The following is a 144,179-nucleotide window of genomic DNA, read 5'->3' as shown; positions in this document are numbered from 1 at the left end:
GTGTAGGAGCTAGGAGAAGGGGGTGACACCAATGTAACTTGGCCTTCGAATCTGGCAACTTGACCAGAACCCTCCCACCCCCACTTGTTCATCACAACCAAACACTGCAAGAGTTGGACGAGACAAAATCACTTCATTCTGATCTACAGTATTAATTATACACAGTATAACATTTTAGAGAAAATGCAAGAAGCCTACAGAATTCCTACAGAAGGAGCACTAACCACGGATGTTCTCATGCACTCACACAGGACTTCAAAAACGACTGAGCTGCCATAAGATAGAGTTTGGATACGTGTTTCATAAGACAGCTTGGACTATATCCACACCTGCTCCATTGACTCCAGACATTGTCAGTGGTATAGGCTGATTGGTGGTGGTGCTCGTGCTTCCTCACGCCTCAATCACACCGACAGTGTCATTGCATTTTGGTACACAAGAAGTACAGTACCAGTCAAAAGTTTGGAGACACCTACTCATTCCAGTTATTTTTTTATAATATATTTTTTACTATTTTCTACATTGTAGAATAATAGTGAAGACAGCAAAACTATGAAATAACACATATGGAATCATGTAGTAACCAAATAAGTGTTCAACAAATAAAAATATGTGTGATTTTTCAAAGTAGCCACCCTTTGCCTTGATGACAACTTTGCAAAATCTTGACACTCAACCAGCTTCATGAGGTAGTCACCTGGAATGAATTTCAATTAACAAGTGTGCCTTGTTAAAAGTTAATTTGTGGATTTTCTTTCCTTTTTAATGTGTTTGAGCCAATCAGTTGCGTTGTGACAAGGTAGGGGTGATATATAGAAGATAGCCGTATTTGGTAAAAGACCAAGTCCATATTATGGCAAGAACAGCTCAAATAAGCAAAGAGAAACGACAGTCCATCGTTACTTTAAGACATGAAGGTGAGTCAATATGGAACATTTCAAGAACTTTTAAAGTTTATTTAAGTGTAGTTGCAAAAACCATCAAGCGCTGTGATGAAACTGGCACTCATGAGAATCGCCACAGGAAAGAAGACCCAGAGTTACCTCGGCTGCAGAGGATAAGTTCATTACAGTTACCAGCCTCAGAAATTGTAACCCAAATAAATATTCCCCGAAGTTTAAGTAACAGACACATCTCAACATCAACTGTTTGGAGGAGACTGCGTGAATCAGGCCTTCATGCTTGAATTGCTGCAAAGAAACCACTACTAAAGGACACCAATAACAAGAAGAGACTTGCTTGGGGCAAGAAACACAAGCAATGGACATTAGACCAGTGGAAATCTGTCCTTTAGTCTGATGGTTCCAACCACTGTGTCTTTGTGAGACATGGAGGAGCTTTGCTGGTGACACTCTTGGTGACTTATTTAGAATTCAAGGAACACAATTCAAGGAACACTTAACTAGCATGGCTACCACAGCATTCTGCAGCGATACACCATCCCATCTGGTTTACGCTTAGTCTGACTATCATTTGTTTTTCAACAGGACATTGACCCAACACATCTCCAGGCTGTGTAAGGGCTATTTGACCAAGAAGGAGAGTGCCGGAGTGCTGCATCAGATGACCTGGCCTCCACAATCACCCGACCTCAACCCAATTGAGATGGTTTGGGATGAGTTGGACCGCAGAGTGAAGCAAAAGCTGCCAACAAGTGCTCAGCATATGTAGGAACTCCTTCTAGACAGTTGGAAAAGCATTCCAGGTAAAGCTGGTTGAGGGAATACCAAGAGTGTGCAAAGCTGTCATCAAGGCAAAGGGCGGCTATTTTGTAGAATCTAAAATCTAAAATATATTTAGATTTGTTTTAACACTTTTTTGGTTACTACACGATTCCATATGTGTTTTTTCATAGTTTTGATGTCTTCAATATTATTCTACAATGTAGAAAATAGTAAAAATAAAGAAAAACCCTTGAATGAGTAGGTGTGTCCAAACATTTGATCAGTACTGTACATTCCTTTCCAATGGAACGCTGCGTTTGCTTTGCAGCATTGCGTTGCAGAAGCAGTTGCAGTGCATTCTGTGTGGTGGACACTTTGGATTTATCAAACGTATGCATCAAATTGTATGCGTAGACAGCTAGACAGAAATGGTATCAGATCGAAGCATCAGAAGTTATGTAGCAAGCTAAGGTGACAACAATGCCTCCCATGGACGTTTCCCAGTTGATTTGAATGTTCAACATCATAGTGTAAGAACACTTTTTAAGCCTCAAAGGTTAAGACAAGTAGTTTCAAAACAAGTCATTTCTGGCTAGCCACAGCAGTCAACTAGCTAGCTAGGTATCTATTTAGCTTTCTAGCACATTCACTAATTTGTTTGAAAACAATTAACAAGCTAGTTAGATACCACATGTTATTGTCAACAATATATGCCAAATAACTGTCTAAAAACCACACGAGGGCAAATCAGATTTGACGGTTCAGACAAGACGCATGGCCAGGAATAAGATTTGTATCTGACTTCAAAGGAACTACAAAGATGGTTTGAAATGTGTCTTGAAATATCCAATTCCATGTGCTTTTTGGCTGTTCAGACTGCAGGAAAAAGAACAGATTCTAATCTGCTATATGCAATAAAATTGAATTTGAGTAACTTCAATGTGAACAATGTTTACGGGTCCCATGCAGTCTAATCTGTCATCAAATCTGTTGTAATTTTCGTTTTGTTTTAAGTTAAACCCTGCAAATTGACTATTTCAATGTATTTACCCAACCAATTAATAGAAACATGCTTCCTTGATGCAGGGCACAAATGTAGAAATGTTATCCTGCAAATCTGTTAATAGGTTTTTGATTGTGGATAGTGTTTTAAGTATTTTTTAAACACCCCAAACTACATTGAAATGTCAATAATGATCTATTTAAAAGCAAGTCTGTCCTTAGAGCTAACACTTATTTTCCATTAAAAGGCCACTAATACATTTACACTAGCTCTGGCCTTCACATCATTTCAAACACAGGTCATTATAATGCAGCATATGGACCTCAACCATAGGATGGAAGCTGAAGTAATACACTGTAGCCTATATTATAGCAACATCTTAACAGATCTTAACAGATTAAACATTATGGAGTCTTAAAGGGAGGCATAGTCAAGGCGAAAATGTCACAAATATTCCAACTTCAATTCATTATTTCTCAATTATGCGTTAAGATACAAATGTCAAATACAGTACCTTCAGAAACTATTCATACCCTTTGACCACATTTTGTTGTGTTACTGCCTGAATTTAAAAATGTATTAAATAAAAAAAATTGCACATTTATTGAAAATGAAATATCAAATATACTTAAGTATTCACACCCCTGAGTCAATACATGTTAGAATCACCTTTGGTAGGGATTACAGCTGTGAGTCTTTCTGGGTAAGTCTCTAAGAGCTTTGCACACCTGGATTGTAAAACATTTGAACATGATTATTTTTCTTCTTCTAGCTGTCAAGTTGGTTGTTGACCATTATTAGACAGCTATTTTCAACTCTTGCCATATATTTTCAAGTCAATTTAATTCAAAACTGTAACTAGGCCACTCAGGAACATTCAATATTGTCTTGTATTCAAGACAAAGTTAATTTATTTGCCAATTGTTTAGGGCAGTTTTACTTTAGTGCCTTATTGCAAACAGGATCTATGTTTTGGAATATTTTTAGTCTGTGCAGACTTCCTTCTTCTCGTCATTTAGGTTAGTATTATGGAGTAACTACAATGTTGTTGTTCCATCCTCAGTTTTCTCCATTAAACTCTGTAACGGTTTTAAAGTCACCATTGGCCTCATGGTGAAACCCCTTCCTCTCCAGCACACTGAGTTACGAAGGACCCCTGTATCTTTGTAGTGACTGGGTGTATTAATACACCATCCAAAATGTAATTAATAACTTGACCATGCTCAAAGGGATATTCACTGTCTGCTTTTTTTATCCATCTACCAATAGGTGCCCTTCTTTGCAAGGCATTGGAAAACCTCCCTGGTATTTGTGGTTGAATCTCTGTTTGAAATTCACTGCTCGACTGAAGAACCTTATGGATAATTGTATGTGTGGGGTACAGAGATGAAGTAGTCATTCGAAAATCATGATAAACACTGTTATCGCGCACATAAGTACATGCAACTTATTATGTGACTTGTTAAGCAAATTTACTACTGAAATTATTTAGGCTTGTCATAGCAAAGGGTTGAATACTTAGTGACTCAAGACATTTCAGGTTTTTGTTCATTTGTAAAAAAACAAACAAAACATAATTCCACCTTAACATTATAGGGTATTGTGTGTAGGCCAGTGACACAAAATCCAAATTTAATCCATTTTAAATTCAGGCTGTAACACAACAAGTTGTGGAAAAAGTCAAGGGGAGTGAATACTTTCTGAAGGCACTGTATGTGTCATCCATCCTTCTTCCAAAGGACCCTTCTGTGGATTAAATTGACTGAAAATCCCCCAAATCATGGTATTTTTTTTGTTTTCAGTTTTGTGAGGAATCGCCCATGGAATCAAATTGTCACAGTCACTTTGGGCGGAGGGATTACCGTTGCGTGGTGGTTTGTGGAAGTATGATCGGCGTACACGCAATTCCTGCAAAAGACTCAGGGAAGTGCAAGTCCCTCTCCCACTCATCAGCCTCTGTGTTGTACACTTGCACGATGCTTGTGACATTGTTTAGATGCCAATTGTACCCTCCAACGATATAGATCTTTTTGTCCAACAAGCAGCAGCCTGCCTCAGATTGCCCTGCTCGCATGGGGCTAACAGTGGTCCACTGGTCATTCTCTGGAATATAATACTCAACCACCAGGACGTCAAAGCAGCGGTCCACATGGTCCATGCGACCGCCCAGGCAGTAAACACGGTCTTTGGCGCTGATCATAGCATGAAGCACTCTGGGCTCGTTCATGGGCGATTTGAAGTCCCATTGGTCAGATGTGGGATCATAACAGTGCAGGGCTTTCTTATCGTCCACCGAGACACCGTAACCCCCTGAGATGTAGAGCTTGTCACCACAGTGAGTTCCTGCATGGCCCCAGATTCTGCGTTTCAGTGGTTCCACGTAGGTCCACTCATTTTTCTTGGGACAGTAGCACTCTACGGATGACAGACTTCCAGTTCGGTTGCGCCCCCCAGTGGCGTAGAGTTGTCCTTGAAGAACGTTGAGCTGGAACTGAATGCGTACCTCCTGCATCGGCTGGATGCGCAGCCATTGGCTCAGGTGCGGGTCATAGCGGAAGCAGACGTTTACCGCCCCTTCGCCGCTGCGGTATTGCAGGTGCTGCCCGCCTACTACGTAAACAAAGTTGTCCAGCACCGATACACAGGCGTGGCTGGAACCTGTCTCCGCCTCCGTTAGTTCCTTGAACTGACGCGCGGCAATGTCTGGAAGATAGAACACCTTACTGCTCACAGTGCGATCATTGTCAGTGTAGGGTGTCCCACCAAAGGTAATGAGCGAAACTACTTCGGAGCGGATCACGGTCCGAGGGGACTGCATCTCGTGCTGACGAAAGGGGAGGATCTGGAAGTTGAAGGCCTCCAGGAGGTACTGCCTGCACAGCACGTCCTCTACCATGATGTCCACCGTCTGCACGCTGTCCACCAGCTCCGAGGAGCGCATGAGGGGGAATCGTACGTGGCAGAGCACTTTGTCGGCTCCGGTCCGGCGGGCCTCGTCATGCTGCAGCCAGCGGATGGCAGCGTGGAACAGGTCGATCTCGCTGCAGTTCTTCAGCTTGTTGCTCTGCAGGAAGAAGACCAGGCGCTCCATGGGAATGTGCAGGAAGTCCTCCTCCTCAGCGATCTGCAGGAAGTGGCGGAAGGTAAAGGTGTCCACAGACTCCTTGAGGGAGGACAGGTTGAAGGTGGTGGCCATCTGGCCAATGTTGAGGCAGGTCTCTACGCTCATGGCTGACTTGAGGAACTCCTCGCAGAGCTCCACGACTGGGACCATCTGGAGAAAGACAGCTGCTCCCAGTACATCCTGAATGCAGTCCAGGTCAAGTGTGACGTCTGCGCTGTAAGCAAAGTCAATTATATGTTTCAGGCCGCGGGCGGACAAGCCTTTCAGCTCAATGGTAACCTTGTTTGACTCCCTCATGCCTCCGGTGAACATGGCTCTGCAAGGTAAGTGAGAAAGCCATTTAAATAACTGTCTTTTTGTTAAACTTGTTTTATTGATTTCCCCCCCATTCTTAACAACATATTAATCTGAGGTAAATTAGACACGGAACCACTCCCCTACTTGCCATGCAACATCAGGACAAGAACATCAGATTATTCATTTAAATATATTCACATTGCACATTGTACACCTGTAATGTTATTATATCCCTCCCTATCAGTCCCACATATTGTACCAATTCCTCTTACTTTCTCTCCACTACGCCTCTCATCTGACTCAGCTCTTGATGTATCATCATTTCACACCAAAGCCAAATTCACCAACACAATCACACTCTTCCCCTCACCTCTACATCTGTATCATGATTTGATTTGTACGTCTCTTTACCTGGGTCTCTCTTTTACCAGTCAGTGTATCACTATAGTCAGAGAATACATCCAGTGTCAAGTTCTCTCAAATCAGTGCAGATGAAAGGAAAGGAGACGAGTAGCAGAAGCCATTTTGGAGACACAGCGTCAGTCTCACCTGAAGTAGTCACTGCAGGAGGCCAGCACTGCCTTGTGAACCTGGAAGCGCTCCTCATTGATGGCCAGCACCACATCCAGGAGCTGCCCCTGGGCTCGCAGGACCGACAAGCCCTGCAGGAGAGTGGCGCTATGGCTTGGGGCTGAGAACGTGCAACGCAGGGTGCTATTCTGGTTAGCCATACTGGAAGAGAAAAGGCCTATCACTATCAGTTTATCAGAATAGGGTATTTTTTTTAAGTATTTCCACGTATCTTCTGCCAATTAAGCTTCTAGGATACTTGTCAGAGTTGACTGATCCTGTTGTAGCATCAGTGACAGTGCTGAGCTCTTGCTCTCCTGCACTTTGTCCATCTGTTTTCCCAGCAGCTGCATCATCACCCTCATCTCAACTCCCTTTTCTTTTTAATTATTCAGCTGCTTCCTTTGAAGAAATGCCTTCTTTTGTATTCAGAGAACAAAGCCTGTGTTGATGGGTGATCTATATATCCCTTAAACACTAGAGAATATCTTGAATTGTTCACCACTTTCAGGACAATTTAATCTCACAAGATATTGAGTGAGGATATGACCGTCTCAATGGATAATAGTACTATAGGCTGCCTATCTATGATACCTGGGGGGAAATTATAACTGTCAATCACAATTTATGTTGAAACATTATATTTTGTTAAATAGAATGAAGTTGCCTACATATTTATCCAATATATAGCCTACATGCGGGAAGTGGTGTGTCAATTATTGTGGTGACTTACAGTATGACTGACTGTGCCTCTGGTAACTGGCAGAAGGCTAGTCAGTTTCATGTTTCAAGCTTATCAATTAAAACTAATGAAATCAAATAATTATGACTGCTTGGCTGTTTTGAGACAAATTCTTGATTGGGTTTGGTTGACAAAACACAACTGAAAAGTTATATATTTTTACTTTAATTTTGTTTTGTTTTTAAAGTCAAACTAAAAACTAGCTATAGGCTACATTATCATCAATAAGTGGCGGATTCAATTCAGTACGCCATAACATTTTTCATTTGAAGCTGAAGAAATAGGGACTTTGCAATGTGTTGCGGTGCTGCACCTGCTAGAGGAAATTTGCTTATCCAGATGCATGAGGGGGCTAAAGAGGGGCGCTAAAGTTTTAGTTGTATGTCCCTATATAGAAATAGCAAAAAAGTTCAGATGATTGAGTGACAGGTTGGCGCATAAAAAAATGGGTTTCTCCGCTGCGTCACACAATGGGCAGAGTACACCGCGGAGTGTGTAGGGGGCCTATGGAAAGCCACGGGGGCAGTTAGGTGTGAATCCTTTGGGTTTCTATAGAACGTGGGAAAAACACTTCTCATCTTTGTGATACGCTAAGTGAATAACGTAATAACTGTAATATTTGATTTACAAGGGCGGGGTTAAGGTTACCAGTCAGGCCCTGTTGAGGATGCAGTGTTGGATCCCTGTCTGTCTCCTTCCTGCTCCTCTGCTGTTCCTATGGGGGGCGCTCTGCAGGAGTGTCTGCCCTGTGATGGGGTGTATGAGGTTTTCATCCGGACATTGACTGACACTGATTATGACCGAGCTCTCTCCGCAACCTGGAGAGGAGAGGGTGTGCTCTGACCCTTTCCCCGGGCTTGGAGAGAAAATGACCACACCACAAAATGTTCCTGGGTGTGACATGGAAGTCTAGAGACAACCCCAGTGGGAGGTCTGGTGTATCGTTCTGGAGAGAATTCTCCCTTACCTGCATCAAAAAAGGTCAATGCGGAGAAGTTTGTGCCCCCGCATCGCCAAAAGGTTAGTGGACAGCTGAACGTTCGATTTCAATGTTTATCAATGCCCCATGAAATATATATTCATCAGTGAAGTTACTGTTAATCACAACATAGTCCCCCATTAATTTAGAATGTGTGGTTACAGAAATGTGTGTAATTCATTAAATACAGCCTAATACCATTCTCATTCTCCAAGTGGAAAAGTTGTTTGGAGAGCACACAAACTGCGCAACATTTGTGATTTATTTAATTGCGTGTACCAGTTAACTGCCAATTTCTTAATTGTCTTTGTTTGGAGAGCATGTGTCCGTTTTCTCCGTCATGTTTAATGGTGTGAAATCGCGCACTTTAGCGTGCATAGATATACCTGGCCTGCGCGCCAAGAATAGTTCACTTTTGGTACCTCAAGCGTAACCTGTATCCAAACCTGTGCTTTACTGGTTAAGGCAGGTTTTGCCTGATGAGAGCCTTTTTATTTTGCATGCTGACATTTTTATATATTTGTAAATATCACCGTCACCTTTGAAACACCAGCGCTGTGTCAATAAACCCAACACGAATTTGCACCTCTACCTGCCTCCTGCTGAATATTCGTCTTTACGACTGCTAGAAGGCCAATATTTTATGCTGATACGCGCAGCGGATATAGGTTACAGATTTTGCGCCAACCTGTCACTTTAAAAGCACTCAATGATCTCGGAGTCTCTGCATTTGAACTTTATGTTTATTGTGGTGTAACGTAATATAAGCAGAATTCAATATAATTCCAATACAAGAACCCCCCCAAAAAAATAGCCCTTCGCCGATTTCAACTGCCCCCTAAATCCCTTTATCCTGGAGCGGTGTCTAACTTTGAACGTAACAATGTTACGACAGAATTCCAAACAGGTAGCCTAACATTCTTTCTTACTCATACCTTATCACTGGCAATATTTAGTCTAGGATGTAGCCTACCATGGATACAATGTACAATAAATGAATCAATCTGCAAAGCTATGACAATTCATGCAAAAACAAAAAAGGCCAGTATCCTCGGGAATTTCTTGAAAATCCACCCGAATGTCCTCTCGCCCAATGTTTCACATTTATACATTTTTTAATTCCTTACCCGATATGTTCTCCTGGGAGTCATGTAGGCCTATCACATGCCCATTTATCTCTGGCTGCCTTTTGGTCTACATACAGTTTTCCCATATTGATTTCACCACGAGTGTCATCCTCACCTGTTCTGCGGACGATTCGAGGCGAAATCCCCACCATCCGACTCCGCCATTTTCTAATGTAGCAGTAGGTCAAAGGCATAACAAAATAAATGCATCAAGCCTATCGATAAGCCAATTATGTTACTTTCCCCCGTGCTAAAATATGGTGATCTCTGCACCAGATGTAAATGTTCTGTTGTGCTGGGACTTTTTTCGGGTTTGCACTGAGCGCGCGCGCAACTGTACTTTTGTGAATGCAAGGACGTCTAGGTCTGGGAAAACCACTGCACAGATATAACAAGGAACAGAAGTGTAATCAGCTAGCTAGACGGATTCCACAGCGATTTGCATTTGCCTGTGCATTTCATAATATATATATATATATATATATATATATATATATATATATATATATATATATATATATAAATATATATATATATATTTAAACAGGCGTATATGTCGTTTTGGACTTCTGTTTAAGGCATTTGTTAAGATTACACTCGGCTGTTATTGCTGATGTAGTAGTCGGGCTAGCTAGTATGCTAGATAACCATCATAATGGTTTGGTTAGCTAGCCAATTTAGCTAGCTAGTGTCGTCAACCAGATTGGCATCTGAATTCGAATTATTTAAAGTGTAATGCAGTTGATTGATAACAATGGTATGACTGAACATATATTCAGCATTAGATGAGCATTATAACATGATTGTAACCCAAAATAAATGTGGAATGGCATGTACAGTGAACACACAAAAATATAAACTCAACACCTAAAGTGTTGATCCCATGTTTCGTGATCTGAAATAAAAGATCACAGAAATGTACGATATGCACCAAAAGCTTATTTCTCTCAAATGGTAGTGAGCATATCTGGTATGACAAGATAATCCATCCACCTGACAGGTGTGGCATATCAAGAAGCTGATTAAACGGCACGAACATTACACAGGTGAACCTTGTGCTGGGGACAATAAAAGGCCACTCTATAATGTGCAGCTTTGTCACACAACACAATGCTACAGATGTCTTAACTTTTGAGGGAGTGTGCAATTGGCATGCTGACTGCAGGAATGTCCACTAGCGCTGTTGCCAGATAATTTAATGTTAATTTCTCTACCATATGCCGCCCCCAACTCCATTTAAGAGAATTTGGCTGTATGTTCAACCGGCCTCACAGTTTGCAGATGCCAACTTTGTGAACAGAGTGCCCCATGGTGGCGTTGAGGTTATGGTATGGGCAGGCATAAGCTACGGACAATGAACGCAATAACATTTTATCGATGGTAATTTGAATGCACAGAGATACCGTGATGAGATCCTGAGGCCCATTGTCGTGCCATTCATACACCTCCATCACCTCAAGTTTCAGCATGATAATGCAATACCCCATGTTGCAAGGATCTATACACAATTCCTGGAAGCTGGAAATGTCCCAGTTCTTCCATGGCCTGCGTATTCACCAGACCAGAAATGTCACCCATTGAGCATTTTTGGGATGCTCTGGATCGACGTGTATGACAGCATGCTCCATTTCCCGCCAATATCCAGCAGCTTCAGACAGCCATTGAAGTGGAATGAGACAACATTTCACAGGCCACAATCAACAGCCTGATCAACTCTAGGCGAAGGAGATGTGTCACGCTGCATTAGGCAAATGGTGGTCGCACCAGATACTTACTGGTTTTCTGATCCACTCCCCTACCTTTTTTAAGGTATCTGTGACCAACAGATGTATATCTGAATTCCCAGTCATGTAAAATCCATAGATTAGGGTCTAATATATTTATTTCAATTGACTGATTTCCTTATATGAACTGTATTTTACATGACTGTATTTTTTAAACCTTTATTTAACTAGGAAAGTCAGTTAAGAACAAATTATTATTTACAATGACGACCTACCAAAAGGCAAAAGGACCAAACACACATCACGACAAAAGAGACACCACACCATTGCATAAAGAGAGACCGAAGACAACAATATAGCATGGCAGCAGCACATGACAACACAGCATGGTAGCAACACACATGACAACAACATGGTAGCAGCACAAACCATGGGCACAGACAACAGTGCAAAGGGCAAGAAGGTAGAGACAACAGCTTGTTCCAGTCTCTAGCTGCAGCGAACTTAAAAGAGGAGGGACCCAGGGATGTGTGTGCTTTGGGGACCTTTAACAGAATGGGACTGGCAGAACAGGTGTTGTATGTGGAGGATGAGGACTCCAGTAGGTATCTCAGATAGGGGGGAGTGATGCCTAAGAGGGTTTTATAAATAAGCCTCAACAAGTGGGTCTTGCGACGGGTATACAGAGATGACCAGTTTACAGAGGAGTACGGAGTACAATGATGTGTCCTGTAATGAGCATTGGTAACAAATCTGGTGGCCGAATGGTAAAGAACATCTATCTGCTCGAGAGCACCCTTACCTGCCAATCTATAAATTACGTCTCCATAATCTAGCATGGGTAGGATGTCATTGTCGGTGATCAGGCCTACCACTGTTGTGTCATCTGTAAACTTAATGATGGAGTCTTGCCTGGCCATGCAGTCGTTGGTGAACAGGGAGTACAGGAGGGGACTGAGCACGCACCCCTGGGGGGCTCCAGTGTTGAGGATCAGCGTGGTAGATGTGTTGCTACCTACCCTCACCACCTGGGGGCGGCCTGTCAGGAAGTCCAGGATCCAGTTGCAGAGGGAGATGTTTGGTCCCAGGATCCTTAGCTTAGTGATGAGCTTTGAGGGTACTATGGTGTTGAACGCTGAGCTTTAGTCAATTAATAGCATTCTCACATAGGTGTTCCCTTTGTCCAGGTGGGAAAGGGCAGTGTGGAGTGCAATAGAGATTGCATCATCTGTGGACCTGTTTTGGCGGTATGCAAATTGGAGTGGATTTAGGGTTTCTGGGATAATGGTGTTGATGTGAGCCATTACCAGCCTTTCAAAGCACTTCATGGCTACGGACGTGAGTGCTACGGGTCTGTAGTCATTTAGGCAGGTTGCCTTCGTGTTCTTGGGCAGAGGGACTATGGTGGTCTGCTTGAAATATGTTGGTATTACAGACTCAATCAGGGACATGTTGAAAATGTCAGTGAAGACACCTGCCAGTTGGTCAGCACATACCCGGAGCACATCTGGCCCTGCAGCCTTGTGAATGTTGACTTTAAAGGTCTTACTCACGTCGGCATAGAGAATGTGATCACACAGTCGTCCGGAACAGCTGATGCTCTCATGCATGCCTCAGTGTTGCTTGCCTCGAAGCTAGCATAGAAGGGATTTAGCTCGTCTGGTAGGCTCGTGTCAATGGGCAGCTCGCGGCTGTGCTTCCCTTTGTAGTCTATAATAGTTTGCAAGCCCTGCCACATTAGACGAGCGTCGGAGCCGGTGTAGTACGATTCAATCTCAGCCCTGTATTGACGTTTTGCCTGTTTGATGGTTTGTCGGAGGGCATAGCAGGATTTCTTATAAGCTTCCGGGTTAGAGTCCCGCACCTTGAAAGCGGCAGCTCTACCCTTTAGCTCAGTGCGAATGTTGCCTGTAATACGTACACTGAACTGTGTTTGATGTGATCAGGGGTGTATTCATTGCCGATTCTGTGGAAAAACGTTTCTTAAACGGAAGTAAACAGAACAAATGGGGATAAACATACCTGAATTTGTCCAATAGAAACTCTAATTTAAAATTGTTGGACTAATGATTACATCCTAGATAAGCTAGATGCAGACAAGATTGTGCAAGGCGGTATTGAAGGTGTCAATGTCACCTCATAGGGAAAATTGGAGTATCATGTAGTAGCCTAAACCTATCAATGTTCTCTCTGTTTCGCTCTCTGGCTGTCTGCCTCTCTGGCTGTCTCTGTCTGTCTCTCTGGCTCTCTCTCTCTGTCTGTCTCTGGCTGCCTCTGCCTGTCTCTCTGTCTCTCTGGATGTCTCTCTGGCTGTCTCTCTGTCTGTCTCTGTCTGTCTCTCTGTCTCTGTCTGTCTCTCCATCTCTCTTTGTGTCTGTTTCTCTTTGTCTGCCTTTCTCTCTCTCTCTCTCTCTCTCTCTCTCTCCCTCATGCTCTCGCTCTCACTCTCCCTCATGCTCTCGCTCTCACTCTCCCTCTCACTGTCTCTCTTTCTCTGTCGGTTTCGTGCGAAACTGAATGCAAATCAACAATGACCTTCCTTGGCCTTCGGTCCTATGTGATTCTTCTATGTAATTGCTCCTAACTTTTCCTTTTCTTTATTCTTTCTATCTAGGTGATATTGCCAGCTGCAATGATGACCTGACAGTCAAGAAATACTCATGTTTAGGGAGGTCATTTGCAGACTTTAAATTGTAAGCATTGTGCATCTCACTTTTGTGTTGTATAGTTAGAAGGAAATTCTGGTCAGTTTACAAATGTTACAAAGGCTAAAGACTGTATTATTCGTAGGTTTCTGGTTTGGTTTGGGTGTGTTCGCCTCTGGGCATCGGTCAGAACGCAATGATGGCAAGACTTGTAGGGTTGTAGTTTCCTGAAAGAACAGACAGTAAATAACAGGACAATATGTATAGGGCTTTGTATAGGGTTATGGGTTGATCAGTAGGAAGGCTACTGTACCACTGATCCATAACTGTGGATGTGGAAAGGTGATAGTGCTTCTGTGTGGTTGACCTATATAGGAGGAAGCAGAGTGCAGAGTGCCAGGAATAATATCAGGAATAATATACAGAAATTATACAATGACATTACTTGACACCATTTACAATATAAACTGTAAAGGCATCGTTTACTACACAGTTTACTACGCATAAAGGGACTAATCTAAAGCACCACTAGGTGGCAGTAGTAACACATGAACGGCTAGGGCATTGCTACCTAACTGAATTGTGGAATCTCACTGAATCCCGGTCACTCTTTGGCAAGAAAGGAGATCCACGAAGTGAACTGAATCTCTAAGCCTGAGTTCTCGTCAAGTAAAGGTAAGGATGGCTCACCTAGGGAGCTCTACATTCACAATTCCACTTAGTTCAGGAACTGTAACTCTAAGCCAGATGCCGGATGTAACTCTGTGCCAGATGCTGGATGTAACTCTAAGCCAGATGCCAGATGTAACTATGAGCCGGATGCTGGATGTAACTCTGTGCCAGATGCTGGATGTAACTCTAAGCCAGATGCCGGATGTAACTATGAGCCGGATTCTGGATGTAATGCTGTGGTGGATGCTGGATGTAACTCTAAGCCAGATGCCGGATGTAACTCTGTGCCAGATGCTGGATGAAACTCTAAGCCAGATGCCAGATGTAACTATGAGCCGGATGCTGGATGTAACTCTGTGCCAGATGCTGCATGTAACTCTAAGCCAGATGCCGGATGTAACTATGAGCCGGATTCTGGATGTAATGCTGTGGTGGATGCTGGATGTAACTCTGAGCCGGATGCTGGATGTAACTATGAGCCGGATGCTGGATGTAACTCTGAGCCAGATGCTGGATGTAACTCTGAGCCGGATGCTGGATGTAACTCTGAGCCGGATGCTGGATGTAACTCTGAGCCGGATGCAACTCTAAGCCGGATGCCGGATGTAACTATGAGCCGGATGCTGGATGTAAGGCTGTGGTGGATGCTGGATGTAACTCTGAGCCGGATGCTGGAAGCTGCATGTAACTCTGAGGCAGATACTGGATGCTGGATGTAACTCTGAGCCGGATGCTGGATGTAATTCTGAGCCGGATGCTGGATATAACTGTGCAGGATGCAACTCTGTGCAGGATGCTGGATGTAACTCTGAGCCAGTTGCTGGATGCAACTCTGAGCCTGGATTCTATACTGGTTGTCACATCCAGCATCCAGCATCTAGCTCAGAGTTACAACCCCTACTGTTAATAGGCTCACTAGACTTGTAGAAACGTACACAATATATACAAAAGTATGTTGACACACTTTCTCTCAAATTAGTGGATTTGGCTATTTCAACCTCACCCTTTGCAGACATGTGTATAAAATCGAGCACACAGCCATACAATCTCCATAGACAAATATTGGCATTAGAATTGCGTTACGGAAGAGTTCAGTGACTTTCAACGTGGCACCGTCATAGGATGCCACCTTTCTAATAGGTCAGTTAGTCAAATTTCTGCCTTGTTAGAGCTGCTCCGTACAACTGTAAGGGCTGTTATTGTGAAGTGGAAACGCCAAGGAGCAACAACGACTCAGCCGCGAAGTGGCAGGCCACACAAGCTCACAGAACGGGACCGGCGAGCGCTAAAGAATGTAGCGCATAACATTTGTCTGTACTGCCTCCCGAGCGGCACAGCGATCTTAGGCACTGCATCGCAGTGCTAGAGGCGTCAATACAGACCTGGGTTCGATCCCAGGCTGTATCACAACTGGCTGTGATCGGGAATCACATAGGGTGGCACACGTGGGATTGTTCATCAGGAGCTTCATGAAATGTGTTTTCCTGGCCAAGCAGCAGCACACAAGTCTAAGATCACCAAGTGCAATGCCAAGCGTCGGCTGGAGTGGTGTAAAGCTCACTGGTATTGGAGTTTAAAAAAAATATATATATATTTCACCTTTATTTAACCAGGTAGGCTAGTTGAGAACAAGTTCTCATTTGCAACTGCGACCTGGCCAAGATAAAGTAAATGTAACAGTAAAACTTTAGACCGTCCCCTCGCCCATACCCGGGCGCGAACCAGGGACCCTCTGCACACATCAACAACAGTCACCCACGAAGCATCGTTACCCATCACCCCACAAAAGCCGCGGCCCTTACAGAGCAAGGGGAACTACTACTTCAAGGTCTCAGAGCAAGTGACGTCACCGATTGAAACACTATTTAGCGTGCACCACCGCTAACTAAGCTAGCGTTTCACATCCGTTACACAAAGCAGTGTGACACAGACAACAACACAGAGTTACACATGGAGTAAACAATTAACAAGCCAATAACACAATAAACAAGTCAATGACACAGTAGAAAAAAAGAAAGTCTATATACAGTGTGTGCAAAAGGCATGAGGAGGTAGGCAATAAATAGGCCATAGGAGCGAATAATTACAATTTAGCAGATTAACACTGGAGTGATAAATGAGCAGATGATGATGTGCAAGTAGAGATACTGGTGTGCAAAAGAGCAGAAAAGTAAATAAAATAAAAACAGTATGGGGATGAGGTAGGTAAATTGGGTGGGCTATTTACCGATGGACTATGTACAGCTGCAGCGATCGGTTAGCTGCTCAGATAGTTGATGTTTAAAGTTGGTGAGGGAAATAAAAGTCTCCAACTTCTGCGATTTTTGCAATTCGTTCCAGTCACTGGCAGCAGAGAGCTGGAAGGAAAGGCGGCCAAATGAGGTGTTGGCATTGGGGATGATAAGTGAGATATATCTGCTAGAACGTGTGCTATGGGTGGGTGTTGTTATCGTGACCAGTGAACTGAGATAAGGCGGAGCTTTACCTAGCATAGACTTATAGATGACCTGAAGCCAGTGGGTCTGGCGACGAATATGTAGCGAGGGCCAGCCGACTAGAGCATACAGGTCGCAGTGGTGGGTGGCATAAGGTGATTTGGTAACAAAACGGATGGCACTGTGATAAACTGCATCCAGTTTGCTGATTAGAGTGTTGGAAGCTATTTTGTAGATGACACCGCCGAAGTCGAGGATCGGTAGGATAGTCAGTTTTACTAGGGTAAGTTTGGCAGCGTGAGTGAAGGAGGCTTTGTTGCTAAATAGAAAGCCGATTCTAGATTTGATTTTGGATTGGAGATGTTTAATATGAGTCTGGAAGGAGAGTTTACAGTCTAGCCAGACACCTAGGTATTTATAGTTGTCCACATATTCTAGGTCGGAACCGTCCAGGTTGGTGATGCTAGTCGGGCGGGCAGGTGCGGGCAGAGAACGGTTGACAATCTTGCATTTGGTTTTACTAGCGTTTAAGAGCAGTTGGAGGCGACAGAAGGAGTGTTGTATGGCATTGAAGCTCGTTTGGAGGTTAGTTAGCACAGTGTCCAAGGAAGGGCCAGAGGTATACAGAAGTATACAGGAGTGATGAAGCACGCATCACTGTCTGGCAGTCCGACAGATTAATCGGGGTTTGGCTGATGCCAGGAGAACGCTACCTGTCTGAATTCATAGTGCCAACTGTAAAGTTTGGGGGAGGAGGAATATTGGTCTGGGGCTGTTTTTTATGGTTTGGGCCAGGCCCCTTAGTTCCAGTGAGGGGAAATCTTAATGCTACAGCATACAATGACATTCTAGACGATTCTGTGCTTCCAACTTTGGGGAAGGCCTTTTCCTGTTTCAGCATGACAATGCCCCCATGCACAAAGCGAGGTCCATACAGAAATGTTTTTTAATTGTAATATTTGTATTTAACCTTTATTTAACTAGGCAAGTCAGTTAAGAACAAATTCATATTTACAATGATGGCCTACACCAGCCAAACCCGGATAACGCTGGGCCAATTGTGCGCCACCATATGGGACTCCCAATCACGGCCGGTTGTGATACAGCCTGGATTCGAAAAAGGGTATGTATGTTTTCATGGAAGAGAAGGAAATTTGTAAGTGACCCCAAACTTTTGAATGGTAGTGTATATAATTTATGTGAGAGACAAGATTCACAAATTCTACAGCACAACGGCAGAGTCATGTCTTCAGTGTAAAACTAACAATAACTCAATAATTCATGCTTTCTGGGAGTGCTATAAGTCCAGAAATTATGGGCAGAGTTAGAAAGCTGGCTGACAGAAGTTTTACAATGTAAATGTATTTTAACCAGTCTATGTGCATATTTCAAGACACGGCATATGGGTGTGCGGTGGGCTAATGGGCCCAATGGGCTAGACAATATTATTTTTGGCAATTATATTGAAGAAGTTAGGGACGCAACTTTGGTTTTAGAAGTGGGTTGGGGGACATAACCTGGCAGGGGGTCCTCCCTCATAATTATTTCTGGCATCTAAACTAATTTCCTGCCTTTCTACTTGGGCTGTCTCTGACCAAAAACATCTTGGTCCACCAAGAGTAGTCTTTTCTTTCGACCAATCGATTGGTTGTGTATAGACACACCCTATGTGTTTTAATAAAATCAACAAGGCTATATGTCCTGAACTCATCTGATGCTTTAAGCTCGCTGTTTGATTCAATAATGAAGACACACAAATGATTCAAGAGGGAGCCAGAGATGAAGATATCCTAACCAGAAAAAAAAACTGTTCTCGACCCTCCTTATGCTCCTGAAGTTGCCGGTAATAGGCTACACCAGTGGTCGGCAACCTTTTTCATTTGGAGTGCCAATTTATCTTACCATTTCTATCAATCTGTGTGCCAGCGGTAGGCTATTTGTGTAAGGGATAAGAAGTAATCATGCGTTTTATGACATTTCCACTGGATTAGAGCATTACATTTTCCCTTTCATGCTGAGTGGTTATCGAAGAGAACGGCTAATATTGTTCAAATACTTTGAGGAACTGATTTTGATTTTAAAAACAAAAGACGAGTGTAGCATAGGTTGAGTTCTGTAAAACACATGTACACTCCAACAATGAGAAAGGTAAATGACTAATAATAATATATTGAATGCATTAACAGAAATGACCATAACCAAACAAACATTGCAGATGAGAAATCCTGGGAATTAACGGTAAATGTAGGCTACTACTGGTGATGTATGTAATGGAGAATTAATAGACACAGCAAACAATGCACACAATTAAGTTATTATGAAACAATGAATAACCCCAAAATGGCGGGAGTGTAACGATTTTCGTGGGGTGAAAGAGGAGAACCAAAGTGCAGCATGGTATGTATCCATAATACTTTTAATTCAGAATGAATACACGAACAAAAACAACAAAACGATAACCGAACAGTTCTGACAGGTGCAACAAACACTAACCAAAAAAGAATCACCCACAACTCAAAATGGGAAAACAGGCTACCTAAATATGGCTCTCAATCAGAGACAACGATAGACAGCTGCCTCTGATTGAGAACCATACCAGGCCAAACACATAGAAAAAGAAAACCTAGACCATACAACATAGAATACCCACCCACATCACACCCTGACCAAACTAAAAATAGAAACATACAAAGTAATCTACGGTCAGGATGTGACAGTACCCCCCCAAAGGTGTGGACTCCGGCCGCAAAACCTAAACCCATTGGGGAGGATCTGGGTGGGCATCTGTCCGCGGTGGCGGCTCTGGCACGGGAAGTGGACCCCACTCCACCATAGTCTTGGTCCACTTACGTGGCGCCTTTGGAGCGGCGACCCTTGCCGCCGACCTCGGACTGGGGACCCTTACAACGGGCCCCAAATAGACGGGAGACTCCGCCAGCGCTGGACAGGCGGGAGACTCCGGCCGTGACGGAGTGGAGGGCGACTCCGGCAGCGCCGGAGTGGAGGGTGACTCTGGCAGCGCCGGAGTGGAGGGTGACTCTGGCAGCGCCGGAGTGGAGGGTGACTCTGGCAGCGCCGGAGTGGAGGGTGACTCTGGCAGCGCCGGAGTGGAGGGTGACTCTGGCAGCGCCGGAGTGGAGGGTGACTCTGGCAGCGCCGGAGTGGAGGGTGGCTCTGGCAGCTCCTGACTGACGGGCGGCTCTGGCAGCTCCTGACTGACGGGCGGCTCTGGCAGCTCCTGACTGACGGGCGGCTCTGGCAGCTCCTGACTGACGGGCGGCTCTGGCAGCTCCTGACTGACGGGTGGCTCTGGCAGCTCCTGACTGACGGGCGGCTCTGGCAGCTCCTGACAGACGGGAGAACCTGGAGAGAGGAGACGGAGAAACAGCCTGGTGCGTGGGGCTGCCACAGGACTCCCCAGCCTGGGGAGACCTACAGGATGCCTGATGCGTGGAGGAGGCACCGGATGGACCGGGCTGTGGGGGAGCACTGGAGCTCTGGTGCGTAGCCATGGCACCACTCCTCCAGGCTGGATGACCCCTTTAGCCCGGACCCTCCAGAGTGCAGGCACAGGTTGAACCGGGCTGTGGGTGAGCACTGGAGATCTGGTGCATACTACTGCTCAGCACGGGCGGAGTGCAGGCATATGTTCCCATCTGTGTTTTTAAAATTTTTAAATGTAATATTTTTATTTATGTTTTAAAATAAATTTTACCCCCTTTTCTCCCCAATTTTGTGGTATACAATTGTTAGTAATTACTATCTTGTCTCATTGCTACAACTCCCGTACAGGCTCGGGAGAGACGAAGGTCGAAAGCCATGCGTCCCCCAAAACAAAACCCAACCAAGCCGCACTGCTTCTTAACACAGCGCGTATCCAACCCGGAAGCCAGCCGCGCTAATGTGTCGGAGGAGACACTGTGCACCTGGCGACCTTGGTTAGCGTGCACTGTGCCCGGCCTGCCACAGGAGTCACTGGTGCCCGATGAGACAAGGATATCCCTACTGGCCAAACCCTCCCTAACCCGGACGACGCTAGGCCAATTGTGCATCGCCCCACGGACTGTTGGCTGCGACGGAGCCTGGGCGCAAACCCAGGGTCTCTGGTGGCACAGCTAGCGCTGCGATGCAGTGCCCTAGACCACTGCGCCACCCGGGAGGCCCCCCTTCTGTATTTTACACCTCCAGCAGAGGAACTACATTTCTGAGTACATGTTATTCAGTTTCACTGGCATATAGTACGATCTATGGATGGTCTTAAACTGCATTAATTTATGTCTGAGATTATATGAACATAATCAATAACGTTACATTGCTATACTGACTCTAATAAAAACTCACATTGCGCTGTCAAGAAACGTTTGGCCGCTAGTTTCATCATTTAATTCAGGTCTAGTGTGAGTGAGGCAAAAATAATACCTACAGTTAGTGAGCTAGCTAGCTAATGTTAGCCAAACAGCCTACCCGACCACATGACCGCATGGTCATAAAGCACACAGATGACCCTTTTTTTGTATCACAGTGCAATGATAATGTCATGCCCTGACCATAGAGAGCCCTTGATTCTCTATGGTGTTGTAGGTCAGGGCGTGACTAGGGGGGTGTTGGTACTTGGTATGGTTCCCAATTAGAGGCAGCTGATGATCGTTGTCTCTAATTGGTGATCCTACTTAAGTTCTCCATTGTTCCCACCTGGGTTGTGGGATATTGTTTATGTTTGTGCTGGTTGCACCACGTAAGTCACATTTTGTTGCTTGTTTATTGGTTTTGTTTGAAAGTTTCACTTAAATAAAAGATGTGGAACTCCGAACACACGCTGCGCCTTGGTCTGCCTATTATCAGCACGGTGACAGGTAAAACTGGGGGGAGGGCAAAAATGCAATTTTAGAACGTGGGGGGTCATATCCCACCGTCCCCAGTCAAATGATACTCCATCTTTAAGAGAATGGAAGAATCAAATGCTTTATTATTTAAATATGGGAAAAAAAATCTGTCTACAGACAGAAACAACATAACACAATTTGAAGTCACATGGGGCAGAGCATTAGAAGGCACTAAAGCCGAAACGTCTGATGCAGTGAAAATAATGAAAAACATTGAATAATGAAGTACTGTAAGCTTTATGCGACATCTTTTTGAGTGCCAACCCATTACACCTCTTTGTTTGTGTGGGAACATGTGGGTCTGAGCAAGTGTGATGCCACTAATGTTTGTGGAAATGTATGTAAATTAAGTTGTCTGTTTTTGCTTATTGTCAAGAAAATAAGTTCAATCAAATATTTTAAAGAAATACATCAATGCAAACTTTCATTAATATTTATCTACAGTGTTTAAACATATTTGAATGTCCACAATAATATAATAATTATCTGTTAATGAACTAGCCTGAATATTTGAACAGACAAAGTGCCAAATGGCCCAGCCAGGCCACTGTCACCACTCTCTCGCAGTGTTGCCTAACACTTTACTTAAATGATGCAGATATGCTTTATAAGTTGTTAGAAACAAGAATAAGCCTTTATAATGTATTATTATAAGGCTTATAATATGTCAATTCTCTCAACTGACTCAAGATGGCTGTTATTTAGTCAGGACCAATAGAAAGTGACAATACACCATAATAAGGGGGTCATATATTATAATTACAGGCTTCGAGCGAGTGCTACAGCAGTGATATCTAAAGTGGGATCCCGACATCCTCGGTGGAGTATGCTTTCATATCAAAGACCAGACCGTTCCTGTACATCAACATGGTGACCAAACAGTCAATCTCTCCTTTGCTTGAATCAGGGGTTTCTAGACGTAGCACCTGGGTCTTGTAATCAGGGCTCAGCGGGTCACTGACTGGGGTGCTGGAGTCTCCCAGGCACTTCTCGTCCGTGTCTTCACACTCGTATGTCTCAGACACCTCCAGGACAGTGGCTTCCTCGGGGTTGGGGTCTTGGCTGCAGTTGTCATATAGCTGCAGCTCATGCACCTCCTCCTTCTCATGCATACTCTGTTGAGACAAAGGGATACCCATTCAGGATCAAATCATGCCAATGTCTCAATGATGTCAGCATCAACACATGACTTGGACAAATGTTCAAGTTAAGCACACACAAAGTCGTGCACCAGATATTTTTGCTTTGCACATATATATAACGCATCAGTTTCACATGTTTTGTAAAAAGTTGAGTTGATAAACCAGCTATTTAATAAGTTTGGCGTGCATTATTGTTTGTGGAATGTATGGAAGGTTTGTGGCTACTGAGTGCCAAGGGAAGATTCTTCTCACCATGTTTGTGCTTTCCTTGCTCAGCAGGTGCTTTCCTCCCACTAGTGTATTCATATAGACCTGAGCACCTCTGTAGACACAATAACTAACCCTACCTTTTATGATGGCAGCCTGACAGGGCTCAATCATGACTATGGTACTTTTATCATTTGTGATTTAGTGTAAAAGATCAAAGCATGTCACATGATGTCTACTTTCAATTTTGTTTCAGTTCAATCATGTGCTGCGTGCATTCTGACTCACAAAGCAGGACATTAAGGGAAAATGCAGAGTTCTGCACAGTAAAGTCTGAACACAATGCTAAATATGTCAATTGTTAAAAGGATTTTACCTGATTCCTCGCTCGATAATTCACCGACTCTACGACCACAGGACGTGGTATTGGTGGGAAGATTTTTTTTTTATGTCTTAGAATTAGAACAAAAGTTATAGATGCTGTTTAGAATGATGTGTGAAATGTTTTTGAAGTCATTGAAGAATGAACAATATTCATCCCTGAAGGACTAGGCTTTCGTGCTAATCCTGAAGATCGGATGTTATTAAAAAGTATATATTTTCAGCTTACCTCTTGATGATGAACAAGCATACTGTTATTAATAGTGCAATTATGCCAGCTATGATCCAACCTTATTGGAAAAGATAAGAGATAATAATAAAATTTTATGTTGTTGAGTTCGATAAGCATCTTGAGTCTGTAGGGGGAAACAATGCAGGCAACATCCACATATCACTAATTTGAAAATTGAAAATCACAAGTGATAAAGTCAATTATACCATGAATGTGGACTCTCATCATTTCAAAATTGTTTAACATTTTTGCTGATTCTCTGGTCTAGTCTGTGCCATAAAAATAATACATTCCTAATTCCTACCAATAACGGACTGCGGTAGAGGCTTTGTCGTGATTTCGATAGTTGTCGTTGGTCCTGAACCTGCAGCTGTTGCTCCAGCGAGATGGATATTGTAGATGGACCCAGGTGTCAGGTTTTGAACAAGATACTCTGTTTTTGATGCAAAGCTCTTGAGACACTCTGATAAGAGACAAAAATGTGATATTCATCTATATACATTAATTACACAATTACATAAATTACACATATCACAGGGCATCGACTCATTAAGTTTGGAGGAGGACTTTACCAGATTCAATTTGTGACTCATTGTTTTGGCTTCTCCTTGTGTAGCAGATTTCATAGTGTGTAAGGAAACCTCGCTGGTCTGGCACAGGAATAGGTTTCCAATGCAGCATTGCAGAATTGGTTGTAACATTAAGAAGAGGAGCAGTGAAATGATCAGGTGCCTTACTGGGTGCTGAAAACAAGACATCCGTGTTAGATGATGTATACATTATTATGTAGGAAAGAACTGCATGCAAGCATTGCTGTGACAGTCAGATTTTTTTATATGAGCTTAGCTTACCACCCTCCTTTTTATACATGAGACACGTCTCTGTTGATTGTGGCTTTCCATCAGTTTGTTTGTGAACGAGGTAATAGTAACGTACATAGTCGTCCATCTCTGGAACAAAACCAGACGTGTTTATTATCTCAGTTTGCGAGACATACCACCTGTATATCTTGATATATCACACTTGGTAAAGCACAGTAAAACGAATAGAGACATTTCCTATTCTTCCCCCCCAAAATGTTTTTGGGTGAAATTCCCCCTTACTTTTTCTGACATGTTTGAGTTTTTTCTTTACGGTTCCATTTAGTTTTGATCTATTCACTTTTTCTGGTCGCGTTTCTCCGTCTGTTGCCTTGTACCACTCCAGGCAGGATTTCATAAAGCCATGCGCATACTTGAGTGGGATGAGTCTGTCATTAGGCCAAGCTAATTGGAAATTAAATAACAACATTTTGATTTCAGGAATTAACATCATTGTGTAGACGTAAATGAAGCATAAGCGCAGACACACGAAAAACACACACACATATATACTTACACTTGCAGGGAAATGAAATATGTTTTGCTGGGACAAGGATATATGTCGGGGATGACTTTCCCACTTTATTAAAGGCAATAATGTCACCACTGACAGCAGAGTAAGTCACGTAAACACTGAACTCAGTGGTAGTGACAATGGTGAAGTTCTTTCGCTTTAGTAGGCATGGCCAAATATGGAGAGAGAGGTTGTAATTCACCTGCATAGAGACTGGATAAGATGGTGTCTGGAAGACACAGGGGTACACAAATGGATGTAAGTGATGCAACTCTTTGAAACACAATTTGAGCCTAATTGTAACCAGCAGAGTCTATGTGTTACTTAATTTTCAATGTTTTGTAGCACTTTGTAACTTACACCCCAAGTCAGCTTGAGTAGTCGAGTACCATTGTTAAAATCCTCTACTGTCCAGTTAACTTCTGGGGGATTTGGGATTTCTGCAGCAAAATGACAGTTACAACCAGAAATGGTACATCCTCAGCAATTCTAGAAGGGCAAAGCCAGGAACATGTCTTCATCTCGGGACATAGAGTCAAATAAAACATTCTGACAATACAGAAGATTGAAATTCAATTCATGAATTTAAAAACTTGCCACTGTTTCCAATCATCATGTGAACAGAATTGACTGATTTTGAATAGAATTGCCATCAACCCTGGTGAGTTTCACTGTAGGCTGTCGCACAGACTATTTAAATATCCATTGCTCACCAGTGGGAACGTCCAGGATTGGAGTCCAGTCGCTCCACAGGGGATGTTTGACATGCTTGGACATTTGTCTGACTTGTAGTTGGTACACAGATTCGTTCTGGAGATTCTCCAGCGTGACCATGGCTGTACAGACAAACACAGGTTTACTGCAAGTCTCACTCTAGTAGTGATAGCTTTGCACTTTTCAAATACTCCATTTTATTGAGACCCACACTGCAGTAAAATAATGAAATAAACATTACAATAATGTGGCTGCTTATATTTCAAAAGATCTTAAAATGAAACTGAAAGGAGCTCACCTTGTTTGACTTCTTTCTTAAATGTCTTCTAGACCAACAGAGACAAGGTCAAATTAATCGAGGCAAAAATACTAAACTCATCAGAAAATAATGAATGAGCGCATTGTTGCAAGGAAAAGAAGAGGTCTCACCCATGTCCATGAGGTTTCCTCTAGTCTTCTGAACTTCACCTCTATGACAGCATCTTCAGGCACGTGCACATATGAGAAATTGCTTTTTCAGATTGGTTGTGTTTACAAACCCCCCAGAAATGCAACAGAAGTCTCGTTACTTGTAACACATAAAACGAGCTAATCTCTCATAACCTCTTGAATCTTGGAAGAAAACTGTTGAGCACCTGCCCTCCCAAAGGACTGTGCAAGGCCCTGAGCACCTTAACTACCTTTCTTGTTATCCCAGCTGAGGGTAAGATTGCTCGAGGATCTTGCCATAGACATACGTTGGGGAGCTTCATACTTAACTGTAGGGAGAAAGCAAATCACCACGTTACACACAAAAAAAAGATTACAATAGGAATCTTGGGATTCAAATCGTACCGTGGTCAGTTGTGTAAAGTACTTAGTGGATTCTTAGCCTGCATTTTACACCGAATAACAGTTCAAAAATTTTAAAAAATGATTTACCTCTTTCAGAAAGTGTAACAGTGGTATTAGGTGACTGGCAGCTCTCGTTGCCCATGTAAGCGACCACCCATATATCCACCAACACTTTGTTGAGCACTGTATTGTCTTGCACACAGATATAGCTCTTCCTACTACTGCCCAATGATGTTCTACTTGCAGCGGAATTGGAGCGGCTGAAAACATTAAGGATGAGATCAACATTTGGTTCGCACACTGAACAGATATTTGTATGATCAATGTTTTATTACCTGGGGATCTACTAAGGTTGATAGTTCATTCTCAGGACAAAAGGCAATACTGTCTTCCTACTGTCAAACCCTCCGTTTTGCTTTATCTGCCAGTGACCGTAACGTGCACGCGCTCACATGTCACAACACTATTTTCTTTTTGTCTGCTATACTAAAATTGTTACAATGTGTATACAGGTAGCTCTTAAAGGAGGAGTTCTTCATTTGCTCATGCATTGTTTAGCCACTACACACCCAGCACCTGCCGGTTTTCCGGTGTCATAATACAACTTCTCTGTCTGTAACTTATGGAAAGTTCCCAAGCATGCATAGCTAGTTAACTTACCTGTAAAAAAGCTCATAAGTTGCATTCTTCATAGATTCAGATGTCTCCCATTCACATGTATAGATGGTTGCACTTTCAGTTTTCTTGTAGCACAGATGACTAGAAGGACATTTAATAGTTGCCCCTTTATAAAGGAAATTTAAAGTGTTTAAATGTAAAAAACAATAATTTTAAAAATTCAGTGAGTTGCTTGTCCTGTTCATTAGTATGTATACATGGGGTCTGAAATTATTGACACCTTTGTTAAAGATGAGCAATAATGTCTGTGTAAAATAAATTATTAAAATACTGAGGTATATTTTTGTATGTAAAACATTTGGGAAATTGTATTATTTCATACTAATACAATTGTTCAGAGAAATACATTTTGTTTAACAAGTAATTATAAAAAATAAAAATAAAAGTTGACACCCTTAATAGATTTTTATAATAAAGTAGTCAAAAGTTTAGTATTTGGTCCCATAATCCTAGCACACAATGACTAAATCAAGCTTGTGACTCTACAAACTGGTTGGCTGGATGTACAGTTTGTTTCGGTTGTGTTTCAGATTATTATGTGCCCAATAGAAATGAATGGTAAATAATGTATTGTGTCATTTTGGAGTATAATAATTTCAGACCCCACCGTACAACTTCTTTGCTTTCACCAGAGAGGGTCAAGTTAATTTAATAGATATTATGAATAGAATATATTCTATAAATTATTATATTAGATGTTACTTTGCAAAATTATCCCCAAATTACAAATGGGTATTACAAAAGTTTGATTGAAATACTACTAATTGTAACTATCAGTGTGCAATAAATAATATGCATATCTTTCATCTGTATTTCTGCACAGTTCATTTACAGTAGCAGCCCTGTCACAAACTCTTGTTTGTGAAAACCATGCTGCCCTGATAAGCTAACCATAATCTTCAGCCTCATGTCAAACTTCAATCACAGTAAATGCTTTTTATTTGTCTTTTATGGTTTGGGTAGTATGATAATTGTATCACTACGGAGATAAGCTGAACAGAATTGACGCTGGGCCAAGAGCCACTTGAAAGCCCCTGAGACTAACGGAGTAGAGAAAAAGATTCATACCTTGAGCTATTACCATAGCAAGAAGCAGAAATCCTTGCAAGAACCAGTGTTCCTTTGTCTCCATCACCTCGACAACCCCTTGACGGAGTGTGTGTAAAGTCTCCAAACAGGTGACAATCCAGGGTTGATCAGCCTGCGTTAGACCAAAGAGACTTGGGTTTGCTAGACTGTTAACACAGTTCCATGCAGCCGTCGACAGCTCCTCAAACCTGTTTCAGTTACGCTTCTCGTAAATGAAACTGTTGGGGGCGAAAAATGTCTGCATGCTCTTGTTCTTTCTCAGATAAAAGGGCAGAACATGTTGTCTCTACACCACAAACCACAATGTTGGGGAGGGAAGCGTGCTGACTGTTGGCAGGTTAAAAAAGAAACCTTGACTTAATGTTTCAGAGAGGATGTTGGCCACTGCAATCTTCTGCAGTGACACAAAATGACCTACTTTACCTTTCCTACGTTCAGAAGCATAATCTATTTTCACATCACTCTCAAGCTAACCCCTGCCATGCAGCTTAGGCTTTGATGGACTCTTTCATATTAAAAGCATCACTCATCACTGAGGTTTAGAAAACTGGCTTTGCAACGGTTTGCTCGACCAATCTGAATGAAGACACTTTGGTAGGACTTTTCAGGCAATCAGCTGAAGGCGTGGGCAATTCTGAGCAATTTCTCATCTCTTACATCCTCAAATTGGATTTCCATTTTCTATGAAATGACTACATTTCTTTAACATTGCTTAGTCACTTTATACCTCTCTTTGTACCTATTCCACATTAAAGGTGCATTCCGTTAGATTTCTATGTGCAAATTCCATTGCGCACACCACGTCATTTCAACGTGGATAAGACGGTTGGTTGAGACGTTGATCAATGACATTACAACCTACAGTATATTCAACCACTCAGAGACAGTCAAAAGTTTGTTGAAAGTATAGAGATAACACATTGGAAATTCAACAATGTCCACTGAACAAAAATAAAAATGGAACATGTAAAGTGTTGGTCCCATGTTTCATGTGCTGAAATAAAAGATCCCAGAAATGTTCCATACGCACAAAAAGCTTCTTTCTCTCAGATTTTGGAAACCAATTTGTTAACATTCCTGTTAATGAGCATTTCTCTTTGGCCAAGATAATCCATCCACCTGACACGTGTGGCATATCAAGAAGCTAATTAAACAGCAGGATCATTACACAGGTGCACCTTCTGCTGGGGACAAAAGGCCACTCTAAAATGTGCAGTTTTATCCCTCAAGTTGTGGGAGCATGCAATTGGCATGCTGACTGTAGGAATGTCCACCAGAGCTGTTGCCAGAGATTAATGGGAATTAATTTCTCTACCAAAAGCCGCCTCCCTCATTGTTTTAGAGCATTTGGCAGTACATTCAACCAGCCTCACAACCGCAGACCACATGTATGGCATCGTGTGAGTGAGCAGTTTGCTGATACCAACGTTGTGAACAGTGTCCCATGGTGGCGGTGGGTTTATGGTATGGGCAGGCATAAGCTATGGACAACAAACACAATTGCATTTTATCGATGGCAATTTGAATGCACAGAGATACCGTGATGAGATCCTGAGGCCCATTGTCGTGCCATTCTTCCACCGCCATCACCTCATGTTTCAGCATCATAATGCACTGCCCCATGGCGCAAGGATCTGTACACAATTCCTGGAAGCTGAAAATGTCCCAGTCCTTCCATGGCCTGCATACTCACCAGACATGTCACCCATTGAGCATGTTTGGGATACTCTGGATCAACGTGTACAACAGCATGTTCCATTTTCTGCCAATATCCAGCAACTCCGCACAGCCACAATCAGCAGCCTGGTCAACTCTATGTGAAGGAGATGTGTCGCGCTGCATGAGGCAAGTGCTCACACCAGAAACTGACTGATATTCGGATCCAGGCCTTTACCTTTTTTTAAGGTATTTGTGACCAACAGATGCAAATATCAGTTCCCAGTCATATGAAATCTATAGTTTTGGGCCTAACGAATTTATTTAAATGACTGATTTTTGGTTGAGATCTCACCCAAATTGTTACGGTTTTCTTCCGATGAAGGAGAGGAGGACTCTCGGGCTTCCATCCGCGTCGCCGTGCTGCCTCCTCATACCAGCGCCTCTCCGCCTCCAGCTCTTCTTTGGGGCGGCAATATTCTCTAGGCTGTGCCCAGGGTCCTTTTCCGTCCAATATCTCCTCCCATGTCCAGAAATCCGAATGTCGCTGCTCCTGTTGCCGCTCCCTGTCACCACGCCGCTTGGTCCTGTTGTGGTGGGTGATTCTGTTACGGTTTTCTTCCGATGAAGGAGAGGAGGACCAAAATGCAGCGTGGTAATTTTGATACATGTTTAATAAACGAATAAACACGAACAATACAAAACAAGAAACGTAACGTGAAAACCTAAACAGCCTACCTTCAATACCATTCATTCTTTACAACTCATAATTTTCATACATACTCCAACAATGGTATTTTAATTTAACTAAACAAAACAAAAACCCCAAACAAAAACTCAGGGGAGCATCTTCCCTCCCCGTCACCCTACAAACTACCTGTCCTTATCTCCCCGTCCCTAATCTATCCCCTTACAAATCTAAATGACACCCAGCCCTAAACCCCCCTTCCACCTCTCCCGAGCAGCATGCTGCCCCCACTTCTTCTTCTCCCTCTTCATTCTCCCCTCAAATCTCCTTCCACCCCCTCACTATCCCTTCCACCCCCAATCTCTCCCTGTCTTCACCATGTTCTGCCTGGCTTCCCACAGCCCCCGTTTAAAGAGACTCATGAGAAGCCAGAGCAGAAACCTGTCCCTATCCGTCCCTCTCGCTCTCCCTACACCTCTCTCTAACCTGGCACACGTCAATACAAAATCCCCCCTTACCAAACCTAACAACACCCGTGCCCTAGCCCATACTACTCCGGCAAAGGCACAGTCCCAAAAGACATGGCGCACAGTCTCCTCCCTGCCACAAGAGGATCTTAGACAGGTGGGGGATTGCACCAAATTATACCGGTACATGATGGAACGTACCGGCAAGCACTTATGGAGGCTCAACCAATTCAGGTCCTTGAGCCTGTTGTCCAGACCCCGCGCCTGCACTCCCTCCCAGACCACTTCCGAGATGCCCACTACAGGCGCCGGACTCCCTGCCTTTCTGACCTCCTCGTACAGGTGCCTGTGATCTAAACCTACTCGGGCAACTTCAACCTCAGGGTGTACACGCAGCCACTTGGCCACATGACCAAAGTGCCACAGCAGCTGTTCCGCCCGAGGACCCGTGTTAGACCACACCATTACGCTTCTCGCCTGATACGAGAAGAACACCCGCAGGTGGTAACCGGACGGGTGTATCACTGGATGAGCAAGCTCCGTCAACAAGAAAGAAACAAAAATTGCATCCAGCTTGAGGGGGAAATGTGGTACCCCCCTACCTCCCTCCCCGATGGGACAGAGCATGCGTGCCCTGGCGACCCACTCGCACCTGCCACTCCACATGAACTGAAACACAAGCCTCACTAGAGGCCTCCTCAGACAAGCCGGCAATGGGTAGATGTACGCCAAATACAAAAGAGACGGCGACACATCCACCTTTAGGACCAGGACTTTGCCCATAAAAGACAAATACCTAGCCTTCCACATTGCTAGCTTCCTCTGTACCACTGCGATACGCATGTTCCAGTTTAGCGTCGCTGAGCCGGAGGTCTCAAAATGGACCCCGAGAATCCTCAGGGCCCCCTCACAGAGAGATAACCCCCCGGGCACATCCGTTCTACCGCGCCATCTTCCGAAAAACTTGACGGAAGACTTTGCATGGTTCAGAACCGCTCCCGACGCTCGGGTGAAATCCCCAAAGATGGCAAGGGACCTTGTCAGGCACGAGTCCTTGCACAGCAGCAAGGAAGTGTCATCGGCGTACTGCGTCATCTTAACACGCAGCCCACCACTTCCAGGTATCAACAAGCCTTCCACCCCTGTGTCTGCCCTAATGGCAGCCCCCAGAGGCTCCATGTACAGAACGAAGAGGAGAGCCGAGAGTGTGCACACCTGCCTGACCCCAGACGAGAGGTCAAAAACGTCACCCAAGTGACTATTTACACTAACTCGGCACCCCGCTCCGACATATAATGTACGAATCCATCCTATGAACTTCTCCCCAAATCCTAATCGACCTAAACACTCTGAATAAAAAGGATCTATTCACGCGATCAAAGGCTTTCGCCTGATCAAGCGCTGCTACCATTAAAGGCAGTCCTCTATCTTCAACCCAAGCGATGGAGTCCCTGATTAACTGTAGGTTCCATCTAATAAATCTGTATTAAAATCCCCCCCTATCACTAATTTCCTATTTGTGACACACAGGGGCGTCAGACAGTCCACCATCTCCCTCCTGTCTGCCACCACCTGTGGCCCATACACCACCACTAATCTAAATTTACAATCCGTTATCGTGACATCCACCCCTATAACCCTCCCCTGCATTACCACAAAAGAATCCTCCACTTTTACCTCCCTGTGCCCACACAAAATCCCTACCCCCGATGAGTGCACCCCCAATACCCCAAACCGACTCCCCCTTGTCCCACTCCCTCTTAAACCTACTAACATCCCCTCCATCCCTCAGGTGAACCTCCTGTAAAAAACAAATCAAACCCCACACCCTCCAAACTAAAAACCACCCTCCTCTTAACAAAATCCCTTAAACCCCTTACATTTAAACTAACAAATGTAAAATTAGACCCCATGAAATAATAAAATAAAAACATGTCATACACTCAAATTCTAAACCCAGACAGAAAAAAAACAAAAACAGGAGACTCACCCGATGCTCCCCTGCTCCATATCTACCGGTGAGAACACCATCTGTACTCCCGACATCCCCCCCCCTCTTCCTCCATCTCACCAACCCAGGATGCAGGAATAGTGTTTGGCTCCGGGGCACCCTGCACCCTGGGTCTACCCCCACACTCCTCCCCCTCCCCAGTGCTGCAGCTGGTTTGGAAAAAAATCGGGGAGGCTGAGTCCCCAAACAAAAAACTCCCCACCTCCTCCTGTACCCAGTCCTGAGTCTTGTTAGGTGTGTCGCCACCCAACAGAAGTTGAGGGCCTGGGGAAACCAGCAGCAACCCAGAGGTTTCTCCCACCCCCATCACTCTCTTGGCCATCCCCTCCCTCTCACTGTCGGCCAATCGCACCCTCCTCTTCATTCTCTTCTTTGGTGATGGCGGCAGTGGAGAGATACCACCCTCCCCCCGCCAGCTCCACCACCATACCCCTCATCTCTTCCACCAGGGCACTTTCCCCCAGTCCACTTGCTCTTCCACCGTCTCCTTCTCCAACACTCCTCCCTCGCTTTCTTCTCTCTCATGCTCCTCCACTCGGTTGCCTTCTTCCGCCGCTTTTCCTGGTTCTCCTACTCCCGTGCCTTCTGTTTCCTTCTCTCTTCCATCCGCCGCTTCTTGCTCCTCCTCCTTCCTTGCGGCCTTCCCCTCTGGACCTGTACTCTGGTCATGAGGCTTGCTTCCTGCCCCTCCTCTTCTTCCCCCATCCCCCGCTCCTGCTCCCCCCCCCAGCCGCAGACGCGTATGACCTCTGACGAGCCGGGCACCCCCGCCACAGGTGTGCTGACGAGCCACACCCGTGGCACGCCTTAGGCTTGTCACAATCCCCTGCCTCGTGTTCCTCAGTTCCACAAAATCAGCATTTTCTTGTGCTGCACGAGGCGAATGTGGCCGTAGGCCATACAGCGCCTGCAAAATGGGGGCTGACGTGCATAAAACAACGTCCCCTGTCAGCCCCTAGGGAGAACATAGCAGGAGGATGGAGGTAGCCACCATGTCCCTTTGGGTCCTCCCTGAGGAGGGCCTGGAAGCCTCTCCTCCCATTCCAAAACCCAAGGGAGTCTTTGAGGTGCCTTGCTGAGGAGACGTTATCCATGTATCTCCCCAGAAATGCCCTCACCTCTTCGTCTTTAACGTAAGGGTTGTAAATGTTGACAGTTACAACCCTAAAGTTGTTCTTCGCCAGGCTTGTTATTTCATAGTGGCTCATCGGCCTCTCACCTCCCACTGCTCTTGCCCTTCTCAGGATATCATCGTGTTTCTCCTCTGTATATAGTGCCACGTCGTATGCTCCCTCCAATGAGTTGCCTTGGAAACAAAACACGTCCTTCACCGTCAGCTTTAGAATCCCCATCAATATTATCCTTCCAAAAGTTTCCCGTCCTAAAGGCTCCAACTCCTTTTCCTTCCAAGCAAACCGAATCGTGTTGGCCAGCCCAATCCCAGGAACCGACCGTGTTGATGGATTTAGCACCATCTCCGCAAGGAGAATGGCGCTCGTTCTTTTCTCTTCCAAAACAATGAAAAAAGAAAAACCAAAGTGACTGAGCCTATTTGTTGCAAACAAACACAGAGACAGGAACAATCACCTACGAAACACTCAAAGAATATGGCTGCCTAAATATGGTTCCCAATCAGAGACAGCGATAAACACCTGCCTCTGATTGAGAACCACTCCAGACAGCCATAGACTATTCTAGATAACCCTACTATATCACAATCCCAATACCTACAAAAAAAACCAAGACAAAACACACCACATAATAAAGCCATGTCACACCCTGGCCTAACCAAAATAATAAAGAAAACACAAAATACTAAGACCAGGGCGTGACACAAATGTCTATCACTGCGCTTTCAACCATTTAAAAGCACAGCAAAGTTCAAATTGGAATACAATGTCATTATTTATTTATTCACGAGATGAATGTGTTATACCTCTGCTTCATCTAATAGCATCACCAAATGTCCTGGATTGCAATTGAGATTACATTGAAAGTACATGGTGCAAGAGATCAATGCCGTTCGAGATTCTGCTCAAGTTATTGCAGCAATTGTAAAGATCTCCACAGACCTGCGGCGACCTGGGCATGCTATCTTGAACAATAATAATCTTCAGAAATGGCTTTGTCAAAGGAACAAAATAACTTTACAATGATGGTGACAACTTGGAGTAATGTTGGGGTTAAGTGGGTTAAAATCTTCCTGGAAGTCACAGAGGGATTTATTTAATTTCCCATGTGGTTTATATTAAAGGGCACTTTATTGAATATAAGTCTTTTAAAACTCAATATTGGTGCACCATTTCTACTTAAAATAAGAGACACAAAAGGCACTCATTTCTTGGAACGAACACTGCCTCAGATAACATGGTCCCACTCCACACAGTGTAAAATGAACTCTTCACCAAGTGTTACATTTCCAGAGTTGATTCAACTTTAACTCTTATTAAAACTTGCTTGTTTTGTTCCTGTTTAACTCTATGCTACTAAGGTTCACCCTGCCCAGGGTGATGCCCCTTAACATGCATACCATATAAGCTCATAATTAATAGCTGCTAACACAAAGATGTTTCTGCTAGGTGGAGTTCAGTTTGTTATTTGCAGTTAGTTTCCCAATCCTTCTTCCTCCTTTTGCTATCAGAAGTAAGACTGGAACATAGTATCAACAGAAACTGAAAGTTTCAAACAGGCATTTGTATGGCTTTTGTACAATTGAGCTCTTCATGCACTTAAAGTGTCTACCACTGATTCTTAATCTCAAGCTAAAGCAAAACATGAATCATTGTACTTTTGTAATTACAGGTGTTCCAATAATGTACAGATATTTGTTAAGCGGAGTGACACAGGGGAACCCAAGAGCCTCAGATGAGGAAACAGGGATAAATGAACCAAAGTATTTGTTACACAGGGAGATATGGAGTGCAGATGAGTTGATGAGTTGCAGAAAAACCAGATGTGGAGACTGAGGTTGGAGTTAGCTGAGTAGAACAGGGTAAACAGGTCCTGAGGGGAATCCAAGACAGTGGTTGTGAGTAAAATCCAGAGCAAGGTAGTTGGGTGGTGAGATGTGGAACAGGAGCCAGAGAGGTAACTGCAATGAGAGGCTAAACTGTGTCAGGCAGGGACACAGGCACATCAGCGTAACAGGATCTTGAATCATCATAAATGGCTAGAATCATGAACTGACTAAGTAGAGATTACAATCTGGCAGAGTGGAAGTGGCAGGACTGACTATTTGTACAGGTCTTGATTATGGAACGAGTTGCAGCTGGTAGGGAACTGCTCTGACTCCAGCACACCTGTCTCCAACCACACAATCACACAGAGAGAGAGAGGGAGAGGGAGAGAGAGAGTGTACAGGGGGAGTAACTGCAGGTCAAGAGGACACCAGATGAACACCAGAGGGCGTAGCAGGAGCAGATGTGACCGATATTATAGAATTCCTTTCACTCCCATGAAGTCCATGGCCATCAGGTCTGCATGGTAGAACTTCTAAGTAGAAGCTAATAACATCTACAGTAGAGTTCACAAACCAGTTACTCTAAGTCAGGTTTAGGGTTAGGGGTTAGGGAAAAAAGGACTATAATTGGGAATCAATTATTGGTCCCCAAATAGTCCTCACAAGTATAATAAGAAATGCAGTACATGCTTGTCGAACATCTCATTCCAACGTCATATGCATTAATATGGAGTTGGTCCCCCCTGTGCTGCCATAACAGCCTCCACTCTTTCAGGAAGGCTTTCTGTGGGGACTTGCTTCCATTCAGCCACGAGCATTAGTGAGGTTGGGCACCGATGTTGGGTGATTAGGCCCGGCTTTCCAAATCATCCAAAGGGTGTTCGATGAGGTTGAGGTCAGGGCTCTGTGCAGGCCAGTCATGTTCTTCCACACTGATCTTGTCAAACCATTTCTGTATGCACCTCGCTTTGCGCAAGGGGGCATTATCATGCTGAAATGGGAAAGGGCCTTCCTCAAACTGTTGCCTAAAGTTGGAAGCAATTCCATAGGAAGAGAGAGACTGGAGATTCTTTCAAACAACAATTTGACAAGATTTGCAAAAATGAAGCAATCAACCATCACCAAGAATGCTTAAGAGTTGAAAGCTTAACAAACATAGTCGGATCTCTACTTTTATAGAAAAATACATATTTGTTGTATGAGTGTTAGTCAGCAGATAGTGTGTAAAAGGCAATTAGTTGTCTGTGCAGATTTAACATAGCACGAGGTTGCTAGCCCAAGGGCTCAACCATCTAACTGCATTCAGCAAACACTATAATGTGCTCCTTTCTGCAAGTTTCCATACATGTGTCTTTCTGTCCCACAAAGTCAAGTTTGTATCAGGTTAGAAAAAACACAAGCATATAACAAGAGACTATTCTTTAAGCAGTAAAACACGGGATAGCATGACTAATTATGTAATTTTCCACGACAAAGCACAGAATCTTCTAGAATGTCATTGTATGCTGTAGTGTTAATATTTCCCTTCACTGGAACTAAGGGGCCTAGCCTGAACCATGAAAAACAGCCCCAGACCATTATACTCCTCCACCAAACTTTACAGTTGGCACTATGCATTGAGGCAGGTAGCATTCTCCTGGCATTTGCCAAACCCAGATTCGTCCGTCGGACTGCCAGATGGTAAAGTGAGATTCATCACTCCAGAGAATGTGAACGTGTTTCTACTGCTCCAGAGTCCAATGACGGTGAGCTTCACACCACTCCAGGCGACGCTTGACTTTGCGCATGGTGATCTTAGACTTGTGTGCGGCTCCTCTGCCATGGAAACCCATTTTCTTGCATGGAATAGCCTTCATTCCTCAGAACAAGAATAGACTGACGAGTTTCAGAAAACTCTTTCTTTCTTGCCATTTTGAGCCTGTAATCGAACCCACAAATGCTGATGCTCCAGATACTCAACTAGTCTAAAGAAGGCCAGTTTTATTGCTTCTTTAATTAGCACAACGGTTTTCAGCTGGGCTAACATAATTGCAAAAGGGTTTGCTAATGATCAAGTAGCCTTTTAAAATGATAAACTTGGATTAGCTAACACAACGTGTCATTGGAACACAGGAGTGATGGTTGCTGATAATGGGCCTCTGTACGCCTATGTCAATATTCCTTTAAAAACCTGCCGTTTCCAGCTACAATAGTCATTTACAACATTAACAATGTCTACACAATGTCTACACTGTATTTCTGAGCAATTTGAGGTTATTTTAATGGACAAAAAATTTGCTTTTCTTTCAAAAACAAGGGAATTTCTGAATGGTAGTGTAAGTTAGAAGCTTATTATGCATAAGCTATCATTAATTCAACTGCATTGATTTTATTACATGAAAGAGGTAGGCTTGGACATATATAGGATTATATATTTTGGATGCAATTTGAATTTAAATTGATGGAGAGAGAGAGACTGCTCGCACGTGCTCTGATTTAAAACAACGATATTCGAGTGATAGCCTGTTTCAAAACTCTACAGCTACAGTAAAATAAAATACGTCATTACAATAAAACAATATGGTGACCTCCAAAAGCCAGATGGAGATGTGTAAATTAGACAGACGGTCCTTATATGACTTTAGTATAGGCTGTGCTGCATGTAGGCCTACCTGTCACAAGAAAAAAGTTACCATGATGAGATGCATTGTGAACTGCACTCCATACTGAGATGGGCTGTCCGTCCCCACCATGAGCATCCCCTCCTCCCTCCTCCAGACCATCTCCCATTCCTCACTTCACTCACCGCTAGCCCCACCACTTTCACGGCTGGCTCTCCGCTCTGCCAAAGCTCTCCAGTGTTCTCATCCTCCTAGATCTATCCTCTGCCTTTGAGACTGTGAACCATCAGATCCTCCTCTCCACCCTCTCAGCGCTGGATGTCTCAGGCTCTGCGCACTCTTGGACTGCATCCTAACTGGCAGGCAGCTTCTACCAGGTGACGTGGAGAGGATCTGTGTCTGCACCACGTGCTGTCACTACTGGTGTTCCCCAGGGCTCGGTTCTAGGCACTCTCCTCTTTTATCTATATATTAAGTCACTCGGCTCTGTCATATCCTCACATGGTCTCTCCTATCGTTGCTTTTTAAAAATTATTTTACCCCTTTTTGTCCCCAATTTTGTGGTATCCATCGCTGCAACTCCAGAATGACTCAGGAGAGGTGAAGGTCTAGAGCTGTGCATCCTCCGAAACACAACCCAGCCAAGCCGCACTGCTTCTTGACACAATGCCCGCTTAACCCGGAAGCCAGCCGCACCAATGTGTCGAAGGAAACACTGTACACCTGGCGACCGTGTCAGCGTGCCACAGGAGTTGCTAGTTCGTGATGGGACAAGAACATGGGACAAGAAAATCCCTGCCGGCCAAACCCTCCCCTAACCCTGATGACTCTGGGCCAATTGTGTGCTGCCCCATTGGTCTCCCATCGCGGCCGGCTGCGACAGAGCCTGGATTTGCGACAGGTTATCTAGTGACACAGCTAGCACTGCAATGCATTGCCTTAGACCACTGCGCCATTCGGGAGGCCCCCTCTCCTATAATTGATATGCTGATGACACTCAACTACTTTTCTCCTTCCCTCTTCTGGCAACCAGGTGGCAGCACACATCTCTGCATGCCTGGCAGATATCTCAGATTTTGTGGTCAATTAAAACCTGGTTGCCTCTACCTGGAGGCTGAAACTTGGCCGTAAGTGGATATTCCAGCAAGACAATATCCCCAAGCACACATCGAAATCCAGAAAGAAATGATTAATTTACCACAAAATCATCTCATCTCAGTCTCCCATTGAAAACCTGTGGTTATAAATTGAAGAGTGCAGTTGAATGATATCAAGGATCTGAAAAGATTCCGTACACTCTTAGAAAAAGGGGTTCCAAAAGGGATCTTCATCTGTCCCCATAGGAGAACAATTTTTGGTTCCAGGTAGAATTGTTTTTGGTTTCAGGTAGAACCCTTTAGGGTTCACCAGAGAACCCTCTGTGGAATCCAAAATAGTTCTACCTGTAACCAAAAGGGTTTTACCTGCAACCAAAAAGGGTTCTTCAAAAGGTTCTTCTATGGAGACAGCCGAAGAACCCTTTCAGGTTCTAGATAGCATCTTTTTTTCTAAGACTGTATGGAGGAATGGTCTAAGATCCCTCCCAATGTGATCTCTAATCTCATAAATCATTTTAGAAAAAAGTTCAGTGCCGTTATCCTCGCAATGTGAGATATTGAAAGGTATTGAAAACAGGGGCGCCAAGACCCCTTTCTTTTTTAGATTTAAAAAAAAAAAAGTCATCATTGCTGACTCATTTGATTATTTTCATTATAGAATAACTGGTGCCTTTTCAGATTATATGACACAATCGTGAACAAATTCTCAGTACTTCATTTTGTTGGAATCACTCTGATCAAAGACCGGATCACAAATCTGTTTTCTTTTTTTGCTAATTGTGACATACAACATCAGGGCCTGAATTGAATTAATCCAAACATGAAGCAAACTCAAAATCCAGAGGAATCATGCTCCTGTGCTTTTTGAACTGCTGTTTTAATGGCTGTTTTATTCAAATATGTTGACAATAAAGTTCAATTGAATTCATTACTGAATATGAAAGCAACGTTAGCTGTGGCTCACTTGTTGCACTCTGTTTTCTGTTCTGCCTAAATGTCCATCTGGATGGGGAAGAGATAGTTAGAAAAGAGTGAGGCGGAGGTATAGTCCTTGTCACCATGGTAACAGAGGAACCTGTTCTCTTTAGCTGTTCCAAGCAGCAAGCTTCTCAAAACAAGAGAAAAGCATTAACAGGAAACCTCCACTTATGTCCTCCATTTTCACTCATGTCCTCCATTTTCACTCATGTCCTCTTTGAACATAGGATCTCTTGTTCTTCCTTCTAATGTCAATGTTTCACACTAAATATCCCATTAGTTAATGTGACAATGCTTTAATACATTGTGCTTTTGAGAGAGAGCTGTGGTTTGATTAATGGAATACAGGGGGTTCAGGGGAGGGGAGTTTAAGGGTGGAATTCCAAAATGTGTCTTTCCAAGCAAGCTTTGAATATCACAGATGCATAGGGTCAGATCTGGAGTATGCGCAGGCTCCTAGCAACCACCAGTAACCATGTGCTGCCTTAGTAACCAATGTTGTCTACATTTTTGTAGAATAAGATATAAGCATTAAACCTAATTAGTACAGATACGCACACGCACATGCCCAGACACACACTTATGCAAACACATGCATGCACACATGCACACTCACACACAAACATGCACAGCACACGCATGCACACACAAACATGACCTGCACACAAGGGCACACAGGAGCACACACACACGCGCACACACACACGCACACACACGCACACACACGCACAAATCTTATAGAGACTCATATACAGAGTAGATCTGGCTCTGGTGATAGCATAGTAGACTGAGAGGAATTCCTGGAGCAGCTTTGGGATAGGCTACCAACAGTCCTCATCTTGAGCAACAGCTTGTGATTATGTTGTCGGTGCGTCAGTAAATTGCCTACTGACGGCTATCCCGGGCTATAATTATGCACATCAATTTGCATGTTATTTCAGATTGCACACCGTCATTGATTTAGCCGTATTTTTTATCAATTCAAATAGATTTAAAGGGATAGTTCACTCAAATTTCAAAATGTCATTGGTTTCCTTACCCTGTAAACAGTCTACACTCTTAGGTGCTATCTAGAACCTAAAACTGTTTTCCGACTGTCCCCAAAGGAGAATCCTTTGAATAACCCTTTTTGGTCCCAGAGAGGGTTCTATATGGAACCTAAAAGGGTTCTCCTATAGGGACAGCCTAAGAATGCTTTTGGAACCCTTTTTTCAAGGTATGACAGAAATCCATGCTTTGGTTTTGTTTAGCTGACCAGTGTTTTTTAAATGGTAACCTTTTTAGCATTTGTGACACAAATCCAATGAATGTCAGTGATACCTACTGTATATTAGTGCTTTATGTCCAAATCACCCTAAAGCATCTAAAAATGTATTGTGTAAGCTAACTTAATTAAGTTACTATAGATGATTTGGACATGAAGTGTAAAAAATTCTAATATAGGTAACTTACCATTGACTTGCATTGGTTCGTGCCACAAATGAAAAAAAGTTAGCATTTAAAACAGTGGCCACGTAAACAGACTGCTTACAGGGCAAGGAAAGCCAAATGTAATTTGTAATTTGGATGAACTATCCATTTAACTTAGGAGGTAAATTAATTTTACACTCTCAACACAACTTTTCTCTTCCAACACCTTCTCCAGGGCCGATTGATTACCTTGATCAACACCTTCACCATTACCCTCGCACCATAGTCTGGCAAAAGCCAGATGGGCTGGTCCATTTTTAGCACAGTGGGCCTGTCTAAATTGATGTTATTTTTTTCTGCAAAATTGTAATTATATGGCTAATATTGGTGGCCTTGATATAAAAATAGGCCTCGAGGGGAAAAATGCGCTGGTGTGATAGAAATGCCTGGGCCGATTTCTGGTCCAAGTCCGTCCCTGGTGGTGACCGCGGTTCCAACCGCGCTGGTGCTCCTCAGTTCTTCACTGGTGCGCTTTGGACTACACACTTGACGCGCGCCTTTTCAGAAATGGATTGCCTATGTCGAGTTTGCCTTCATTGACATGTTGTGTTTGTACCATTTAGCGACGATGTGCCGAAGCCACTGATAAACGACAGCTACTTGACAGTTCTTTTTAGGTCCTGCCGCACTATGATAGAGAAACTGTTCGCAAAATCACCAGTGTCGCAACGTGACAAGTGAAGTGCAAGCAGCAGTCAACGGAGGTCCCTCTTGGCAGGAGTCGTAGAAGGATGAAGTCGAGGAGAGACAAGCTGAAAATCCCCTCCCTTACTTTGGAGTAAGTTTGCATGCTTTTATACAGTGTATAACTTATGCACATTGATCTACATGACCATTCATTCATGTTGTCGGGGAACCATGGGAAATCACTTATATTTTATTAAGGTAAGTAAATGTAGCCTAAGTGCACCTTTGGGTATAATGTTCTATTATTCATGTATGTAGGGCCTACTGTAGCCTATGTTTGACTATATATTATCAATTAATGTCTTAGATGTTCTAATAGTCTACAATCCCTATGGACTACTGTCATCTGATGCACTCAAATCATGCTTATTTTTCTGTGAGTATTTGAAGTGATAGACATGGTACACTCTTGAAATAAAAGGTGCTATCTAGAACCTTTAAAGGGTCCTTCAGCTGTCACCATAGGAGAACCCTTTGAAGAACCCTTGTTGGTTCCAGGTCGAACCGTTTTGGGTTCCAGGTAGAACCTTTCCACAGAGGGTTCTACATGAAACCCAAAATGGTTCTACCTGGATCCAAAAAGGGTTTTTATCTGGAACCAAAAATGGTTCTCCTATGCAAACAGCCGAAGAATCTTTTTTTTCCTGAGAGTTTACAGCGATTGAAGCCCTAATAGTAGCTAGCCTACAGTATGTGCTTGATAAGAAAAGACAACAGGCTACAGTGGTGTGCCAATGTATTTCTCAACTCTACCAGTTGCAACCAGTTTCTTGCACGCAGTATTTAACACGCAGTATGGAACCTACAGACACCTAGTGTGTTTCCCAATGAGACCCACTCAGCTTATAGGCTGCAGGAGTTTTGAACACGCATTGAGTGAGTGATTATCGTGGTGTAGAACTCAGAACGTTAATTTATTTTTCTGTCTCTTTGTCTATTGAGATTTGACCAATGACTTAAGCTAGTTCTGCAAGATGAGCTACTATAGCCAGCCTACTTGGCATATTTATGTTGGTGAATTTATGGATGCTGGTATATACTGTACTTTGTTGAAATTGAACCAATTATCTGATCATAAACTGAATGTGAATTTGAGGGGTGCTTCTCACTTTGATTGTGGGTGGGGGGATAGGAATTTGTCTACATTCAATCCAGAAATACATTAGACTAGATGTTTTTCAAAGTGACCTCCGCACACAGATTCTTTGCCCTTTTCAGAATTATTGTCAAGATGTCACATAGCTTTGATTCAGGCCAGTGTCAAACACTTGTTTCACATATCACTCACTCCCTACACAAATGTCTGTCATTTTGGAAATATGCACCCATTTCCCAAACGCTTTACTGTGATTCTTGCCTCCTTCAAAGGATTAGCATTGCTGCAGTTCTCGTCTTTCCACCCACTCTCCATTCTGAGCCAATGTAGCCAGGGGCTGCCTGTTTGCCTGCCTGCTGCCCACTAGACGCTGATCCATAAAGCGTAGGAGCTTTTTCTCCCAAATCTGACTCTCCCATGTATCACAGGCTCAGTTTAGGGTATTGACCCCTCAGTTTTGTGTGTGCAGCAGGATGAGCAACATGAGCACACTGCAGAGACCCTTTTCTGAGCAACCACTGTGTTCACAGAACGCTTCACACAAAGTTTTTTTTTAAATCACAAAACGAAAGCAAAACATGGGAGCTGTCGGGTTTGACCGTGTGTTGCAGCAAATGCAGCTCCCCCAATCGTCTACCACTACTGGATATAAACATAACACCTCACTCACTAATTAAGTAGGTGGAGAGCTGCAATCTAACGATTAACAATGAGGTGACGCACAATGTGGAACAATCTAATTCAGAGCGTCGTAGATGGGTTGGAGGGGTGAGAAAAAAATATTTTGAAATGATGAGGAGTGACTGTGAGTGATAGGTAATTATGAGTTAGCACAGTGCAGTGTCTTCGTGCAGAGGCTTGTTTTCCAACCATCTCTTTTATTACTATGACAACAGGCTCATCTCGCTGCCGCAGAAGCCGGTGCTATGTTCTGCACTGGATCTGAAGAGCCCTCTGCCGCAGCAACACTAAAACCATATCAACATTGTGCATTTGTGATAGCAAAGCACAGATCTGTACATGAAAATCAATAAAGCCAGCCTTCCAGCAGATGACTTCTGACGGCCAGCCTGCTACGGTATTATAGCTGAACTGTCATATTTTGACACGTGAGCACGATGGCAGATGTTTTGGGGTGTGTTTCGATAGCAAGTCTTCCTATGGAATAGGGCTGTGACGGTCATGGAATTTCGAGGACGGTTATTGTTTATTTTTTAATGTGTATTTTTAAATGTTCTCCTCCCGCTCCTGACTGCATGTGCTTCCATATAAATAGATGATATGTATATGTGTGCTGCTACTGCAGGGGGGAGGGGGTCAGCCTAGGTAGCCAAAGACTTGTTTGCTAGAACACCTTGCTTGTTTCAGCAGGGAGCAAGAACGTTTCATCCCGTTGTTAAGAGTCCATGTTGTCGCAGAAACAGACTCAAGCGCGCAGATTCCCGGCCTCGCCGTCGTCAGTCAGCTGTTCGTTCCACAAAACAAACAAAAACAGTTATGACAGTTTATTTTCTTTTTTTTAATGACGGTGTTCACCCATAACTGTCGGTTACACAGGTTATAAGGTAATTGTGCCAGCCCTACTATAGAATACAGAGGACGGCATGAGCTTATTGTATGTTCCAAAACACAAGAACAGAACTTCTCAGGCTCCATCTCAGTGTGCTTCATTCTATATCTAAAGGACCCCTTTTATCTCCAGGAGTGAGAAGTGTAATTTCTGTCTCAATCAGTTCTTGTCTTTTTGCTAGCTAGGGCCATCTACTTTAAGTGCTGTCTGTGCTCCCTATGTATGAACTGCTGACTGCTATCGACTTGCAGATGATTGTTGACATATCAACCAGGATTAAGGTTTATGGAAATGTGTGACTGTTGCTGTCTTCATAATCAGTGGCTCTATTGGAGGGGGAGTGGTTTCTCCTCTCCTAGACAATCACTACCTGGAGGTGAGGACGGGGCAAGGGGATACCTACTGTAGTCAGTTGCACAACTGAATGCACTCAACTGAAATGTGTCTTCCGCTAGACTATGTGCTCTTCACCTCTGCAAGGGTACCTGGAAGGATATTGACCTCATCCCGTCAGTTGAGGATGCATGGTCATTCTTTAAAAGTAACTTCCTCACCATCTTAGACAAGCATGCTCCGTTCCAAAAATGCAGAACTAAGAACAGATATAGCCCTTGGTTCACTCCAGACCTGACTGCCCTCGACCAGCACAAAAACATCCTGTGGCGGACTGCAATAGCATCGAATAGTCCCCGCGATATGCAACTGTTCAGGGAAGTCAGGAACCAATACACGCAGTCAGTCAGGAAAGCAAAGGCCAGGTTTTTCAAGCAGAAATTTGCATCCTGTAGCTCTAACTCCAAAAAGTTCTGGGACACTGTAAAGTCCATGGAGAACAAGAGCAACTCCTCCCAGCTGCCCACTGCACTGAGGCTAGGTAACACGGTCACCACCGATTAAATCCGTGATAATCGAAAACTTCAACAAGCATTTCTCAACGGCTGGCCATGCCTTCCTCCTGGCTACTCCAACCTCGGCCAGCAGCTCCCCCCCCCCCGCAGCTACTCGCCCACGCCTCCCCAGCTTCTCCTTTACCCAAAACCAGATAGCAGATGTTCTGAAAGAGCTGCAAAACCTGGACCCGTACAAATCAGCTGGGCTTGATAATCTGGACCCTCTATTTCTGAAACTGTCCGCCGCCATTGTCGCAACCCCTATTACCAGCCTGTTCAGCCTCTCCTTCGTATCATCTGAGATCCCCAAGGATTGGAAAGCTGCTTCAATGCCATACAACACTCCTTCCGTGGCCTCCAACTGCTCTTAAATGCTAGTAAAACCAAATGCATGCTTTTCAACCGTTCGCTGCCTGCACCCACCCGCTCGACTAGCATCACCACCCTGTATGGTTCCGACCTAGAATATGTGGACATCTATAAGTACCTAGGTTTCTGGCTAGACTGTAAACTCTCCTTCCAGACTCATATCAAACATCTCCAATCTAAAATCAAATCTAGAGTCGGCTTTCTATTTCGCAACAAAGCCTCCTTCACTCACGCCGCCAAACTTACCCTAGTAAAACTGACTATCCTACCGATCCTCGACTTCGGCGATGTCATCTACAAAATAGCTTCCAATACTCTACTCAGCAAACTGGATGCAGTTTATCACAGTGCCATCCGTTTGGTTACTAAATCACCTTATACCACCCACCACTGCGACCTGTATGCTCTAGTCGGCTGGCCCGCGCTACATGTTCGCCGCCAGACCCACTGGCTCCAGGTCATCTACAAGTCTATGCTAGATAAAGCTCCGCCTTATCTCAGTTCACTGGTCGCGATGGCAACACCCACCCGTAGCACGCGCTCCAGCAGGTGTATCTCACTGATCATTCCTAAAGCCAAAACCTCATTTGGCCGCCTTTTGTTCCAGTTCTCTGCTGCCTGCGACTGGAACGAATTGCAAAAATCTCTGAAGTTGGAGACTTTTATCTCCCTCACCAGCTATCTGAGCAGCTAACCGATCGCTGTAGCTGTACATAGTCCATCGGTATATAGCCCACCCAATTTACCTACCTCATCCCCATACTGTTTTTATTTATTTACTTTTCTGCTCTTTTGCACACCTGTATCTCTACCTGCACATGTTCATCTGATCATTTATCACTCCAGTGTTAATCTGCTAAATTGTAATTATTCACTCCTATGGCCCATTTATTGCCTACCTCCTCATGCCTTTTGCACACAATGTATATAGATTTTTTTTTCTACTGTTATTGACTTGTTTATTGTTTACTCCATGTGTAACTCTGTGTTGTGTTCTGTTCACACTGCTATGCTTTACCTTGGCCAGGTCGCAGTTGCAAATGAGAACTTGTTCTCAACTAGCCTATCTGGTTAAATAAAGGTGAAATAAAAAATTATAAAAAAAGGGAATTAGTGTTAGTAATTCAGTCTCCCCTGTTTTCTCAGTGGCAGATGTCAGTGGCAAAACTAAGACCGTCGCCAAAACAAAGACAGTTCTGCTGAGTTATTTGAGGTAGGAAATAAAAGAGGAAGGTTCCACACTACTCTCTCACTTGAGTATCTTACCTAGTTATTTTCAGATGATCTCATTTGGCTATTTTGTAGCTTTAGCAACTATGTGTGTGTTTTCATTTGGCTATTTTGTAGCTTTAGCAACTATGTGTGTGTTTTCTATACCTGTTTGCTCCTTTCCCCGTAGGCATACAGACGCTCCCCACCCTTGGTTGCAACCCTTGTAATTTAGTGTAACCTGCTCACACAACCCATGTGGAATTCCTGGTCTCTTGCAGCGTTTGAAACTGACAATCTGTGGTCAAGAATGTCGAGTTCGTCTCAGCCTATGCTTTAAAAAAAAATAGGATACCCATTAGCCAATGCCTTGTCTTACTGGGGTCCGACACATGCTGCCCTTCAGTCCTTTGACTTTTTGGCCCTGATGTAGACATGGGGTCACCCCAGAGAACACTGTTACTCCAGCTGCTCTCACTTCATCTGATTACGTTTTTCTGTCATAGTCCGAGAGCATCTGGTTGTCGTGGTGGTGACACAGGGCTACTCATTTCTCCAAAGTGGACATTTTCTCTTGTCTCCCTCTCTCACCTGTCCATCTCCTCATTTGAATTCTATGCCGTCACTGTCACTTATCCACTCAGGCTTACCATTGTTGCCATCTATTTCCCACTTGGTGCCCTTAGAGAGATCCTCAATGAGCTTGAAACCTTGATAAGCTCATTTCCTGATGATGTCTCACCCCTCTTCGTACTTGGCGACTTCAACTTCCTGATGCCTGCTTTTGATTAATTTCTTTCCAACTCTTTCTTTCCCCTCCTTGCCCCTTTTGACCTTCCCGCAGTCCCCTCCCACTCACAAGGCAGGCAATATGCTTGACCTCATCTTGACCTTATCTGTTCGCCTACTAATCTCACTTTAACCGCCCTCCAGGTCTCTGATCACTACTTTGTTTCCTTTTCTGTCTCCCTCTCTTCCAACCATAGCCACTCAGCCTCTATCCAGATGATCATGAGCCGTCGCAATCTTCTCTCTCTCTCTCCCACTACTCTCTCCTCTTCTATCCGATCATCTCTCCCTTCTGCTAAATCCTTCTCCCTCCTGTCTCCTGATTCTATCTCTTCGACTCTACTCTTCTCCCTTTCTGCATCCTATGATTTGCACTCTCTCCTTTCCTCCTGTCCGGCTCGGCCCTCCCCTCCTGCTCCATGGCTGAGTCACTCATTGCTAGCTTACAGAACAGGGCTGCAGGCAGCTGAGCAAAAATGTAGAAAAATGAAACTTCCGGAGGACCTATCATCCTTTCATTCCCTCATCTCTTCCGTCTCTTCCTCTATATCTGCTGCAAAAGTTACTTTATAATCACTCTAAATTTCAAGCTTCTTCCTTTAACCCTAGGAAACTCTTTTCCACCTTCTCTTCCCTCCTTGGAACTGCCAATCTGCGGTCAAGCACACCGAGTTCATCTCAGCCTATGCTTTTTTATTTATTAGGCTCCCCGGCGGCAGCTTGTCTCCTTAGTCCTCCACCCCTTTCCCCTCCCTCCTCCCTCTATGCGGACAACATTGACCTTCTCCCATTCCTCACTTCCTTCATCAACTCATCCCTGATGATTGGCTGTGTCCCCTCTGACATAGAAAACTACAGACCGGTATCCATTCTTGCTTTTATTTCCAAAACACTTGAGCCTGCTGCGTCTGACTAATTCTCTCACTATCTCTCTCAGAAAGATCTTCTTGACCCTAACATGTCCCGCTTCAAGACAGGTCACTCAACCAAGACTGCTCTTCTCTGTGTCATGGAGGCTCTCTCTGCCAAAGCTGACACTCTCCTCTGTTCTCATCCTCTTAGATCTATCCACTGCCTTTCTTCACAGTGAACCATCAGATCCTCCTCTCCACCCTCTCAGGGCTGGGGTCTCAGGCTTGGCACACTCTTGGATTGCATCCTACCTGGCAGGCCACTCCTACCAGGTCACATGGAGAGGATCTGTGTCTGCACCATGTACTTTCACTACTGGTGTCCCCCAGGGCTCAGTTCTAGGCCCTCTCCTCTTCTCTCTATACACCAGTCACTCGGCTCTGTCATATCCTCACATGGTCTCTTTAAAAAATGTATATATATTTTACCTTTATTTAACTAGGCAAGTCAGTTAAGAACAAATTCTTTTTTTCAATGCCGGCCTAGGAACAGTGGGTTAACTGCCTTGTTCAGTGGCAGAACGACAGGTTTGTACCTTGTCAGCTCAGGGATTCGATCTTGCAATCTTTTGGTTACTAGTCCAACATTCTAACCACTAGGCTACCTGCTGCCCTTCTATCATTGCTATGCAGATGACACTCAACTACTTTTCTCCTTCCCCCCCTTCTGGAACCCAGGTGACGACACGCATCTCTACGTGCCTGGCAGATATCTCAGCTTGGATGTCGGCCCACCACCTCAAGCTCAACCTCTACAAGATGAAGCTGCTCTTACTCCCGGGAAAGGCCTACCTGCTCCAAGACCTCTCCATTACGGTTGACAACTCCACAGTGTCCCCCTCCCAGAATGCAAAGAACCTAGTGTGACCCTGGACACCCTGTTATTCTCTGCAAACATCAAAGCAGTGACTCGCTCCTGCAGGTTCATGCTCTACAACATCCGTAGAGTACGACCCTATCTCACACAGGAAGCTCCGCAGGTCCTAATCCAGGCAGTTGTCATCTCCTGTCTGGATTTCTGCAACTTGCTGTTGGCTGAGATCCCCTCTTGTGCCATCAAACCCCTGAAACGTATTCAGAATGCTGCAGTCTGCCTGCTGTTCAACCTTCACAAGTTTTCCCATGTTGCCCTGCTTCTCCACACACTCCATCGGCTTCCAGTCAAAGTTTTTGATTTACTACAAAATGGTACTTGCTTACGGAGCAGCAAGAGGAACTGCCACTTCTTACCTTGAAGCTATGCCCAAACCATACACCCTAACCCAAGCACTCCGTTCTGCCACATCTGGTCTTTTGTCCCAGAACACCCCCCCCCCTTACCCCCTCCTCACGCCCAAACCTGACACCCCCCCAACACACACAAAAAAAGCTTTTGTGAACTAACATTCCCAATTTAGTAATTTTCCCCTTAATAGCTCTGATTTTGCTGATAGCTACTTTATTGAGGAGAAATGTACTTACTACGACTGTGATATGTGGTTGTCCCAACTAGCTTTCTTAAGATGAATGCACTAACTGTAAGTCGCTCTGGATAAGAACGTCTGCTATATGACTAAAATGTCAAATGTAAATATAAGACTGTGTACTGGTATGTATATATCTGACACGCTATATATTTAAATTCTCAGATGGTGTCTACTTTGGGACATTAGGCTAGACCTATCAGATAACCAGTGTTATAGAGCTAGACTTGGCCAATAACCTTTTAATGGGAAACCAGGCCAAAGTATTCAATGGTCTGAAAGGTCTTTAACTTCTGCTTTGACTGAAAACAGCAAGACCATTGTGCTGTTGTTGCTGTTAGAAATACTAAGGTTCCTAAGACAAACCCACGCTTTATTCATAAGAGGAATTTGAAGAGTTTTAATGAGCAGGCTTTCTTTCATGATTTGTTTTATTTTGACTGGAGCAAGATTGAGCTTATTCCTGATGTGGAAACTGCCTGGAAATTCTTTCATGATGTTTTTGTTCCAAATATTTTCAGAATATGCCACATTCCGCAGGTTCAGAGTTAAAGGGAGGGATAATCCATGGTTTTCTTCTGAGCTCTCTTGTATTTTTCACGAACGTAATCTAGCCTGGGCTAAAGCAAGGAAATCATGTTCTAATGCTGATTGACGTATTTTTAGGCAGTTACGAAGCAAGTGTTCTTTTCTTCTCAGGAAGGCCAAGTCTGAATATTTTATGTCAGTTACCACTGATAACCTGAATGACCCTAGAAGGTTTTGGAAGGCTATTAAATCTATGTCTGGAAACAGTAATGTTAATGAATGACTGTCAAGTGTATTGAAGGACTTTGTTGCTGTATATGACAACTGAAATGCTGAATTGTTTCAATGAGCACTTTGTATCATCTGGTAGGCTGTTTGATTGTGTCTTCTGTCTCTGTTCAACCCTGTGTGGATGAACCAGTGAGAGCTGGTCAAAATTTTAGCTTTATGCCATTCTCAGTGCAGGAGGTACATAAAGCCCTGAAATCCTTAGATCAGAGAAAGCCTGCAGGTCCTGATCTTCTTGATCCCTGCTTTAAATCTGGCAGCTGATTTCATAGCTGAACCACTTACATATTTGTTCAATCTAACCCCAGATCCAAAGATCTGGAAATCAGCATTTGTCCTACCACTTTTAAAAGGAGGAGATCCAACTCTTTTAAATAATTATAGGCCAATCTCAAAGCTGTCACCCCTGGTGAAAATACTTGAAACCCTTGTGAGTGAACAGCTAAAATAGTATATAAAAACTAACTCAATTTGATCAATTTTATATACCAATCGGGCTTCAGGAAGAAGCATAGCACAATTACAGCAGCCATGAAGGTTTTAAATGATTTCACTGAAGCCATTGACAAAAAGCAGCACAGTGTCTAACTTTTTATTGATCTCTCTAAGGCTTTTGATACAGTTGCTCATGCCATACTGAAGCAGAGATTATCGAGTGTAGGTCTTTCAGAGCATGCAGTTGCATGGTTTGCTAACTATCTGTCTGATAGAACTCAGTGCACTCAATTTGATGGGCTCATGTCTGTTAAATTGTTTGTCTATAATGGTGTGCCCCCGGGCTCTGTACTTGGTCCCCTCTTATTCACTATTTATATAAATAATTTAGACAAAAATGTGCAAAATGCTCAACTTCACTTTTATGCTGATGATACTGTTATTTATTGTTGTGCCTCGTCTCTCACAAAAGCTTTCCAGAACTTCCAAACTGCTTGTTATACTGTTCAACATACCTTGTGTCAATTGAAGCTTATCCTCAATACTGACAAAATTAAACTAATGGTGTTTTCTAATACAAGAAATAGATCTCTGAACCTTTCACCTATTACTACCTGTCAGGGCAATGAAATTTAGACTAACCTCATATAAATATCTTGGAATTTTAATTGATGACGGCATCTCTTTCAAATTGCATATTCAACAACTTACAAAAAAATTGAAACTGAAGTTGGGATTTTATTTTAGGAATAAGCCTGTTTTCTTTTGATGCCAAAAGGAGGCTAGTATGAGCTACATTTATGCCTTTACAAGACTATGGGGATATTTTATATATGAATGTTTCCGCTCAGTGTTTGAGATCAATTGACACCCTTTACCATGGTGCATTGAGATGTATTTTTAAACTGCTAAGCCCTGACGCACCACTGCACTTTATATACCAGGGTTGGCTGGCCTTCTCTAGTCACTCGTAGGCTCAGTCACTGGTATACTTTTATTTACAAAGCCATTTTGGGTTCACTACCATTTTATTTGGGGAATTTTTATCGTTCAGAAATGTGGTGGGTACTCTCTTCGTTCGCAGGACTTTATCCTGCTAACTGTTCCAAATGTCCGAACTGAATTTGGTTAAAGGGCTTTTATGTACTTTGCGCCATCAGCTTGGAACACCTTACAAAATACTTTTAAACTGGAAGAACTTGTCCGGATTGGTGTTTTTAAATCACTGATGAAGGATTTTGAGACTGATTCCCTGACCTGTCAATGTTTTAATTTGCTATTTTATGATTTTTCTTTTATACTCTTGTGAATTCTATAGTTTTTACTAGATTACTTGTAGTTTTTCATGTTGTCTGTCTGTAATTGTGTAATGACTTGGACCTGCCTTTCTTGGCCAGGACGCTCTTTAAAAAGAGATTTCTAATCTCAATGAGCCCTTCCTAGTTAAATAAAGGTTAAAAAAAATAAAAATTAAAGCAAGTGAGCAAAAAATCATGCTGTGACATACCCTAGACATCGATCTGGTGTCTTGTACAGAACACTGAAATGGCTATCCGATGACAGACTATTATCCATACAATACTATCTGGAAAAAGTATCCCAAAACACAGCTGGGATGTAAGTTGGTGTGATTTGCAAACAGTTGCCGAGTGTCTATCACAGACCTATAATGTCAGCCAATGAAAGTGAGACCTTGGGGTGCATCTCAGCCATTACCCAGGCACTGGGAGGCAACAGCGACCGTGCTGAGTCAGCACACTGATCCATGTGACCGTGTCTTGCCTTACAGTTTGTCACCCACTTGCCAGAGCCCAACTCTACTGAGCCCATGCAGCCCATGCAGCCCCTGCAGCCCCTTACAAACCCTACATCCCTGGAGGTAAGAAAGACAGCCCACATACAGCACACAGCCACATACAGCCACACAAGGGCATCAGGCCCACTTTATTGAACGGACAGGTGGCTTGAGAACAGCTCCTGTGAGGAATTATGAAGATACCTTTAAAGCAGACTTTGCTTTTACGGACTGTATTTTTGCAAATTTAATTTCACCGATTTTTCATCGCAGTAACATTGCCCAATTTGTTGAACAATAAACGTTAAAACACTGAACCATATTGTTTAGATAAAATGTTGCAACGTGCAAAATGCAGCTGCTAGAAATTGTCTTAACTATTGGAAGTCATTTGGAGGAAAGGTTGCCTGGCTTATGGTGGTTGCCTGGCAACCCCCAATGGTACACTGCAGAGGAAAGGATAACCATATGGCAAACCGAAGCAGCATACAGAATGCTCTGTAGAGCACTAGGTTATTGTAATACATATAGTGAGAAATCATCTGTATCCTGATAATTTGGCAAAACTACCAAGAATATTGTTCAGTTCTGTTCACAGAGAAACTGTAATATACCAGTCATAGTTTTTGAAATGACATTTGGTTGAACTTCATTTTAGTTTGATCAAATTATTTATTTGACCACTAAGATTTCTTTATTTTACAACACTAAAGTGTTATGCATCAATTTCTTTCTCTACACCAGTTGTTCCTAAACCTTTTATAGTCCCGAACCCCTTCAAACATTCAACCTCCAGCTGCGTACCTCCTCTAACACCAGGGTCAGTGCACTCTCAAATGTTGATTTTTGCCATCATTGTAAGCCTGCCACACACACACTATACGATACATTTATTAAACATAATAATGAGTGTGAGTTTTTGTCACAACCCGGCTCGTGGGAAGTGACAAAGTGCTCTTATAGGACCAAGGCACAAATAATAATATGATAATAATCAATAATTTTGCTCTTTATTTAACCATCTTACATATAAAGCCTTATTCACAATTTTCAATGATCAAATAACTGACCACAGGTTAATGAGAAGGGTGTGCTTGAAAGGATGCACATAACTCTGCAATGTTGGGTTGTATTGGAGAGAGTTTCAGTCTTTTTCCACACATAGTCTATGCCTGTATTTAGTTTTCATGCTAGTGAGGGCCGAGAATCCACTCTCACATAGGTACGTGGTTGCAAAGGGCATCAGTGCCTTAGCAGCGCGATTTGCCAAGACAGGATATTCTGATATTCGCAGCCCAATCCAGAAATCTGGCAGTGGCTTCTGATTAAATTCAATTTTCACAGAACCAATTTTGATGAGGCTCTCTTGTTCAGATATCGGTAAGTGGACTGGAGGCAGGGCATGAAAGGGATAATGAACCCAGTTGTTTGTGTCATCCGTTTTGGGAAAGTACCTGCATAATTGCGCACCCAACTCACTCAGGTGCTTAGTTATATCACATTTGACATTGCCCGTAAGCTTGAGTTCATTTGCGTACAAAAAAATCATAAAATGATGGAAAGACCTGTGTGTTGTCCTTGTTACTGCAGACAGAGAAGAGCTCCAACTTCTTAATCATAGCCTCAATTTTGTCCCGCACATTGAATATATATTTGCGGAGAGTCCCTGTAATCCTAGATTCAGATCATTCGGGCGAGAAAAAACATCACCCAGATAGGCCAGTTGTGTGAGAAACCCGTCATCATGCAAGTGGTCAGACAAGTGAAAATTAGTCTCTCAATTTTAAAAAAATTTGTCAATACTTTGCCCAATGATAACCAGTATGTTTAAAAAAAATATTACATAGTCACTGCCCATATCATTGCATAGTGCTGAAAATACACAAGAGTTCAGGGGCCTTGCTTTACTGGAGTGTCCAAAACGTCTTTCAAGCTGTCAGGCATTCCCTTGGTAGCAAGATCCTCTCGGTGGATGCTGCAGTGTACCCAAGTGGCGTCGGGAGCATCTGATTGCATGCACGTTACCACTCCACTATGTCTCCCTGTCATGGCTTTTGCGCCATCAGTACAGATACCAACACATCTTGACCACCAAAGTCCATTTGATGTCACAAAGCTGTCCAGCACTTAAAAAATATCCTCTCCTGTTGTCCTGGTTTCCAGTGGTTTGCAGAAGAGGATGTCTTCCTTAATTGACCCCCCATAAATGTAACGGACTGTCACCAGCCCGGTACCACCAGTGCCGGCACCACACACCAGGCCTACAGTGCGCCTCGGCAGTCCACAGCGCCCGGCGATAGTACCCAGTCCAGAGCGTCCGGCGACGGGCCACAGTCCTGAACCTCAAACGACGGGCCACAGTCCGGAACCTCAAACGACGGGCCACAGTCCGGAACCTCCAACGACGGGCCACAGTCCGGAACCTCCAACGACGGGCCACAGTCCGGAACCTCCAACGACGGGCCACAGTCCGGAACCTCCAACGACGGGCCACAGTCCGGGGTCTCCAGCGACTGGCCACAGTCCGGGGTCTCCAGCGACGGTCTCCAGCGACGGTCCCCAGTCCAGAACATCCGGTGATGATCCACCCAGCGAGGGTCCCCAGGCCGGAGCCTACGGCAAGGATCTGCAGTCTAGAGCCTCCGACGATGATCCACGGTTCGGTGCTACAAGAGAGGACTCAGAGTAAAAAAGGGGGACGGCGTCCAGAACCAGAGCCGCCACCGAGGTTAGATGCCCACCCAGACCCTCCCATATAGGTTTAGGTTTGCAGCAGGGAGTCCGCGGGGGGGGGAGTACTGTCACACCCTGACCTTAGTTATCTATGTTTTCTGTATTATTTTGGTCAGGTCAGGGTGTGACGAGGGTGGGTATATGTGTTTTTGTTCTGTCTATGGTTTTTGTATGTTTATGTTTTTTCTAGTCTGGGGGTTTATATGTCTATTGTTGCCTAGATTGGTTCTCAATCAGAGGTAGCTGTTTATCGTTGTCTCTAATTGGGGACCATATTTAGGTAGCCATATTCATTGGGTATTTTGTGGGTTATTGTCTAGGTGTAGTAGCCTGTTAGCACTCGTGTTATTAGCTTCATGTTCGTTTTGTTGTTTTGTATAGTTTGTTCAGTGTTTATTCTTCATTAAAAGAAGTATGTATTCTTATCACGTTGCGCCTTGGTCTCCTCGTTATGACGAACATGACACGGACATATGCCAGGAACTGTGCCAGGCCAGCCACCTCTGTTGACTCATCCAGCTGTAATGCATATAATTCACTGGCTTGCATGAGAAGCAGTAATTGGTTCAAAACGTCTCCTGCCATGTCACTGATGTGTCGTGAAACAGTGTTGTTTGATGAAGGCATTATCTGTACATTGTCCCAGTCACGTGGTCAATGAAGCTGACAGTTGAGGACTTCTGTTTCTCAAACTAGACACACTAATGTACTTGTCCTCTTGCTCAGTTGTGCACCGGGGCCTCCCACTCCTTTCTATTCTGGTTAGGGCCAGTTTGCACTGTTCTGTGAAGGGAGTAGTACACCACGTTGTAAGAGATCTTCAGTTTCTTGGCAATTTCTCGTTCAAAAGTGTATATACAGTTGAAGTCTGAAGTTTACATACTTAGTTTGGAGTCATTAAAACTAGTTTTTCAACCACTCCACACATTTCTTGTTAACAAACTATAGTTTTGTCAAGTCATTTAGGACATCTACTTTGTGCATGACAAGTCATTTTTCCAACAATTGTTTACAAATTATTTCACTTATAACTCACTGTATCACAATTCCAGTGGGTCAGAAGTTTACATACACTAAGTTGACTGTGCATTTAAACAGATTGGAAGATTCCAGAAATTGATGTCATGGCTTTAGAAGCTTCTGATAGGCTAATTGACATGATTTGAGTCAATTGGAGGTGTACCTGTGGATGTATTTCAAGGCCTACCTTCAAACTCGGTGCCTCTTTGATTGACATCGTGGGAAAATCAAAAGAAATCAGCCAAGACCTCAGAAAATAAATTGATAAATTAAAATAAATTACATTTCCAAAAGCCTGAAGGTACCACGTTCATCTGTACAAACAATAGTAGGCAAGTATAAACACCATGGGACCATGCAGTCGACATACCGCTCAGGAAGGAGACGCGTTCTGTCTCCAAGAGATGAAAGTACTTTTGTGCGAAAAGTGAAAATCAATCCCAGAACAACAGCAAAGGACCTTGTGAAGATGCTGGAGGAAACAGGTACAAAAGTATCTATATCCACAGTAAAACGAGTCCTATATCGACAACCTGAAAGGCCACTCAGCAAGGAAGAAGCCACTGCTCCAAAACCACCATAAAACAGCCAGACTATAGTTTGCAACTGCACATGGGGACAAAGATCGTACTTTTTGGAGAAATGTCCTCTGGTCTGATGAAACAGAAATATAATTGTTTTGGTCATAATGACCATCGTTATGTTTAGAGGAAAAAGGGGGAGGCTTGCAAGCTGAAGAACACAATCCCAACCGTGAAGCACGGGGGTGGCTGCATCATGGTGTGGGGGTGCTTTGCTGCAGGAGGGACTGCTGCACTTCCCAAAATAGATGGCATCATGAGGCAGAATAATTATGTGGATATATTGATGCAACATCTCAAGACATCAGTCAGTCAGTAAAGCTTGGTCGCAAATTAATCTTCCAAATGTACAATGACCCCAAGCATACTTCGTGGCAAAATGCCTTAAGGACAACAGAGTCAAGGTATTGGAGTGGTCATCACAAAGCCCTGACCTCAATCCTATAGAAAATTTGTGGACAGAACTGATAGCGTGTGCGAGCAAGGAGGCCTACAAACCTGACTCAGTTACACCAGCTCTGTCAGGAGGAATGGGCCAAAATTCACCCAATTATTGTGGGAAGCTTGTGGAAGGTTCCCCGAAACGTTTGACCCAGTATGTAATCTTCTGAACCACTGGGAATGTGATGAGAGAAATAAAAGCTGAAATAAATACTTCTCTCTACTATTATTCTGACATTTCACATTCTTAAAATAAAGTGGTGATCCTAACTGACCTAGACAGGGAATTTTTACTAGGGTTAAATGTCAGGAATTGTGAAAAACTGAGTTTAAATGTATTTGGCTAAGGTGTATGTAAACTTCCGACTTCAACTCTATATGTGCACTGCATTTGAAAAAACTACTCCATGTGCTGATGCTAAAGTGGATTTGGGAGTACTCAGTAGAGTCTGTAGAATCTATATATGGTGTCTTTTCATGGGGCACTGAGTAATACGGAGTGTTGCAGGCCTTTTACTTCGCCCATTACATTGGCCACAATGCAAATCACTGTATATGCATTACACATGGCTTATAGGTAAAAACAAAAACAAAAAAATTAAAACTGTTCTATATGCTGATGTGAACTGGGGTTTGGAGAACTCAGTTGGGTCTGTAGAATCTATATATGGTGTTATTTCATGTTATTTCAATACCCAGCAGCACTACTCTCAAAAAACAAACACTTAAGACCAACTTTTTTTAGTTCAAATGAAAATGTTATTTATTCATTACTTTATTTGGGCTACATTTCACTAGAACAACAGAATTTGCTAAATGATTGACTGTCTGATAAGCACTTTGAGTTATAGCCCTAACTAGTATTGGAATCTTCTTTGGAGATTTTTATGTATTTGGCAAAAATATATATATTTGTTCTGGTAATTTTCACATTGAAACCTCATGATGTATGTTTGACATGCTTTTTACATTTGTATCACAAATCATTTTTAGAGAACATCATGATGGAAGTGAACATTCTAGGCCCTTTTTAGACCGAAACATGCCTCCAGAATCCTTTTTTCACTATACGCCAATATATAGTTCATATATATTTGCATTATGACCTATGGAATGGTTGAAGTAAAATTCCAGCAACACTCTGTATTATTCAGTGCCCCATGAAATTACACCATATACTGTATATACTGAACAGAAATATAAACGCAACATGCAACAATTTCAAAGATTTGACTGAGTTACAGTTCATTTAAGGAAATCAGTCAATTGAAATAAATTCAGTAGGCCCTAGTCTATGGATTTCACATGACTGGGAATACAGATATGCATCTGTTGGGGTGTGGATCAGAAAAACTGTCCGTATCTGGTGTGACCATCAGTTGCCTCATGCTGTGCGACACATCTCCTTCGCATGGAGTTGATCAGGCTGTTGATTGTGGCCTGTGGAATGTTGTCCCACTCCTCTTTAATGGCTGTGCAAAGTTGCTGAATATTGGCGGAAACTGGAACACTGTCATAGACGTCGATCCAGAGCATCCCAAACCTGCTCAATGGGTGACAAGTCTGGTGGGTATGCAGGCCATGGACAAATTGGGACATTTTCAGCTTCCAGGAATTATGTACAGATCCTTGCGACATGGGCTGTGCATTATCATGCTGAAATTAGATGATGACAGCGGATGAATGGTACGACAATGGGCCTCAGGAACTCGTCACGGTATCACTGAGCATTCAAATTGCCATCGGTAAAATGCAATTGTGTTCCTTGTCCGCAGCTTATGCCTGCCCATACCATAACCACCCCGCCACCATGGGGCACTGTTCACAACGTTGACATCCGCAAACCGCTCTGCCAAATGACATCATACACGAGGTCAGCGCTTATGAAGACATTTGGACGTACTGCCAAATTCTCTAAAATGGCGTTGGAGGCGGATTATGGTAGAGAAATTAACATTTCATTATCTGGCAACAGCTCTGGTGGACATTCCTGCAGTCAGTTTGCCAATCGCACACTCCCTCAACTTGAGACATCTCTGGCATTGTGCTATGCGACAAAACTGCACATTATAGAGTGGCCTTTTATCGTCCCCAGCACAAGGTGTACCTGTGTAATGTCCATGATGTTTAATCAGCTTCTTCATATGCCACACCTTTCAGGCGGATGGGTTATCTTGGAAAATGTTAATATTTTTGTTCAATGTAGATTCTACAGACCCTACTGAGTGCTCCCAACCCCACTTTTACATATGCACCCCCCAAAAAATTGCGCTAAGCCCAATGTTGTCAACAATCCAGTCTGAGCATTGTATTTTTCAATAGTGGTCTCAAGTTTTACATATTTAAAACATTTACCATAAATTCCTTCTTGCATTTGCTTATAAGCACAATAAAAATCGACATGAATAAAAATGTAATATCTTTTGAAAGAGGTAACCACCTTGCAATGTTTTGAAATGCCGACTTTTATTTTAAAGGTTTCCTTTATTAATATTAACGCAGGGAAGTGACGTCATCGTGTGTGCTGAACAGACTACTAGTGAAAAGTCTACTGTGTCTATGGTAGTAGGCTATATCAGTCAGCGATGGAGTTTTGGCAGCAGAGAGAGTAGCCCATGTCCACCGGGAACACTTTCAAGGCAGAAGATGTAGGCCTAGGTGCTTGGATATGAGGCAAAATAAAGCGAAGGTGGCGCTGAAAGCTGGTTGAATGATAGCCAAGCTGACTAGCTAGTCCAGGGAACACAACATACTGCCACGGCGATGGAGGGTCTACCCGTGGTTTTGTGGGTTCCATCCTTGGGTCCTGTATCTACCATCTAGGAGATTCAATAATTATTTATTTTGGATCGGAATGTGTGTTCTTTTTCGTTGTAAACAACATCCACCATGTCGGATCCAAGTTACTGGACCGCAGTGCCAACCCACAAGTCTCATTTTGTAACAGGATCAATGCTAAAACGATCAAAAAGGTAGGTAGGAAATGTTCTGGTTTATGTAGTTATGTAACAAAGCTTAACGGCAGACAATTATGGTCCTTTTAATGTGTTGTGTATTCTTTTTTAAAGGATCTTTTCTTGTGTTGGCCTTGCTGATGTTCTCAGACAAGTCTCTGAAATAACCCGTCTATGGTCCAGATGGCCATCCAGATGGACACATGCTTGACCTCAACTTGCATTGTGTCCATTTCACATATTCAGAAACAATGTAACTAGATAAAAACATTACTTTGTGATAACATAGCCTATGTTGACGCTCATTCATTGGCTCTCATTTGGTTTCGATATTGGTGCCACGCGCGGTCTTATCCCCATTGTTTTAGTTTCAGAGCGTTCAGCTAAACGTGGTCAGTGCTTAGAAAATGTGCTGATTGTGAATATGTATCGTTGGCTACAATATAGTTATGGAAAGGCAAAACAAATAGGCCTACAGGTTATTAAGTCTGTAATACTGTTATAACAAAAAGGGAACAAAATAGTTATGTATTCAATAATTAATGACCTAAGTACAGTCCTTGTTGGATCCAAAACAATGACACTATATGCAGAATAAATATTCCTGGTTCATGTAGAATTTTTGGTTGCTCACTGCTGTGCAAAAACATCCTAGTTCTGGATGACCTATGGGAGTCACTTACAATAATTTGATGGGTGCTTATATTTGATATTTGTCCTGTTTCATACATGTGATGCTCATCTGTCCTTTATTGACCCTTATTGTGCCCATTCTGGTCAAATCGATGAGATGATTTACTTGACTCCTGCTCAGTCTTTATAATAAACTGTCTGACTCTGTCTGTGAGTATGCCTCCTGTTGATGTACATAGGCCTATGCTCAAAGTGGTAGATTTTTAGTGGATGTTTTGTTATACAAGTGTCTCACCCTCAAATTTTGTTGCTTCACAGTTATTAACAATAGCCGTTTGCAATTGTGTTGATTTTGGTTATATTTAAGTTTTGAAAGAAAGTTTTGCCGTTTAAAAGTTAGTTTCCTGCAATTATATGCATTATGTCATAGATAATGCTGTTGTTTTTGGAAATTTCAATTCTGACAGTCTAGCTTTTAGTTCTCAAAGATGGTAAAATAATATGTGTCCATTATCTTTTCTACATACTTTATATGTTGTTTTAGTTGTTTAAGTTTAGGCAACGTTTGTTTATTACACTGTTTGGACTTAGGCAACCCCAAAAAACACTTAGGTGGCCCTGCATTGCTTGCTAGTCATAGCCAATTACTCACATTGAAAGCAATGCATCTTTGCCCCTTCCAGAATAGAAACAAGCCTGTTTTTGATGATCTTTTCCCCCCTCTGGCTTAGACTGGTGTATTTGCTGTGCTTAAAGACATTTTCATGACATCACTTGAACTATTCCTATTGCTATTTGAAAGTGGAACTAACTCATGTTTTGAAGCACTGCCAGATGGATGACTGAAGTGTTTTGTAGCTGGTGACTGACATCTCTGTTCCTGTTTATGTTCCACAGTTGCCGGAGCAGCAACAGGAAGAGTCTTGGCCTGGGGACACCTTCGCCCACTCTGTCACGCCCTCTCTCCCCACTCTCCGTCCACACCGGTAAGAACCATCACAGGAACAGAAGTTTGTCTCCAATGTATGTAGCCTGTTTATGTAGCCTGTTTATGTAGCCTATAGTACACTACGTAGACTTATTCCTACCCGTTGACACGTTTGAATGTTTTAGAGTAGGCTGTCCTACTACAACATAGCAAGTGCAAGTATCAATATTTTGGATTTCTCTCGCTATCATTGGGACCTCAAAGCATTTTTAGATATATGCTGTGCTGATTGTAGAAAATAAAGGAGGAGACATACATCTTATTGGTCAGAAAATACAAAAATTGGCTTTTCAGTAAAGGGTGGGTTTTGTGTTTCCCTTTAGCATTTGAATCAATGGGAGTGTATACAGTGCATCCAGAAAGTATTCACACCCCTTGACTTTTTCCACATTTTGTTGTGGTACAGCCTGAATTTAAAATGGATTAGATTGAGATTTTGTGTCACTGGCCTACACGCAATGCCCTATAATGGCAAAGTGGAATTATGTTTTCAGACATTGACAAATTACTAAAAAATCTAAACCTGAAATGTTGAGTCAATAAGTATTGAAGTCAATAAGTACCGAACCCCTTCGTTATGGCAGGCCTAAATTAAGTTCAGGAGTAAAACTCTTCTTAACACGTCACATAATAAGCTGCATGGACTCACTCTGTGTGCAGTAATAGTGTTTAACATGATTTTCTGTACCCCACATACAATAATCTGTAAGGTCCTTAAGTCGCGTAGTGAATTTCGAACACAGATTCAACCACAAAGGCCCAGGTTTTCCAATTCCTATTGGGGGAAAAAAGCAGACATTGAATATCCCTATGGGCATGGTGAAGTTATTAATTACACTGTTGATGGTGTATCAGTACACCCAGTTACTACAAAGATACAGGCGCCCTGCCTAACTCAGTTGCCGGAGGGTAAGGAAACCGCTCAGTGATTTCACCATGAAGCCAATGGTTACTTTAAAACAGTTGTTTTAAACAGGCTGTGTCAGGAGAAAACTGAGGATGGATCAACAACATTGTATTTACTCCACAATACTAACCTAAATGACAGAGTGAAAATAAGGAAGCCTCTACAGAATAAAACATATTATTATTTGCAATAATTCACTAAAGTAAAACTGAAAAAAATGTGGCAAAGAAATTAACTTTGAGTCCTGAATACAAAGCGTTATGTTTGGGGCAAATCCAACACAACACATCACTGAGTTAATATTGCTACTCATATTATTTTCCAGCATGGGGTGGCTGCATCATGTTATGTGTATGCTTGTCATCGACAAGGACAAAGGAGATTTTTAGGATAAAAAGAAAAGGAATAGAGCTAAGCACTGGAAAAATCCTAGAGGAAAACCTGGTTTAGTCTGCTTTCCAACAGAAACTGGGAGACAAATTCACCTTTCAGCAGGACAATAACCTAAAACACAAGGGCAAATATACACTGGAGTTGCTTACTAATATGCCATTGAATGTTCCTGAGTGGCCTAGTTACAGTTTTGACTTAAATCGGCTTGAAAATCTATGGCGAGACTTGAAAATGCCTGTCTAGCAATGGTCAACAACCAGAACTTGAAGAATAATAATGTGCAAATATTGTACTATCCAGGTGTGGTCTTGGAGACTTACCCAGGAAGACTCACAGCTGTAATCACTGCCAAAGGTTACTGTAACATGTATTGACTCAGGGGTGTGAATATTTATGTAAATGAGAGATTTCTGTATTTCATTTCTAAGAACATGTTTTCACTTTGTCATTATGGGGTATTGTGTATACTGTGGATGGGTGAGAGAAAATATATGTAATAACTTTTGAATTCAGGCTGTAACACAACAAAATGTGGAATAAGTCAAGGGGTATGAGTACTTTCTGAAGGCACTGTATCACTTCTGGTTGTCAAGCAGGTGCACCCTATGAATAGAGTTCTGCACGAGGGCCCTACATGCCAGAGATGTGCAGACATTCTCTTTCAAGTTCTATCATGTCGAGACTTATCTGATTAGGGGGCACAATTTAAGCATTCATGATGTTTACAGTTGAATTAATTGGTAGCAAAATGCTCCCATGTTAATGAACACTTGTGTCTCGAGTACACAAAGGTCCAGGCACTGTCAAAGACAAACAAAATGATACTTTACAACGGCGCATAGCCTCCTCTCCATTAATGCCCTTTGATGCTAACTGCTGCTATGTTTGGCACCATAAACCAGACCTATTTGAGATATTATTCAGTCTAGCTACTTACAGTACCTGAGACTTGCCTCCATACAGTTTGCTTCGACCTTATTCAAAATATGAATAGGGTTTCAATCGCTATAATTACCTATTCTTATTCATCCGAGCTTAATTCATTGAAATTATGATAATCATCCCTTGTTTCTTTTCAGCTGCAAGCAGTCCCATAGAAAGCCCCCGAAATGTGTCCACCAGTGCCTCCCTCAACTTCCCATTTGCTCGCAGGTATGTGGTAGGGTTGAATGGCGGAAACCCTGTTACCGACATTTTACCGGGATTTCCCGCCCATAACCAATCCCTTTTCCTGGAATAAATAACTGTGAGACACCAGTAAATTATAATACATTATTTATATGACTAGCATGGCGTGAAATTGAACTGTTAAGTTATATGCTTCTCTTGTAAAGATTATACTTTTTTTCATTGCAGCTGCAGAGTTTTAAAACCACCTATCACTCGAATATTGTTGCTGTAACTCAGTGCATGCGCGACCACTCTCTCGCAGTCTTTCTCTCTCTCCATCAATTTCATTCATATTGCATCCAAAATAGATCATCCTGTTCTAGATTCCAAGAACACAGGATGAGATGTTACTATCCTTTGTGCAAGCACTTCCAAGAGTTAATGAACAGTGAGCCTGGTGAAATTTGGGGAGCGCATCGTCAGTAGTGTACCTTTGGTTCCTAGGGTGTTTCGGACTTTCACACTATACACCCTCCCCAAAGGCGGCCAGCGACAGGGTGATCAATCCTACGCTTGCGTCCCATTCCCAATTAGTCATAGGAGTTGCCTTGCTGTTGATAGCCAACATCCCATGGGACTATGCATGGCAGGGGCGTCCTCCTCCCTGAGTCAAGCATTGTTGACCGCATACCTCCTGGCCCTCTCACTTCGGGGCCCAGCTGGGGTCTTTCCTCTTCACCCAGAGCCACTGACTGCTGCCTTCTGCCGCCTCCGATACAGCTTTGATTGCCGAACACTTAATTCCCAGGTCTCTAAGCAGTCTGGTTGTAGATGTTGCCACAAAACCTCTGCAGCCCACCTCCACTTGTCAGACTTCTGTGTTCCAGCCATGATACCGTGCTTTGGCAGCTAGATCGGCATAGCGCAGATATTTTCGCTCATAAGCCTCATCTACTGAGTCCTCCCAGGGTACTGTGAGCTCAATGATGAAGACCTTGAGTGAACGGGACCAGAGCACCATGTCAGGTCTTAGGGTGGTGGTTGCGATCTCCTGAGGAAACACAAGTTGCCGGCCAATGTCAGCTAGCATTTTCCAGTCGCGGGCCAAGCGCAGCTGGTCTCGCTCTAATGGTGTAGAGCCGCTCTTTGGTGGTTTAACCCCTTCGCGGACAAAGTTCGTCCGTAAGGGGTGTGATGCTGCTGGGGGTGGTAGGGAGTTGGTGGCAGCTCGCTTGTCCTCCAGGGCGGACGCAAGGTTTTTAAGGACTTGGTTGTGACACTAAGTGTAGCGTCCTTGGGTGAGGCTTGTTTTACACCCTGTGAGAATGTGCCTGAGGTTGGCTGGCATGGAACAGAGGGCACATTCCGGATCTTCACCATACCATTGGTGAAGATTAACTGGTGTTGGAAGGACGCCATATGTTGCTCAACCGCCTCGCTTCCATGGCCCACAGATCCTTCCAGCTGATCTTCCTCTTCTCCACACTGTCCCATCGAGTCCACTGTCCCTGTTTGGAAAGAGAGACTGCCTTGGCCCACCTTGCAGCCTCCTCCTGATGGCATACCTCCTGCACTACCATCTTCCGCCGCTCTGGTGCAGTGGCCTTACTCCAAGCAGCACGGCTAGTTAGCCCAAGGCCTCCTCTCCCTCGCTGAACATGACCCACAATGTCAGCATGTCTGAGGGCTGCTGTTGCCTCCTGGACTGCTTTTCCTGGCCTCCATTTGCGCCCAGTTGCCAAGGTCGGCACGTTATTGCTCACCACTGGGTCTCGAGATTCATTCAGTGTCATCTGTAGCCTGGTTTTTGCACACTTGAATTCCTCTGTTAGACTGGTGAGGGGCAGCTTGAGGACACCATCTCCATAGAGGCCTATGGTGGTAAGGCATCGTGGAACTCCGAGCCACTTTTTTAAGTAGCCCGTGACTCCTCTTTCCATCTTCTCCACTGTTGAGATTGGAACCTCATACACTGCTAAGGGCAACAACACCCGGGGTAGGAGACCAAACTGCAGACACCAGGCCTTTAACTTTCCAGGTAGCTGGGTGTTGTCGATGGACTGTAGGCTACTACTGATGTCTTTGCGCAGCTGTTGCACCTGGTCTTTGTCCTTTAGGCTTGCATCATACCACCTTCCAAGGCTTTTTACCGGCTGCTCAGACACTGTTGGGATTTGGTCATCTCCGATGAAGAATTTCAGGTCAGAGAGTAGCTGCGTGACTTGGATGGTTTAATCTTCATACGTGCCCAGCTGATGTTCTCCTCGAGGTTTCTGAGCAGTGTCCTGGTGCATGGGACAGTGGTGGTCAATGTTGTAATGTCGTCCATGTAGGCTCTGAGTGGAGGGAGGCGGAAACCAGAGTCGACTCGCTGTCCACCAGCAACCCATTTTGAGGATCTGATGATAACCTCCATTGCCATTATGAATGCCAACGGAGAAATGGTACATCCCGGCATTATACCTACATTCAGGCACTGCCATGAGGTGGTGAAGCAGAACTGCAGATCCTGGAAGTACGACTTCACCAGGGTTGTGATGGTGTCCGGTATGTGGAAAAATCTGAAGGCAGACCACAGGAGTTCATGGGGCACAGAGCCAAATGCATTGGCGAGGTCGAGGAAGACTACATGGAGGTCCCTTTTCTCCACCTTGGCCATTTGGATCTGGTGCCAGATCATGCTGGAATGTTCCAAGCAGCCAGAGAACCCTGATATTCCTGCCTTCTGTACAGATGTATCGACGTACGCATTCCTTTGCAGGTACTAGGCCATCCTCTGGGTAATGACCCTAAAGAAGATTTTACCCTCGACATTCAGTAAGGAGATTGGGCGGAATTGGCTGATGTTCACTGCATCCTTCTCCTTAGGGATCAGGACCCCGCCTGCCCTACGCCACACTTTGGGTATTATCTTCTTTTGCCAAGCTGTTCTCATAAGCCTCCAGAGGAACCTCAGGACGTCTGGTGCGTTCTTATACACTTTGTACGGGACTCCATTTGGCCCCAGGGCTGATGCTGTTCTTGCCCGTCGAACTGTGTTTTCCACCTCTTTGCATGTCGGAGGGCTGGTCTCAATATGATGTTCCGGGGGTTCAATGGGTGGGATATCTGATGGGATGGCCAGATGTTCATGTCGCTTTGAGTCAAAGTTTGTTGTTCTCAGGTGCTCCTCTAGGTCTTTCTTTGTTGTTTTTAGAGCTCCACTTTTTTCCTTTGTGAAGAGACTTTTAAGGAACTTGAAGGGATCTTTACAGAATCAAGTTCTAGTTTGTTTTTTCTTCCTTCTGCATTTCCGTAGGTTCAATGCTCTACGGAGGGATGCCAACCGGGTTTTGATGTCAGCCTGAAGTGCCTCTATGCCCTCCTTTTCCACTTCCGAGGCCTTCCTCCACTGTTTCATAAGCTTTCGCCTTTCTTGAACGAGGCGCTTGACTTCTTGTTGCCTCCTGGAAACTGGTGGGGTTGGAACCTTTCTCCCGCCTTTTGCCTCTTGCACACCAAATCTTTCTGTCCCGTACTCATAGATGATGTCCCCCATCCTCTCCAACTTCTTCTCCACTGCGCCTCGAAGTTTCTCGAGGGTCAAGGTAAGGTCAGTATTCACTGTTTCCCACAACTTCTTGTCACTGGCGCCAGGCCACTTGACATACGGTCTGTGCCCTGGTAGTCTCCTCTCGACTGCAGGTCTGGGAGGCTGGGTGAGTTCCACTCCTGTTGTTGGTTCCACCTCATTTGTTACTTCGGTGCTTGAGTTTACGTCCTCCATGACAGTGGTACTGATGCACTGCAAACTATGGTTTGCGTCCAGTTACTATGCTTCATTCGACTGATTTGATCGCTTTCGCAGAAAGTAATCAATGCGAGGTCTCTGTCTCTCTTTACCCAAACACCCCTTCTTCCCCTGGTGGATCCTCAACCCATGGTGTGATGTAACTTTCCTCCAACCACAGACACATACCTGCATCTGTTTGTGGTCCGCTGTTGCAGCAGAACTTGTGACAGTTGCTGTGGTGTTCTCTTGTGCTGTGCTCTCATTACTCGTAGTCATTTCCGGTCCAGTCGTTACCATGTTGTCAGCCGATGAGTCATCTTCCGCCCCCGCTCTCGCAGACTCTAGAGGTATTCTTGTATGTTGACTTTCTGTAGCTAAAGCGGGTGTTTCCAACATACTGCGAAGCATGGGAAACTGCAGAAATGGGAAGCTACCCTATGACTGTCCCAGTGGGGTCTATTCCCTCCTGTCAGCCATCTCCGTGCCGCCACAAGGACTTTCCCCTGTTGTCAGCTGATCTTTCTCAGCAGTCACTGGACAAGTCCAGATATTCAGATTCCAAGAACACAGGATGAGATGTTACTATCCTTTGTGCAAGCACTTCCAAGAGTTAATGAACAGTGAGCCTGGTGAAATTTGGGGAGCGCATCGTCAGTAGTGTACCTTTTGGTTCCTAGGGTGTTTCGGCCTTTCACACTAGACACCCTCCCCAAAGGCGGCCAGCGACAGGGTGATCAATCCTACGCTTGCATCCCATTCCCAATTAGTCATAGGAGTTGCCTTGTTGTTGATAGACAACATCCCAGATTCTAGATTGAAATCAATCAATCAAATGTATTTATGAAGCCCTTTTTACATCCTCCGATGTCACAAAGTGCTATACAGATGTCCAGCCTAAAACCCCAAACAGTAAGCAATGCAGATGTAGAAGCACAGTGGCTAGAAAGGCAGGAACCTAGGAAGAAGCCTAGAGAGGAACCAGACTGAGGGGTGGCCAGTCCTCTTCTGGCTGTGCCAGGTGGAGATTATAACAGTAATTGGCCAAGATGTTCAAACATTCATAGATGACCAGCAGGGTAAAATAATAATAATCACAGTGGTTGTAGAGGGTGCAACAGGTCAGCACCTCAGGAGTAAATGTCAGTTGGCTTTTCATAGCTGATCATTCAGAGGTTGAGACAGCAGGTGCGGTAGAGAGAGAGAGTCGAAACCAGCAGGTCCGGGACAAGGTAGCACATCCGGTGAAGAAAGAGAGAGAGAGAGAATTAGAGGGAGCATACTTAAATTCACACAGGACACTGGATAAAACAGGATAAATACTCCAGATATAACAGACTGACCCAAGCCCCCCCCACACATAAACTATTGCAGTATAAATACTGGAGACTGAGACAGGAGGGGTCGGGAGACACTGTGGCCCTGTCCGACGATAACCCCGGACAGGGCCAACCAGGCAGGATATAAACCCACCCACTTTGCCAAAGCACAGCCCCCACAACACTAGAGGGATATCTTCAACCACCAACTTACTACCCTGAGAGAAGGCCAAGTATAGCCCACGAAGATCTCCCCCACAGTACAAACCCGAGGTGGGCGCCAAACCAGACAGGAAGATCACATCAGTGACTCAACCCACTCAAGTGACGCACCCCTCCTAGGGACGGCATGCACCAGTAAGCCAGTGACTCAGCCCCATAATAGGGTTAGAGGCAGAGAACCTCAGTGCAGAGAGGGGAATCGGCCAGGCGGAGACAGCAAGGGCGGTTCGTCGCTCCAGTGCCTTTCCGTTGACATTCATACTCCTGGGCCAGACTACACTCAATCATAGGACCTATTGAAGAGATGAGTCTTCAATAAAGACTTAAAGGTTGAGACCAAGTTTGCATCTCTCACATGGATAGGCAGACCATTCCATAAAAATGGAGCTCCATAGGAGAAAGCTCTTGCCTCCAGCTGTTTGCTTCGAAATTCTATGGACAATAAGGAGGCCTGCGTCTTGTGACCCTAGCGTAGGTGTGTACGGCAAGACCAAATCGGAATGATAGGTAGGAGCAAGCCCATGTAATGCTTTGTAGGTTAGCAGTAAAACCTTGAAATCAGCCCCAGCCTTAACAGGAAGCCAGTGTAGCACTGGATTAATATGATCAAATTCTTTGGTTCTAGTCAAGATTCTAGCAGCCGTGTTTAGCACTAACTGAAGTTTATTTTGTCCTTTATCCGGGTAGCCGGAAAGTAGAGAATTGCAGTCTAATCTAGAAGTGACAAAAGCATGGATATATTTTTCTGCATCATTTTTAGACAGAAAGTTTCAGATTTTTGCAATGTTACGTAAATGGAAAAAAGCTGTCCTTGAAATAGTCTTGATATCTTTGTCAAAAGAGAGATCAGGGTCCAGAGTAATGCTGAGGTCCTTCAGTTTGTGGTACAACCATCAAGATTCATTGTCAGATCCAACAGAAGATCTCTTTGTTTCTTGGGACCTAGAATTAGCATCTGTTTTGTTTGAGTTTAAAAGTAAAACATTTGCCACCTTCCACTTCCTTATGTCTGAAACACAGGCTTCCAATTGTGGGGCTTCACCATGCTTCATCAAATCAAAATCAAATGTATTTATATAGCCCTACGTACATCAGCTGATATCTCAAAGTGCTGTACAGAAACCCAGCCTAAAACCCCAAACAGCAAGCAATGCAGGTGTAGAAGCACGGTGGCTAGGAAAAACTCCCTAGAAAGGCCAAAACCTAGGAAGAAACCTAGAGAGGAACCAGGCTATGTGGGGTGGCCAGTCCTCTTCTGGCTGTGCCGGGTGGAGATTATAACAGAACATGGCCAAGATGTTCAAATGTTCATAAATGACCAGCATGTTCAAATAATAATAATCACAGGCAGAACAGTTGAAACTGGAGCAGCAGCACGGCCAGGTGGACTGGGGACAGCAAGGAGTAATCATGCCAGGTAGTCCTGAGGCATGGTCCTAGGGCTCAGGTCCTTCGAGAGAGAGAAAGAAAGAGAATTAGAGAGAGCATACTTAAATTCACACAGGACACCGGATAGGACAGGAGAAGTACTCAAGATATAACAAACTGACCCTAGCCCCCCAACACATAAACTACTGCAGCATAAATACTGGAGGCTGAGACAGGAGGGGTCAGGAGACACTGTAGCCCCATCCGATGATACCCCCGGACAGGGCCAAACAGGAAGGATATAACCCCACCCACTTTGCCAAAGCACAGCCCCCACACCACTAGAGGGATATCTTCAACCACCAACTTACAATCCTGAGACAAGGCAGAGTATAGCCCACAAAGATCTCCGCCACGGCACAACCCAAGGTGGGCGCCAAACCAGACAGGAAGATCACATCAGTGACTCAACCCACTCAAGTGACGCACCCCTCCTAGGGACGGCATGAAAGAGCACCAGTAAGCCAGTGACTCAGCCCCTGTAATAGAGTTAGAGGCAGAGAATCCCAGTGGAAAGAGGGGAACTGGCCAGGCAGAGACAGCAAGGGCGGTTCGTTGCTCCAGAGCCTTTCCGTTCACCTTCACACTCTTGGGCCAGACTACACTCAATCATATGACCCACTGAAGAGATGAGTCTTCAGTAAAGACTTAAAGGTTGAGACCGAGTTTGCGTCTCTCACATGGGTAGGCAGACCATTCCATAAAAATGGAGCGCTATAGGAGAAAGCCCTGCCTCCAGCTGTTTGCTTAGAAATTCTAGGGACAATTAGGAGGCCTGCGTCTTGTGACCGTAGCTGTAGGTGTAGGTATGTACGGCAGGACCAAATCAGAGAGATAGGTAGGAGCAAGCCCATGTAATGCTTTGTAGGTTAGCAGTAAAACCTTGAAATCAGCCCTTGCCTTGACAGGAAGCCAGTGTAGGGAGGCTAGCACTGGAGTAATATGATTAAATATTTTGGTTCTAGTCAGCTTTCTAGCAGCCGTATTTAGCACTAACTGAAGTTTACTTAGTGCTTTATCCGGGTAGCCAGAAAGTAGAGCATTGCAGTAGTCTAACCTAGAAGTAACAAAAGCATGGATACATTTTTCTGCATCATTTTTGGATGGAAAGTTTCTGATTTTTGCAATGTTATGTAAATGGAAAAAAGCTGTCCTTGAAACAATGTTGATATGTTCGTCAAAAGAGAGATCAGGGTCCAGAGTAACGCCGAGGTCCTTCACAGTTTTATTTGAGACGACTGTACAACCATTAAGATTAATTGTCAGATTCAACAGAAGATCTCTTTGTTTCTTGGGACCTAGAACAAGCATCTCTGTTTTGTCCGAGTTTAAAAGTAGAAAGTTTGCAGCCATCCACTTCCTTATGTCTGAAACACAGGCTTCTAGCGAGGGCAATTTTGGGGCTTCACCATGTTTCATTGAAATGTACAGCTGTGTGTCATCCGCATAGCAGTGAAAGTTTGTTGAAACATGGTGAAACATTATGTTTTCGAATAACATCCCCAAGAGGTAAAATATATAGTGAAAACAATAGTGGTCCTAAAACGGAACCTTGAGGAACACCGAAATGTACAGTTGATTTGGACAAACCATTCACAGAGACAAACTGATATCTTTCCGACAGATAAGATCTAAACCAGACCAGAACTTGTCCGTGTAGACCAATTTGGGTTTCCAATCTCTCCAAAATAATGTGGTGATCGATGGTATCAAAGCAGCACTAAGGTCTAGGAGCACAAGGACAGATGCAGAGCCTTGTTCTGATGCCATTAAAAGGTAATTTACCACCTTCACGAGTGCAGTCTCAGTGCTATGATGGGGTCTAAAACCAGACTGAAGCGTTTCGTATACATTGTTTGTCTTCAGGGATGCAGTGAGTTGACTTTTAGCCTCCATTTCTTGCGCAATACGCATGCACCTGTGCTCCGCTGGCCTCTCCTTAAAAAACACTCCTTGGCTCTTGGAGGCCCATGCAGGAAAATCTCGACTAGAACAGCTTGCTGGACATTATTTTTTTTATAGCATTTCTTATACCAATAGACTATTTGAAGAGGGGCGCAAGCTCTTTTTTTGCTGAACGTTAAATTCAGCAGCCAACAGAACTCACTGGTAATTTGAAAGAAGAGCTTACACGCGATGGCGGTAGGCTATTGCAGTTATTTATTCAGACCCACAACCATTCAATCTTTGTGAAGAGAGGTGAAAGCCGTCTGCGTCTAATTCTAGTTCTATATTATTCAAGCATGTCATTAGAATGATGAAGATAAGGACAATAAAACTGTTGAAAGTGAGGAAAGAATGAAACAACAGTAGAGAGAGAAAGAGGAGGTAGGCCAATAACATTAGGGGAAATATGAAAGGTATATATTTGTCAGACTACTGATTATACAAATATGCCTTATTATATTTCAAAATTATAATCAAATTCTCTAGCATATACTTTCTGATGCACCAGAATCGGATGTTCTTTCAGCTTTATCATGGTTTGAACGATGTGTGTAATTCCAGTCCATATAATATACAATACAGTACAGTAATACAGTTCACACTCAAAAAGATGAGCTTGCTGGAGCTAGTTACATTTATTTACCCAAGAGAGCATATAGCTAGCTACATCTATGGGCTTTTCTGTCTTTCTGTTGTGAGTAATGTGCAATGTATTGGATAACTGCAAAATCATTTGGGCTTGGGCTCATTAAATGTCGTCAATGTAGGGCTCATAAAATGTATTTAATATATGTCTCATCGGGCTCAGGTAGCATCAGGTTGGAATTTTCATGCTGATCAAATCCAGACACAGTGCATTTGGAAAGTATTCAGACCCCTTGACCTTTTCCACAATGTGTCACAGCCTTATTCTAAAATGTATTTAATTGTTTTTTCCCCCCTCTTCAATCTACACACATTACCCAATAATGACAAAGGAAAAACCGGTTTTTAGAAATGTTTGCCAATTTATTTAAAAAAAAACTGAAATATCACATTTTCATAATTATTCAGACCCTTTACTCAGTACTTTGTTGAAGCACCTTTGGCAGCGAATACAGCCTCGAGTCTTCTTGGGAATGACGCTACAAGTTTGGCACACCTGTATTTGGGGAGTTTCTCCCATTCTTCTCTGGAGATAATCTCAATGTTGGTTTTATCTGACCAGAGAATCTTGTTTCTCATTGTCTGAGAGTCTTTAGGTGCCTTTTGACAAACTCCAAGCGGGCTGTCATGTGCCTTTTACTGAGGATTGGCTTCCATCTAGCCACTCTTACCATAAAGGCCTGATTGGTGGAGTGCTGCAGAGATGGTTGTCCTTTTGGAAGGTTCTCCCATCTCCACAGAGGAACTCTAGAGCTCTGTCAGAGTGACTATCGGGTTCCTGGTCACCTGCCTGACCAAGGCCCTTCTCCCCCGATTGCTCAGTTTGGCCGGGCGAACAGCTCAAGAAAGAGTTTTGTTGATTCCAAACTTCTTCCATTTAAGAATGATGGAGGCCACTGTGTTGTTGGAGACCTTCAATGGTACCCTTCTCCAGATCTGTGCCTGGACACAATCCTGTCTCAGAGCTCTACCGACAATTCCTTCTACCTCATGGCTTGGTTTTTGCTCTGTCATGCCCTGTCAACTGTGGGACCTTATATAGACAAGTGTGTGCCTTTCCATATTATGTCCAATCAATTCAATTTACCACAGGTGGACTCCAATGATGTTGGAGAAACAGCTCAAGGATGATCAATGGAAACAGGATGCACCTGAGCTCAATTTCAAGTCTCATAGAAAAGGGTCTGAATACTTATGTAAATAAAATCCTGTTTTCGCTTTGTCTTTATGGGGTGTTGTGTGTAGATTGCTGAGGACATTTTTTTATTTAATCAATTTTTTTATTTTTTTTATTTTACCTTTATTTAACCAGGTAGGCAAGTTGAGAACAAGTTCTCATTTACAATTGCGACCTGGCCAAGATAAAGCAAAGCAGTTCGACAGATACAACGACACAGAGTTACACAAACATACAGTCAATAATACAGTATAAACAAGTCTATATACAATGTGAGCAAATGAGGTGAGAAGGGAGGTAAAGGCAAAAAAGGCCATGGTGGCAAAGTAAATACAATATAGCAAGTAAAACACTGGAATGGTAGTTTTGCAATGGAAGAATGTGCAAAGTAGAAATAAAAATAATGGGGTGCAAAGGAGCAAAATAAATAAATAAATTAAAATTAAATACAGTTGGGAAAGAGGTAGTTGTTTGGGCTAAATTATAGGTGGGCTATGTACAGGTGCAGTAATCTGTGAGCTGCTCTGACAGTTGGTGCTTAAAGCTAGTGAGGGAGATAAGTGTTTCCAGTTTCAGAGATTTTTGTAGTTCGTTCCAGTCATTGGCAGCAGAGAACTGGAAGGAGAGGCGGCCAAAGAAAGAATTGGTTTTGGGGGTGACTAGAGAGATATACCTGCTGGAGCGTGTGCTACAGGTGGGAGATGCTATGGTGACCAGCGAGCTGAGATAAGGGGGGACTTTACCTAGCAGGGTCTTGTAGATGACATGGAGCCAGTGGGTTTGGCGACGAGTATGAAGCGAGGGCCAGCCAACGAGAGCGTACAGGTCGCAATGGTGGGTAGTATATGGGGCTTTGGTGACAAAACGGATTGCACTGTGATAGACTGCATCCAATTTGTTAAGTAGGGTATTGGAGGCTATTTTGTAAATGACATCGCCAAAGTCGAGGATTGGTAGGATGGTCAGTTTTACAAGGGTATGTTTGGCAGCATGAGTGAAGGATGCTTTGTTGCGAAATAGGAAGCCAATTCTAGATTTAACTTTGGATTGGAGATGTTTGATATGGGTCTGGAAGGAGAGTTTACAGTCTAACCAGACACCTAAGTATTTGTAGTTGTCCACGTATTCTAAGTCAGAGCCGTCCAGAGTAGTGATGTTGGCTACCTGACAACACCGCCCCCTTTGGCAGTTCTATCTTGTCTGAAAATGTTGTAGTTTGGAATTAAAATTTCTGAATTTTTGGTGGTCTTCCTAAGCCAGGATTCAGACACAGCTAGAACATCCGGGTTGGCAGAGTGTGCTAAAGCAGTGAATAAAACAAACTTAGGGAGGAGGCTTCTAATGTTAACATGCATGAAACCAAGGCTATTACGGTTACAGAAGTCATCAAAAGAGAGCGCCTGGGGAATAGGAGTGGAGCTAGGCACTGCAGGGCCTGGATTCACCTCTACATCGCCAGAGGAACATAGGAGGAGTAGAATAAGGGTACGGCTAAAAGCTATGAGAATTGGTCGTCTAGAACGTCTGGAACATAGAGTAAAAGGAGGTTTCTGGGGGCGGTAAAATAGCATCAAGGTATAATGTACAGACAAAGGTATGGTAGTATGTGAATACAGTGGAGGTAAACCTAGGTATTGAGTGATGAAGAGAGAGATATTGTCTCTAGAAACATCATTGAAACCAGGAGATGTCATTGCATGTGTGGGTGGTGGAACTAATAGGTTGGATAAGGTATAGTGAGCAGGACTAGAGGCTCTACAGTGAAATAAGCCAATAAACACTAACCAGAACAGCAATGGACAAGACATATGGACATTAAGGAGAGGCATGCTTAGTCGAGTGATCAAAAGGGTCCAGTGAGTGGAGAGGTTGGTTGGGGGTCACGGCGATTTAGACAGCTAGGCAGGCCATCGGTAGCAAGCTAGCATAGGATGGAGGTCTGTTGTTAGCCACCTCTTGCATTCCGTCAGTAGATTAGTGGGGTTCCGTGTGGTAGAGGGGATTAATCCAAATCACACAACAACAACAAAAATAAAAACAATAGATATAGTTATAGAGGCCCAACAAGAAAACATAATAAAAATAAATAAATTGTCCGATTGTCTATTCAGATAGCAGCCGGTAAGACAGCTAACGGTTAGCAGGCCGCAGATGGGCGTTCAGGTAACGTCGCGACGGAGGAGCCAGCCGGATAACTCCTTCGGGTAGATAACGTCGGCAGTCCAGTTGTGAAAGCCCGGTGGGGCTCCGCGTAGGCAGTAAAACGGGTCCGGATAGGTGACTGCAGCCCAGGAGTGATTGATGGAACTCAGGAGTGATTGACGGAGCTTAAATTGGTGAGGCGGGTTGCAGGAGAGTGTTTTGAAGATGAGTTGATGAAAAATAAAAATAAAATGTATGTGAAAAAAGTTGTAAATATATATATATACAGGACACGACAAGACGAGGACAAAAGACGTCTGAACTGCTATGCCACCTTGGAGCCATAAGGCTATAACGTTACAAAATGTGGAAGAAATCAAGGGGTCTGAAGGCACTGTATATGCTTTATAATGCTTTTGAATGACACTTTTGAATATTCCAATAGGTGCTCTTATTTACGAGGCATTGGGAAATATTCCCTGGTATTTGTATTTAAATCTGTGTTTAAAATTCACTGCCTGACTGAGGGACCTTACAGATAATTGTTTGTGTGGGGTACAGAGATGACATAGTCCTTCAAAAATCACGTTAAACACTATTATTGCACACAGAGTGAATCCATGCAACTTATTATGTGACTTGTTTATCACATTTTTACTTCTGAACTTATTTAGGCTTTCCATAACAAAGGGGTTGAATACTTATTGACTCAAGACATTTCAGCTTTTCATTTTTAAGTCATTTGTAAAAAATGTCTCAAAACAATGTACCCCATTGACATTATGGGGTATTGTGTGTAGGCCAGTGACACAAAATCTAAATGTCATCCATTTTAAGTTCAGGCTGTGACACAACAACATGTGTAAAAAGTCCAGGGGTGTGAATACTTTCTGAATGCACTGTAAATAAAGCAGAGAGCTGGAGGCTGTGGTTGGTTGGTGGCAGGGTAGCCTAGTGGTTAGAGTGTTGGACTAGTAACTGGAAGGTCGCAAGTTCAAACCCCTGAGCTGACAAGGTACAAATCTGTCGTTCTGCCCCTGAACAGGCAGTTAACCCACTTCCTAGGCCGTCATTGAAAATAAGAATTTGTTCTTAACTGACTTGCCTAGTTAAATGAAGGTAAAATAAAAATAAATAAATAGTGGAGATCACATCCTTCCTGCTAGGTTAGCCTTTTCCTCACTCAGATGAGGTGTGTGTGTGCGTGCGTGAAAAGATATTTCAATATAAAGTAGTTTTTTTTGTATTTATAAAATATGTTTATTTGTTATGTTTATTTGAGCGGTGACAATGTACATCAAAAACTTTAGTCTCAGTATACGTGAGAAGATGCGTTGCAGTCCCTGAGCAGGTGAACATAAAAACAAGAGAACTTCATATACGAACAGATACCCGCAAACATCAGACATTTTTTAAACATTCAGACATGTTTCCACACAGAAATCAAGACATTGCAGAAACCAATAATGGGATGTGGTTTTATACTAAATCAGTCTTATTCCAATGTTTTCTCATTAAGAAGATGTACCCAATGTTGGAAGACTGTCGACAGCTGTTGCCATCAGGAAGCTGTTTTCGGGCTGGAAAAGTCAGAACGTTCAACTAGGAGTTGCTGAATCCTTTAAGCTGGAACAATTTGTTTTTAGTCGGCTTTCATTTTGATCCTCTTTAAAACCACATTTGGCCAGCAGTGTGTTCGCAGTTACTCAACATCCCTTTATTCACAACCCTGGCTTCGATTCCTGATGGCAACTCATTATTGGTTATGCAACATGTAGAGAAATGTGCATAACCAATTTTTCTTAAACCCAGATTTGATAGGAAAATATATGGTTTTACACAATGTCTCTGGAAATTTGGTATGGGCTGAAAAGGAACTGCACTGAAATGATAAGACCCTTTATAATTTCAGCCCCCTGATCATTTCCTTTGCCCGTATCCCTGGTTTTTTGAAAGAGCAAAGAAGTGCTACAGCATTTATTTTTTTTGCTCTTTGAATTCATGTTGAACCTGTTCTCCCCATGCTAGACAAATGAAGGCTGACACATTAGCCAATTGTGTCCGACTTCATTCGTCAAATGAAATGTCACAGGTCAGTTGGCTCACTATCGCAGTCATGTTCAATCTAAGCATGAGACTGTGGAAAGATGCAAACTTAACCTGTAACAGTTTCACATGTTCCCCCGTAATCTCTCTCTTGCTTCTCCTGCTGTCGTGACCTCAGCCACATGGCTCGTGCTGACAGGTAGGTCTCTCTCTTATCCTATTGTCCTTCGTGCCTTTCTCCTTTCACGCCTCTATATTTGGTTACCACTTCTTCTGAAAAGATCACATCCCCTTGTCCTTCATCATCCCAGATACAGTCAGGCCCGTAATTATTTACACCCTTGATAAAGAACAGCAAAAAATACCTTGTGTAAAATAGGTAATATAAATACTGAGCTATATTGCAGCTGTTATTGTAGCTATGTTGCAGCTATATTGAGCTATTAAGGTCAATGGTGCCGTTCACTGGCCACAGTACCAGTGAAAGCTAAATAGCCATAACATCAGAGATAAACTGCATTGCCACTTGGATTGGAACCGGTGCTATGGTCATATGACATGAAAATAGAGCTCTTTGGTCACACACACCAGTGGTGGGTTTGGCGTTAGAAAATCAGAACCATATGCAGGAATGTTTTTTTTTTGTTTAAATCTATTTTAGATTTGATAATGCTGTCAGATTTCACATCCTACGTCACACAGGCGGAAGAGATGGGCTCATGAGTCCGTGGGAACCAGGGCTACCGCTCAATGCAAGCCATTTCGATATACGGTGTCCACAGATCAATTTGTAAGTTAAAATGTCTGTTGGAACCAGTACCAGAACCACACAGGTCCTCGATACAAGGGACTTTAGAAACAGCACCATGAACTTTACCAAGTACCAGGACATTTTAGACAAAAACCTGGTTGCCTCTGCCAGGAGGGTGACAGTTGGCAGCTAGTGGCTCTTCCAGCAAGACAATAACCCCAAGTACAAAGAAATGGTTAATTGACCACAAAGTCAACATTTTGCAATGGCCATCTCAGTCTCCGGAGTTGAGCCCCATTGAAAACCTGTGGTTTGAATTAGAGGGCAGTACATAAGAACAGACGAAGGATATCAAGGATCTGGAAAGATTCTATATGGAGGAATGGTCTAAGACCCCTCCCAACGTGTTCTCATAAAACATTTTAGAAGAAGGCTCAGTGTTGTTATCCTCGCAAAGGGAGGGTGCTGGAGTATTGAAAACATGGGCGGCAAAAATTTTGACCCCTATCTTTAGATTGTTTAACAAGTAATCTATTCCTCTGAGCAATTGTATTAGTATCAAATCATATAATTTCTCAAATTTTTTGAGCATACAGTATAGCTCAGTATTTGTATTTTTTATTTGATATGGTCTTGGTTGCTCATCTTTATCAAGGGTGCCATTAATTATGGACCTGACTGTACATTGCAAGTGCATAGTAATTACACATGACACAATCCCGGAATGCGTATTACATCACGAAGAACAGAGTAATAGCAAGACACAAGGCTTTCAGTGTAGTGCGGGGAAGACGTAACACGTTATAAGGCAGTTGATATGACATGTAAAAATGTACAAGGTCACATAACAATGTCTGTCTGTTTTTCTCCAGAGCGGAAGGCAGACGATGGTCTTTGGCGTCCCTCCCCTCCTCCGGCTACGGAACCAACCCCCCCAGTTCCACGGTCTCTGTAAGTCTCTAGCCCTCACCCAGCTCCCGCAGGGTCCATATGAAACTGCAGTTTCACAACACCGTATAAACCATTCAACAAGATCTGAATAGGATAAGAAATGTGTCTGTGGCTGAAAGAGACAACACTGTGACCATGTGATCAAACGGGACAAATCCTATCTTGAATCATCATGTGTCTGAATGAGTCATTTATGTTTGGCTCCTAGCCTGTGGTGGATAATGTCTAGTGATAATGGGCCCACAGTACATGAATGTATTCGAGTGTGACGTGATGAGCTAATGTTCTGTATTTGTGCTTGTAATAGGATTTGATGCTTCGAAGAGCATTATCAATGCTCCTGTGCCGAAAGGGTGCGCACTTAAATGCCCTCATATCTTTTGCTTACCCTGCGGATATTGTTCATGGTTAAGCATGAACAGAATTAACAGAATAAGATGTGAACATCAAATATTCTATATGAGAGAATACAACTGTGGGGGCTTTATAGCGGCTGGGGAGAGTTTAGCCCTCTGCTCCCCATACGCCCCAACAAATCTAATACAAACTCTCATGCTCACAAATCCACCATTATCTATGTTTCTGACAGACAGATGAACGTGGTACCTTTTCACTCTATATGTGCTGCGTGAGACAGTAGGACAGGGTTCACAAACTGGCAGCCTAATACGTGTGATTTTTTTATATTTTTAAATACTGCTGTAAAAAAAACAGCAAATCAGCTCCAAGTGATTTACATTTTGGAAATTTGTTCCAAATTATTCCCACGCATAATTGAGAGATATATCGTATACAAATGTCAGCAAGGTTTAAAATGATTGTTTTAGCCAGGTATTATGTACAGTGCATTCGGAAAGTGTTCCCAACCCCTTCCCTTTTTCCACAATTTGTTACGTTACAGCCTTATTCTAAAATAGATTTAAAAAATATATACATCCTCATCAATCTTCACACAATACCCTATAATGACAAAGCAAAAACAGGCTTTTATTAAGAATGAAAAACAGAAATACCTTTATTTGCGTATGTATTCAGATCCTTTGCTATGGGTCTGAATACATCCTGTTTCTATTGATCATCCTTGAGATGTTTCTTCAACTTGATTGGAGTCCACCTGTGGTAAATTCAGTTGATAGGACATGATTTGGAAAGGCACACACCTGTCTATATAAGGTCCCACAGTTGACATTGCATGTCAGAGCAAAAACCAAGCCATGAGGTCGAATGAATTGTCCATAGAGCTCAGAGAAAGGATTGTGTTGATGCACAGATCTGGGGAAGGGTACCAAAAAATCTCTGCAGCATTGATGGGCCCCAAGAACACAGTGGCCTCCATCATTCTTAAATGGAAGAAACTGAACAATCGGGGGAGAAGGGCCGCCTTGGTCAGGGAGGTGACCAAGAACACAATGCTCACTCTGACAGAGCTCCAGAGTTCCTCTGTGGAGATGGGAGGACCTTCCAGAAGGACAACCATCTCTGCGTCACTCCACCATACAGGCCTTTATGGTAGAGCGGCCAGACAGAAGCCACTCCTCAGTAAAAGGCATGAAGGCCTGCTTGGAGTTTGTCAAACGGCACTTAAAGGACTTTCAGACCATGAGAAACAAGATTCTCTGCTCTGATGAAACCAAGATTGAACTCTTTGGCCTGAATGCCAAGTGTCATGTTTGGAGGAAACCTGGCACCATTCCTACGGTGAAGCATGGTGGTGGCAGCATCATGTTGTGGGGATGTTTTTCACTAGCAGGGGCTGGGAGACTAGTCAGGATCGAGGGAAAGATGAATGGAACAAAGTGGAAAGAGATTCTTGATGAAAACCTGCTCCAGAGCGCTCAGGACCTCGAACATCTCTGGAGAGACCTGAAAATAGCTGTGCAGCGACGTTCCCCATCCAACCTGACAGAGCTTGAGAGGATCTGCTGAGAAGAATGGGAGAAACTCCCCAAATACAGGTGTGCTAAAGCTTGTAATGTCATAACCAAGAAGACTCAAGGCTGTAATCGCTGCCAAAGGTGCTTCAACACAGTACTGAGTAAAGGGTCTGAATACTTATGTAAATGTATTATTTACACTTTTTTATTTTTTATACATTTGCACAAATGTCTAAAAACCTGTTTTTGCTTTGCCATTATTGGGTACTCTGTGTAGATTGATGAGGAAAAAATATTTTAATCAATTTTAGAATCATGTTGTAACGTAACAAAAAGGGGGGAAAAGTCAAGGGGTCTGAATACTTTCCGAATGCACTGTATGTTTGGACTTCTTGCGGTCAATTTGCAGTCTTCAGATTATTTGTAATTATGTTCTGGCCCCCTGACCATCCGCGTAAGAAAAAAATAGTCCCAAGGCTGAATTATGTTGAAAAAAATAATAATCAATGGTCTCCATTCTGAAGGAGAAGGGTGGTGTAAAAATTAGATGAGGGTCTAAGATGAGAACAGGCCATGTGTTCCTCCATTTGTGAGTAGTTTTATAAGGGAAAGGTCGGCATATGCGGCAATGTCAGACTGAGACAATAGGCCTTTCAGTGATCCTCAGTGACCTCTTTATGAGCAGGCAGAATAGGGGCATCACAGATGCAGCAGGCCAAGTCACCATGATCTACTGCTATTCAGGACCCATGGGGCAAAACATCTGACAGATTGCCAGGAGCTGCCAGAGTGTGCCTTTCATCTCATAAAAATAATCAGGAAAATAATGTACTCAGCCTCAAAAGCCACATGAAATAACCATTCTCTTCTCTTGTCCTAATTATGATACCGATCCTCCATCCTTCAGGATAAAGTGTTGGCGTTTGAATGTTAAAAGTACTAATTTTCCTCCAGTCCTCCTCCTCTTCTCAGGAGCGCCTGCACCAGCTCCCCTACCAGCCCACTCAAGACGAGCTCCACTTCCTGTTCAAGCACTTCCGCAGCTCAGAGAGCGTAACAGACGAGGATGTGCGACCCTCGCCGTTCATGCGCCCTCGCTCCCGCAGCCTCAGGTAGCCGTCCGTTAATCCTCGCCTTAACTGTAATGTGCCATATCATCAAAATGAGATATAATGCATCATCACCCTTACGTACATTTTTGTGGATCAAAAAAAAAAATCAGACCTGGGATTTTGTTACATGCTAATTGGAACACCTTCAAATACAATGTATTAAGTCAAATCCAGATTTGACACTACTGTACCAGGATCTCATTGTTTTGCCTGGTTCTTAATGAACTCACCTCCCTTTGTGTTGCGATAGAGAACTTCGGTGTGGACGAGAGCATGAGTCAGTGGAGTATTTACACAGTGAACTGACGAATGGAGTCAATGTATTAATCTACATCCCCTTACCTGGGGGCTGTGTCACAAAGCACAATCAATGCGTTAGCTAGTTATTGATCCTGCTTTGTACAATCCAACCCTGCTGCTAGTTCTGACAGTGTGGTCAGTCAAAATGTATTCAGTCCTGTAACAAAGCGAAGCTAAAGTATTTTGCGGTTGCTAATGTTCAGTACGCCTCAATTTGACCTCTAGCTAAACTCACTACACAGTGGGATTGCAGTTCCCACCTTCACTGTTCTAGTGTGGTATAATATTGTAGAAAATGAGCCTGTTTTGTAACAAGTAACATACTGCACCAATTTGTGGGACTCTCGTAGGGTCCGATTTAAGCATAGATTAGGACGCAGAGCGTGGTGTTGCTGCGTGGCCTAAGGCGAGCAGCGTTGTGTACCATGCTCTGCCCGAGCTCCCTGTGTTGTCGTGGCATGGCGTGCAATGAGTAGGTGGGTGGGTGGGTGCAGAGCACTGCGGGGACCAGCTAGGCTGGAGGTTTCCCAGGGGGGCGGGTTATGGGGAGGGGTCGGGTTAGGGGGAGGGGGCGGGCTGCAGTGTGTGGTGGTCAGGCTGCCATCTGCTGCAACAGAAGCCTCTTTCATTGCAAAAAAAAAGCGCTGAATGCGTCTGTGGCTGGGGTGCATTTCTGCACCGTACCCCTAACTCTTGGACAATGAGATTAGGCGGGACGACGTGAGAGGGAAGGGCCTTTTGGTCTGTTACATGGGCCAGACAGACAGTGTAGAGGTGGTCATGTCTTACACCAGCTATTCTCTTACCTAATACTGAAGAGTTAAAAAAAAAAAAATCTAAAGTAAGCCAAGTAAAACAGGAAATGAGCTTGGAAGCAATGTTGCACGTTCACTATTCCACAATGAATCTTCACTTGGGATGATCATTTTAGCCATTATTCAAAATATTGCAACCACCCAATAAGAACTGTCAATGCCGACTGCTTCACAGATTTTTGCGAGCTCTGTCAGTCCATTTGGTTGGATTGGAATAATAAACATTGACAAGATCTGTGTCCTTTTCTGTTTTAGCCCCGGAAGAACAATGGGTTCATTCGATAATGAGGTTGTCATGATGAACCATGTTTACAAAGAACGGTTCCCTAAGGTATGTCATGTTGTCTCCTCCCCCTTTGTTGTACAGGAAGCAATGTCTGTTTGTATTTGCCATAATCCGAAAGCTAATTTCCCCTCTGCTCCTGGGGAATGTGATTACTCTGACTTATCTGACTTTCTGAACGTTGCACTTGGACTAACCATGGTCGCCATAACATGTCTGAAGGTAGTTAGCAGTAGTAGGTGCTCCAGAAGGATCACTTAGCCATGGCTACCCTGTTTTGGGTGCTACTGAGGATTACACTTGGTTACAGGCTGTGATTGAATGCATTGTCTCTATTTCTGATCTTACTGAACTAATGCTTAATTGTGTTTTTTTGGTATAATGTTGTGTGTGTTTGCTGTCCCTTTAGGCCACAGCACAGATGGAAGAGCGCTTGCTGGATATCATCACCGCCTGCTCCCCAGACAGCACCCTCCCACTGTCCGATGGCGTGCTGGGCTTCATCCAGCACCAGCTGGTGGAGCTGGTCCGAGACTGCCTGGACAAGTCCCACACGGGCCTGGTCACTTCACGCTACTTTGTGGAGCTGCAGGAGAAACTGGAGAAGTTGCTCCACGAGGTGGGATATCCACAAATATCTTTGCGTCTAGGTTTATCAGTGTGATCGGACAATAACTGCCGGCACTTGAGTCTAAAATGTGTTTCCTCACCACTACCCTTGGGCATCCAGTTGTTTTATGATTTGCATATGATATGTCAACCCCCTGAGGAATGAATCAGTTGTTTTTGGATGGCATGTTATTTGTATGGTTTAGCTAGCGCAGCCAATGATGAGGACTCACCGTTTGAATCAGGAGGCACTCAGAATACAGCCAAGGAGTATTCTCCTTTGTTGATGTAACGTCCTGTCTGATGCATTTTCTTGGGGATACGTGTGTGTATAATATTTCTGGCCACATTTAACCCATCTTTTAAGGACACGTCGCTTTTCTCCTCCTTTTTCAGACGTTCGTCCTCATTGCCTTGGCTTGTTTTGTTATTGATGGATCAAATTTGCCCTCACGGAGGCCACAGCATGACTGAGGCTGTCTCATGTGGTTCCGTGGGGTTGTTTCCAGCTAGACGTCTTTCTGTGATGCGCAACACATTTCAGGTTTTGCATTTTTAATTCAGAGTTCTCACTGCACACTATTGTTCTGTGTTTAGCTCCCAGAGCTCCTATCCAGAGCTCCTCTATCCAGAGCTCCTCTATCCAGAGCTCCTCTATCCAGAGCTCCTCTATCCAGAGCTCATCTTTCCAGAGCTCCTCTATCCAGAGCTCCTCTATCCAGAGCTCCTCTATCCAGAGCTCATCTATCCAGAGCTCCTCTATCCAGAGCTCCTCTATCCAGAGCTCATCTTTCCAGAGCTCCTCTATCCAGAGCTCCTCTATCCAGAGCTTCTCTATCCAGAGCAGCGTGCATTCTCTTCCCCTGAGTTCCGCTTATACCGAAACTCAGTCTTGCTCTCACCACTCTAACCCAAGCAGACAGTTTTCCTTGAAGGCAAACTCACTTTATGTAATGTGTGGTAAATGTACTGAACAAAAATATAAACGCAACATGGAACAATTTCAAATACCTTACTGGGTTACAGTTCATATGAGGAAATCCAGTCAATTGAAAGGAATGTATTTGGCCCTAATCTATGGAATTCACATGACTGGGAATATAGATATGCATCTGTTGGGGTGTGGATCAGAAAACCAGTCAGTATCTGGTGTGACCAACATTTGCCTCATGCAGTGCAACACATCTCCTTCGCATAGAGTTGATCAGGCTGTTGATTGTGGCCTGTGGAATGTTGTCCCACTCTTCAATGGCTGTGCGAAGTTGCTGAATATCAAATCAAATCAAATTTTATTTGTCACATACACATGGTTAGCAGATGTTAATGCGAGTGTAGCGAAATGCTTGTGCTTCTAGTTCCGACAATGCAGTAATAACCAACGAGTAATCTAACCTAACAATTCACAACAACTACCTTATACACACAAGTGTAAAGGCATGAAGAATATGTACATAAAGATATATGAATGAGTGATGGTACAGAATGACATAGGCAAGATGCAGTAGATGGTATCGAGTAGAGTATATACATATGAGATGAGTAATGTAGAGTATGTAAACATATAAAAGTGGCATTGTTTAAAGTGGCAAGTGGTACATGTTTTACATAAAGATGGCAAGATGCAGTAGATGGTATAGAGTACAGTATATACATATGAGAAGAGTAATATAGGGTATGTAAACATTATATTAAGTGGCATTGTTTAAAGTGGCTAGTGATACATTTTTTACATCAATTTGTCCAATATTAAAGTGGCTGGAGTTGAGTCCGTATGTTGGCAGCAGCCACTCAATGTTAGTGGTGGCTGTTTAACAGTCTGACGGCCTTGAGATAGAAGCTGTTTTTCAGTCTTTCGGTCCCTGCTTTGATGCACCTGTACTGACCTCGCCTTCTGCATGATAGCGGGGTGAACAGGCAGTGGCTCGGGTGGTTGTTGTCCTTGATGATCTTTATGGCCTTCCTGTGACATCGGGTGGTGTAGGTGTCCTGGAGGGCAGGTAGTTTGCCCTCGGTGATGCGTTGTGCAGACCTCACTACCCTCTGGAGAGCCTTACAGTTGTGGGCGGAGCAGTTGCCGGGAACTTGAACACGCTTCCTTACTCGTCGATCCAGAGCGTCCCAAGCTTGATCAATGGGTGACATGTCTAGTGAGTATGCAGGCCACGGAAGAACTGGGACATTTTCAGCTTCCAGGAATTGTGTACAGATCCTTGCGACATGGGGCCATGCATTATCATGCTGAAACACATCTGGCGGCAGATGAATGGCACGACAATGGGCCTCAGGATCTCGTCACGGTATCTCTGTGCATTCATGGGGCACCCTGTTCATAACGTTGACATCAGCAAACCACTCGCCCACACAACGTCATGCACGTGTTCTGTGGTTGTGAGGACAGTTGGGCATACTGAAATATTCTCTAAAATGACTTTGGAGGTGGCTTATTGTAGAGAAATGAACATTCAATTATCTGGCAACAGCTCTGGTGGACATTCCTGCAGTCAGCATACCAATTGCACGCCCCCTCTACTTGAGACATCTGTAGCATTGTGTTGTGTGACAAAACTGCACATTTTAGAGTGACCTTCTATTGGCCCCAGCTCAAGGTGCACCTGTGTAATGATCATGTGGTTTAATCAGCTTCTTGATATGCCACACCTGTCAAGTAGATGGATTATCTTGGCAAAAGACAAATGCTCACTTACAGAGATGTAAACAAATTTCTGCCCAAAATGTTTGAAAAATAATATTTGTGTGCATATTGAACATATCTGGGATCTTTTATTTCAGCTCATAAAAAATGGGACCAACACTTTACATTTTGCATTTATATTTTTGTTCAGTGTAGTTAGTCATCCTCTTTGTGTGTGTGTGTATCAGACCTGAGTTCAAATACTATTTCAATTATTTCGATTACTTTCACATACATTTAAAAGTAAGTATTCAGATAATTTCTTTAGAAAATAATAGTAGTTGAATATGGGAACGTATTTGGAAATACACTAGGAAAGTCTTGGCATGTATTTGAAAATACTCAAATACACAGTGTATTTTCAAATACAAATAAATACTCCAATGCACTTGAACCTAATAATTATTAGGGAAAATACTTTCAAATACTTCAAATAGCAGGAGTAGATTTTGTCCACACTATTTGAAAATACTCAAATACACATGTATTTGAACCCAGGTCTGGTGTCTGTACATTGTGACCCAGCTGTCCAGTCACTTGCAACTGGCCTCAGAAGGACAGCGAATCAAAAGCCAATGCTATTCTCCCTATTGGTCATGGTATACAAACTAAAACATAATAATATTTTGGTGGGTGCTTATATTTGTCTTATTTCAAATGTGTTGTCGTGGAAATTCTACACAAGGACACTCAAAGTCAATCTTAAATGAATCATTGTTTATTAACAGCAAGCTGGAGAGGTCACAGTCAAACTTAGATGCTTAAAGTACCGGTTTGAAGTGAGCTCCCCCGGGGCAGTCCTGTTAGATCTCTTATATACTGCTTACACAGGCACCGTCTCCTATCTTAACTTATAGACCATATTCTTGGCATTCTGCCAGATGGTCTTAAGGAGGGGGTCATGACGCCACCCCTCATGTCTTTACCAAGCACAGGCAGGAACCAAGGATTATTTATGACACTAAGACAAGATGAACATTTTCAAGGCTGTCTCTTCACATCAAATTTTCCATCACAGTGTTTTTGCATACTCCAACTGCCCCTGAGACGACCTCAGAGAGTGAGGTCATGCCCAGGGTCAGCCATTATCAACGGCATCCCTGGAGCAATAAGGGTTAAGTGCCTTGCTCAAGGGCACATTAACAGATTTTTCAACTAGTCGGCTCTGTGATTCGAACTAGTTCCCTTTTGGTTACTGGGCCAACACTAACCGCTAGGCTACCTGCCGCCCAGGTACTTGATTGTGATGCTTGGGGTAGCCAATAATGATGCATAGTGCGAGGGCTTAAGATCCATTGGCTTCCTGATTTGTGTTCTGTAGAACAATTTATTCTCTGGAATTGATTAACCACTGAAGAACAAAGAACAACCCATTGTCCCTTCCCCCTAAGCACTTGGGTGGAATTATCGCTATTTAATTTATTCAGTCCTCAGATCTACAGAAGTGCCTAGGGGCCAGGGTTTCTTTCTAGACAGGGCTTATGTCTGCAAGTAATGCATTCTGTGGTCATGCTGCAGGTAGCTAGGTTGGCTTGAACGTAGTATGTTGGCTTTAATGCTATGTGGTTGCGCTCTTGCTATGGTGAAAGAGAGATAAAGGCTCCTCTGTTTTTGAGCTCTCTGCGTCATCAACAAAGTTTATCATCTCCATGTTGTGCTCTGTTCAGAAGCTGATAACATTTTGGCTTTGCATTTCAGGCGTACGATCGCTCGGAGAGCGAGGAGGTATCTGTCATCACCCAGCTGGTGAAGAAGATTCTCATCATCATATCCCGACCGGCGAGGCTGCTCGAGTGCCTGGTGAGACGGAGAGGAAATCTCATTCCGATTGAAAATGTGATTTGATTCTGTTGAGAGCGTTGGAAAGCTGTCTCTCTTAATCTGTTTTGTCGCTGGTTTTTAAGCCACTGTATCGCCAATAAGCTCTTTCATGACTAAGTGATTTTATTAACTTTAATCCAATCTAATCTAATGGCCCTTGGATGTCATTGGCAGGAATTTGACCCGGAAGAGTTCTATCATCTGCTGGAGGCAGCCGAGGGTCATGCCAAAGAGGGCCAGGGCATCAAGACGGATATTCCACGTTACATCATCAACCAACTGGGCTTGACTCGCGACCCCCTCGAAGGTATCGGTATATCCTTTGCCATAACATTGACCTGAATTTCCCGCACTTGAGACAGACATCCAGTACCAATCAACATCATTGCATTGCTGTTAAATCATATCTTTCTACCCTGCTCTTTTAGATATGGTACAGCTTGAGCAGTATGAGTCCGCTCCATCGATGACATTGGAGTCTGATGAGTCTGTGGAGGTAAGGAGTTATGCCTCATTCACATTCCGCCTGAGCAGTCCGTTGCGTTGCGTCAAACTATGCAACGTCTTCAGTGCAGCCCGAGTCTGTCAATAGAATAGGAAGTTACCAATCCACAGTGCAATATGAAAATATATGTGGTTTTCGGCGATGGCTTTAACTAGCAATTTGTAAACAATTACCCATTCCTATAATTGAGTACTATTTTAATAGAAATGTTGGCTGTTAAGCCAATTATATTATATGTCTGTTTTAGTTTATTGTGATGGTAATGACTTTTGTTTTTGATAATAATTTTTAGGTGGAGATCACTAGCTACAGTATTTTCAACCTAGCCTTGCTTTTAGTTAGCTAGCTAGTTGCTCTGTAAGCTAGCTTGACTTGATAGAAAGTTTGAGAAAGAAGTTGAGGAAAAGGTAACTCAACGAAACATGTTTTATTATCACCTGAAACAATATGTTTCTCCTGTCTTGAGTGAAAAGGACCTATTTTGCAATCTCCCAAAATAAATGCGTTCTCGGACGAGAAACTAGGCTCCTCCATTTTGTCTTGCATTGTGAAACTCGATTGCGTTAAGATGACTTACTGCAAATTGGGCATTAGCTTGCCTGTGATGTACTAGGTTTGTAGTGTGAGATTGCCAACAGAATCACATAAACTGGACTTTCAGTTAACAACATAGGCAGCTTTATTTACATGACGTTATTTGGTAGACTGGCTATGTAATCATACTGGCACCAGTGGGTTAATGGGTCCCCCGGCACCTTTTGAATAATGGCTGCCTATTAATTCTCTAATTGTTTGCACTGTTTGCAGCAGAACAAGTGTCCCCAGGCACTCACCCCGACGCGAAGGAAACCACTGGAGAGTGACTTTGAAACCATCAAGCTCATCAGTAATGGAGCCTATGGGTAAGCGCTAAACAGGCAAGTGGTTAACCACGCTGATCACTGAAAACGTGGACTCCCAATTAGCTATTATCATGTTGATCTGAAATCAATGCACTCTGTCACCTCAGTTATAGTCAGTTAAAGGTTAACAGTAAAATGCCAACTGTAGACTTCTGTCATGGTTAGTAAACATTTAGAAAACTATTGAATATTAACTACAATTCCACCTTTTATGGATTGAACTGTCCCTGTAGTCATGGATTATCAATGTGGAGGTCTTGTATGACACGGCTCCTGTACTGTGGTGGTTGGCAGGGCTGTATACCTGGTCCGACACAGAGACACTCGGCAGCGTTTCGCCATGAAGAAGATCAACAGGCAAAACCTGGTCCTGAGGAACCAGATCCAGCAGGTGTTTGTGGAGCGGGACATCCTGACCTTCGCCGAGAACCCATTTGTGGTCTCCATGTTCTGCTCCTTTGAGACACGACGCCACCTGTGCATGGTGATGGAGTATGTGGAAGGTAATGTCATGATATTCTAACCCAAAAGCGATATGTTTATCATGACTCTGTTCGTCATGTTGGAATGGAAGTATACTGAACAAAAATATAAATGCAACAATGAACGATTTTACTGAGTTACAGTGCATATAAGGAAATCTGTCAATTGAAATGAATGAATTAGGCTCTAATCTATGGATTTTACATGACTGGGTAGGGACGCAGCCCTTTTGTGTGGAAAAACTCATTCTGATTATTTGGTCCTGGCTCCAAAGTGGATGGTCCTATGCCCTCCCAGGCCCAACCAATCAGAATGAGTTTCTCCACACAAAAGGGCTTTATTGCAGACAGAAATACTCCTCAGTTTTATCAGCTGTCCGGGTAGCTGGTCTCAGACGATCCCGCAGGTGAAGAAGCCGGATGTAGAGCTCCTGGGCTGGCGTGGTTACACGTGGTCTGCGGTTGTGAGGCTGGTTGGACATACTTCCAAATTCTCTAAAACGACGTTGGAGGCGGCTTATGTTGAGAAATTAACATTTAATTCTCTGGCAACAGCTCTGGTGGACATTCCTGTAGTCAGAATGCCAATTGCATGCTCCCTCAAAACTTGAGACATCTGTGGCATTGTGTTGTGTGACAAAACAGCACATTATAGAGTGACCGTTTATTGTCCCCAGCACAAGGTGCACCTATGTAACGATCATGCTGTTTAATCAGATTCTTGATATGCCACACCTGTCAGGTGGATGGATTATCTTGGCAAAGGAGAAATGCTCACTAACAGGGAAGCAAACACATTTGTGTACCAAATTTGAGAGAAATAAGCTTTTCTGTGGGTATGAAACATTTCTGGGATCTTTTATTTCAGCTCATGAAACATGGGACCAACACTTTACATGTTGTGTTTATATATATATATAATATTTTTGTTCAGTATAGTTGGAAAGGCGAATTTGATCCACCCATGATTTCTCCTAGCTTTAGCATAACTGTTGATTATCTCTTGCAGGTGGGGACTGTGCTAACCTGCTGAAGAACATGGGCCCCCTTCCCGTGGACATGACCCGGATGTACTTTGCTGAGACTGTGTTGGCCTTGGAATACCTTCACAACTACGGCATTGTTCATAGAGACCTCAAACCTGACAAGTGAGTCCAGAACAAACTTTAAACCTCTTTACAAGCAGTGCCTTCAGAAAGTATTCATACCCCTTGACTTATTCCACATTTTGTTGTGTTACAGCCTGAATTCAAAATGGATTAAATCGTTTTTTCCCCCCTCACCCATCTACCCACAATACCCCATAATGACAAAGTGAAGAAAGGAAATAAATCTACATTTTTGCAAATTTGTCACACCCCTGAGTCGATACATGTTAGAATCACCTTTGGCAGCGATTACAGCTGTCTTTCTGGGCATGTCTCTTAAGAGGTTTGCACAGCAGGGTTGTACAATATCTGCACATTATTTTTTTATTCTTCAGCTCTTTTAAGTTGGTTGTTGATCATTTCTAGACAGCCATTTTCAAGTCTTGCCATAAGTTTTCAAGACAATTTAAGTCAAAACTGTAACTAGGAGCTAAAGAACACTCAATGTTGTCTTGGTAAACAACTCCAGTATAGATGTATATTTGGCCTTGTGTTTTAGGTGGTTGTCCTGCTGAAAGGTGAGTTTGTCTCCCAGTGTCTGTTGAACAATAGACTGAAACAGGTTTTTCTTTAGGATTTTGCACGTGCTTAGCTCTATTCTGTACATTTAATTATGATAATTGTTTTAACTCCTTAGTCTTTGCCGATGACAAGCATACCCATAACATGATGTAGCCACAACTATGAAGAGTGGTACTCAGTGATGTGTTGCATTGGATTTGCACAAAACATAACACTTTGTATTCAGGTCACATTTTTTTCAGCTTTACTAAAGTGCCTTATTGCAAACAGGATGCATGTTTTGGAATATTTTTATTCTCTACGGGCTTCCTTCTTTTCACTCTGTCATTTAGGTTAGTGTTGTGGAGCAACTACAATGTTGTTGATCCTTCTTCAGTTTTCTTCTATCACAGCCATTAAACACTGTTAATGTTTTAAAGTCACCATTGGCCTCATGGTGAAATCCCTGGGCGGTTTCCTTCCTCTCTGGCAACTTAGGCGTTAGGAAGGACACCTGTATCTTTGTAGTGACTGGGTGTATTGATACACCATCCAAAGAGTGATGAATAACTTCATCCTGCTCAAAGGGGTATTCAATGTCTTTTTTTCTGCCAATAGGTACCCTTCTTTGCAAGGCATTGGAAAACCTCCCTGGTCTTTGTGATTGAATCTGTGTTCACTGTTCAACTCAGGGACCTTACAGGTCATTTTATGTGTGGGGTACAGAGATGAGGTAGTCATTAAAAAATCATGTTAACCACTATTATTGCACACAGAGTGAATCCATGCAACTTATGTGACTGGTTAAGCAAATATTTACTCCTGAACTTATTTAGGCCTGCTATAACGAAGGGGTTGAATACTTATTTACTTAAAGACATTACAGCTTTTAATTTTTAGGAAATGTGTAGCTATTTCTAAAAACTTAATTCCACTTTGACATTATGGGTTATTGTGTGTAGGCCAGTGACACAAAATCTAAATGTCATCAATTTTAAAATCAGGCTTCCAAATGTGGAAAAATGAGTGTGAATACTTTCTGAAGGTACCGTACCTCAAGTCAAAGAAAATATAGCTTTAACATTTCTCTCTATGCCACCTGCAGCTTGTTGATCACTTCTATGGGCCACATCAAATTGACCGACTTTGGCCTGTCCAGAATTGGCCTGATGAACATGACCACTAACCTTTACGAGGGTCACATGGAGAAAGACACCAGGGAGTTCATCGACAAACAGGTGAGAGTCTTGTCAACCGCGTAACCCTTTATTTGTCTTTTCACTATAAATACATTCAGGAAAACAATATAACCAAATGCCAGACAAGTTTTTTGAACACATCCTCACACCAGGGTCACATGCATAGGTCAAATACGTTCAAATACTCAACCCAGGATAGGTGTACCATCTCATAACTACTGTTGTAACTCAACTCCATTGTGTTACGAAAATCTGAATGCAAATGTTACAGTATAACTGAATATTATTGGTGTGGTTCTCTAGGTGTGTGGCACCCCAGAGTACATAGCCCCAGAGGTGATACTGAGACAGGGCTATGGGAAGCCAGTAGACTGGTGGGCCATGGGAGTCATCCTGTACGAGTTCCTGGTTGGATGTGTGCCCTTCTTTGGGGACACGCCCGAGGAACTCTTTGGGCAGGTTGTCAGTGGTAAGTATTCCGTTGCTGGAATATGTACAGTATGTAGGCTTTCTTTAATTGTGTACAATGTGGAGATCCTCTCATTAACGTTTGCTTGCTCGATGTACAGATGATATCATCTGGCCCGATGGGGATGATGCTTTACCTGCAGACGCCCAGGACATGATCACACGGCTGCTGAGGCAGAGCCCTCTGGAGCGCCTGGGGACAGGTTCGTAGACCACAAAATTACGTTCCAATGTCCATACTAGCATCCCACTTAGAATGCATGTCCTATTGCTTCATTCTAAGTGGTGCGCTAGTCTAGATATTGGAACCCGGGGCCTCGTTTTTCATGTCACATCCTGGTCTGACGTTTTGCTGTTGGCTATTTTTCCTGAGATTTGCGCACGACTGTAATCGGAAAAATAAATGTTGTTCTAGGAGGAGCATCTGAGGTAAAACAACACCCCTTTTTCTTACGTCTGGACTGGAACGGGCTACTGCGACTGAAAGCCGAATTCATCCCCCAACTGGAAGCGGAGGACGACACCAGTTACTTTGACAGTACGGGCAGTCCTTCATAAGTGCTTTTATTAAAGACAAAGATTCATTCTTTCTATTGCCAGTATATCTCCACAGATGTAGTGATATTTGCTCTTCATGCCTGTCTAATGCTTATTGATATTTTCATTAGTCAATTGTGTTTAATGAAAACTACATGTTGTCCTGAAATACACTAAATGTCCTGGTTCGGATTTTATGGTACGGTCCCTGTTCCTGAGTTCCACTCATTTTGTGTTGTCATGTTTTCAGCTCGCTTAGAGCGTTACCACCATTTGGCCTCAGATGAGGATGACGAAACCAACGATGAAGAGTCTTCCCTGGAAATCCGTCAGTTTTCCTCCTGGTCAAACCGCTTCAGCAAGGTTTGGAATGTACCTTTTCAAATATTAGAAATGTCAATAATATCAGTCATTTGCTGAGCAGTTCTTTGTAAATATCAATATAATGGAAAACTCCTTAAATCTGTGAAAGAGAAAAAAAAAGGTTTTGTTGGTGCCAAGTTCACCAAGCGTGACCACCCTAGCTAACGTGGCTACTCCATGCTTTCAGGTGTACAGCAGCACAGAACATCTGGCCACACCGTCCAACCTGAGCTTCTCATCGGACCGCAGCCACAGTGAGGACAAGGAGGGCTGGGATGGGCGTTTCACACCCTCCCCGGGAGGAGACATTCAGAGACAGGAACGCCAGCACCAAGATCGCAGGGGCAGGTGAGCAGAGCCAGAATGAGTTTGTAGCGCTCTGTTTCTGTTAGGATTCCAGGTGTAAGAGTTAAAAACACGTATTTATTGGAGGCACTCCAAAACAGTGGGCGAAAAGTGCATAAAATGATGATTAGTTCCGAAAAGTCAAGAAATGTTTGCTGAATAGGATGGGCATAACCAATGGCTGCACACATCATAAATTACTATTTTAGCTGTAGATAGGATGTCACCATTGCCCCTTCTACTCCTAACTGACACTGCCGTTGATGTGTTGCAGCCTGCGCCCTCGGGCCTCGTCCAATTCCTTCCATTCTGAGAGGGGCACCAGCCCCCTGGTGATGAGCAGCACCCACAGTCTGGAGACCATGCCCCGCTTCGCCTTCTCCACAGACGACGAAGGTAAGCTCAGTCCCAAGCCCCTCCACTCTTCTTAAAGTCTCCACAGCTTCATGGAAACCAACAAAAATGTAAATATTACATAAGATATTTAATTTCTCATGAAACATTCTTCATAAAAAAACAGATTAGTGTCGATAGGAGGATTCATGACCAAGCCAGGTACAGACTGATCAAAGGGCAAACCGTCAAAACAAAAAGCAGTCTAGTCACAAACACAAGAGTTCAAGTGTATGGACTTTCTCTTTAGAGTGAGCTTCCATCCAGACCAAATTATTTGCGAAGATACTTCAGACATTGCCTTTTTTGGTCAAACACATTTGATTTGAACCCTTATTCCTGTGTATTACAGCTGAGGTGGTAGTGTCAAACCTGCATCGGATCAGGATTCGTAGCAACAGCACCGGGGCCAAACACTCTTCCCCCAGGAACCACAGAGCCCCCCAACGCTTTGGAAACCAGCTGGAGACACCAGATAGACAGACACCAGACAGACCGAGGCTTGGGGGCAAAGTCCCCAAGTCTGCCTCCATCTCCGCCCTGTCTCTCATTATCACTGCAGGTCTGTGTTGGGGGTAATGCATTACAAAAGTAAATCGTTATGTAAATCAGATTACTTTTATGAGTAACTGGGGAAAGTAATGGGTTACTTTGTCAAACGGGGTAATATTACTACAGTTACTTTGTCAAACAACGCTTGCGTTACTTTCACAATCATATCTCTAACGGGCACGTTTCCATGATCTGATCGCGACTTGTTTCCTCATTTATTTCTTGAGCGATTATAAAGGCAACAAGCTCTCACAGTCTCACTGCTGAATTAGACATTTATCCACGTTGCTCCAAATTTCAGAGTGTTTTTGACACCCTGGGTTGACTCCTGCTGCTCTATGTGGGCCCATTTCTCCAAACATCAAATTTCGAAGTTAAGAGTTGGAATAGGGTTAAAAGAAAACATGTAAAACCTGTGTCCACGACTGGAATCAAACACACAACCTTCTGATCCAGAGTCATGGGATAACACTTATCCACCACCTCTGTCCACAGCACCCTAGCAAAACGCAAGCCTACTTGATGGTAATAGTGCTCACTGTTGCCCCTAATGGACAGTTTTGAAGGCATTTCCCGACGGCCTTGGGACATGGATAGATGTTCAATTTCGACGTCAATCTTGAACGCGCTCTCTGGTTTGGAGAAATGTCATGACAGTTGCTGTCCATAGAAATATATAGAGGGCGCACCTCTGATCTTTGCCATTGATCACTTCTGTGAAAACAAAGCCCATGGAGGTCTTTCCTGTGTATTGGCAAGTGTGCCCTCTATACATTTCCATGTGTCTGTGTACGTGTGGTCTACAACCAGAACTGGCGGCTCGAGAGAAAGATTTTGAATGAAAAGATAGGAAATCTGTACAGATGTTTGGCTTACAGTGCATATGGCTTGTAGACTAGCACAGGAAAACAGCGCCACAGATGCCAGGAGAAACTAGTGATCAAACCTGAGTTCATAAATAGCCCATCTCTGTCAGAGTGCACACGGCCCTGTTCGCTCCTACAGAATTGGTGATTTTTTTGGCCTCACTTTGTGCACGGGGGATTGTCATGCTGAAACAGGACAGGGCCTTTCCCAAACTGTTGCCACAAAGCTGGAAGCACAGAATGTCTAGAATGTCATTGTATGCTGTTGCGTTATGATTTCCCTTCACTGGAACTAAGGGGCCTAGCCCGAACCATGAAAAATATCCCCACACTATTATTCCTCCTCCACCAAACTTTACCGTTGGCATTATGAATTGTGACAGGTAGCGTTCTCCTGGCATCCACCTAACCCAGATTAGTCCGCCGAATTGCCAGATGGTGAAGCGTGATTCGTCACTCCAGAGAACGCGTTTCTATTGCTCCAGAGTCCAATGGTGGCGAGCTTTACACCATTCCAGGCGACCCTTGGCATTGCGCATGGTGATATTAGGCTTGTGTGCGGCTGCTCGGCCATGGAAACCCATTTCATGACGCTCCTGAAGAACAGTTAATGAGCTGACGTTGCTTCCAGAGGCAGTTTGGGACTCAGTAGTGAGTGTTGCAACCAAGGACAGGCTATTTTTATGCGTGAAGCGGTTCAGCACTCTGTGGTCCCGTTTTGAAAGCTTGTGTGGCCTACCACTTCGCGGCTGAGCCGTTGTTGCTCCTAGAGGTTTCCACTTCAAAATAACAGCACTTACAGTTGACCAGGGCAGCTCTAGCAGGGAAGAACATTGACGAACTGACTTGTTGGAAAGGTGGCATCCTTTGACGGTGCCATGTTGAAAGTCACTGAGCTCTTCAGTAAGGCCATTCTACTGCTAATGTTTGTCTATGGAGATTACATGGCTGTGTGATCGATTTTATGCAGCTGTCAGCAACGGGCCAAATCCACTAATTTGAAGGGGTGTCCACATGCTTTTGTATATATAGAGTAAGTTAGTCATACAGGGTTACTAGTGCCCAGCGGGCAGATATCGCTGAATAGGGTATGGTATGGCAGGTGTGTTTGTACAGAGCTATTGGCTGTTAAGTTGATTGTAAATGCTAAACAAGAGCGGGCTCTTGTTCTAAATACAACCATTACCCAATGCCTTTTCTAATGTCTTGAACTTTAACTCATCCTTTGTGTACCATTCCAGATGATATGCCCAGCGGCCTCCAGCCCAGCCCCATCTCTTCGCGCTCGCTCTCCTCCAATCATTCGTCCCGCGATTCGTCCCCCAGCCGCGACCTGTCGCTTAGCCTCAGAAGCCTGCGGCCACCCATCGTCATCCACAGCTCAGGGAAGAAATACGGCTTCACCATGCAGGCGATCCGCGTCTACATGGGCGACAGCGACGTTTACACGGTGCACCACATGGTCTCGGTGAGTGCCGCTTTTCTATCCTGCTCCAGAATTAGCCAATAGTTACACAATAAAAGGCGGCATCACTTCACAAAGACTGAGGAATTGTGATAATAAAAAAACACACTTGTTTTACAGAGTGTGGAAGATGGCAGCCCAGCCCACGAGGCAGGACTGAGGGCTGGTGACCTCATCACTCACGTGAACGGAGAGTCCGTGCAGGGTCTGGTCCACACAGAGATGATGGAGCTGCTTCTGAAGGTATATAAAACAATACACACCCTAGAGCCTATACCTAGTGTTGTTATAGGTTGACAATGTTGGAGATAGAAGATCCAATCCTTCATAGTTTTTTTTTGTGAAACACTAACAGAGTGGCGGCAAGGTGGCCCTTCAGACTACGGCATTGGAGAACACGTCTATCAAGGTTGGGCCGGCTCGAAAGACCAGCCACAAGGGAAAGATGGCAAGACGCAGCAAGAAGAGCAAAAAAAGGGACAATCAGGACAGGTGAGGGAAAATATTTAGATTTGTTTTTGTGCTCATTTAATTTGATGGAATATTGCTGCCGTATTGCCATTGTTATGATATATTAACCTGGTGGGGGGTGATACTGTATCAAAACATTTATATAAGTACATCCGGCAAGAGTCGTACTGCAAAAGTCTCTATTCCAAATCGAGTCTAATTGTATTTGTTACATGCTTCGTAAGCAACAGGTGTAGACTAACAGAAAAATGTTTACCCACCGGCCCTTCCCAACAATGCAGAGAGAAATAAAATAGAGAAATAATAGAAAAGTATTTGCGTAATAATAAATACACAATGGTTAACGATAACTTGGCTATATACACAAGGTACCAGTACCGAGTCAATGTGCAAGGGTACAAAGTAATTGAGATATATATGTACATTTAACTTGGAATAAAGTGACAGTAGCAGCAGTGTATGTGACGAGTCCAAAGGGTTCATGCAAAAAGGGTCAATGCAGATAGTCCGAGTAGCAATTTGGTAAACTTTTTAACGAACTATTTAGCAGTCTTATGGCTTGGGGGTAGAAGCTGTTCAGGGTCCTGTTGGTTCCAGACTTGAATTGATTGGCTGGAGTCTTTAGGGCCTTCCTCTGACATTGCCTAGTATAGTGGTCCTGGATGGCCGGAAGCTCGGCCCCAGTGATGTACTGGTCCATACGCACAAGCCTCTGTATCGCCCTGCGGTCGGATGCCAAGCAGTTGCCATACCAAGCGGTGACGCAGCCTGTCAAGATGCTCTCAATGGTGCAGCTGTATAACATTTTTGAGGATCTTAGCCAAATCTTTTCAGTCTCCTGGGGGGGAAGAGGCATGTGTTGGTGTGTGGACCATGATAGATCCTTAGTGATGTGGACACAGAGGAACTTGACGCCCGTCGACGTGAATCTCGCCCCAGTGTTCAATCGAGATCACTACACACTACCGCATGGATGACGACAAACTGCATACCTCACCAGTGTTGCCTTTTTTTAAAATGGAGTAAGAATTCTAAGCCTTGACTTTAGGCTAAGAAACGTAAGGTATACTGTAGAAGACCTCCTTAATGCACAGAGTATTCCCTCTCATTTCTATAACTGTACTGTCATCATCGTGAAACAAGTTGACCTAACCCCGATCAATTAGAACCCCAAATTATCCTCAATGAGAAATTTGTTTTACAGCATACATTTTCAGAAGAAAAAAAACTCCCTTCATAACCCCTTCGTAACTCTTTGTAACCACTGACTGAGCTAGGCGGAGGAGCATCCTGAAGAAGCTGTCCAAGCAGAGCACGGTGATTCACAGCAGCCGCAGCTTCAACTCTGGACTGCAGCACCACTCTGTGTCGTCCAGCGAGAGCCTGCCAGGCTCCCCCACACACAGCCTATCACCTGGCCCCTCCACCCCCTGCCGCAGTCCTGCCCCCGACCACCAGGCTGCAGGTAAGACAAGGCCCACGCTCCTACTACAATGTTGCTACTGACACTGTAACTATGACTACTAATACTACTGTCACTATTACTACTACTGTGGCTACAGTCATTACTGTATTACTAGGCTACTACTAAAACGACTACTGTTACCACTAACTTAAGCTTTTATCTCCCCATTTTGCTTTGCAATATCTCTTAGTCCATGACAATGCAATATCCCCTTTGAGCTGGACTGTAAACTTACTCTGTATTTACCTCTCCCTCAGACACAAACTCTCCACAGAGCACTTCTCCCTGTTCCAGCTCTCCCAGCTCCCCGGCTGCACACATCCGGCCCAGCTCCCTGCACGGCCTGGGCTCCAAGCTGAGTATCCAGCGTTACACCAAGGTGGGTCGCCGCAAGTCCACCAGCAGCATCCCTCCGTCCCCCTTGGCCTGCAACTCCTCTCCCCAGCCTCTGTCACCCCAGCGCTCCCCTTCTCCCCTCCCTGGCATCACCAAGACCTTCCACACAGTCCGTGGCAAGACTCTGTCCCCCCCAACCATTGTCCGCCATTGTGTGCGCCCCCGCAGCGCAGAGCCGCCCCGCTCTCCCCTCCTAAAGAGGGTGCAGTCGGCTGAGAGGCTCTCCGGCGCCTACCACGTTGACAAGAAGTCGTACCCCCACCGGAGGCACACGTTGGAGGTGCCTTTCCAGGGCGAGGGGGAGGACGTGGAGGTGGAGGGGGTCTGCGGCGGGGGGGTCTCCTACCTCGGGGACCACGGGAGGCTGCTGGGGGGTTACGGGGGCTGCCAGAGGTTGAGGGACTGGGCGGCGGAGCGTTCAGAGCAATTGGTGGTGATGAGGAAGCTCAACCTTTCGGAACGCCGTGACTCCTTCAAGAAGCAGGAGGCGGTGCAGGAGGTGAGCTTTGACGAGTCTGACGACCAGAAGACAAGTCCCACATTCACCGTGATGCTCACTGCCCCTGGAGCCAACAGGCTCCAGCAGAGGGCAGCCTCCTGGACGCCCATGTCCCAACCCAGCGAGGAGGTGACTGAGGTGAAACGCTTCACCCTGGTGCCTCAGATTGCTGTGCAGGGCTCGACGGAGAGTGAAGAGCAGGACGACTGGGAGCCGTGCTCAGACGGAGAGGAGGAGGACGGCAAGAGACAGGAGCCCGAATCTACCGATAACAACGTTGGCACACAGCAGCTTGTTAAGGATGTCTCTCTCACGGTGAACGTCTCCAGTAAGGCACCAGAAGCGACAGCTGCTTTACACAAAGACTGCCTCTGATATGGTTGGGGATACCGCAGTAGACTCTAGCCCCCAGAAAGGGAAGCTAAGAAAGTGACATTTCCTTGAATCATTTCATGCAGCACATATCTTCCAAGGATGCACCTTGACACTCACTGTTGAAAGAAGGAAATGTTTGGGCAAAAGAGTGTTTCTCCTCCGAAGGAACTCAAACGAATCGCGACATTGATTTTATTTTGTAGATTTCACTTGATCCAGGATATTGTTTTGTAAATATGTAACACTAGGAAATAGATTGCACTTTATTTCCTGGGATTATTTATTACTTTTATAAGCTAAGTGGATTTTTGGGGCCAAAAAAGGAAAATGTTAAAATGATAGTGGCTAGCCAAGGTTAAATCATGTTTTGTGTCCATATATTTTGTTGTTATGTTTATTTTAAAACATTCTACAGAGTAGTTGCTAATAGTAGTTCAAAGAAGTGAGTAGTTTGAGAGGAATTCATTTTTTACACATTCATGTTTTGATTTAGGCTCGTTTACTGAGACTGCGTGATGCTTTTGTATAATCTCAGACAGTAGTTTTGAAAGTGGTGCTAATGAGCCAAAACGGGTCCCAAAACGGGTACTACATCATCCAATTGTGTACAACGCCATCCATTACATTTTTTTGTTTTTTTTGTTATGATTTGTTACAAATCCAATTCAAACAATATATTAAGAATTTGTTGTGCTTAAGATCCCGGACTGCGTCTTGAACAGTTTGAAGTATATTTTGAATCATATAAAACTGCAGGGCAATTGTTATTTGAACTAATTACAGTGCATTCGTAAAGTATTCAGACACCTTTTTCCACAGTTTGTTACTTTACACACTTATTTAAAAAATGATTTAATAGTTTTTTCCCCCTCAATCTACACACAATACCCCATAATGACAAAGCAAAAACTGTTTTTTGATTTTTTTGTTTGTTGCAAATGTATTAAAAATAAAAAACAGATACCTTATTTACATAAGTATTAAAACCCTTTGCTATGAGACTCGAAATTGAGCTCAGGTGCATCCTGTTTCCATTGATCATCCTTGATGTTTCTACAATTTGATTGGATTCTACCTGTGGTAAATTCAATTGATTGGACATGATTTGCAAAGGCACACACCTGTCTATATAAGGTCTCACAGTTGACAGTGCAAGTCAGAGCAAAAAAACCAAGCCATGAGGTCGAAGGAATTGTCCTAAGAGCTCCGACAGAGAATTGTGTCGAGGCACAGATCTGGGGAAGGATACCAAAAAATGACTGCAGCATTGAAGTTCCCCAAGAACACAGTGGCCTCCATCATTCTTAAATGGAAGAAGTTTGGAACCACCAAGACTCTTCCTGAGCAATCGGGGGAGAAGGGCCTTGGTCAGGGAGGTGACCAAGAACCCGATGGTCACTCGGACAGAGCTCCAGAGTTCCTCTGTTGAGATGGGAGAACCTTCCAGAAGGACAACCATCTCTGTAGCACTCCACCAAATCAGCCCTTTATGGTAGAGCGGCCAGACAGAAGCCACTCATCAGTAAAAGGCACATGACAGCCCGCTTGGTGTTTGCCAAAAGGCACCTAAAGGACTCAGACCATGAGAAGCAAGATTCTCTGGTCTGATGAAACCAAGATTGAACTCTTTGGCCTGAATTCCAAGCGTCACGTCTGGAGGAAACCTGGCACCATCCCTACAGTGAAGCATGGTGGGGGCAGCATCATGCTGTGGGGATGTTTTTCAGCGGCAGGGAGTGGGAGACTAGTCAGGATCGAGGGAAAGATGAATGGAGCAAAGTACAGAGAAATCCTTCATGATAACCTGCTCCAATGACCCTAAGCACACAGCCAAGACAACGCAGGAGTGGCTTCAGGACAAGTCTCAATGTCCTTGAGTGGCCCAGCCAGAGCCCAGACTTGGACCCGATCGAACATCTCTGGAGAGAAAATAGCTGTGCAGCGACGCCCCCCCCGCATCCAACTTCACAGAGCTCGAGAGGATCTGCAGAGAAGAAGGGGGAAAAACTCCCCAAATACAGGTGTGCCAAGCTTGTAGGGTCATACCCAAGAAGAATCGAGGCTGTAATCACCAAAGATGTTTCAACAAAGTACTGAGTAAAGGGTCTGCATATTTATGTAAAATATGATATCAGTTTTGTTATTTTTTAGATATTTGCAAAAAAATCTAAGAACCTGTTTTTACATTGTCATTATGGGGTATTGTGTGTAGATTGAACTATTTAATTGATTTTAGAATAAGGCTGTAACGTAACGAAATGTGGAAAAGGTCAAGGGGTCTGAATACTTTCCGAATGCACTGTGGCTAGTTCAGGTTTTAGTTGATGTGAAGACATTGTATTACTAACAAATGGTATTAGCTGCCATGAAACAGATTTGTTTTGTTTTTGTTCTCTTAACTTATATCTTATGGAATGAGGGCCTTTCTTCTTTGACAAATAGCTCTTATTCCCTTGTTTGCAGGCTTGATAGTAGCAGGAAAATGCAGTCACCTTTACGAATGCTTCAATTATTTTGCTAGTTTATATTTCTAAGCATTTTTACCCAAATCAAAAAGAGGGTATTTCTTCCAATCTTATTGGTTTAGTTAGTTTTGAAACCTACTGATTATATTGCAAAATATTATGCCATTACCTCATCATTATGTTCGTTCATCCCGACCTCATCCACTTCTGGGTTTCCTGGTTTCTCTGTACTGATTCTGATGGACAACAGGGTTTATACCACATGATTTCGCTGAAATCATGGTAGCATGGCAATTTGAGCTTGCTGCCAATGCTTGTACTTCTAAAGCATAACTTTAATCCTATCAAATGCTGTCACCTAATCTCTATCACAGAGGCAATTGTTGACAGGATATTGTTTTGATAAGCCACAGATAGTTTTGCTCTCAAACCTGTTTTTAGGCTACATCCTAGAAATCAGCTGTCCAGGTGACACCACCAAGCTAAAGATAAACCGTTTAAGCTTTCCACAAGATCCGCTTGCATATTTTCTAATTATCCTCAATGCAGCCTTTGACCTTTTATCTACATATTAGACTCAGATTTGAGCACAATGACTAGTGTGCGTGTGAAAATGTCCATGCGTAAGAAACCCATTCCTCTTTCATCTCCTTCTTCTGTGTGTTGATGTTTACATTGGGGTAAAGTGCACTAAGGAAAATGTATATTTTGACATGAATTTTGTAAACGACATAAGGAAGAGGCAACGATGGAGGAGTGTCACGTTCCTTCAGTCAGAACCCAGGGCTTAGATATTAGGAACAGATGATAGTTTTATGTCTTTGTACTGTACATGTATTTATGTACAGTGAGGGGGGAAAAGTATTTGATCCCCTGTTGATTTTGTACGTTTGCCAGCTGACAAAGAAATGATCAGTCTTTTAATGCTAGGTTTATTTGAACCTGGCATTTAAAATGATTTGAACAACAAAAAAATCCAGAAAAATGCATGTCAAAAATGTTATAAATTGATTTGCATTTTAATGAGGGAAATAAGTATTTGACCACCTCTCAATCAGAAAGATTTCTGGCTCCCAGGTGTCTTTTATTACAGGTAACGAGCTGAGATTAGGAGCACACTCTTAAAGGGAGTGCTCCTAATCTCAGTTTGTTACCTGTATAAAATACACCTGTCCACAGAAGCAATCAATCAGATTCCAAACTCTCCACCATGGCCAAGACCAAAGAGCTCTCCAAGGATGTCAGGGACAAGATTGTAGACCTACACAAGGCTGGAGTGGGCTACAAGACCATCGCCAAGCAGCTTGGTGAGAAGGTGACAACAGTTGACAGTTGGTGTGATTATTCGCAAATGGAAGAAACACAAAAGAACTGTCAATCTCCCTCGGCCTGGGGCTCCATGCAAGATCTCACCTCGTGGAGTTACAATGATCATGAGAATGGTGCGGAATCAGCCCAGAACTACACGGGAGGATCTTGTCAATGATCTCAAGGCAGCTGGGACCATAGTCACCAAGAAAACAATTGGTAACACACTACGCTGTGAATGCTGAAATCCTGCAGCGCTCACAAGGTCCCCCTGCTCAAGAAAGCACATATACATGCCCGTCTGAAGTTTGCCAATGAACATCTGAATGATTCAGAGGACAACTGATTGAAAGTGTTGTGGTCAGATGTGACGAAATGGAGCTCTTTGGGATCAACTCAAGTCGCCGTGTTTGGAGGAGGAGGAATGCTGCCTATGACCCCAATAACACCATCCCCACCGTCAAACATGGAGGTGGAAACATTATACTTTGGGGGTGTTTTTTCTGCTACGATGGACGGGGCCATGTACCGTCAAATCTTGGGTGAGAACCTCCTTCCCTCAGCCAGGGCATTGAAATTGGGTCGTGGATAGGTATTCCAGCATGACAATGACCCAAAACACACGGCCAAGGCAACAAAGGAGTGACTCAAGAAGAAGCACATTAAGGTCCTGGAGTGGCCTAGCCAGTCTCCAGACCTTAATCCCATAGAAAATCTGTGGAGGGAGCTGAAGGTTTGAGTTGCCAAATGTCAGCCTCGAAACCTTAATGACTTGGAGAAGATCTGCAAAGAGGAGTGGGACAAAATCCCTCCTGAGATGTGTGCAAACCTGGTGGCCAACTTCAAGAAACGTCTGACCTCTGTGATTGCCAACAAGGGTTTTGCCACCAAGTACTAAGTCATGTTTTGCAGAGGGGTCAAATACAGTGCCTTGCGAAAGTATTCGGCCCCCTTGAACTTTGCGACCTTTTGCCACATTTCAGGCTTCAAACATAAAGATATAAAACTGTATTTTTTTGTGAAGAATCAACAACAAGTGGGACACAATCATGAAGTGGAACGACATTTATTGGATATTTCAAACTTTTTGAACAAATCAAAAACTGAAAAATTGGGCGTGCAAAATTATTCAGCCCCCTTAAGTTAATACTTTGTAGCGCCACCTTTTGCTGCGATTACAGCTGTAAGTCGCTTGGGGTATGTCTCTATCAGTTTTGCACATCGAGAGACTGAAATTTTTTCCCATTCCTCCTTGCAAAACAGCTCGAGCTCAGTGAGGTTGGATGGAGAGCATTTGTGAACAGCAGTTTTCAGTTCTTTCCACATATTCTCGATTGGATTCAGGTCTGGACTTTGACTTGGCCATTCTAACACCTGGATATGTTTATTTTTGAACCATTCCATTGTAGATTTTGCTTTATGTTTTGGATCATTGTCTTGTTGGAAGACAAATCTCTGTCCCAGTCTCAGGTCTTTTGCAGACTCCATCAGGTTCTCTTCCAGAATGGTCCTGTATTTGGCTCCATCCATGTTCCCATCAATTTTAACCATCTTCCCTGCCCCTGCTGAAGAAAAGCAGGCCTAAACCATGATGCTGCCACCACCATGTTTGACAGTGGGGATGGTGTGTTCAGGGTGATGAGCTGTGTTGCTTTTACGCCAAACATAACGTTTTGCATTGTTGCCAAAAAGTTCAATTTTGGTTTCATCTGACCAGAGCACCTTCTTCCACATGTTTGGTGTGTCTCCCAGGTGGCTTGTGGCAAACTTTAAACAACACTTTTTATGGATATCTTTAAGAAATGGCTTTCTTCTTGCCACTCTTCCATAAAGGCCAGATTTGTGCAATATACGACTGATTGTTGTCCTATGGACAGAGTCTCCCACCTCAGCTGTAGATCTCTGCAGTTCATCCAGAGTGATCATGGGCCTCTTGGCTGCATCTCTGATCAGTCTTCTCCTTGTATGAGCTGAAAGTTTAGAGGGACGGCCAGGTCTTGGTAGATTTGCAGTGGTCTGATACTCCTTCCATTTCAATATTATCGCTTGCACAGTGCTCCTTGGGATGTTTAAAGCTTGGGAAATCTTTTTGTATCCAAATCCGGCTTTAAACTTCTTCACAACAGTATCTCGGACCTGCCTGGTGTGTTCCTTGTTCTTCATGATGCTCTCTGCGCTTTTAACGGACCTCTGAGACTATCACAGTGCAGGTGCATTTATACGGAGACTTGATTACCCACAGGTGGATTGTATTTATCATCATTAGTCATTTAGGTCAACATTGGATGATTCAGAGATCCTCACTGAACTTCTGGAGAGAGTTTGCTGCACTGAAAGTAAAGGGGCTGAATAATTTTGCACGCCCAATTTTTCAGTTTTTGATTTGTTAAAGTTTGAAATATCCAATAAATGTCGTTCCACTTCATGATTGTGTCCCACTTGTTGATTCTTCACAAAAAAATACAGTTTTATATCTTTATGTTTGAAGCCTGAAATGTGGCAAAAGGTCGCAAAGTTCAAGGGGGCCGAATACTTTCACAAGGCACTGTACTTATTTCCCTCATTAAAATGCAAATCAATTTATAACATTTTTGACATGCGTTTTTCTGGATTTTTTTGTTGTTATTCTGTCTCTCACTGTTCAAATAAACCTACCATTTAAAATTATAGACAGATAATTTCTTTGTCAGTGGGCAAATGTACAAAATCAGCAGGGGAACAAATACTTTTTTCCCTCACTATGTATTTTTATATCGGAGTCTGTTAATGCCATATGCATTATTATTCTACTTAATATGATGATATTTTGGAGTATACCAACATACCAGTTGCACAAGCGGTGTGAACAACAATGGCTGTAAAAATGTGCCTCAAGGATGAAGCTGGTTGGGGAATCACATCAGTATTGCAATGCATATTGTACAATTAGTGATGTTGTGTTGAACACCATCATTTTGGGCCTTTTATACACTACAGTAGTTCTGAAGGTTGATATTGTGTCCATTTTTACTTGCTGTTATGTAACTGTCTGTATATAATCAAACATTGGCAGAGGGGGGTTCTTTCGAAGTCTCAACAGATCCTCAAAAGAGGTCTATATTTTCAAGATTTGATGAACTACTCAGAAGTCAGTGGTGGTGAAATGGAATTATACCCAGGACATGCTATCTCGCAAAGCCGGTCAGAATTGTTTACAAACGAACATGCTATGTACAATTTGAACAAATGGTATTTTGTAATCCTGTGTTTCTATGTACTGTGTAGGTATTGTATTGCAGTCTGTGCATTTCAACACTACACCTTTTAAAGGCTTTACTCAAGTACCTTTTTGGAACTGTAAAACTTCCGAACTGTTCTATAAGAATACAGTATGATGCATTTTCTCTTGTTTACGCCTTTGTTAGCTGCATGCTGCATGAGACAAGGACACATCATACTTGATTGCATGGTACTCTGGGTTTATATAGCCCGTGCTGGGGTTTCTACAGTGTGTCTAATAGAGCATTTGTGTGCTAAGTCAACTTTTTCACTTTCCTCTGACTCCTACTCATCATACCCTGAACCACAAATAGACAACTGGTCTGTTTTCCTAATAGTTGTAGGTCTTTTTCTGTGTGTACTGGGATGAAATCTTCCACTCTCGGGATGTGTATGTCTAATGTTTTTCACTTTCTCACCACTGCGCGGTAAAATAATCTCTTTCGTCATCTACGTCATAAAGGGGGATGCATGCGGTTCATCAAGGGCTGGGAGTGAAGCTTAGACGGTTAGGCTACTAGCATAGTCCATTAGTCTACGGTGGTTTGTCTCTCTTGCATTTAACCCTCATTTTAACACATTTTCCATTTTGTCTGCTCTCGGAACGCCTCTATGCTGACTTAGTTGTAGACAAGGGTACCTGTACACATTGTCACACACTTACAGGGTCAAATGGACACATATGCAAAAACATGTCCACATTCATTCTTTCCCTTTTGTTTAATTCTGTGATTGGGTTAGAAATACTGGAGGTACAGTGCTAATGTCCATTTTATGTGAATATGGAGAGTATGGTGGTGTTCATATTTGTTTCATTTGAAGCCAGTTTTGTCTGACTAGTTTTTCTTTTTGTGGTTCTAACTGTATGGCCTAGCGCCCTATTCAAACAAAAGCAAATGTTGAGTAAATAGATGGCTAGGATGTGAATATGCCTATGGTTGGGTTGGACTATTGAATGTGTTTGCCAAGAAGTGCTTGTGTACCTGAGAATCCGAACAATTTTGCAGGCTCATATCACTTTGCCTCGTTTGAACATCTGTCTGCTTTTGTTTGAGTAGGGATGCCGGCCATCCTTGGTACAAGTGTCAAGATTGATCTATTTTGTGTTTTTACTTGATGTTTCCAAACGGTTTTATAATAAATTGTTTCCGTATGGCATTTGATATTGAAGGCATACATTGTCCTATCTTTTGTTTAAGAAGTTATTTTGAACTGGTGCGTGTTCAGCAAGCTTCATACAACACAAGTTTAGCTGGTATGACCAATAGTATGGAGCTGCAGCCCTGCGACGAAACTAGCCAGTCACTAAAAGCAATACTATTGCCATCTACTGGCCGTGTTTAATCCCTACCACATATTTGTGAACTCCTCTTCTTTCCTAGATTTCTTTCCACCTTTCCTTGCTTCATTTTCTTCTTTACTGGCTCCCTTTCATTATCTCCTTTTCTCGCTCCCTTCCTTACCTCCCTACTGGCTGTGGTTATGGCCGTGGTTAATCCCTACCACATGTATGAACTCCTCCTTTTTGTTCCTAGATTCCTTTCCCTTTCCTTCCCTCATGTCCTAGCTTCCTTTCCTCCTTTTGATGACTTCCTTTCTTTTCCATACCTCCATTTCCTATCCGTTTCCTTAATTCCTTTCCTCTTAATTTCCTCCTTTACTTCTTTTCCTTTATTAATAGTCTTTCCTAGTTTCCTTTTCTCCTTTCATCGTTTCCTTTTCCTCCTTTCCTAGCTTCTTTTCAATTTCCTAGCTTCCTTCCCTATTTCATGTCCTTATTTCCTTTCCTAGCTCCCTTTCCTTTCCTCTCTACTGGCCATGGTTACATTTCACATTTGAGGAAGCTAAGAATTTATCCTACCATTTCTACCGATCTACGTGCCAGTTGTCTCGTCAGTTTCATTTCAATAACAACGTTTTAGTTTCTCAAAAACATTGTCACAAGGTTACAAAAATGACTGAGAAGCTCAGCTTAGTAGTAGTGGTGATCAGAAATCAGACATCCCCAAATGGGCGCTTTCCGACCTCACTACTTCAACATTAACAGGACAGAGAAACGAACCAGACACATGCTCATTGCTCACATGAGGTGTGATTCCAGACAGAGTTAAGCATGTGTGTAAATGGAACGTAATTCCCTTTATATGCTGTTTTCTCTCAATGCTTATTGTGAGCTTGAATTTAAGCATGAGAATAGCATGCTGTTCACCTGCTATTCGTTTTGAGTGGAGATCGAATACATTAAGGTGTGGCTGAAGTGTCTACATATACTGTACGCCGTTTTCTGACCTTGACTTAATTCCCTAATAATTCCACCTCCTTTACGCGCAAGGAAGTCATGAATATGGTATTGCGAACCAAATGCAAAAAACGTCTATATTATTTTTTACGATAACAGCTATGTAAGCTAGTAATCCGTTTGGATAAGGGAATTGTAAATATAAATGACACTTGTTTTAGATACATTTTACCTTTATAATCGCTGGAGACTGCCATTATGCAGAATTTAAATTGTACAGCCTTTTAGCTTGCAGGGATGGACACTCGAAACGTATTAATTATCGGCTACCACGACTTTCCCTGTTTCCTATTTCTATCAAGGTAGATATTCAGTATTGACTGTCAGTAGGCCTAATAACCACACATATCCAACTGCCAATTTACTTTTAGCCCGCTTCAGTTGGTTTAGCCTAGATTGTTATTACATTGTTTTCTAAACTTTCATGTGCTTCCTCTGTAAACGTCGTAACGGCCATGTGATTGTTGCCGATGATCATTAGTATCATATTAAAAAAAGACTTGTAGGCTAATTTAAATCACTTCGGAGCCGATCGCAGACCAAGCCGAGTTTGAACCCAACGCGTGCCGCAATACTTCGCTGTCATTACACAGTTCCAGGGTTTGTACAGGCAATAGAGCAGGGTATAGAGCGGTAGGTTTGTCATATGCGGAAGATGTCATGTCTGAGATTTAACACTATTGCCAACACTATTGTCCCTATTATAATTAGATTTACGCTAATCTTCCAACATTAAGACCATTATTTGTGTATTTTAGCAGTCCTATTGAGACCAAGGACTCTTGCAACTCAATAACACCAAAATCCCAATTACGGCATTATAGTGGCGCAGCGGTCACTACAGAACCTGTTTCGATCCTGGCGCACAATTGGCCCAGCGTCGTCCGGGTTAAAGGAGGGTTTGTCCAGGGTAGGCCGTCATTGTTAATAAGAATTTGTTAAGTGTTTTTTTATACTGTTAAGTACATTTAAAAATTTAAAAAATACCCCAAGGAAAAAAAACTATCACAAAGAACAACCACATTCCTCAGTAAAGAGGTCCTCAAACAACAGTCTTGTGCTGATGACGTCGCCATAGTCTAGGACTGGAAGAAACGGAGGAGAGGAGATGAGTAGAGGAAACATGGAAACAAATGCGGCTGAAATGAGACATTCCTTCTCCACTAGCGAGTCATCAGGCAAATTACATTTCCCTGGATTGTAGGCTTTGTAGGCTTTCCCAGTGCCTCTTCATCTCCTGCACCAGGATCCTCTCTTCCTCTTGCAGTCTGTTCACCAACATCAGTCTGCAAAAAATTGCCTTTTTGATGGCAAGATGGCTGTTGCCTGTGAGATGTAACGGGACAGCGATGATTGCAGCCTACGGTGAAGGTAAACATTCAATCACAATAGAAACCTTCTGCAATCATACACTTACTGTTGCCAAGTCTCTCCCATGACCACACAAAGTTGTCAGTATTGAGCAGCTCATCCACTGTGGGGAGCCTAAACTTTGCCTGCTGCTCGTGAAGTTGAACAATGGCAGTTGTCAAGGCCTTGTCCTAAACTATTTTTATCCGAATCTGATGCCTCCTCTTGTTGCCGTCTGAATAAAAAGGGGTGATTAGACGGACTTGGGGCTCCCGAGCGGCGTAGCGGTCTAAGGAACTGCATCTCAGTGCTTGAGGTGTCACTACAGACCCTGGTTAGATTCCAGGCTGTATCACAACCGGCAGTGATTGAGAATCCCATAGGGCGGCACACAATTGGCCCAGCATCGTCCGGGTTTGGGTTTGGCCGGGGTAGGCCATCATTGTAAATAAGAATTTGTTCTTAACTGACTTGCCTAGTTAAATAAAGGTTAATTAAATAAATAATAAATCAGATATATTACATTACTAAAAGTTATAGAGCTACTGTAGAGGCACAAACAAAGAAAGTACAAATCAATTAACTCAGTTCGAAAGCATTTGTCATGCAGTTATAACATTACACAAGGCATGCACAGTTGTGGCTCACAAGTTGATCTGTTGTTTATGGTCACGTAATTTCTCAGTTGAATGAAATGTTTTGCATTAGATCAATAACATAGGTCATGCCTACATTTGATCATCAACATGGTCTGATGTGACTAATGCATTTTCTTTCACAAATCAGTTTTACTGCTTGATTAATAATGTTTGAGGTCATATTGTTGTTGGGGCTTACCTGTCCAACGGTAGAGGTAGTGTTTCCTCTGTCTCACACTGTCAAGCCCCTCAGTCTTCTTCTGGAGATGCCATGTCTGCCCTGTCTGACTATCCTGAAGTGTGGCTGTCAAACATAGAGCAAGTTACAAACATGACTCCACTGACATCAACGCAATTCTGAGGTTGAGAGACAGAAACATTCACTTTTCTGCCTATTGGATTCTGGCTTGAAATATACTTATTCCTGTCATCATATTAGAACGTATTGATTACTTTACATGTATACGAAATGTACAGTTGAAGTTGGAAGTTTACATACACCTTAGCCAAATACACCTAAACTTTTTTTCACAATTCCTGACATTTAATCCTAGTAACAATTCCCTGTCTTACGTCAGTTAGGAGCACCACTTTATTTTAAGAATGTGAAATGTCAGAATAATAGCAGAGAGAATTATTTCAGCTTTTATTTCTTTCATCACATTCCCAGTGGGTCAGAAGTTCACATACACTCAATTAGTATTTGGTAGCATTGCCTTTAGATTGTTTAACTTGGGTCAAATGTTTAGGGTAGCCTTCCACAAGCTTCCCCATTAATCCTGACAGAGCTGGTGTAACTGAGTCAGGTTTTTAGGCCTCCTCGCTCGCACATGCCTTTTCAGTTCTGCCTACAAATTTTCTATAGGATTGAGGTCAGGGCTTTGTGATGATCACTCCAATATATTTACTTTGTTGTCCTTAAGCCATTTTGCCACAACTTTGGAAGTATGCTTGGGGTCATTGTCCATTTGGAAGACCCATTTGTGACCAAGGTTTAACTTCCTGACTGATGTCTTGAGATGTTGCTTCAATATATCCATGTAATTTTCCTCTTCATGATGCCATCTATTTTGTGAAGTTCACCAGTCCCTCCTGCAGCAAAGCATCCCCACAACATGATGCTGCCACCCCTGTGCTTCACGGTTGGGATGGTGTTCTATGGCTTGCAAGCCTCCCCCTTTTTCCTTCAAACATAACGATGGTCATTAAGGCCAAACAGTTATATTTTTGTTTCATCAGACCAGAGGAGATTTCTTCAAAAAGTACGATCTTTGTCCCCATGTGCAGTTGCAAACCGTAGTCTGGCTTTTTTATGGCGATTTTGGAGTAGTGGCTTCTTCCTTGCTGAGCGGCCTTTCAGGTTATGTCGATATTGGACTCGTTTTACTGTGGACATATATACTTTTGTACCGGTTTCATCCAGCATCTTCACAAGGTCCTTTGCTGTTGTTCTGGGATTGATTTGCACTTTTCGCACCAAAGTACATTCATCTCTAGGAGACAGAACGCGTCTCCTTCCTGAGCGGTATGACGGCTGCGTGGTCCCATGGTGTTTATACTTGCACACTATTGTTTGTACAGAAGAATGTGGTACCTTCAGGCGTTTGGAAATTGCTCTTAAGGATGAACCAGACTTGTGGAGGTCTACAATTTTTTCTGAGGTCTTGGCTGATTTTAATTTTTTTCCCCATGATGTCAAGCAAAGAGGCACTGAGTTTGAAGGTCGGCCTTGAAATACATCCACAGGTACACCTCCAATTGACTCAAATTATGTCAATTAGCCTATCAGAAGCTTCTAAAGCCATGACTTCATTTTCTGGAATTTTCCAAGCTATTTAAAGGCACAGACAACTTAGTGTATGTAAACTTCTGACCCACTGGAATTGTGATACAGTGAGTTTTAAGTGAAATAATCTGTCTGTAAACAATTGTTGGAAAAATTACTTGTAAATACCCATTCAATTGCTGGGAGATTATACATGGAGTGTGCGACTTTCTTTATTTTGATAGTTTATTGGAAAAATTAGAAGTAGATGTTCTAACCGACTTGCCAAAACTATAGTTTGTTAAAAAGACATTTGTGGAGTGGTTGAAAAACAAGTTTTAATAACTCCAACCTGAGTGTATGTAAACTTCCAACTTCAACTGTATATGTTGGGGGTCAATGAAGGGTGAATAGGAACTTTGGGTATGGAAAGTTACTGAGTGAGACTATGGGAGGGTCAGAAAGTTCATATTCTGTTCAAACGTGTTATTGCTGAATATTAATATTTCTAAGGAAGGAGGCAAAGGGTAGCAGTTTGGTTTTACTTCCTGATAAGGCAGGCCAGTTGCTGTGGAACTAGGACAAGGAGGCATGTGAAACTCAACTCGAGATAAGGTTAGCAGTTGAAGAGAGAAGACATTGCTGGGAAGAGGCCATAGGGGCCCACCCCGAAAACCATCTGACTACAGTCCTATCCCATACACAAACACTTCCACCCCCATGAGGGTCCTAGACTTAGGTAGGCCATGACAATACCAGGAAAAGGAACATATTGTGTTTATGCCTAACAACAGGGAAGGAGTGTTTATCTTAGACATGCAAGGTGGCAACTCCGCCCAGTTTGAAGGTATATATATATATATATGCTTGTGGGTAGAATTAACGGTTTGAGTTTTTTCTGGTTGTCTGTTTCAGCTTTTGCTCTATTTGTTCAGAACCTAACATACCTTCAGGCCACTGCTGGACCTCAGCAACCCACTCCTGAAACACAGCGTAGTTGATGTCCAGCTCTGCCCGCTTTTCTTCAAGGAGGCTGATTGTCTCTTTCAGTCTTTCAGACATTCTGAAAAATTCAATTCAATTAAGGAATAACATATGTGAAGGTTTTAATGTCAAGTGAATCACACTAAAATATTTGACTTTAATGTATATAGTTTTCCTACATCAAGATGACTAATAGAATAATTAAAAGCTGAGCCAGGGATGCACACAGAAGATCAGACATGTAGAAATAGATTAACAAGAATGAGAAAGCAGATACAGATCAAACAAATATATATTATGAAAGCACACACCCCCCCCCATCAAAAAAACCCCTTCATCTTCAGTCAGCTATTCTAATAATGTACTACCGTGTGCCTAACCAATCAACATAAAGATTGCTATTACAGTCGTGTAAGATACAAAATATTAACATTACATCACATCATCGTAGCATCATCAGTTAAACTCAGAAAGTATGCAGCTTGACTAAAAAGTGTGTATTGCAGGAGGTGCTATCAGATTTAATTTGAAACACCAAAACAATAAACACACACCGTGCTCCTGGAAGGTAAGGGACCACGCATCATCCTGATGAATTACGGTGGGACAAGGGGCAATAAAACCCTTCAAACAGAGGACTCCTGTTGTGCAAAACCTTGGTGCTATGGGTGGCTATGTCACATGCGTCACAGAGACGATGCCGGGACAGGCTATCCTCACTGTTTCAATACTGACACTGGCCCAACACAGTACCTTCAGCAGAGAGCATGCTGTCCACCATTGCCTCAATCCTTTACCCCAACTTTTGTCTGCCTCTCTGCCCAAGTCACCTTTGGGGTTACGTGACAATCTGGCCCCATGAAACTCCCCATCAGCTCCTGTAGGTCCTGCATCAGGGAGTCTTGTGGAGATCTAAAAAAAAAAAAAAAAAAATTGAATACAAAATTATGACAGAACTCATGAACAGAATAGCTTGGCTGTATTAAAAACATGTTAAAGTTAGCATGGTATTTGTTTGGCATTCCAGCATTCTGTACCTGAATCTTGTGGGGATAGGTGCAGGAGCATGGTACTGCAGGAGTATGGGTACTGGTACTGGAAACTATTAAATAAAAATGGTGTTATATTTCTTCATCAACGCAACTTAAGTATAACTTAGTATAACTGTGTTGATTGGGTGATGAGATGAGAATCCACTCTGACAGATATTTCATGAAATTATGATATATGTCCTGTACATCATTATATTAGATATGTCATTACATTACATGTGCATAACTATGTGGTTTTAATGTACATTAGCAGTGGTTCTTCTTATTTTGAGAGTAATATAACATTTTGAATCTATTTTCAATACATGCAACCTAAGAGTTCATGCCTGCAAGACAGAAGCTTAGGTTACAGTCAATCGGTCTGAGGATTTTAAAGTTTTATAGCACTACTTTGTATTGAAATGAAAGCCAGTGAGCCAGCAAAAAATGTGTCAGTATATTGCAACAGCATTCAGTAGTAGTTATAAATGTCCTAACAAGGTAGTCATGCTGCCTGACAGTTGAACGACACTAGCCTTGATGAGGCCCTTACTCTTTTTGGGGTTGTTGTGTGTAGTGTGATTTCCTCAGGGTCAAGCGACCTGGCTTCATGTCTACCTCAGATTAACACCCCCTCCTACCATTCGCTACTCTGATGAGCAGAAGTAGGACAGTGTATGATGCTCAAAAGCATGTCCTGTTCAGGCGTGAGGGATTTGTGATAGAGAAGCACAGGTTGTGTTTTCTGAACTGAGGGAGTAGTGTAACGATCCTAGCCATGATAAGTCTATTAAGAAATCCCCCGAGGGAGATTTCACTCTTGGCATCTCCCTTGGGGTTCTTTTGGGGCAGGGTTTCCCAAACCTCTCCTCGGCCTCTCCAGACGTTTCAAATTTTTGTTTTAACACTTAACTGGCACACATGGTTCAATTAGTCAACTAATCATCAAGCCTTTGACTAATTAAATCAGGTATGGCAATTTAGGGTTAAAACAAAAATGTGAAACTTCTGGGTGGGGGGGGGGGCAGTGGAGAGGGTTGGGAAACACTGTTTTAGGGTCAGATGCCCCAGGGTTAAGCTCTATTTAAGGCAGTATTCGCCCCAGCCATTAGATGCAATATGGTCACCTGTTTCTGGGAAGGTCCATGTCCTCCGCTGAGACTTTTGCTGACAATAATATAGAATTAACATGAGGCAGCCAGGACTGGCATATGTTATCTATTTACAAAAAATGGTTACACTTTACATGTGTAAACAAACACACAACTAAAAGGGCACCTAACACTTACCATGGCTTGAGGCCTTCTTAGTCCAGGTCTCTGGTGAATTATGTTGGCTCTTCTGTCCCTCTCTATCCATTGGACAGGGGCAAGGCTTGTGGCAGGAGCAGGTGACTGTCGCTTTGCAGCTCGCTCTTTCTGATCCTAAGGTATTCATGCAACTCAAACATAGAATGGAAATATATCTGCGATTCAAATTACAACACAACAACTGTGGTATGTACCCACAATTCAACTGCCCTAAAAATATACTGTGGAAATGGGAAGAAATATCACTTACATGTTGAAATTGTAATGCGTTGCTTTAGCTTTCTCGAAGAGCCCCCTCAAATGCCACCCGTGCCGCATCCCGCTCTTTGCTCAAGCTCATTTCTCTATTTGGTGTGAACATAAACATTATTGTATGTTAACGTAGAAAGATAAAAATGTAACTAAACGTGTGATCATATACTGTGAGACAATCAAATATATATATATATATATATATATATATATATATATATATAGTAGATTCACACATGATAGAAGTACATTGGTATACATTGTGGATGGTTGCTTTTCATTATTGTGGGAACTGCGTTATATTGTGCAAAAGCAAAAGGCAAAGCCTCCATAGTTAACACTCAAATGTTTGTTATTTATCTGCTTTAATTCACTGAGTTGTGAACAAAACTAATATTATTATCTATGACCTAGATGTGTATTCATATTTACACAATTGATATACAGACAGCAAAAAGAGAATTACAGTTAACAGTTTAATATGTGTAGATACGTCTAGCTATGTAATCATATTTATATGGGAGACACACAGGCCATAAATAAACTAGCTACGCCATCAAATATCTAATTAAAAGGCCAAATAGATCATTCTGTTATATGTTATGTATTCTGTGCAGAGTAATTCTTTATTTTAAGTTGGGTGCGTGCGGTGTTCAACACAACCACAGGTATAATAAGAACGAACACAATGGTCAGTTCCGGTACAAATGATAAAACGTCAGTTTCGGAACTACGGAATCATGGGAGATTGAGTTTCACAGTCAGACACTTTTAATTCATGAAATAAATACCTCAATAATTTGCTAAAAAGTATTTCCATGTGCTTACACAATTGATATTATTGTCTTTTTATATAATTAATAACGCCGCGCAGCTAGCAAAAAAGGCTCCAATGTTCACTGGGGTTGCAACCGGCGGGAACCAAAAAGCTAACGATAGCATACAAGATACTGTTGAGCGAAAAAATATCACTTCCTGTCTAGAAGTTGAACCAATATACGTAACTGATTGAAATAAAATACGTTTAGAAATATGCGGGCTGAAAAACAGAAAATACTAGATTATTTGTCATTTCTTGTCCAATAACTTACCTCGTTCTCACTGTAAAATAGCTAGCTAGCTAGCTTCAACCAAATAAGCGGTTATGTTAATTTGTACTAATAACACAAACTCAGGGCGCATCGATTTTAAAGCGATTCAGATGGGGTGTGCTATTAGCAGCATCTGGTGTTGAGTTCGATGCGGCATAAGTTTGCTTTTAGTACATAAAACATTGTGCTCATTTGTATATATAGTACATACTTAATGCTACTGCGTTGTGAATACTATATGCGTTTGTACTTGCTTTTAACCAAAGCGTCAAATCGTTACAGCTCTGATGTTTACAAGCAATGTTATTCAATTCAAAATGTTAGCTAGATATTTCAACTCTGTATGGCAAGCGTGAATGTCTGACTGAAAACGTTTAATGGGCTAAATTACACATTCTGTTAATATATGACCCCAACCTGATCTGTTGTTGCAATTTGTATTCTATAACATTTCAGATTTAGATATAATAATTTATAACGATGAAGTTTGGATGTAGTGAACTCCCTTCAAATTATCTTTAGTTAAGTAAACTATATTTTTCTTAACATGCTGAACAGACCTCTCGCGCTTGTACATCGTTTCCGTACCAGGAGGTGATACAGCCCGACATGATACTCTCAATTGTACATCTGTAAAGGTTTGTGAGGGTTTTAGGTGACAAGCCAAATTTCGTCAGCCTCCTGAGGTTGAAGAGGCCCTGTTGCGCCTTCTTCACCACACTGTCTTTGTGGGTGGACCATTTCAGTTTGTCTGTGATGTGTACGCTGAGGAATTTAAAACTTTTCACCCTCTCCACTGCTGTGCCGTCGATATGGATAGGGGGTTGCTCCCTCCGCTGTTTCCTGAAGTCCACGGTAGCTTGCCGTTTTGTAAATTTCTTCATTGCCTTTTGTTTGGAATGCAGACTTACCTTATGAAGGTGCTTAAGGGTTATATGCGTGGTTCTCTTGCACGTGCTGAATAAATCTAATTCAGATGCTGAAAACCCACTTGCTGGCCAACAGATTTTCTCTTGGAGTTTTCAGTACATTTATCTTGAGCCATCCCTTTAAATATTTTGTTGACAGACTCAATAGAATATATCGAGAGAACGGATTCAGAATATTTGGCATCAATGAATGAAATCCATCTAAATATTCATATCTGTTGAAGCACCGTTACATTTAAAAATACTCTGATCTTGTTTATTTAAGTTTATGTTTATTTAAGTTTATGAAAGTATTTATTAAATCATACAAAACAGGTTTGGAGAGCCTTTATACACGAAGAAAAACGGTGGTTTGATTCATTCTAAAAATGGCTACGTTCAGTTACTTGTTAATTAATAAATGCATTAAGCCCTAACAGCTCTGAGTGTGTGTTTCAATCCATCCATTGTTTTGATGTAATAAAAAGTGTTGGTGGAGCATGCGGCAAGCCATTGCTGCTCCTTGCAACATTGTAAATACAACATCATCTTGCTAATCTGATATTGAGTGGAATGTACTGTTGCCCAGCCCATATATTGCAGCAGTACATTGTACCCTACACCATCATTTCAAACGGTAGGACATATGTCCTGTTAAAGCTTACTGGCTGATGAAGGACAATAACTTAGGTTGCCTATTTACAGCAGCTTATGCTGTACTAGTTGTTTTACAAAAATGTATTGATGTCAATTGATATATTCATGCTATAAACAAAATATAGAATTTTACATTATAAAGTTCACAAACTATAGCCTACTAAGATAGACACCTGGCACAATGCTGATTGATATAGGTTATGAGCAGTGGATTGGTCTGAACCACTTTAGTAGGCCTAAAGAGTTATGAGAAAACAATCAGAACAAGTGATGGGAATATTAGATTTTGAAAAGCAAATACTTAAGATTGAATATGTAGGCAAATACCGACGTCAGTGGACCTGTGTGAGGGATGTTATGAAGAATTAGGGAGTTTTGAAGGGGCTGATACAAAGTTGTACTGTTTAGGCCAAGCAGGGTTCCTGTTACCATTTGTAACAGGGAACAACTTATTATAGCTTGTTATATTGCCAACTGACCTTCAAATAGGCTACGCAATATAAGGCCATTTGGGATAATAAGCGCATCTTCATAGAATAGTTTATTATAGGCCTATAATAGGCTAGATTCAAATACATACTGTTCCAGTCAAAAGTTCAAACACACTTACTCATTCAAGGGTTTTTCTTTATTTTTACTATTTTCTACATTGTAAAATAATAGTGAAGACATCCAAACTGTGAAGTAACACATATGGAATCATGTAGTAACCAAAAAAGTGTTAAACAAATTAAAATATATTTTATATTTGAGATTCTTGAATGTAGCCACCCTTTGCCTTGATGACAGCTTTGCAAATTCTCAACCAGCTTTATGAGGTAGTCACCTGGAATGCAATTAACAGGTGTGTTGTGACAAGGTAGGGGTGGTATACAAAAGACCAACCCTGCTTAGCTTCAGAAGCAAGCCAGCAGTGGTATGCAGGGTGGCATCAAGCTGGGATGATTAGGCAAATTCATACCACCCTGCATCCCACTGCTGGCTTGCTTCTGAAGCTAAGCAGGGTTGGTCCTGGATGGGAGAACAGATGCTGCTGGAAGTGGTGTTGGAGGACCAGTAGGAGGCATCCTTTCCTCTGGTCCAAAAAATATTCCAATGTCCTAGGGCAGTGATTGGGGACATTGCCCTGTGTAGGATGCAGTCTTTTGGAGGGGACGTTAAATGGGTGTCCTGACTCTTTGTGGTCACTAAAGATCCCATGGCACTTATTGTAGTGGTGTTAACCCTGGTGTCGTGGCTAGATTCCAAATCTATCCCTCATACCATCATGGCCACCTAATCATCCCAGCTTACAACTAGCTCATTCATCCCTCACCTCTCACCTGTAACTATCCCCCAGGTTGTTCCTGTAAATGAGAATGTGTTCTCAGTCAACTTACCTGGTAAAATAATGGCAAAAAAAAATGCAAAAATCCTATTTGTCTTCCAGGGACTTCAGCTCATGAGTTTGTCCAGCTGTTTCCTCCTCCAGAAAATGATCCCCCCCCACCCTTCACTTTGGGGACGTTGGTAGAGGCCATTGAGAGAAAAGGTAAGATGGCTGTGTAATATCAGAACACTTGATTCTGGGGTGTTTTAGTACAGGGAATTTGCCAAGATAAATGGCAGCATTGCTCAGAAAATATGCCACATAGTGCTTTCAATTTGGCATGAATGTATCAGTTATCCATACTTACATGTAAACCAATGCTTTGGTAGGGGATATTGTATGCATGACATGACATATATATACATATGTTTATTTAGATTTTATGATCGACTTCGATCCCAATGGTATAGAAACAGTGACTTTTGAAAGTGTTTATCAGCTAGGTGAGACGCTTGGGATATGATAGGAATTCACCTTTCCGCTCACACCTCTACTCCTGAATACCAGTCAACCTTTCCTCCCGCCATCTGGTCTTAGACCCTTCAGACTTAGCACTCCTAAAAGGGGCTCCTTGGCCTCTGGGTAGCATGTCAAAGGTCAGGTTAGCGTTGAAACGCGCCGTGTTCCAGTTAGCGTCTCACCCATGTGTTTTTAGCTCCGGGTGATGTATTCTGGATGTTTATATATGTGTTACTGACCCACTAATCCAGGCATGCCAGGAGAGAAGAGACTATTTCAGAAGGGTGAGTTAACTTGTGTGTGTGTGTGTGTGTGTGTGTGTGTGTGTGTGTGTGTGTGTGTGTGTGTGTGAGAAACTCGTGCAGGTTTGGAGTGTGAGACTCTGAATAGGCCACCTGGCTCCTTGGCTGCTGGCAGTCAGAGACAGAGCCTGAATGTTGGTAAGACCCACTTCCTCTCTTACACCTTATGTCTGTGCATGCATGCGCTGTTCTTACATTCATCTTTTGCTGAGCTACACAAGTTGGTATAGTTTGTTGCCATGGTCGGATAGAGTCATCCATTCCAATGGGTCATTACACAAGTGCACCTTGTGTTGGGGACAACAAAAGGCCACAGATGTCTCAAGTTTTGACGTAGCATGCAATTGGCATGCTGACTGCATGAATGTCCACCAGAGCTGTTTCCAGATAATTGAATGTTAATTTCTTTACCATAAGCATTGTTTTAGAGAATTTGGCAATACGTCCAACCGGCCTCACAATCGCAGAACACGTGTAACCATGTCAGCTCAGGACCTCCACATCTGGCTTCTTCATTTGCGGGCTCGTCTTGAGACAGCCGAATAATTTCTGCACAAACGGTCAGAAACCGTCTCAGGGAAGCTCATCTGCGTGCTCGTTGTCCTCACAAGGATCTTGACCTGACTACAGTTCAACGTCGTAACCGACTTCGGTGGGCAAATGCTCACCTTCGATAGCCACTGGCATGCTGAAGAAGTGTGCTCTTCACGGATGAATCCCGGTTTCAACTGTACCGGGAAGATGGCAGACAGCGTGTATGGCATTGTGCAACTTCACACAGCCAGTGAAGAGGAGTGGGACAACATTTCACAGGCCACATTCAACAGCCTGATCAACTCTATGTGAAGGAGGTGTCGCGCTGCATGAGGTAAATGGAGGTCAAACCAGATACTGACTGGTTTCCTGATCCACGACCTTAACCTTTTTTTTTTTTTAAAGGTGTCTGTGACCAACAGATGCATATCTGTATTCCCTGTCATGTGAAATCCATAGATTAGGGCCCAATTCAGTTATTTCAATTGACTGATTTCCTCAGAGGAACTCAGTAAAATTGGCAGTACGATTGCATTAAATGCAATAGAATTGTCTCTACAAGTTCATGTTCCGATTGATATACGTGTATATCTATAATTGCATGACAGTTTGTTTCAACTGGAGAAAGTGAACAGTGTGTGTTTTGTAAGATCTGTTTACGTGAAGAGGCTGTTCCTAGAGTTCATGTGACCTGGGACTTGCTGCATGTGCAGACAGAACAGGTGTAAGCTAGACCCCCACCCACCCACCCACCCACACATAACTTTAACATGACACAGACAGATAGAACAACTCAGATTCTCCCCTCCTTGTGCTCACACATGCCAGACACTTTCCCCACAGTCTATCTGCTCAGATAGAGAGACTTCGGCCGAGCCAGGCAGGCCTTTTCAGACAGCTGTTGTTTGCTAGCTGAGGCGTGACAGAGCAGTAAACAGCACCCAGCCAGTCTGGCCGGCCTGCCTGTCGCAGCGGTGGAAGAGAAGGAGGACGTTATTTTAGGCACTCAGACACTGTCACCTGTCGTAGGACGAGTCTGGACACTGTCTCCCAGACAGCACACTTAGCCGCACCAGTAACACTTGCCACACCACAACAACACTCTCTGGAGACCTTACCACAGAACAGGAGAACCAGCGATGTACACAAACGGACTCTGCAGTGTCTGAATTAACGACTAAAGTGGTCTTTTACAGAGCTCTCTGGTCCTGAGATGGGCCAGTACGACACCCAGGCTCTCTCAGAGACCCTGATGGGATTCCTGCAGGACCTGCCATCCCCTGTCATCCCAAAGTCTATCTATCCCAGCCTGAAGACTACCCTGCAAGAGGAAGAAGGTAACAGCACCTTTAGCACTCACATGCTTCTTCATGTATCTCGTCAAGAACTGATGCAAGGAGCATATTCTACTTGGCGGCCAACAAAGCTAAGGAAAACTATTTAAATGCCATCATTGAAGCACACTATCAGGACTGTCAAAAGAATTGTGTATATTTTGAAATCCCTTAGAAATGCAAAGCAAAATATGTTTATTTAGCATTGGATAGAAAATAATGTTGCTTACTTACCATTGTGTCTCACAGCCAAGGCACTAAGATTGTGTCACTCAATCTCCTTGCTGGTTCTTGTATCCAAGAGTTGTCCGTCGGAGAGATAGGCAGGCGTTTGCTGAAGGCTCTGGAGCCCCCGGCTGTGCCCCTGCCGAGCCTGCATTACCTGCTCAGACACCTGGACCGAGTGGGCCAGGGCTTGGCCCACAACGGCCAGAGCTCGGCCCACAACGGCCTGGACCCCCACACCCTCGCATTCCTCTTCAGCCCTCTTCTGCTCACCACTGGGTCAGTTTCACATTTAAACAAAAATACTGTACCTATGTTGGTCATAAAACTTTCAGACAAAATATTTGTTTTTACTTAAACTCAAATTTAGACTAATCGTGAAGGGGGATTAAAAACCTGCCATCTTCATATATACGGCAGGTCCCTCTGCCACTTCCACGAGGGCTTTGTTGTGCCAGCGAGAGAGGGAGAGAGACACACTGGCCAGCCCACAGACACAGAGAGGAAGAGAATGCATTAACAGTGCCAGCATCTTCTTGAGCGCATGCTGTTGTCAGTCTATAGAGTTCTAGCTGTAGGAATGGGCCTCAGATGGAGCCAGAAAGAGATTGAAGCCATAACACCTGTCTGTTCCATAACACTATTCTCTATAGTCAGCAGAGTATACGTCCCCTCAGCACCTTTCCAATGTCCCACATGTTAGTAACTGAAGTCCTATTATGGCACCCATCCATCTGGTACTAATGTAAAATATGAACCCCCCCACCCCCTTATCGCATTGAACAACTCTATCTACCTTAATTCATTGTAATAGCAAAGCTTTCCACCATCAAATCAAAATCAAATCCAATTTATTTACATAGCCCTTGCTGATATCTGAAAGTGCTGTACAGAAACCCAGCCTAAAACCCCAAACAGCAACCGTCCTCTGAATGACTTACGTATGAGTGTATTTATTTGTGTCCAGGTCAGAAGAAGGTCATCAGGTTCAGGTGCTAGAGAGGCTGCTGGTGGCAAGGGCCTGGGAGCTGGACCAGATGTCATCAGGTAAAAACACAAGCTCACAACAATTTAGCACACTCACTAATGTAACCCCCTCACCAGGCTCGAATGTGACTCTCACCATATTACCTTAGATTATCTGAACAGCATGGGGTATTAGGTGAGAAGGACATCTCCAATACGAATCCCTATTGTAAACTCGCTAAGGATATGACAGAGTATTAACTTCAGATAGAATGATTATAGATTTTTGTTGTTATATAAGGATGTGCTTTCCCATGCATTAAATTAAACTGAAACAGTAATTGACTCCACCAATGCAACAGACATAAGGGTAAAGATGTGTATTATCACAGTTTCAATGTACCACATCAAAATTAATCAAAAGAATAAACCCCAATGAGTCGTGCACAACCCATGTCCAAAATTACTTCCAACCCGTTGGCGCGCGTTGGTGCTCCAAAAACATTATGCCATACATAAAAGTCCCGAAGCGCCCCACCGTTGTAGTTACTCACTACTCGTTGATATTTCCTCACTGAAGTATAGCAGTTCCCAGCAGGTGTCCTCACAAGATCCACAGCAAGCACAGCTATCAATGCCGACAGTACTCCTTAGCAGCAACAGATATCCCATGGAAACATGAACTCGTTAATCTTCCACAAGCAATTCCCTCCAGGTCTCGCACTATCCTAGGCTAACCTCGAGCTGTCAAATACCTCCACGACGCGACGGTAGCTTCAGCCTCCAAGTGTTTCTTCACAAAAATAATAATAACTCTTATCAAATCCGTATGTCCTTTCAAAACTCGGTAGATATGGATTTTGTTCTATTTTTATTGTCTTCTTTCATAGAGCTGTCAAATACCTCCACGACGCGACGGTAGCTTCAGCCTCCAAGTGTTTCTTAACAAAAAATAATAATAACTCTTATCAAATCAAATCCGTATGTCCCTTCAAAACTCGTTAGAGATGGGTTTTGTTCTATTTTTTATCGTCTTTCATAGTGTAATGACCCTGGGTTTATAAGCGCGGAAATCGACTCTGCCGTCTGAGCATACTTTTGCGGTACAGTCGATAGCGCGCCGGACTTCGGGCTGGAAGGTCGAGGGTTCGAGACCTGCTCCCTGCTGTTTCATTACATTGGTGTCAGAAGTAGGTCGTTACAATAGTTTTTGTTCACCAACACTGATAATATCTCTACATTTCTCTGTCAATGTCTCTCCCTCTTTTTTTCAACGTCTCTTTTTCCCAGGCTTCCTGTTAACCAGGTCAACTCTCCCATTGGCCACAGCTTAACAAGCTACCTTATTGATCAAAACTTAAATTTAAAAGTAAATCAGCCTATTCACTTGTACATTAAATAAATATTTATAAAAAATAAATGCATTAATGACATTACAATTCAGGAGCAATTCGATCATCTTTTAAATCTAATACCAATTAATTATAACAAATAAACTCTATACTTGGTTTTAATAAGGTTATTACACTAAAAACCCATCTTTGCCTCCTGGGTAGGTTTTGATTGGATGTCCCACTGTATTTGTAACACCACCACCTATTGATTCCTTTGACAGCCCTACCTTCCAAGCCTTCCAAAACCAAAGCCATGGCATCTTCTGTCGTCAATGGGGATGGCAGCAAGATGGCTGATGCAGAGTGGTACTGGGGAGACATTTCCAGGTAAAATGTATAAATAATGGATATCCACACTTGGTTATTTACAGTTGAAACCACGATCTTCTGTTTCAAGAAGAAAATATTGTCACTCGTCTTACTCAACCATCTTTAATTACAGAATCATGCTATATATTTGTATACATTTTTCCAGAGATGAGGTGAATGACAAGATGAGAGACACACCAGATGGCACTTTCTTGGTCCGAGATGCCTCAAGCAAGGTGCAAGGAGAATATACATTGACTCTCAGGTAAGGGTATTAATAATGAAGTCTTTCTAAAAATGACTATTTTGTCCCTCCTAAAATACACTCCAAGTTTGAGCTTGCCTAGTCACTCATTTGAAGTGCAATGGCATTTTACCATTTTGGATAGATTCCAGAGTCTTTCACAGAACCTCAGTAATGTTGAACAACGTCTCGGGACTTTTCTAGGAAAGGAGGAAACAACCAGCTGATCAAGATCTTCCACCAAGGAGGCAAGTATGGCTTCTCTGAGCCGCTGACCTTTGCTTCTGTGGTGGAACTCATCCTGTATTATCACCATGAGTCGCTGGCCCAGTACAACCCCAAGCTGGACTCACGGCTACTGTACCCAATCTCCAAATATCCGCAGGTAGGCTCATTCTGTTATTATTATTATAGTGTTCTGTATCCTGTTCTGAAGGGACTCAGTCTTGGTTTGGCTTCTGGGCCATATCTTAATGGGACTCCTTGGTTTTTAAACAGAGATGTTATAAGAGATAAGGAATGTAGCCTTCGAACAGCACTCCGATGCTTTCTGGAAGGCCCTACATTTCTTATGGCACATTGCGTGAAGGAAAATAACCCATGGCATTCCCAAGAGCACTTACGCTTGTCTGAAATGTCCCCCAAAAATTCTGTTTAGGTGAGAACAGTTTGCTTGCTGCCCTTCTCTATTTGAAATGCACTGAGCCCATATTGAATGCACCTTATCTCAACATCTCAAGTGCTGTGGTCAGTTAGTGACTTGTGGTCTCTGTTGTTTCCAGGATCAGGTGGTGACAGGGGACAGCGTGGAAGCAGTAGGAGAGCAACTGAAGGTGTACCACGAACATTGCCAGGAGACGAGCCGGGAATATGACGTCTTATATGAAGAGTATACTCGCACCTCTCAGGTACATATCCAACACTTATGTTTTTCACTGTCCCATTTGGGTCTGGGCTCCATAGCATTTGAAATGAGCACAATATCGTCTGTTTTCCCTGTACATCAGGAGTTACAGATGAACCGCACGGCCATCGAGGCCTTCAACGAGACCATCAAGATCTCCGAGGAGCAGTGCGAGACCCAAGAAGGCTATAGCAAGGAGAACATTGACCAGTTCCTCAGGGAGGGAAACAGCAAAGATACTGAGAGGTATCCACAATACATTGCTTGCTCTAGGAATTTCCTGTTGTGATACAGGCTTTGAACTAGCTCTCTGATTGACTATCAAGCTGGTCGTGATCATGATTTTAAAGTGGGGGATCTAACAATGTTGCCGCTCCATCTCCCAGAATCCAAAGTAATTGGGATAAGCTGAAGTCGCGGGTGACTGAGATCCATGACAGGAAGAGGAAGCTAGGGCAGGACCTGAAGGAGCATGCGATGGACAACCGAGAGATCGATAAGAAGATGAGTAGCCTGAATACGGACCTCGTGCAGCTGAAAAAGATTAGAGACCAGTACCTGGTGTAAGTTATAAATCAAATCAAATCAAATTTTTATTTGTCACATACACATGGTTAGCAGATGTTAATGCGAGTGTAGCGAAATGCTTGTGCTTCTAGTTCCGACAATGCAGTAATAACGAGCAAGTAATCTAACTAACAATTCCAAAAAAACTACTGTCATACACAGTGTAAGGGGATAAAGAATATGTACATAAGGATATATGAATGAGTGATGGTACAGAGCAGCATAGGCAAGATACAGTAGATGATATCGAGTACAGTATATACATATGAGATAAGTATGTAAACCAAGTGGCATAGTTAAAGTGGCTAGTGATACATGTATTACATAAGGATGCAGTCGATGATATAGAGTACAGTATCAACGTATGCATATGAGATGAACAATGTAGGGTAAGTAACATTATATAAGGTAGCATTGTTTAAAGTGGCTAGTGATATATTTACATCATTTCCCATCAATTCCCATGATTAAAGTGGCTGGAGTAGAGTCAGTGTCATTGACAGTGTGTTGGCAGTAGCCACTCAATGTTAGTGGTGGCTGTTTAACAGTCTGATGGCCTTGAGATAGAAGCTGTTTTTCAGTCTCTCGGTCCCAGCTTTGATGCACCTGTACTGACCTCGCCTTCTGGATGGCAGCGGGGTGAACAGGCAGTGGCTCGGGTGGTTGATGTCCTTGATGATCTTTATGGCCTTCCTGTAGCATCGGGTGGTGTAGGTGTCCTGGAGGGCAGGTAGTTTGCCCCGGTGATGCGTTGTGCAGACCTCACTACCCTCTGGAGAGCCTTACGGTTGAGGGTGGTGCAGTTGCCATACCAGGCGGTGATACAGCCCGCCAGGATGCTCTCGATTGTGCATCTGAAGAAGTTTGTGAGTGCTTTTGGTGACAAGCCGAATTTCTTCAGCCTCCTGAGGTTGAAGAGGCGCTGCTGCGCCTTCCTCACAATGCTGTCTGTGTGAGTGGACCAATTCAGTTTGTCTGTGATGTGTATGCCGAGGAACTTAAAACTTGCTACCCTCTCCACTACTGTTCCATCGATGTGGATGGGGGTGTTCCCTCTGCTGTTTCCTGAAGTCCACAATCATCTCCTTAGTTTTGTTGACGTTGAGTGTGAGGTTATTTTCCTGACACCACACTCCGAGGGCCCTCACCTCCTCCCTGTAGGCCGTCTCGTCGTTGTTGGTGATCAAGCCTACCACTGTTGTGTCGTCCGCAAACTTGATGATTGAGTTGGAGGCGTGCATGGCCACGCAGTCGTGGGTGAACAGGGAGTACAGGAGAGGGCTCAGAACGCACCCTTGTGGGGCCCCAGTGTTGAGGATCAGCGGGGAGGAGATGTTGTTGCCTACCCTCACCACCTGGGGCGGCCCGTCAGGAAGTCCAGTACCCAGTTGCACAGGGCGGGGTCGAGACCCAGGGTCTCGAGCTTGATGACGAGCTTGGAGGGTACTATGGTGTTGAATGCCGAGCTGTAGTCGATGAACATGTCAGTTATACCCTTCTACCACACACACACACACACACACACACACACACACACACACACACACACACACACACACACACACACACACACACACACACACACACACACACACACACACACACACACACACACACACACACACACACACACACACACACACACACACACACACACACACACACACACAGCAATATTTAGGAACATGGCAGTCCAACAGTTTGCTTGTGTTAACGTCCCAGGTGGCTCAATCAGAAGGGCACCAGACAGAAGAAGATTAACGAGTGGCTGGGGATCAAAAATGACATGGAAGGGTGAGTGAAACCAACGTGGCCTTTAGCCAGTTGTAATGTATTACCACGTATTATCATGTCGTATCGTGTATCGTATTGACACTGTTTTCCTCCCCATGTCTGCAGTTCTTCCCCTCTACCTCCCAGCCTGTATTCTCTGGTGGATGAGGAGGAAGACCTGCCGCACCTCGACGAGCGCACTTGGTACGTGGGCGACATCACGCGCAGCCAAGCCGAGGAGTTGCTGAGGGGAAAGGGTGACGGCACTTTCCTGATCCGAGACAGCCAGTCCCAGAAGGGCTCCTACGCCTGCTCTGTAGTGTGAGTCCCGTTAGCCTGACCTGGGGTCTGCAAAGCCTTGTTAACACTGGCAGTTTGAAGTGACTAAAAAAAAAAAATTTGCATATAAGGGCTGGGAATTTACGATACAATATTAACATGATAGTTAGGTGCTGATACGATATGTATTGCGATTCTCACAATTCTATATGTATTATGATTCAATACTGTGATTTTATTGCAATTCAATGTTACAAAATATTGCTTCTGCAGAGTGGCAAGAGAGAGCCATGAGAAAACAAGTTTAGCTCAGTCATCGAAATTAAAGTGCTGAAAACATATTTGGTCCCTATTTCAAAAGAAGATGGAGAACAGGCTATGAAGGAAGAATACTGGCATTTTGGTGCAGGTACAGAAAACTAGCGCAAACATAATATTGCGATATTGCCAAAACGATATGATATATCATCAAAAATAATATCCGATATGTAACTATTGATTTTTTCCGCAATCTGTATTGCATATCCGATTTCAATCTGTTTTTTTCCCCCTTGCAGTCTGAACAGCCAAAAAGCACATGGAATCAAATATTTCAAACCACATTTCAAACCACCTTTGTAGGTGGTTTAAAATCAGATACCAATCTGATTCCTGGCCATGCGACTTGTGTCTGTACGGTCAAATCAAATTTATTTGCCCTTGTGTGGTTTTTAGACTGTTATTTGGCATATATTGTTGCTTGCTAGCTACTCTGTTGACAGTTTGACAATAACATGTGGTATCTAACTAGCTTGTTAATCGTTTACAAACAAATCAGTGAATGTGCTAGAAAGCTAAACAGCTACCTAGCTTGCTAGTTGACTGCTGTGGCTAGCCAAAAAGGACTTGTTTTGAAAGTTCATCTTATCCTTTGAGGCTTTACATGTTTTCTTACACTATCATTTTGAACATTCAAAGCAACTGGGAGACGTCCATGGCAGGCATTGTTGTCACCACCTTAGCTAGCTACATCATTTCTGAGTGATAGGAAGCACGAGCACCACCACCAATCAAACTACACCACTGCACACATACCCGTCATTAGGATTACATCTAGCATAACCATGTCAGCAAATGACTGCTGTCTGAACACACACAAATGCAATTTGGTGACTTGTAACTTGCTGTTTGACAGTCAGTATTCCAAAACAGATTTGAAAAACAAAACTGATTTGAGCATTAAGGCTTGCCGTGTGAACAAAAGGCTTTAGTGAACACAGAATGATTTGGGTTGGAATACGGCAGTTGGGTGGGATTTAGCCAGGTTTATCAGATGTTTTCCGGCCTCACCTCACCTTCCGGCCTCACCTGCCGAGATGCTGAAAATCTCAAATGCATAGGAAATATCGGGACCATCTAAAAACATGGTTGGCCAATCTTATCCTCAAAGGGCCGTTATGGGTGCAGGTTTTTGTTCCAGCAAGCAGTAACACAACTGATTCAGCTTGTCCAAACCTATGGGATTGCAGAACATTTGGGAATGGTATTGGTATTTATTTATTTTGATCCAAAGCCGCAAATGAGTGCTACAAAAAGCTTTTTGCTGCCAAATAGCCTACAAAATATGCCCAACCTAAACATACATTTAGTTGCCTAAATAAACCAGTACAGTTCATAAGTAAATTAATAAATAGCTCAGGTCTGGAAAACACTGTGGTAAATAAAGCAATTATTTTTGCAGGGGGAGGGAGAGAAACCAAAAGCATAGCCAGCGTTCTACCTCCCCCTTGTGATAGTGTGGCGCAATGACAGAACGAGGCAATTTACCACAATCTGCCACCATCTACCACAAACACGTCCAGCGTAAGGAACCACTGTAGCAGGAACGTTTATGGCGTGTAGATCTTGATAGTAGTCCACTTCTGAGGTCTTGAAAAACATTTGACAATCTGTGGTTTTGGGGTGAAATATCACTTTTACTGCTGTGTTTCGGCTAACCAAAGCTTCTGTTCTTGACTTCACATATCTGTACATGCAGTGTGGACGGGGACATCAAGCACTGTGTGATATTCAAGACCTCCACGGGCTACGGCTTTGCTGAGCCCTACGACCTATACAGCTCCCTGAGAGAGCTGGTGCTTCACTATAGACACACCTCCCTGGTCCAGCACAATGACTTGCTGAATGTAACTCTGGCATGTCCTGTCCTAACCCAGCAGCAACCCAGATGAGACGCAAGATAACCCGGACAGGGCCTGACACACACAGAGGAAACACACAGAACTAATAAAGACCACAAACCCTCACTTTTCCCATACAAGAAAAGCAAACGGCTTTCTGCGCGTTGGGTTTGAGAGGAGGGGGAGGGCGGAGTGGATTTTGACATGCAAGAGCACATTCACATGTTCTATTTTTGTTAAATCTCTACAACACTACACCGTTTTTTGGAGAAACAAAAAAAAAGTAATTGCTGTAGATTCTTTTGAAATCGACTTTGAAATGTATTTCTTTATTTTTCTGCAACTTTTTTCTACAGTTAAAGAGGGGCTTTTTGCGAGAGGGTTTGATATTCAAGACATGGAGAACAAAAAGACCTGCCAAGCGCTTTTCTGTTTACATTAAGCCTTGCTCACATTGTCCACTGTGGTAAAATGCTTAAAGGGATTCTCCCGTACTTTTGACTACTTTTTAGCCAACAGTTCTGAAAGAAGCGCTCACAAGCCAAAATTGCGTACTACGTCTAGTGCACCACGTCATTCCTTTCTGTCTCGCTCATTTGCAACTTGCTAGCTGTTACTGACATGGCGAGGGGCTGAAGCTCATTGGTTGAACTCAAATTACTAGGGGGCTTGCACAGGAGGGGGAGGATTTTGGGGAAAATGGCGCAGCACAGCTTCCAGAAAAACAGTTGCTTTCAAACTAGGAATTTTGTGGCTAATTGAGGGAGAACAGTAATTATTAACTGTCAATGATTTATTTCTTTACTTCAAGTACATATTACTACAAACACAAAATCCACAGCGTTGGGTAGCACACACACACAAAGAAAGCATTCTATCTGCTCTCTGTGTAACCTTTCATGCTATGTGCCCTTTCACAGTAGAACATGGTGGAACATATGGTGGTGAAAGTGCCTTCTGTTCTAATCCTCTGTCTTCCATTATTTCTCTGTAAATCAGAGTCCGTGTGGATGCCTGGCCCCAATCAGATGCCAAGTGTTTTGTATAGCACTGTGTGTGAAACTGGAAATCTGAAATGGACCTCACTATTGATTGCCTTGGAGCAGATGGGCAACTCCCTCAGAGTTGTACCTGGCACTACTGCCACTGCCTGCTCAGAGTGCACACTTCTGGTTTCCCAGGTCTCAATCAGTTGCTGATTTAAAGGAAAGACACTATGAAGATGAAACTTGCCCACCCCTCCATTAGTGTGTGTATGATGGTGGTGTTGGAATTGTCCATGTTGAAAATGGATTTATGTTCACATTTTTCGAGTCGACCATTGGTAAATCTCGTCGGGGGATGAGTTGCTTCCTGTTGACATTAGGTTATGTATGCTGTATGAACTGAGGTATTTGTCAGTCTCTCGTTAAGGTATAAGTAGCCTATTTCAATGATTCAAAACGCATTTTCCTTCATTGGACCTTACCTGACACACTTTATGAATGCACTTATTTCTCAGGACACAAGCTTCCAAATCTGTTTTGTGATGCTAACATACACAAGATATTCTTGTTAGATTTCGAACAAACTACTTTGACAAACTGATTAGTACTATGCAGCGAGTTCGGAGACAACTTGATGACGCCTCGTTATCGACATTGATAACCCTCACATTTGTCGTGTATGAATCAGACCTTTAAACAAGACCAGAGGAGATATTGAGGTAGAAATCCAAAGGCAGGGACACAGAAGGTCATAAATCATTAGCTTTTGCACACAAGAATCTCACTTGATTTAGAGATATTGTATGGTATTATTATCATGTTCTTAACCTAACCAGAAGAAGGGGTGACGGGGTTATTGGTGCTAGAAGTGGACGATGTCTTGTATACTATGATGACATTGCATTGGTGCATTTTACTGCTCACTATTAGGAGTGATTCAATTGCCCAGCATGTTGGGATTGGTGAAAATGTACGTTTTATAACTGTCAACATCGTTTGTTTTGTGTGTTATGTTAATCTGGTAAACCTGTTTCTTATGTGTATCTGGTAGTTAGGAGAAAAGGTCTCTCTGGAGAGAGATGACAGATGAATAGTCTGTGTACTATTTACTGAGCATAGCATTTCAGCCAGAGTCCTGCTCAGTTAGGCTACCCTTCAGGTCAAAGGATCTTTGAAAACTGTGAGATTGCATTTTTGGGGGGGCATGTGAGAGAGCACTGTATGTAAATAGAGAGAGCAATTTCCCAAACAAGTTTCCGGTTGAATTTGAAATTGCACTTGCAAGTGTAAGACTATGCTTGTTCTCCAACGTGTAGACAGTCTTTTCAACGTGAGCCAGGCTCAGAGGAATTGTTATATATCTCCCCTGGCCTTTTCTGTGTGCTTGGGCCCATATTGGAGATTATGACTATCGTCCATTGATTGCCCCACAGACTGTTATGACAGTGCAGCATAAAACACCAAACGCTTCTTCAGCTTGTGAGAGAAAGTGTGTGAGTGGGTAAATGTTTGAGGTTTGAGTCGGGAGGTTGCCTTGCCAATATTTATAATCTGGAACTGTATATGCACCACAAAGACATTCATATGCTTCAGGAGTTTTATTACAATTGGACTTGAACATGCTCATTTATTTATTTACAATAACCGGCTATGATAGGGCAGTAACACTCCTCATCGTGGACATCTCATTCATTGTAAGACAAGGATGGCATCATTGAAGAGGCACTTTTAAGGGCCTGTTTGAAATGGGGTTTTATGAAAGGCCGTTAAACCCGTCTGTGTTTCAGTGTTTTTGTTATTTGTTCAACATAACCTGAACAGATTTAATTGAAGAAGCTAATGTGAATTTTTTGGATCTTCTTTACATTTACATTTAATGTGTTTACAATCTCTAAATAAGCAAATAGATTAAAAAGACTGTTTTCTAACGATCTATTTGTCTGCTCAAAAGCATATCTAGAATGACATTATGTCGTAGTGTTTGTTGTATCTTGACTTTCAAATGTTTTTAAGACTGCTTGGTTTTTAACTTTTGCATTTGTGAAACTGTAATTTATACAACCTTGACATAGGTTGGAGTTAAGTACTTTGAAACATGGAAAACCCCCCCAAAACATTGCAAAATGCACTTTAAAATTGACTGTAAGCAGCATTAGTCCAACTCTGTAAAATTGTTATTGCATTACTTTCTGGCTGCACATAAACAATGGTATGTTTTCATGTTGTATTTGTTAGACTGGTAGTTTTGTATAGGACTAAATTAACCATTTATTTTAAAAAGTATAGTTGTCTAAATACCTTTTTGTTGAAATTTTTACCGACAGTTTTCTGTTGAAAAGCAATCCCTTGCTCAGAAGGCAATTGAGTGTAAACGTTGGGAGAATTGTGATATCTACTGTCAAAATGTGATCAGATGGTCTATGATGTTCCTCACTGTTGTCTTGGCCATTTTCTGTGAAGTTAGTCACTACTGATGATGGACTGCTTTATTTAGGTACTGCTTTGTTGTTGTGACTGTATGTATGTTATTAATTATCTATTTGATAATTAACCAATCAATTAAGAAGGCTTTTACTCTGGCCTAAGTTTTACGTTTGTTCTTCTGCCTGTTTTGCCAACCAATTTGTCTCTACGTAAAGAGAAGTGGTTGAAGAGATGATATGGTTGTTGTAATTGCTGTGGGATGTCCAATGAGAGAGTTTGGCTTCTCAAGTGGTCACAAAAATCCATCTCGTTAGCACATCCCGAGGATGATCGTAATCATTGGTGGGAGGAGCTCCAACCCACTGGCTTTTCAAATTGGTCAGAGTGTTGTCTGAGATAAGTGTCAAGGAAGGCTTTGGCTTCAGTACCTGTAAGCAACATGACGTTTGCACCTGTGTTTGTCTTTTTCTTCTGCTCTACTTTCAAGAAATCCCAAGGAAAGTCGAAGCCCAAACCGGCTTGTGAATGGATCATCAAGGATGATCATCAATTTTGAATAACTGCACTGAGACATTATTATAATGACAACTGCTGGGCTCAGTTTAGGTTTGTTTTATCAAATCTATTCAAGATTTTTCTTTTCTTGATTCTGGCTTGAAGTATTTCATCTGTCGCAGTTGAATGATTAAAGTGTCCTTTTCTACAAAAATCAAATGTCCTTTTTGTGTGTAATATCACCAAGCATTAAGACATTCTCCTGCAATATATGTAAATGTCATTGTATATCCCATATTCCCAAACATTGATTTCCAGGATTGTGGGTTCAGTTTAAATTGATGTTCAAAGAGTTCCCTGTCCATGATTGAATGAGTCATGCTTTTGAAATTGAGCACCAGAGGTCCTACATTTCGTGAGGGCATGTGACTGAAGCCAAATGTCAATGAGAAATGTGACGCCAACAAGCTGTTTTGTTTCGGTTCAAGTTAAGCCCTTAAATGTGTCTTCATGAGAATTTCAAAGCCCTCCATTTTACTATGATTTCTAAACATTCAACATGTAACTGGGGATTGGAAAAGTTGTTTTGGTTCCCACAATATTCATTCTCAGGTAAATTCCAGGCAAGTAATTATTTGTCTAATTGAAACAGTAAGCCTGCCGTGTGTGAGAACATAAATTTCAAGATTATGTTATAATACTGTTATTGCATCAAATGGTTGTTTTATGCAACAGAATAGGAGGTTCTTAGAACACTTTAATCTGTGTGTGTTCTACTGAGGATGGGCCTTTGGGAGATGTAATGCTGACAGAAGATTTACGATGTCTTTGGGTGATAAGCCAAGCAAGACTGCATTCCATAGCACGAGTTAATGCTTCTGTACTGGGGGAACCAGGGGGGGATGGCTCCAATATGGAGCTGGGGGCCAGACTGGTTTTTACACATTGACACATTACACAGTTTTTACAGCATGTACTGTTTGCTGTCAATTATTAGTATCTTTCATACAAATTTTATCCTTGTGACCCATTCCATACATCTGTTTGTCATGAACATCCAGGAGGGACTTTGCTATAAAATGCTGTGGTATAGTCCTGCTGGTTGGGCTCTCAACGAATCACCAATGGGGGGGGGGGCTAGTTTAGTTGACAAGCTCCATTACTGCAGTAATTAAATATTAAAGTGGACTTGTTTTTGAAGAAATGTAAGTCTCTCCTTTTGATTAGAATGATTCCACGACACGTGCTTTCCCTGAACATGTATCACACGCGTTCATGGATCCTGTCTAGGTTCAGAAGCAGTGTCTAGAGCTCAATGCCACCAGGCCCAACTTGGCGGTACCCCGAGTGGAGGTGACCCTGTACTGAGAGCCTGTGTCCAGGCTGCAGGGCCTTCCTCACCCAGCAGCTCTTTCCCACCTGGGCCATGCTCCACGACATCATGGACGTCAAATTGGTGCCCTACGGCAATGCACAGGTAGGCCTCTTCTCGAAGTGGAGAGCACTGGGTCAGGTTCAGTAGGGCACATTTTAAAAAGTGAAGTTCAGGTTGTACCTCCGTTTAGGCCTTTTGATGGATCCGTGTTCAGTTAGACTACTGAGTGAATAAGAACATTAGAGAAATCAACTGTAATCACAGAAGTGAATCTTGTGTTGTGTTAATGCTGCAGTCTTATTCCTGGTGTTCTTTCACAGGAGCTTCCATCAGGGAATTCTCCCTTCACCTGTCAACATGGAGAACCAGAGTGTCATGGTAACATGATTGAGGTGCGCCTGCCAATCAAATGGCAAACTGCTTGTAACCTGAAATATTGTTCATTCATGATTTCATACCTTCCGCTTAGGCATGTTTTCTACATTCAGTGGGTCGGTACTCAGCATTCCAAGTCATTTACTGCATGGAATCTGCAGCTAACGTTCTTGATGCTGCCCAACCTGTGAGTATTGTACTGTTTTTAACTTAATGTTTTAGCTGTTGCATTTTTCGTCATTCAAAATGCATTTGTGCACTTGTTTACATCAAGGGCTCTGGTTGCATTCTGTTCTCTAGTGCTTACAGCTGCACGTCCCCTCCATGATGTGGGACAGTGTAACGTCCTGTGTGAAGGGAGAGCTCGGCTTCAAACTGATGCATGAGAACGCCCTGAAGACCAAAGCTCCGGCCAAAACACACGTCCCCTGGGTGACTATTAATGGGGTAAGAAGACCGTTCCGGGACTGAAACTAGGTGCACAATGTAGATAACATGGCTATAGTACAACCAGGGGTGAGTATCTACTGTTTATCAACAATGGGGTTACCGAGTAATGTTTTTTTGAGCGGATACAATGCTACTTAAAACTCTTAAGTGTATAGCCGGTCATGCAATTAAACACTGTGCCGATGTCAAGCCTGTACATTGACATTCCACTTCCTCCTCCTTTGCTGCTTTGCAGGAATACACGGATGACTTTCAGGACAAAGCAATGTCATCGCTTTTCAACTTGGTCTGCAAAATGTACAAGGTGAGTAGCAGGGGGGTTACTCGTTTGAGGTTTAATATGAATTCCATTTAAAGTCATAAACTGTGGTCAACATGTACTTGGTCATGGGCTGAGCTAAAATGTAATGACCACCCATATTTGTCCACGGGGAGGTAAGCCCCCTGCCTGTACTGGGGCCCAGAAGAAACTAGACACGCGTTTGTACTGAAACCAACAGTCATGTTTTGAAATATTTTGTTACAATATAAGTACCAGCTTCCCTGATTAACTTGAATGGTCTTTCAAAAACATCAGTTGCTGAACTGTATTTCATGAATTGAAAGATTAAAAAAAATATATATATTTTGTCAGTGTGATTCTACAATACTGTGTTAAATAACTCCCTATGTATTGATAAATAAACCCAATGCTAACAAATTGAGGTTCATTGTTTTGTATGAACAGTTTGTAAATATCTTTCAAGCCTTCATCCAGAAAGCTTAACCCTCAAGCTACCAACATATTTGACATGCATCGATGACCAACTTGGGGTCATTTTGAAGCTATTGGAAAAAGCAACAGTCATGGCAGAATATCAACTTCTTGTCAAC

At 43.1% G+C, this 144,179-nt stretch overlaps 4 protein-coding genes and 1 pseudogene across 8 annotated transcripts; 3 read left to right on the top strand and 2 right to left on the bottom strand.

The window, feature by feature from the left end:
• Positions 1 to 4,283: 4,283 nt before the first annotated feature.
• On the bottom strand, positions 4,284 to 9,877 carry LOC112251789 (kelch-like protein 26). 2 transcript variants are annotated; one of them, XM_024422726.2, is made up of 3 exons: positions 9,622 to 9,877; positions 6,638 to 6,820; positions 4,284 to 6,107 (listed from the first exon to the last, which is right to left on the bottom strand). In XM_024422726.2, the coding sequence occupies exons 1-3, from the start codon at positions 9,669 to 9,671 to the stop codon at positions 4,526 to 4,528; spliced, it is 1,815 nt and encodes a 604-aa protein (XP_024278494.1). In that variant the 5' UTR covers positions 9,672 to 9,877; the 3' UTR covers positions 4,284 to 4,525. The 2 variants fall into 2 exon arrangements, with proteins under 2 accessions (XP_024278494.1, XP_024278495.1); XM_024422727.2 differs by lacking the exon at positions 6,638 to 6,820.
• Positions 9,878 to 22,283: 12,406 nt separating this feature from the next.
• LOC112250740 (interleukin-6 receptor subunit beta) lies at positions 22,284 to 28,824 on the bottom strand. Of its 3 annotated transcripts, none has more exons than XM_024421138.2 (16): positions 28,496 to 28,824; positions 27,410 to 27,533; positions 26,837 to 27,009; positions 26,596 to 26,673; positions 26,345 to 26,397; positions 26,214 to 26,241; positions 25,915 to 26,037; positions 25,562 to 25,641; positions 25,205 to 25,430; positions 24,931 to 25,092; positions 24,679 to 24,777; positions 24,400 to 24,570; positions 24,132 to 24,290; positions 23,825 to 23,885; positions 23,591 to 23,666; positions 22,284 to 22,980 (listed from the first exon to the last, which is right to left on the bottom strand). In XM_024421138.2, exons 1-16 carry the CDS (start codon positions 28,557 to 28,559, stop codon positions 22,660 to 22,662), a joined length of 1,998 nt encoding a protein of 665 aa, XP_024276906.1. In that variant the 5' UTR covers positions 28,560 to 28,824; the 3' UTR covers positions 22,284 to 22,659. The 3 variants fall into 3 exon arrangements, with proteins under 3 accessions (XP_024276906.1, XP_024276908.1, XP_042177965.1); XM_024421140.2 differs by having other exon boundaries at positions 26,214 to 26,238; XM_042322031.1 differs by lacking the exon at positions 23,591 to 23,666 and having other exon boundaries at positions 22,673 to 22,980.
• Positions 28,825 to 61,779: 32,955 nt separating this feature from the next.
• Positions 61,780 to 105,958, top strand: LOC112250739 (microtubule-associated serine/threonine-protein kinase 3). Of its 2 annotated transcripts, none has more exons than XM_042322030.1 (26): positions 61,780 to 62,219; positions 63,732 to 63,820; positions 66,202 to 66,274; positions 82,551 to 82,629; positions 85,458 to 85,615; positions 86,986 to 87,061; positions 87,423 to 87,632; positions 92,013 to 92,114; positions 92,310 to 92,442; positions 92,564 to 92,631; positions 93,451 to 93,542; positions 93,837 to 94,045; positions 95,034 to 95,172; positions 96,779 to 96,911; positions 97,176 to 97,341; positions 97,442 to 97,543; positions 97,756 to 97,878; positions 98,128 to 98,240; positions 98,428 to 98,588; positions 98,860 to 98,981; positions 99,331 to 99,540; positions 101,638 to 101,864; positions 101,982 to 102,104; positions 102,217 to 102,353; positions 103,610 to 103,797; positions 104,055 to 105,958. In XM_042322030.1, exons 1-26 carry the CDS (start codon positions 62,137 to 62,139, stop codon positions 105,065 to 105,067), a joined length of 4,329 nt encoding a protein of 1,442 aa, XP_042177964.1. In that variant the 5' UTR covers positions 61,780 to 62,136; the 3' UTR covers positions 105,068 to 105,958. The 2 variants fall into 2 exon arrangements, with proteins under 2 accessions (XP_042177964.1, XP_024276905.2); XM_024421137.2 differs by having other exon boundaries at positions 93,448 to 93,542; positions 104,055 to 105,957.
• Positions 105,959 to 127,867: 21,909 nt separating this feature from the next.
• Positions 127,868 to 141,948, top strand: LOC112250738 (phosphatidylinositol 3-kinase regulatory subunit gamma). The gene is made up of 12 exons (XM_042322028.1): positions 127,868 to 128,384; positions 128,684 to 128,885; positions 129,574 to 129,653; positions 131,188 to 131,293; positions 131,442 to 131,540; positions 131,724 to 131,904; positions 132,302 to 132,427; positions 132,527 to 132,669; positions 132,810 to 132,986; positions 134,713 to 134,784; positions 134,890 to 135,084; positions 137,060 to 141,948. Exons 1-12 carry the CDS (start codon positions 128,261 to 128,263, stop codon positions 137,250 to 137,252), a joined length of 1,698 nt encoding a protein of 565 aa, XP_042177962.1. The 5' UTR covers positions 127,868 to 128,260; the 3' UTR covers positions 137,253 to 141,948.
• A 71-nt stretch (positions 141,949 to 142,019) lies between these two features.
• On the top strand, positions 142,020 to 143,047 carry LOC112251544 (annotated as a pseudogene).
• Positions 143,048 to 144,179: the final 1,132 nt, after the last annotated feature.

Source organism: Oncorhynchus tshawytscha, linkage group LG05 (genome assembly GCF_018296145.1).
Source record: "Oncorhynchus tshawytscha isolate Ot180627B linkage group LG05, Otsh_v2.0, whole genome shotgun sequence".
In the NCBI taxonomy this organism is placed as follows: domain Eukaryota; kingdom Metazoa; phylum Chordata; class Actinopteri; order Salmoniformes; family Salmonidae; genus Oncorhynchus; species Oncorhynchus tshawytscha.
Note: the sequence above shows the minus strand (reverse complement) of the source record. Positions and strands in the feature narration are given on the sequence as shown.

What these genes read in the sequence shown, in the direction of transcription:
- LOC112251789 (XM_024422726.2), bottom strand. Translation starts at nt 9,671, where the DNA reads ATGGCGGAGTCGGATGGTGGGGATTTCGCCTCGAATCGTCCGCAGAAC. An exon ending in TCGAATCGTCCGCAGAACAG is followed by an intron (nt 6,821 to 9,621) that starts GTGAGGATGACA and finishes TTTCTCTTCCAG; the next exon opens with TATGGCTAACCAGAATAGCA. An exon ending in TCCTGCAGTGACTACTTCAG is followed by an intron (nt 6,108 to 6,637) that starts GTGAGACTGACG and finishes CTTACCTTGCAG; the next exon opens with AGCCATGTTCACCGGAGGCA.
- LOC112250740 (XM_024421138.2), bottom strand. Translation starts at nt 28,559, where the DNA reads ATGGAGACAAAGGAACACTGGTTCTTGCAAGGATTTCTGCTTCTTGCT. An exon ending in TGCTATGGTAATAGCTCAAG is followed by an intron (nt 27,534 to 28,495) that starts GTATGAATCTTT and finishes TCCTTTATAAAG; the next exon opens with GGGCAACTATTAAATGTCCT. An exon ending in TGAGTCACAAATTGAATCTG is followed by an intron (nt 24,291 to 24,399) that starts GTAAAGTCCTCC and finishes GTCTCTTATCAG; the next exon opens with AGTGTCTCAAGAGCTTTGCA.
- LOC112250739 (XM_024421137.2), top strand. Translation starts at nt 62,137, where the DNA reads ATGTCGGATCCAAGTTACTGGACCGCAGTGCCAACCCACAAGTCTCAT. An exon ending in CCTCGCTCCCGCAGCCTCAG is followed by an intron (nt 85,616 to 86,985) that starts GTAGCCGTCCGT and finishes TTTCTGTTTTAG; the next exon opens with CCCCGGAAGAACAATGGGTT. An exon ending in AGTCTGATGAGTCTGTGGAG is followed by an intron (nt 92,632 to 93,447) that starts GTAAGGAGTTAT and finishes CACTGTTTGCAG; the next exon opens with CAGAACAAGTGTCCCCAGGC.
- LOC112250738 (XM_042322028.1), top strand. Translation starts at nt 128,261, where the DNA reads ATGGGCCAGTACGACACCCAGGCTCTCTCAGAGACCCTGATGGGATTC. An exon ending in TACCCTGCAAGAGGAAGAAG is followed by an intron (nt 128,385 to 128,683) that starts GTAACAGCACCT and finishes CTTGTATCCAAG; the next exon opens with AGTTGTCCGTCGGAGAGATA. An exon ending in AACAGCAAAGATACTGAGAG is followed by an intron (nt 132,670 to 132,809) that starts GTATCCACAATA and finishes TCCATCTCCCAG; the next exon opens with AATCCAAAGTAATTGGGATA.